This window comes from Equus quagga, chromosome 2 (assembly GCF_021613505.1).
Source record: "Equus quagga isolate Etosha38 chromosome 2, UCLA_HA_Equagga_1.0, whole genome shotgun sequence".
In the NCBI taxonomy this organism is placed as follows: Eukaryota; Metazoa; Chordata; class Mammalia; order Perissodactyla; family Equidae; genus Equus; species Equus quagga.
In genome coordinates, this window is record NC_060268.1 from 101,833,803 (window position 1) to 101,977,981 (window position 144,179).

General features: G+C 40.5%; 2 protein-coding genes across 4 annotated transcripts; one reads left to right on the forward strand and one right to left on the reverse strand.

Moving 5' to 3' along the window:
- The first annotated feature begins 1,028 nt into the window (after positions 1–1,028).
- On the forward strand, positions 1,029–13,787 carry LOC124236466 (collagen alpha-1(I) chain-like). Its single transcript, XM_046655476.1, has 2 exons — positions 1,029–3,207; positions 8,992–13,787. The coding sequence occupies exon 1, from the start codon at positions 1,730–1,732 to the stop codon at positions 2,771–2,773; it is 1,044 nt and encodes a 347-aa protein (XP_046511432.1). The 5' UTR covers positions 1,029–1,729; the 3' UTR covers positions 2,774–3,207; positions 8,992–13,787.
- A 10,175-nt stretch (positions 13,788–23,962) lies between these two features.
- Positions 23,963–98,457, reverse strand: WAPL (WAPL cohesin release factor). 3 transcript variants are annotated; one of them, XM_046652379.1, is made up of 19 exons: positions 98,056–98,457; positions 94,721–95,241; positions 72,981–74,024; positions 70,789–70,907; positions 47,170–47,265; positions 45,882–46,034; positions 45,476–45,612; positions 44,634–44,745; positions 42,418–42,645; positions 39,020–39,131; positions 38,577–38,674; positions 37,210–37,286; positions 34,183–34,358; positions 33,738–33,853; positions 33,193–33,357; positions 31,069–31,276; positions 28,578–28,666; positions 24,842–24,937; positions 23,963–24,534 (listed from the first exon to the last, which is right to left on the reverse strand). In XM_046652379.1, the coding sequence occupies exons 2-19, from the start codon at positions 95,217–95,219 to the stop codon at positions 24,469–24,471; spliced, it is 3,591 nt and encodes a 1,196-aa protein (XP_046508335.1). In that variant the 5' UTR covers positions 95,220–95,241; positions 98,056–98,457; the 3' UTR covers positions 23,963–24,468. The 3 variants fall into 3 exon arrangements, with proteins under 3 accessions (XP_046508335.1, XP_046508334.1, XP_046508333.1); XM_046652378.1 differs by lacking the exon at positions 98,056–98,457 and adding an exon at positions 97,441–97,970 and having other exon boundaries at positions 70,789–70,889; XM_046652377.1 differs by lacking the exon at positions 98,056–98,457 and adding an exon at positions 97,441–97,970.
- Positions 98,458–144,179: the final 45,722 nt, after the last annotated feature.

Sequence of the window (144,179 nt, forward strand, 5' to 3'; positions counted from 1 at the left end):
AATTGGATATTCTAATTCAATTATTCCCTGCATCCTTGGGAACCAGGATTCCCAGTGTGGAAGAAAGGAGATACAGATGTAACAGAAGAAGTTAAGTAAAAACCCTCCGGTCCTCAATTTGAACTGGATGTATCAGTATAAACTCTCTGTGTATTTTATCATGTATGTAATTTGTAGCTCTTCCCGCTGGAAAGACTTAGAAACGTTGATCTACCCAGAAGCCAGGAGGATTCCTAACATCCCAATGTGGTCTTCAATATTATTCCCCACTAAAAGAAACCACAGCTTCCTGAAGAAATGGCTGATTCTAGTCTTGGGCGGGAAACACACAAGATGAGCTTGAAACATCTTGCCAAACCAGATGGCAAGGAAGTATTCAGACTACTAGGGACACATCAAAAGGACTCGAGTTAATCTGAAGAGGCTCCGACTGGCCAAAGATGGGACAATTTGAACATCAATAATGATACTAATTGGAATGTATTGAAATTCATCAAATATGTTTAAGTCCTTGACTTTTTCATGGTACTTTTTTAAACCAATTCATCATCTTTAGAGGATAACAGGGTAGCAGTTCGTTCTCCTGAAAATGGATAAATAAATGAAAAGAGACAAGCATCTACGCTGCCTTTCCTCCGTGAACTAACTGTTCCACTGGGCAACCAAATAGTACATGAAGGGCAGTGTCTCTTTACAAAATTTATCCGGCTGATAAATGAAAGAGAAATGATAGAATTAGAATATTCCCATTTTCCACCCCCCAATGAAGTGATGAAAGTAAGCGTTGAACATCATCTCTGTCAACATCTCAGAAAAGAGACACAGCCAGACATCATGTGCCCCTGGTGAGCTAGCACATTGACACCTACAGTCTCATCAAAAATCTTGATCCTGGGGCCGGCCCACTGGCGCAGTGGCTAAGTTCGCATGTGCCACTTCAGCGGCCCAGGGTTCGCCAGTTCGGATCCCAGGTGCGGACACGGTACCGCTTACCAAGCCATGCTGTGGTAGGCATCCCACATATAAAGTAGAGGAAGATGGGGAGGGATGTTAGCTCAGGGCCAGTCTTCCTCAGCCAAAAGAGGAGGATTGGCAGTAGTTAGCTCAGGGCTAATCTTCCTAAAAAACAAACAAACAAAAAAAACTTGATCCTGAGTGTGATCCAGCCTCTGAACCCAGTTGTCCACGTGCAGGAAATGTGGAGAACAGAGGGATGTGTTGAACTGCGCTGTGTGAATGCAATCTGCAAGGTCCAGACTCAAGAACTCGACAGGGTACATGGCTCAGGTTCTTCCAGGAATATAAGGGAAAGAGATGGAGACGAAACCTGCAGATTAACAGAGACTTGCAAGACATCAACAAAATAAGCAAGACTAATCTATAGCGTCTAGAGAGGCACATTTGGATGATTAAAAACTATAAAGAAACTCGAGAGTAATTACTGTTAAAGTCAGGACAGCGGGCACTTTTGGAAGGAGAGAAGTGGTTGAGATCTGAATGAGGCCCGGGGAGAGTATTCTGGGGCGGCTGGAAAAGTACAGTTTCTTGGCCTGGATAGTAGTTATAAGGGTGTTGATTTTATAATAATTCACTAAGCTTCACATTTGTTTTGCGTCATTTTCTGTATATTGGAGATCTGATTCAAATCAAGACCTTGTAACTCCAACGCTCAAGGCTACATACAGCCCGCAGAGGCGGAGGGGGCCGCTTGTCACTGCCGTGCTTGGGAATGCGTCCCCGGCGACCGTGCAAGGGACTCACTGAAGGGGGCGCTGCAGGCACGCTGGGACCGAGGAAAGAAGTGCAATTCCCCGACCTGGCTCCAGGGATGCCCAGAGGCCTCCCTCTCCCGTGCAACTCGAACTGGAGAGCCAGGGAGGAGGCGCGAGGACAGGAGCCCCCGTGGCCACCGTGTTCCGGGGCGCAGCGGCCGCAGAGCCGGCAGCCAGCCCCGCCGGGCCAGCCAGGTGCGCGCTCGCAGGGAGCCGAAGCGGGGCCACAGGGATGCGGGCCGGGGGACAGGCGGACAGCCCGGCGCGCCCCGAGCCGCTCCGGCACCACGGCCCGGAGGAGGCGGGCCCCGTGCGGCTGGCGGGCTGCCGGGCTGCACGTGGCACGGTGGCTCCTTTGGTCCTACCGACCCTGTCGCCTGCAGATCCCGGCTCTCAGGCGCCAAAGCCTGAGCGGACTCCCAGCTGGTCTCCGGAGCGGTGAGCGCCAGATTGGGGTCGGCCCCGCTGCCCCCAGGCATCAAGGTCCCCCAAGGCCGGGCCAGGGCTGGTGGCGCGGGCACAGAGGAGGTTGGAATTGTGCCAGAGGGGCTCCGCTAGGGATCTCGGGGAGTGTAAGGGGCGGCTTGGCTCACCATCCCTTTGCTAAACGCCCACTTCGCGGATTGGGCGCGCGAGGCCGCGGGCGAGACAGGGACCCGAAGTGCCAGCGCCCCCGCCGTCCCCAGGGAGGAAGCGGGGCGGAGAGAGCGCCCGGGAGGAGGCATCTATGCGGGGATGCGTCACTCCACTACCCACTTACCCAACCAGGTGACACTGCGAACCCTGGCCCTGCCCGCCACCGCCCACCCCCAGGGCTGGCCAGCTGCCAGGAGAGGACAGCCCAGGACGGAGGTCAGGCACGGGGCCTCAGGCCGCCCACTGCGGTGGCGGCGCGCCCCTCCCTGGGTCTCCGATTCCGCGCCCCAGTGATGGGAGCGAAGCGGAGGCGTCTGGGCTGGCTGGGGTCAGCGACACGGTTTCCTCGGCGATCCATCCCGTAGAGATGCGCCCGGACCGGCGCTGGGCGTGGGGTCCACCAAAGACCGTCTCCTGCCCTCCCTCGGATCCTGGATGGGTTTGAGGTGGCCTCGGGGCAGAGGGCGGGTCGGGCCTGCTCAGTGCCGGCCAGAGGGAGGCAGGACGCAGCAGTGGCCCTGCCCAGCGAAGTGTCCTAGAAAATGAGCAGGCCGGACCCGGCGCTCTCCCACCCCACCCCCGACGTCCTCCGAGCCGCATCCTTCCCCTCCTCCCGCTTGCACCTCTGTCCTCAACTTTCTTCTGTGCCCTTCCCCAAAGGACGTCTCTCCAGTCCCAGGACTGCGGCGCCCGGCCCCCCGGCCGCCTCCGGAGCTCTCCTCCCATCACCGCCTGGCTGAGGCGGCTGGGACACGTCTACTTATAATGTGCCAGGTGGTGACAAGTGCCTGGAGAACAGGTCAGTCAGGGTAAGGGGCGGGGACAGGTGTCCTGGTTGGAGCAGGCCTCCACCCAGTGACGGTAGTGAGTGTCGGAGCGTTCTCCTCGTTTGTCCGTTTCTACCTTGTGAATGTTGGACCATGTATCTTTCTATTCCAAATAGGAAGAGAAAATATTTCAAAATAAACAACAATAAAGAAGACGGTCGGGGGTCATCAGTACATAAAATATAATTTATGTAAAAATGCAGCAAAACTTTATTTCTTTATAAAACTTTATTTCAAGGCTGGAAGACATCCCAAGTGGTTATCGAGGTTACTCTGATTAGGGGAGCCAGATTAGAAGGAGAGGGGGTCAGTGGGACTCCAGCTTTATCTCTGTGGTTTTTATTTTTACTAATATATATATATATATATTAGAGATTGTTTGTGAACCTGAGTATTTATATTCAATACAGAAACCTGAAGAAAAAAAGAAAAAGGCATTTATCCTGGAGAGGAATCCCTGAGATCTGTGGGCATCTGTCACACCCACAGGTGCTTTAAGGAAAGGAAAGGGGCCTGGGCGGAACCCTTCTGGTGAGTGGCAGCTTCGGTGACTGGGAGAGCCCAGGTGCTGGCAGGTGCCTTCTGAAGAGAGAAGAGTGGGGGCCGTAGGTGGAGCAGAAGTGACAGAGGACATGGGAGTCGTGGCAATGGCTGGACTGCTGGCCGGGGACCGATGCACACGTGCTCCTGAGCACTAGTAACCACCGCTGAGATGTGTCCTGACTTCTCATGTGGTCCCCATCCCTAAGGGACCTGAGAGGGTCACTGTCGTGTGCAGCCTGAGAGGATGCAAGGAGCATGGCTCTGCAGGTCGAGTGAAGAGCGGGACAAGGGCTCCTGAGGACCAGAGTGTGAGCCCAAAGACAGTCCGTTCTGTCACAGTTTGGGTCGCTTGTAGGCTGAGAGGAGGGATAAGTTTGAGAGGCAATGAAAACAAAGCACGTGGGCCCTTGAATGTCAAGGTGAGATGTTCAGACTTCCAGAACGGGTGGTGCCGTGGCCGTGCAGGAGCCGTTTCAGCGCTGGGCTGCAGACTGATGCGACTAGAAGCTGGGGAAGGTGGTTTGCCTCAGGGCGAGCCGAGACGGGTTTGGCCCCAACACAAGAGCCCCAGTGGAACGTGAGATGCACCTGAATGAGGCGGTGGGGATGGAAAAGCGGGGCAGGGTGACAGGTGCTGTGGAGGCTTGTGCTGTGGGTGCTGATGTGGGAGGAGATATGGGTCAGGCCTGTTGAATCATGTGGAGAAGCCCACACAGGCTACTAGGAGGGCGGAAAGGGGTGTTTTGTGTGAAGGCGGAAATGAAGCAGAGCCGGGCCTCCCGGGAGCAAGGCCAGGATCTGGGAATCATTCAAATGGGAGGAGGCTTCACTTGGCTTATGCGTGGGGTCCGTGTCTCTCCTTTCTGTCCATCTCCCCTGTGCTCCCTGGTTCTAGGGTTCTGCTCCCTGTGACTCCCTCTTGCAGTGGTCCGGGTTGCCATGGCACCGCTTCTGATCCCTCATCTCTGTGGCCTGGAAGTTCCCATGCTCCACGCTTCTGAACACAATTTAGGGTCTTGACGTTGGAATTCTTGGTCGGCATTGGGCCACACCTGCTTGTGCCTACTCCTGGGTGAGGTCACCCGGGTTGCCCTTCCCTGAGCTTTGGCAAAGCAGATAAGGTCAGAAGTTGAATAACATATCTAGTAGATAAGCTGAAGAGAAGCAATCCAAGGCCACAGAGGGACAATCCATTCTTCCTGGAAAATGTTGCTTCAGTTCTTAGGAAAACTCAATATTGAAAGAGGTTTGTTTTTCCCAAACTGACTATTTGAGAGTGAATGTAATTTTAAACAAAACCCCAATAGGGTCTTTTTTTTTTTTTGAGGAAGATTAGCCCTGAGCTAACTGCTGCCAATCCTTCTCTTTTTGCTGAGGAAGACTGGCCCTGAGCTAACATCCATGCCCATCTTCCTCTTCTTTATACGTGGGACGCCTGCCACAACATGGCTTTGGCCAAGTGGTGCCGTGTCTGCACCCAGGATCCGAACCGGCGAACCTGGAGCCGCCGAGAACCGGAACGTGCAAAATTAACCGCTGCGCCACTGGGCCGGCCCCCCAATAGGGTGTTTTTAAGGAACTTGACAAGCAGGTTCTGAAATTTATTTGGAAAATCAAAGGCTTAAGAAGAGTCAAGTGGCCGAGACATGGGGAGGAAGAGAATGAAGGACCCGGTTTACTGGGTATCAACATTTGTTATAAGTCTACTGCAATTAAAACAGTGCGGTGTTTGCAAAAGGATAGATAATAGACAAATGGGACAGGATAGATTGCCCAGAAGCAGCCTCAGAAGACTGTGAAACCGTGGTGTGTGACAACAGTGGTGTTGAAGACTGTGTTAGTTTTCTGTTGCTACTGCAAGAAATCACCACAGACTGAGTGGCTTAAGGCAACAGAAATTTATCATCACACAGTTCAGGAGGTCAGAACTCTGCAACATGTCCACAGGGCTGTGCTCCATTTGGAGGGTCCTGGGAAGAACGCATTTTCTGCCTTTTCCGGCTTCCAGAGGCTGCCTCCGTGCCTTGGCTCATGACCCTGTCCTGGATTGTCACAGTGCGTCACTCCAGTCTCTGCTTCTGTCCGTACATCTCTCTGACTCTGAGTCTACTCCTGCCTGTCATGGGGACCTTTCTGATTACATGGGGCTCACCCAGGTAATCCAAAATAATCTCCCCACGATCCTTAACCTGACCATACCTGCAGGTTCTCTGTTGCCATATAAGGTAACATATTCACGGGTTCCAGCGACTAGGAAGTGGACATCTTTGGGGAGCTGTTTTGCAAACTACCAGAAAGACCAACAGGGAAGGGACAGAAATTGTGCTGGCACAATTGGTTATTCACATGGAAAAAATGAAATTTGCAACAATAAAATCAATTCCAAACAGATCAAACACTCAAATGTGGAAAGCAAAGTTTGATACTTTTAGAAGATAATACGGGAGAATGTCTTATCGACTTAGATAGAGAAGGACTTATTAAACAATATTAAAGTTCTAATTGTAAAAGATTAATAAATGCAGCTACATGAAAATTAAGAATTTCTGTTTGTTAGAGGACACTGTAAAGAAAAGGAAAAGTCAGGCCACACACTGGGAGAAGATATTCACAACATACAGAACTAAAAAAGGAATAGTATTGAGAGCAAAGAAATAACTATAACAGTCAATAAGGAAAAAGTAAACAACCCAATAGAATAATGGGCAGGGGCCGGCCTGGTGGCACAGCAGTTAAGTGCGCACGTTCCACTTTGGTGGCCCAGGGTTCATTGCTTCGGATCCCAGGTGCAGACCTATGCACCACTTGTCAAACCACGCTGTGGCAAGCGTCCCACATATAAAGTAGAGGAAGATGGGCACGGATGTTAGCTCAGGGCCAGTCTTCCTCAGCAAAAAGAGAAGGATTGGTGGCAGAGGTTAGCTCAGGGCTAATCTTCCTCAAAAAAAAAGAAAAAAGAAAAATGGGCAAAAGACCAGTGGTCCATAAATAGGCTCCAGCTCATCAGTAAGGAGGGAAATGGAAGTTTAGATGACAATGAGATGCCATTTTATACCCACCAATTAGAGAAAATCTTAAAACCTGATAGTTCAAAATGTCAGAGGGGAACATGGGGTAATGGGGGCACCTTTAACTGCAGGTGAGAGTATAAATTGGTACAACCACTTTGAAAAACAATTTGACAGTATTTTGTAAAACTGAATGTGTACATTTCCCATGAGCTGGATATTCCACTCCTAGGTATATATCCTAGAGAAACTCTTCCACAGGCGCATAAGGAGATATTTGCAAGATGGGTCGTAACAGCATTCTTTGAAAGTTTTTAAAGAAATCTGAGAACAACCTCTATTGCCCTGGCTGTGCTAATGCATAAATAAATTGTGAAGAATTCATACTATGGAATATTATGCAGCTGTGAATGTGGATGAGCCACAACCACATGCAGCAATCAAGATGAACCTTTGAAACACAAAGTAAATGAAAAAAAAACAATGCCTCAGAAGACAGCACACTTATAAGACACTATTTTCATAAATCTCAAAAACAAGCAAAACTGAGCAATGTATTCAGAGATATATTCATATTAGGTAACACTATTTTTGAAAGCATGAGAATGATAAAAGTCAAGGCAGGAGTTATCTCTGAGGGTATAGCAAGGTGGGAGTAGCTGGCTTAAGGAGGGGCATGCCGCTCCCAAGTAGGGGTCATGTTCTAGATCTAAAGTTTGGGGTAGGTTTGCAGGTATTTATTTTATTTTCATTATAACTTATGTATACATTGTATTTTTAAAAAGATAAGTCCCAGAGGCCAGCCCAGGGCCGAGTGGTTAAGTTCATGAGCTCCACTTCAGCAGCCCAGGGTTCCACCAGTTCAGATCCTGGGTGCGGACATGGCACCACTCATCAAGCCATGCTGAGGCAGCAGCCCACATGCCACAACTAGAAGGACGCACAACTATGTACTGGGGGGTTTGGAGAGAAGGAAAAAAAAGGAAGATTGGCAACAGATGTTAGCTCAGAGCAAATCTTTAAAAAAACTAAAAATGAAATTATAAGTCCTGGGATCAGCCTGGTGGTGTAGTGGTTAGGTTTGCGTGCTCTGCTTCAGCGGCCTGCAGTTTGCAGGTTCAGATCCCGGGTGCAGACCTACACCTGCTCGTCAAGCCATGCTGTGGTGGCATCCCACATACAAAATGGAGGAGGCTTTGGCAGATATGTTAGCTCAGGGCAATCTTCCTCAAGCAAAAAGAGGAAGGTAGGCAACAGAGGCTAGCTCCTGGCCAATCTTCCTCACAAAAAAAAATAAAAGAGGTAAGTCTTGGTTCATTAAAATTAAGTACTTACATTAAGCAAAAGACATCATTAATATGCAAGCCAGTGACTGGGAGAATAGATTCATAGCACATATGTCTATACAAAGAAGACCTACATATCGATAAGAAAAGGACAAACAATTAAGAAAGGGGCAAAAGACTTGAACAGGCACTTCATAAAGAGGATGTCTAAATGGCCAATAAGCACATGGAAAGAGCTCCACCTCATCACTTGTAGGGGAAATGCAAATTAAAACCTCAGTGGATGCCACTGCCTATGAGACAGGGCAGCTAAACTGTGAAAGACTGACAAGATTACGTGCTGACAAGGATATGGAGCACCCAGAAGTGTCCTTAATTGCCAGAGAGAAAGTAAATCGGTTTACCCACTTCGAAAAACTGTTAGACATTATCCACTAAGGTTAGACATAGGCCCAACCCTGTGATCCAGCAGGTTCAATCCTGGATATTTACCCAAGAGAAATGAAGGCGTGTGTCCACAAAACGTGTGTACAAGAATGTGCGTCACAGCTTTATTGATAATAGCCCCAAACCGGAAAAAACCTACGCATTTGTCAACGAGGTCAGTAAATTGTGGCATATTCATACAATACGGAAGAAATTACACACGCAACAATGTGTATGAATCTCAGACATCACGTTGAGCAAAAGAAGTCAGACACACACATGCTGTGTAATTCCATACAGCTGAAGTCCAAGGATGGGGTTCGTTAATCTATAATGGGAGAAGTCAGGATATTGGTTACCTCGTGGTGCCTAGGAAGTTGTACACGGGAACCTTCTGGGAGGATGGAAGTGTTCTAGATCTCCGTCTGGTGTAGACGTATGCGAGTTTTTATCGCATTGTACAATTAAGATTTGTGTGTTCTATTCTATATAGGTTATACTCTGAAAACAGGAGAGACCTCCAGCATCTCCTTTCGGCCAGATTTCTCCTCTCCAGCGTGCCCTGTATAAGAATTCTGGAACCCTTGACATTTTGCCTGAGGAAAGCCACTTGAATCCCAGTGAACAAACACAGCAGAGAAACTGAGTCTTATTAGGAAGCACAAAATGGCTCACACGAGGAACAGGAAACCCGCTGACACAGTTGGGAGGAATGTGTTTTGTTGATGGAATGGAGATAAGTAGAAGAGGAAGGCTGACTGCCTCCCAAATTCGTTTGTTTATTCAACAGGTACTTTTTGACTTTCTGCCACATTGCAGGCGTTGTGCAAAGTTCTCCTCTAAGGATCAGGCCATCGTATTTACCTCTCAGCACAGAACTAGCTTGATCTTCCCCTTCGTGGGGACTCTGTTTCCCTCTGTACCTTCCTCCCTGTGTCACCCTCTTCTCTGTGGACCTTTTCTGTCTCATGAGGTTAGCTGGCTTGGATTCAACCTTGGCCCATGAATCTATGAATCTTTCCAGCTTAGGCTCTTTCTAATAAACGTCTGTCTCAGTCAGCTATAGCCATGTAACAACGTACACCAAAACTTAGTCACTTAGGACAACAGTCACCTTGTCAGTCATGCGTCTGTGAGTTGGGCATCGGAGTAGGGCGCAGTGGACAGTTTCTCCTCCTCATGGTGTCATCTGGGGCGGCTCAGCTAGGGCTGCCCTCTTAGCAATGCCAGCTCATTAGGAATTACTTCAACACATCATCTCCTTTTCCATTGTGCTCTCCTAAAAACTTTCAGATGATGGCCGCCATGGTTCCTAAAACCAACATAAATGATGCTAAACCAGGGCCGGGAGCTTTGCACCAGCATCAGGGGTCCTCTGTGTTTCTAAGAAGCCATGCAGAGATGTTGTCCATTCTACGCTTAGGAGACTAAGGCTGGTCTTAAAATGTTTTATTTTCTTTGTTTTAAGAAAGGAAGGAAAACTTCATCTTGAGTAAACCCCAGGTTGGACAGTTAAGTCAGTCCCTTCTCTTCTCCCTGTCCCCCACTACAGCCTGAGTGAGGATTTGTTGCTCGGGCTAGATCTTCCTGAAACCAAAGCATCAGTACAAATGTAGGTGGAGCAAAACAACTAAATGTCAAAGACGGCACAGATAATATACATCAATCACCCTTCCGACCCAGAAGACTATTTCAGGAAACACCCACGCAGCTCAGACAGGAAATCCCTGTGGCCTTCAGAGGCAACAGATGCAGGGAGCATGGCTGTCACAGGACAGGCTTGGAGAAGTGGGTCACAGCACTGCCTTAGCACTTGTCTGCTCCCTGTGGTCCTGGCCTTCTCTAGGCCACAGCTCCCACGTCTATCAGTGGGACACTTGATGGTGATGCACAAGGATGCACAAAGATTGTGCGCACAAAGCCCCTAGCACGGTACACAGCACCTGGCAGGTGCTCAGGAGATGTTGGCCTCTATTGGTCCCAACTACTGGAGCAGCCCAGCCCTGCAGAGAGCTGGCCATGTCTACCCACTTTATCAACCATGATGGAACCAGGCCCTGGTTCCTAGGGCCGTGCCCATTGGCATTGCCCCCTGCAAAGGAGTTGTTCATTTTTCTGCCACCCAGGGCCGTACACACCTGTGGCTCGCCCCATTTGTACATCACTGTCAAGTCGTTTTACCAAGTAGAAGATTTGATTAAAACGCTGTCATATTGACTTGATGTGTCGAAGATATTCACATGCTCTATCATAAATAACTCAACTTCCAGGCAAGTCCTAAAGTAAATCTTTTTTTTTTTAAACTTCACACTGCCTTGACAATTATTTGAGTTGGTTTGTTCACACCTTATGAACTCTTCCAGCATAGACCTGCACCCCCAAGAACTGAAACTTCAGCTCTTCTGGAAGTATCTAAAAGTTGAAGGCTCTGCCAGGCCTATCTTGGGGCTCAGCAAAAGTTAGCAGTTTATATTAAAACATCCCTCAGAATGGCATCCTAGCTTGGAGAGGCAGGATGAGGTAATAGTTGGGAAGAAAAACAGGTGCTTAAAAAAGATGGTTTACTCTACTCCATTTTGGTTTCTGTTGTGTGTGATTTTGCTATGTCACTTCTAAAACCCTAAAAATAAACGTTGTATTTAATATTAGTCCACTTAAACTATTTCTGGCTGGACACGGTAGATTGTGCAGAAATCCACGCTTGCCATTTCAGAAACTGTTCGTTGATCTAAAGGTTAAAGGCGGAAGTAGTTTCTGTAGGGTCCGGGATATATATATATATATATATATACTGACTGCTCAGTCCAGGTGAGCTCTTTTTATGAAAATATGCTTCGTTTTCCCCTCTGATGACAGCAACAGAAAACAGAAAAATTTGGAGTAGCAACGCGTGCTCAAGTAATGTCTGATTATTGTTTTATTTTCCACACTATGTTCTACAGCTAGAGTCCTGACGACTATAGCACTGAAACCCTGAAAGTTTATTTTTTATTATTTCAGTTTAGTCACCCAAAATTACTTAATGCTTCAGGTGGCCAGTCATGCAAGAATTCACGCTTGAGTACTTCAGAGACTGTCCCATGGTCTAAAGGTTCAACTCAGGATGTGGTTTCCACTCTGAAACAGGTCCCAGCTGCCACTCACTTTACTTTTATAATTTATTTTATGTCTTTCAAAGTTACATGCGCCTTAAAAAGTCAAAAGCTTTACAGTGGGAAAGCTCACCATGAAAAGCATCGGTCCCCTTGCCTCTTCTGTGAAGCACCCCACTCACCATTGCCCAGAAGCCCCACTTCTAGCTCCTTCAGTGTTTCTTCTGCCTGCTACCTCTATATTTCTGAACAATATGCTTATACTGCTATTTCTGGATTTTTCCATTGCCTGGCTACCCTGGAAGGCTAAGATTTCCCTCTGCTATCTCCTCCCCACCCCACATACTTAGCTTCCCAACAGAGCTGTATCACAAGTCTTGGTGAAATCACTATTTAGTATTAAATATTCGTTATTACAACTATGTATATACTGTACCATGATGCCATTTCTAGTGCAACTTTCTGTTACCACTAAGTTAATAATTTGCTGATTTTTCTCAGTACCTATCCCTAATTCATCCTAAATTGCCAACTGACGTGGAAATTGCTTCTCAAAACATTCAAACCCATAAGGACGCCTCTCAGCTTCATTTCGTCTTGCCTTTCTCCCTCCTGGGGTCCTCCTGCTTCTAATTACTGTCTTCCTTAGAACTTTTGATGGTTTCTTTCTCGCTATAAGAAATCCGAATTTATTTTAGAAATTGGTAGAGATAAAAATTAAAAGGTATTTTAGGCTAGTTTCCTCAGGACCCTGAGCATTCAGACATGAGTAAATCCTGCTTCCTGCCCCAGCAAACTCGGCCTGGACGGGGAAACCTACAAAACAGAAAGATGCGAGGACACTTACAGACGCTGGGGATACGATGAGAGGTCACCCCAGGGAGGACAGCATGGGGTGCTGGGACCCTGCCTGCCTGCCTTTGGAATCAGGCAGACCCGGGTTTGAATCCTGATTCTGCCCCTTGTGGGACCTCAGCAGCCAACCTAACCCCCAGGACGTCAGTTTATTTCTCTGTGAAATACAGATTCCACTCACCCTTCAGGACGGTGCATAGAGCATATGAGAGAAGAGGGGAGAGCTCTTACACCACGCTAGACCCTTGAAATGACAGTGCCCTTCCGACTCAACTGCCACAGTGACAGAAGCACTCTCCAAATACAATGCTAAGGCCACTTACCTTAGGATTTGTGCCACTCATATGGCAAATGTCTTCCAAAAAATCACCGTCAATTTTTTGTACTTTTACAGTTTTGTAACTATGGGAGTAAAAAGTTCAATTTTACTGGAAGGTAATAACTTCATTCCAGTTCGTGCCCATCTCAGAGCTCGACTCAAGTCCTGCATGGCAGAAACTCCTCATAGCGGTTGTGAGAAGCAACGCCCCAGTGAAAATTCTGATGTTTCGTATTGTAAGAGAAGGATATGCTTTCATTCAGCCATCACTTGGTAATACTTGAAAGCTAAAGGGACAGTTTGAAAAGGGTGACAACCTCAGCTGGGCTCTTCACCACCTGAGGGGCTCAGGCTGCTCACCCTCCTGCTTTTCCTCCCAAAGTCTTGACTGTTTGTCAGCAGAGGATGGTCACGTTCTCGTCACATCTTTGCACGGAGTCATTTTGAGTCACCTCCCAGCTCCTGAAGTTTTAAAACACTTTGAACGCCTTCAACGGTTTGGAAATCGATCCTGTTTTCAGTGGTATTCGCTCTTTCCCAGGGTGGTTTTAGCGGCTCAAGACATTCAGTAAAAGGAGCTGAGAACCATTCCCAAGTTTGCATTAATCTATTCAAATGATGCTTGTTGAAATATGCACCGCCTGTTAACCCCTCAAGAGCTCCTAGTTACAGATAGCATGTTAATTATATTCTCCACCTGCCACTGACAATATATAAGGATAATCTGCTCCCACAAAGGTCGTTTCCACTGAGCTATTAGGACTTTATTAACTAAGTTAAGCGTGGTTTGCTGGGACACTGTTGAATGTAACCAGATCATTATTTGTGCAGCTCGATAAGTAGCACCCTCTGCAGACAGCTACGGAGTAGCAATGCCAGTAATACCAACTGTGTCTTCATTTGATTTTCTGTCCTTTTAAATTTATGGAATGAATAAATATGTTCTATTTTTAAACCCAAACTAGGGGCCAGCCTGGTGGCATAGTGGTTAAGTTCACACATTCCGCTTCGGCAGCCCAGGGTTCGCAGGTTCAGATCCCGGGCGGGGACCTACACACCGCTTATCAAGCCATGCAGTGGTGGCATCCCACATACAAAGTAGAGGAAGACTGGCCCAGGTGGTAGCTCAGCAACAATCTTCCTCACCAAACAAAACAACCAAATCAATACAGATTAAATCAAGTTTGCCTTGACATCTCCCCTCATCTCATCTTCCCCCAGAAATAATCATTGTCATCAGTTTGTATGTAGCCTTTCGGAATTTTGCTATCTATGCACTCACAAGCATATGTAGATATTATGTAAATATATACTTTAGCTGATTAGGATACACTGTACATATTATTATGCAACGTAAATTTCCACCTTAACAATGTGACTTGGAGCTCTTGTCAGTACAAGAACAATGTCTGACATTTCAGCAGGTCTCCTGTCCGAGCACATCCAGGTAGTCCAATCTTCCACTATTCTGATGCTGCAGAACATATTCATATTCACTCTTTTTGCACAAGGCAAGTGTTTTCTCCAGTGGCTTGCCAGAAGTGAAATTTCTGGGCTCAAGATACACATCTTTAAAGTTTCAATAGACACCGTTAAATTGACCTCTAAAAGGGCTGTAACATTTTATACTCACACTCACAGTACATGGATGTGTACCTGTGGCCCGACATCCTTACAAAACTGATAGCAATCTTTTAAGTTTTTGTGATGTGTGAAAATTACTGTAGGTCATTCATTGTAAAAATGTTGATTGGGTTCCTGCTCTGTGTCAGCCACTGTCCTGGGCACTGGAATTTGGTAGTAATGAGAGACAAGGCCTTGCCTTCAGGGACCTTGCATGCTTGTGGGGGAGAGAGATGATAAACATAAATCATAAAAATATGGTACCTGGCAGTGAGGAAAGATGGTGAGAAGTAGTTGGATTCTGGGCATGTTTGAAGATGGAGATGAGAGGATGTTGGATGAATTCAATGTAAAGGCAAGTGGACTGGGTCACAGTCATTCCAAGTGTGGAGCGTAGGAAATCACTGAAAGGCAATGAGATACGAGAGCCTGAGGGGTAAGGACAGGTTGGAGGGACCCAGAGTTCACTGTAGACGTACTAGGTGGGCATCGCCTATTAAACGTCCCAGGGGAAAGGGTGAGCAGGGCAGCTGGATATATAGGTTCAGGAAAAGGTTAGGATTGAAGGTATCAATTTGGGAGTCATTAACACATAGATGATATTCAAAGCCGTGAGTTTGGATAAGACCACTAAGCAGTGAGGAAGGATAGCGAAGAGGGCCACAAATTGAGAACAGGGATGTTCAAGAAACATCTGTACATACGCCCTGCTTTGTTTTTGTCCTAATACAAATTCAACTTGGTTGTGAGGTATTCACATTTTTTTTATATACTGCTAAAGTTGACTCACTAATAGTTTGTTTACTTTTTCACTTCTAAATCACGAAAGCTTGGGTTATAATTTTTCTTTCTTATAATGTCCTCGTCAAGTTTTGATATTATGGACAAAATGGTCCCGTAAATTGGGTTGGTTGGGAAGTGTTTCCTTTTTTCTGTTCTCTTAAAGAGTTTGTGTAAGAATGTTATTTTTTTTCATTAAATGTTGGAAAAGTCACCAGTAAAGGTAAATGGGCTAGTGTTTTCTTTATAGGAAGGTTTATAATTTTTTATAGATTTATTGAGGTATAATTGACATACAATAAAGTACATATATATAAATTGTATAATTTGATACAATTTTGACATAAGTATTAGCCATGAAAGCATTACCACAATCAAAATAATGAGCAATGAGCGTATATATCACCCCCAAAAGTTTTCTCATGCCCCTGGGGGTCTCTGCCTCCCGCCGTTCCCATCCCCTGAAAATCCAGTCACTGAGATGTGTGTTGCATTTAGTTTACTTTGGCAAAGTGGTGAAATCTTTCACCCATTTGCTCTTGAGTTGTTTTCTTATTATTTAGTTTTGAGAGTTCTTTATACATTCTGGATACAAGTCCTTTATCTGATAGGAGATTTGCAAATATCTTCTCCCAGTCTGGGGTTTGTATGTTCATTCTCTGAGCAGTGTTCTTCTAAAAACAGGTTCTTAGTTTTGAGAAAGTCCAGCTTATCAATGTATTTATCATTAGAATTCTAGAAATCATTGCTTTATGCCTTTTGAGGTCATATTATTTAAGTGAAAACAATTTTTTAAGTCTTTCTAGCAAATGGACCATTTTATCATTAGGAAATGACAATATAATATTTATTATTCGTGATAGTTTTTGCCTTAATGTTTCGCTGTTACTTCTTCAGGACTGGCAAATTCCTCAGGGCAAAACTGATTGTTGAGTGCTGGGTCTGCCTTCTCGAGAACCTTCTCTCAGTTAGGGCAAGTAATATCTCTTTATCCTGTTAGCTCTTTAGTGCCTTTTAAAAAGATTTTTTTTTAATATTTTTTCCAGCATTTTAATGTCTTCAGCAGGACAGTGGATCTGAACTCCTCTGCTGGCTGTTTGTTTTCTGAACTTATATCTCCGTATTGCTAAACTATCTTTTTCTTTCTAACAAATCCTCTATGGATCTCTTTGGATTTTGTATGTAGACAATCATGTCATCTGCAAATAATTTCAGGCTTTGTTTATTGCTTCCAAACTTTTATGTCTGTAGTTATTTGTCTTGTCTTATCACACTAGCTAGGACCTCTAATATAATGTTGAAAAGATGTACTAACATTGGAAAACCTTGTTTTGTTCCTAACTTTAACGCAAATGCTTCTAGGATTTTACTATTGAGATAAATTTCTGTAGGTTTTTACTAGATACCTTCCATTGTTTCAGTCACGTTCTTTTCTATTCCTACTTTGCTAAAAGACTTTTCTTTGAATACCTTTGAATTTGTTTTGTTAATATCAAATCTTCAAATAAAATATTTCTTTCAGCTAGTCTTTCAATTTATTTCATTTTGAATATTTATCTTTGAATGTTATTTGAATTTACCTAAGTGCTGCTTGTACATCCTCTGAGAAGATCCCACGGTTTCTTGCTTTACTCTGTTAACGTGGAGAGTTACAGTTGCTGGTTTTTCTGATGTTAATTTACCATTGCACTCCCATGATAATTCCAACTTGGACATGTTGCATTCTCTTTTTATAAGTTGCTGGATTCAATTTGCTAACATATTTTAAAGGACTTTAGTGTCCATGGTTATGAGTGGGGTAACCCTACCATTTTCCTTTTCCTTGTTGTCTTTGTCTTATTTTGTTGTCAATGTTACATAGACTTCATTGAATATTTAGAGGAGTCTCATCTTTTACAATACTCCAGGAGAATTTATATAAGATTGGAATCGTTTATTTCTTGAAAATTTAGTGGAAATATCTTTCAAAACCATGAACTTTGGGTTGTAAGTGGTATGGAAATTTTTTTTAATGCTGATTAGACTTTTTCAGAAGTTATAAAACTCTTCTGCTTTCCATTTCTTCTTGTGTCAGTTTTTGTTCACTTTATTTTTCTAGTAATTTGTTCATTTCATTTAAGTTATCAAATTCATGAGCATCTATTTATTCAGAGTATTCAGTTAATGTCTTTTAAATTTCTGTCTCTGTACTTACGTATTTTTATATGTAATTTTAAAATTTGAACTTCATTTCCTCCTTCTTGGTCAGTGTCCCTCAAGTTAGGTTACCCTTTTCAAAGAATTGATTTGGGCCAATTTTTTTTTTTCTATTACCTTCTTCCTGTTTATCTAAGGTTTGTTCTGTTGCTCTTGTTCTGTCTTTCAAATGGAGAATTTTCAGCCATTCTGTTTTTCCAATATAAACATTTAAGGTGAAACATTTTCTCCTTAGGTACTGTTGTGCTATATTCCATGAATTTTGATACATTTTATTTTTGTTATCATTTAGTTCTAATTTTTTTTTAACTTCCATTATAATTTCTTTAACCCGTGAGTTATCTGGAGGTGTGTTTTAAAATTTCTAAACGTATAGAAGTTTTCATTTCACTTTCGTTATTGTCTTCTAAATTAATTGTTGGGAATGTTTTCACTTTAGTTTTGCCTGTTCTATGATTTTTTAATCAATTGATTCATGTTATATGTATGCTTTTTTATTCAGCTTCTTCCACTCAGCATTATGAATGAGATTTATCTACATTGTTGGCTGAAAGAGTAGTTCACTCCTCTTTATTGCTAAGTAGTATTCTATTGCATAAATATATCATGATTTGCTTGTCCATTGTCCACTGTTGATGGACATTTGAGTTGTTTCCAGTGTTTGGCTATTGTTAATAAAACGACTATAAACATTTTCCCACGTTTTTCTGTTGAATGTTTCCATTTCTTTTGGAGAAAATGGAAATGTTAGGTTGGAGAACTGGTGTATCTTTAATTATACAAGGAATTGCCAAAACTTTTGCAAAGTGGTGCTATGACTTTACATTCCCAACATCAACATTAACAAAGTTCCAATTGCTCATTTGTGACAACATTTAGTATTAGCATCTTTTGAACTCTGATTCTTGTACTGAATATAGAGTAGTATTTTGTAATTTAAATTTGCATTTCCATGATGACTAATGATGTTGAGCACTTTTTCATGTGTTTACTAGTTGTTATTCATCTATCATCCTTTGTGAAGTACCTAGTCAAGATTTTTGTCCATTTTAAAATGGGATTGTTTGCTTTTTGAGTTGTAGTTCTTTATATATTCTGGATACAGGTCTTTTGTCAAGCATATGATTTGTGAATATTTGTTCCCAGGCTGAGACTTGCTTTTTCATTTTCTTAATGATGTCTTTTGATGAACAGAAGTTTTTGATTTAGATAAAGTCTAATTAATCAATTTTTTCATGAATGGTTATGGATTTCAGTATCCTGTCTAAAAAATTTTTGTCAATCCTCAAATCATGAAGATGTTCTTCCATGCTTTCTTCTAAAAGCTTTATAGTTTTAGCTTTTACATTTAGATCTATGACACATCTGAAATTAATTTTTTTCTATGGCACGAGGTAGGGGTCAAGATTTGTTTTTCAATGGATATCAGGTGTTTCAGAACCATTTGTTAAAAAAATCCTTTCTACTTAAAGTGCTTTGGTGCCTCTGCCAAGCATCAGCTTACGATATATGTAAAGGTTTATTTCTAGAAAAAAAAAAAAAGAGTAGAAGTGTTGAGATTGGACGTCTGTGCCTTGTTCTTGATCTGAAGTAGTCTAAATATAATTATACATTATATTATTGCACTTTTCACATATGCTCTATCTGATTAAGGTGGTTCCCATCTATTTTGAGTTTGCTGAGAGTTTGGGTTTTAAATTATGAATGGATGTTGCATTTTGTCTGATTTTTCTCTATCTAAAGAGATGATCATAGGATTTTAGTGCTTTATTTTGTACTCTGTTGATAAACCCCACTTCGTTGTGATGTATTATTTTTATATATTAATGGATTTATTTTCTAATATTTTGTTAAAGATTGTGCAACTATCTTCCTGAATTGTTAGTCTGTAGTTGCTTTCTTGTTTCGGTTTGTTTTTCCTTTGTCTGCCTTTGGCATTGGGTTAGCCTCACAATGATTTGAGAAATATTCCCTTCTCTGCTTTCTCAATAAGTCTATTTAAGATTGGTATTAATTCTTCCTTAAATGCTTTATAATGCACCAGTGATGTTTTGGGACACTTATTTGTAGGAAAATTTTAAAATATAAATTAAATTGCTTTTTATAGATATAGGGCCTACCAGATTTCCTATCTCTTGAGCCAGTCTTGGTAAGTTTTGTTTTTCTAAGGAATTTATTCATTTCACCTAAGTTGTAAAACCTATTGGCTTAAGTTTTTCATATTATAATAATATTTATCCTTTTTTTGTTTTTATGAAGAAGATTAGCCCTGAGCCAGCATCTGCTGCCAATCCTCCTCTTTTTGCTGAGGAAGACTGGCCCTGAGCTAACGTCCATGCCCATCTTCCTCTACTTTGTATTTTCATTGTCATTCAGTTTACATATTTTCTAATTTCTCTTGTGATATTTTTGTTTGGCCCATAGGTTATTTAGAAGTGTATTTAATTCCCTAGTATTATTTTCCAGATATTGTACTATATTGTCTTCTGATATAATTTCCTGTGGTCAAGGCTTCAATCATCTGAAATTCACTGAGACTTGCTTTATGACCCATGTGGTCTACCTTGGTCAGGTTCATGTGCATTTCCAAAATTGTTGAGCCTAGTGTCCCATGAATGTGTTAGGTCAAGTTAGTCGATACTGCCATTCAGATCTTCTCTTAATGATTTTAAAAAATAGATCCTATCAATTCCTGAGGTGCATTAAAATATCAAACTATGATTGTGACCTTATGTACTTCTCCCTTTCAGTTTTTGCTCTATTTAAAAGTTCTACTACTAGGTGTATAGAAACAATTATGTCTTACTGATATATTTTTCCCCTCCTTTGATCATTATGAAATACTTCTTTGTAGACCTGTTAATATTTTGTCTTGAAAGTGTATTTTGGGAGCCAGTCAGATGGCGCAGCGGTTAAGTTCACACACTCCACTTCAGCAGCCTGGGGTTCACTGGTTCCAGTCCCAGGTGCAGACCTACACACCACTTGGCACGCCATGCTGTGGCAGGCGTCCCACATATAAAATAGAGGAAGATGGGCACAGACGTTAGCTCAGGGCCAGGCTTCCTCAGCAAAAAGAATTAGCGGTGGATGTTAGTTCAGGGCTAATCTTCTCTAGCCTCCAAAAGTCTATTTTGTCTGATATTAGTCACTCCAACTTTCTTATGATTAATCCTTGCATGCTACATCTTCTCCCATTGATTTCCTTCAAACTATTTGTATGTAGTGCGTCTGTTCATTTTCTAGTATGACAATCTCTGCATTTTTAATTGGACTATTTGGTACACTTACATTTAATATAATTATTAGTATTGTTAGACATCCTTGGCTTGCTCCTTTCTTAGGAGGAAGGACTTTTTGCTTTTTACTTACATCTGTTCTTGCTATTTGTTTTCTATTTTCTGCATTGGCTTTTTGTTACTGTTACTCTTTCCCCACCTTCTTTTGGTTAATCGTATTTTTCAGTGTTCCATTTTGATTCTTGTAAGCAGCTCTAGCATCATTTTTTACCAGATGCTCTAGGCATCATAACATGCATCTTTACTTTACGTTAAGATCATTTGCAACATTTACCCATTCCCCCTGCGATACAACTCTGGATAGCAGACAGATCCTTTTAGATAACTAAAAACTAGGTAGTATACAGACATGGTTTTCTACTTTTGCTCCTTAAGTCGGTATATGGCCTTTGGTGCATTCAAATTGCAAACACAGAAGCTACAGAAATAGGGGTTTGACCCAAAACTCAGTATTCAAATTCTTTGTTCAGTTTAAAGCCTTTCTACATGGTTATTAATGTATGCATCCGATATGATGAGACCTTGATCTGAAGTGAATTGTGCCAGTCTCTTCCAGTCCTTCCTTATAACGAAGAAAACCCCTGAAGGATGTGTGTTAATGATCACTGAAGTCTGTTCTATTTCCTCTGCCTTATTATTCACTGCCAAGATATTAGCAATACCAATTTTGGAAAAAACCATTTTAGAGATCTGCTATTAAAGTAACTCAAACCCAGTGACCTCACTGATCTGAAAAGGCGTTATCCCAGGCGTCCAAAACAGTCAACAGGAGACTATTCCGTTGTGTAGAACATTTTAATTTCCCGGCAGAGTGAAAACAGAATTGTTTGGCAAAGGCTACCACTTGCCAAGAGCTAAGCTCGGAACACTGTGCCAATGCTTCACGCGCAGTCTCTTATTTAATCTGCGTGACCCTGAGCTAAGTACTACCCCCATTTTCTAGGTGAGCAAACAGGATAAAACTTAGTTCAGGAAATTGCTCAAAGTCAATAAAATAAACATCAGCACTAAGATTCAAACGTTCTACATGTGATTTAGGTCCTTCCACATCCACAGCCTGCAGGTCTGCACACGGTGTGTGTGTGTAAGGGGGACAGTGGACAGGAATTCCCAGGGGAGATCCTTCAATCTGGTTTTGTGATTAGAAAGAGTGAGGAAAAGGTGAGGAATGCACGCGTAGTAAACGCAGGCAACTTAAAGGATGACAACCAAGAAGAAAACTGAACTAAAATGCAGCTATAAAAACTCAAGAGCAAGGAAGTCTTGGGTCATATTCAGAGGGGCAAAAAGACTACAGTAACCTAATGAACACAGCAAGGGCACAACGACACAACCAGAGAGCCACCGTCCCTGATGAGCCTGAGCTGCTGGGAGCTGATGCTGTAGTCAGACGAGTACTATTAAAAACATGGAGAAGCACCATGATGTTTAAGAAGAATCAGTAAAAATTTTGCGTGTATGTTGAAAGTGTGACATTCACTGAAGTGACACTGTGTTTCCCATTAGTCGGCTATACCAAATTTATGAGACTTCTTCCTCCAAGAGAGTTCAATAGATTTATGTTAAAGACAACATGTGTATTGAAAGTAGCAATTTTATTTGAGTTAAAATTATTTACAAAAACCCAAAGACATACTTCATGAAACTGGTACAAACTATTTTTTTTCCTGCCGTTGGCTTTTGCTCCAAAGATCACAGCTGAGAAATACTGTATAAAATAAAAATAGGATTGGATTCAGAAAAGTACTCTACTGTTCTAATTTCCAATTGGTAGTATTTACAGAAATATTTACAATGGAAAAAAAAGGTTACTTTAAAACTTTAGTTAATTTGCAAGTCAGCCTCAAGTACCCTAAAATGCAGAGTTCTGAGGGTTAAAAACACACAAACGCACTGCAACTGGTGAGGTGCTTTCTCCCCCACCCCCACCAAAGTCTGCATCTATCAGTGCTTGACAATTAGTTATTTAAAAGACAAAACAAAACAAAAACTGTTAAACACTGAGGTAAATCAATTCTCAAATGATTACCAGTGTAACAGAAAAATGTAGTTCGCCCTGATTGTTCTCATCCAAATGTTTTTTATAATATTCCTTACCATCTGCCACAAGTCAGTTTTACCAAGAATCTGTTCCTTTTCCTAAATCCAATGATTAATAAATATCAACGTATTTTAAAATAATTAAACAAACAAAATATATCTAACTAGTTCAATCTTATGAATATCATTTAACGATCTGCTTTTAAAAGTTTGCTACGCTGGCTTATTACACTCAGGGCAATACCACCTCAATCTGTCCAGGTTACACTGGCACACTATGCTCTCACAGGTGACAGGTGGGGTCAGGTGGGCAGGAGGAGGAAGAAGACAATTTGCCTGGAATCAGTTACTTCCTTATAGATTTCCCAACAATCTGCATTATCAAAAATAGGAAGACAATAGAAGGCAGCCACTGCATTAAAAAACATTACAGCTGGCACTGATACAAGAGCCCCGATTTGTCACTTTATACAAGGAAATAACAAAGTCTTAAGGGGTAAAAATTAGACTTTTAGCTATTTTCCCCAATACACACCAAACTAATATTTTTATGGCTTCAAGTTTTACAAATCCAATGAAGAAACATGATATAACTACCTGAAAGGTATTTAAAAGTATTCATGAAACAGATCTCTGGAAAGCCTGTAATGTATTCAGGCCCAATCAATAAAAAGAAAGAAATGTATAACCAGTGGTCTGAACACTAAGACAAGGAAAATTTGCAATGTTGTAAAATTAAATATGTAAGTGTGTTTTGTGTGTTCCGTGACTGTTTTCCAAACAACACACTCTTCTATGAACTAAGAATCTGAATGAAAAAAAGGATCTTCTCTAAACCAGCAATTTAAGGCTTTGCGTTTATGCATTTGATCCTGTCACTCTATAGAAGAATATACACGTTTTCTGGCAACATGAATTCCACATTGATGTCTCAGCTTCCCTAGATTTGCTGTACGGAACATTAGCAAACATCCCTGGCGAGCCCTCCCTCAGAACTGAAGACTAAACTACCCTGGGTCGGTCTGTCTCGCTCCCTCCTCTTACGTAATATTCCCTCAAACTGTTATTTGTTTTCTTGTGTCTTTAGCTATGACTCATTATGGTATGAAAAGGAATATGGGTATGGTCTCAAAAGTGAAAAATAGTTTGACAACCCAAACCAAATCAAGAATAAAAAAATATACTATTAATCCCTTGTGTCTTTGGATTCCATCTAATTTTAAATATAGACAGTAGTTTAGGGAACAACAACAAAAAAAATTCACAAAATTATTAAAAGCTTTATTTACGATTGGAATCATTCAACAAAAAAGCAAAAGCAAATGAGCCTGAAAAAGGAACTAAGCTGTGGTCGAGAATGTCCTCCGAACACTCGACGCCTCAGTAGCTAAGCTGCCTCTCCACCTGGCTGGCCTGACAACAGTGGCTCAACATACACAGCAGTTGCACTAACAGCAGCACAAATCGTCCCCTTAAACTTGCCCAGAATGAAGCAAGAGAACAGGGGAGAGAAGGAACTCTGCCAAGGGAAGTGTACGTAAATACTGCATGGCGCTGACAGCCTGAACCTTTCCCCTCCTTTCTGATAGCTGCAGATTGATGTGGTAACTGTCTTTTAGCAAACGCAGAATGCATGACGAAGAAATCAGGTGGCCTCAAAATCCAAACATGAATGATACTGATGAATGTTCTTGGTACATCCCCACGGCCGTCTTTGTCTAAGGACAGCTCCAGCACACCGAGCACCTGGAGCAAAGGTACAGCAGCTAGCAGTGTTCCAGGTACTCAATCACTCTCGAGATAGACTTCTGGCCTGTGGTTCCGACAGCACACTGAGGGCGAGGGGAGGAAGAACAGTTAATATTTAACACGTTTACAAAGCAGTAAAGCTTACATTCTTCAGTGTTAGTAAACTGAACACTGTGAGTCAAAACACACTGAGGTCACACTGTGGCTCTGACAATACACTATCGATATATTTGGCCTAATAACTAACAACTACCTTAAAGAAACAGAACACAATTATGAAAAGAGAATCCCTTTTGCTTCTACTCACTACGGCCACAGGATTTTTATTCTCCTGTCATTATGTATCCTACTTATACAGAAGCTACAGAAGGTGCAACAGACGCTACTTACAGTAAGGTTCATGAAGCTCAGGAATTTTTTTAGCATCTCTGTCATTATTGAAAAGTCCCCTTCTGGCAGATACTCCCGCACAGTGGTCACATTGATCTGTGGAAACAGATCAAAGAAACACTGGTCAGGCGGCAGAAAACACAAGCTTGCAGCGTGGTGCTGCTTTTGGCACACATCCTGTCTGAAACTTCTACAAGGTCCTTGAACGCCTTGGTTAACAGGCAATTTCCTTTTCCACACTCCTCAACTCTTAGTGTGTGTCCATTCTGAGCCCATCCCATCCTCAGAACGAAAGGACAGAGGTAAAGCTGGCAAGGGCTACAAATGCTTGTGTGCATACCTACTTTGGGAAATGCAGACAAATGCCTGAAGTAACAAAATACACTGGTGTGTGTGTCTGTGTTTGTGAGTGTGTTAGGAGGGTAGATTTAAACTTTCATTGCTTTTAGTTGATACGTGGAATAAAAAGAAAAGGATCAAAGACAACTCCTCATCCTCCTATGCAAGCTAGGAGCTAACAAGGTCTTCCCAAAGGTATCCAGTATTGTCCCTGAGAAGGAGAGTGTGGGCGCTGCCAGGAGAGGAGACTGAGAGCTTCCCTCCAGGGTTAGCAAGCAGCAAGCAGACTATATATCAGCCGGTCTGTTACAAGGAAAAATAAGACCTGCTTAAAACCTGTTCTGTTTCAATATATTTTAAAAATGCTTTTAAGGTTCATAAAGAATAAAAGGAAAAGCTCTTCTACCTTCTAAGAAGGTTCACATATAATAAAAAAGCACAGAAGAAAATATGTTGGCGAGACTACATATTCCTCCTCTAGGAAATCTGCTATGGGTACCCTCTCTGTTCTTCTTCCTGTCGGGTACCGCTATGTGGAGAACATGTTGTGGGGGTAATGGCTATGGTAACTCCGGAGTCAAAGGAAAGCTGGATGAAGAATGTCTTTAACTGACTTCTAGGAAGGAGGCATGCCAGCACAGTGGCGGGAGGAGCAGTGGCTACGGAGTGACGAAGACTGCTCAGTGCAACAGTGCACCTCTAGAATACGGAACAAACGATGAGAGCCTGTGTTTGAGTGAAAGCCCTCCAATAACCCAAATTAAATCCTCTTCTATCGACACACTACAGAATGCAGCATACAGTGGCTGGGGCATGAGAGGGACAGTCACAGCACTTATTTTTAAACAGAGGGTAGCAGGAAAAAAAGAAAAGGTGTGGAGGCTGGCCTGGTGGCATGGTGGTTAAGGTCACACACTCCACTTTGGTGGCCCAGGGTTCATGGGTTTGGCTCCCGGGGGTGGACCTACATATCACTCACCAAGCCATGTTGTAGTGGCATCCCACATACAAAACAGAAGAAGACTGGCAGAGATGTTAGCTCAGCGACAATCTTCCTTAAGCAAAAAAAGAAGGAAGATTGGCAACATGTTAGGTCAGGACCAATCTTCCTCACCAAAAAAAAGAAAGAAAGAAAAGGTGTGAAACAGCATGGCCCATTTTGGAAGTTTAGAAAGTTCCCAAGGGGTTTAGATTTAGAAACTGGATTTAGATTTAGAAACTGGAGTAGTTTTAAGTTTGGAGGCTTGCAGAAGTAAACAAGGTCATTGTCCCCTAAATGATGATGGGCCAACAAAGACTGGTAAGAGAAGAGCTATGTGATCAGATGTGTTCTTAAGTTAGCTGTGGTGGCAGTGTGCAAGATTTCAGGAATGGAGAGTCAGGAGAGCAAGGACAGAAAGACCACTGACTGACCACTGCAATGCACCACACGCCTAGTGGGCAATGGAAAACGATACCAGTGTCTCCTGGGCTCCCCAAGCATGCGGCCCTTCACCACAAAGCAGCATTCACTGCATATAACCACCTGCTTTCTTGTCTCTCTTCCACTTACACATCAGGCAAACCCATTTCCTTTACATTTTGTGGAGTCAGCGAGCTTTTTTGGGTTAATCATAATGATCCCCAAGGCAACAAAGACATCTGGCGCTCCATAGATTCATGACATTGTCCACAACTTAAGGATCTCATGATCTCTTTCGAGACAAGAGAGATAAAGACAAATAGGAATTTATTAACATGGGAAAGATGGCCCAAAATAAATCACACGTGGTAAACACAAATTTAAGAAAGAAAATGACTGAAACTAGGACATGTACAAATCAGAATACCTAAAAACCTTTAAATTTAAATAGTATGCCCATTGGTTTTTTTGAGACCTGTTCTTCCTCCTTCCCTTTGATTGCTATGTTTCTCATTCGCCCTTGAAATCTCTGGATTTTAAGGCAATAAGGAAAAGGGCTGAGCTGAAGACATTCCAGGAAAGGAGATCAAGCTCTTGCAGGCCCCGAGAGGCAGGATGAGCACTTTGGTCTTGATCCTGAAAGCAGTGGTGCCAGCAAGGGCCACAATGGAGCAGGCTACTGTGCGTTTACATCAGGGCTTGACTAAAATATACATATGGAAGAGACAGACAAGAAAGAGTCAGAAAAATACTCAGGACTTGAGGCAAATGGATACAGAAAAAAAAGGCAATACAGAAAACGCAGTGGCAAAAATGCAGAAATGTGGGTGGGCCGGACCCCAGCACAAGGAGCTCTCCTAAGCAGCCCTGCACGGCATCATTAGGCTCTTCTTCCAATCCTCCAGCCTCAGAAGACGCTCACCGTCCCTCTATGTAAGAGACCTCCCGAATGCCCTCGCTCCTAGGAAAGAACCCTCCTCATCTTTTTAAAATCTGGCACTTCTAAGAGACCTTTCCCTTAAAAAATAGCCACGCGGCCCCCATTTTAAAGCACACTGTCCCAGTAGCCAGAACCGTCCCTTCTGTGCTGACCGAGCCCAAATATCAGGACTCAGACTTTTCTCGTCATTCAATCACAGAGATCTAAAACTGTAATCCCATTTTCCTGGCCAGCGAGGGGTTCAAACAAAAGCATGTGAGCCAAAGGTGGCCAAGATGAGGGCAAGCATACTTGGGGCAGTGGGTGTGGAGGGGTCCTGGGGAAAAAACATGCCTCTCAAAGAGAAACACACAGGGGCCAACACCATGGCCAAGTGGTTAAGTTCACACGCTCTGCCTTCGGCGGCCCAGGGTTTCACTGGTTCAGATCCTGGGCGCAGACATAGCACCACTCATCAGGCCACACTGAGGCAGCATCCCACATGCCACAGCTAGGAGGACCCACAACTGAAAATATACAACTATGTACTGGAGGGATTTGGGGGGGAAAAAAGATTGGCAACAGTTGTTAACTCAGGTGCCAATCTTTTAAAAAAAACACACACACACACAGAAAGAGGCCACCTGCTGCTGCTGGACCTCATTCAACTACATGAGGCCATAGCTAGAGCCAGCAGGGCCCATGAGGAGAGCTAGCACAGGGTCATTCAACATGCAGAGGACGAGAGCTCAAAGACAGAGAGACTATCCGAGCCCCGGACGGCACCCCCGAGGCTAGACTTCCACCACGAGCCAGCCGAGGGCAGGTTTTACATCATGCTCTCTTCTCCCTCAGCCAGAGGCGTGGGAATCAGTGCATCCATAAACCAGGAACTTCCTTATTAAACGCAATGTACTCTTAACTTTGGAATATACCTCTAAAAGTTCAACAAATATTTGAAAGTTCTTAACATGAGGGGAAAAATTAAGTAATAAATAAGTTAATTATGTAATGGTATGAAGCTGTCACAGTGGAATCTTTTAAAGACACATAAAATGACACTGAAGGTTACTCACTGGACTCTCCTGGCAGAGACAGCCGAGCAGGAGTGCTGTGTACGAGGCCACGATGCAGTCCTCCATGTGTTTGCCAGCGTGCTGAAGGGCTGAGGGTATTTAAACAACAACTGTAACAGTGCAGCAGAAATAAAAACCCAAGGACCAATAACTCTGTTATCTTTTCCTCAAAGTATATATATATATAGTTCAAGTATATATATAATATATATATTTTTTCCTTCAAGTATATATGTAACAACCTAATAAGAGTCAAGTATCTAGATATATAAAGAATTCTTACAACTCAACAACACAAAGGTAACCAAATTTAAAATATGGGCAAAGCATTTGAATAGACATTTCTCCAAAGAAGATAGGTAAATGGCCAATAAGCACGTGAAAAGATGCTCAAAACCATTCATTCTTGAGGGAAGTGCAAATCAAATGACATCTCCACACCCACTAGGATGGCTAAAACAAAGACAACTATCAGGACGTGGAGAAACTGGAACCCTTACACATTGCTGGTAGGAATGTAAAATGGTGCAGTCACTTTGAAAAACAGTTTGATAGTTCCTTAAAATGAGTTAACAAACGAGTTAACAGAGTTAACAAATAATCCAGCAATTCTACTCTTGGGTATGTACCCAAGAGAACTGAAAATACACGTTCACACAAAAATTTGTCCATGAATGTTCACAGCAGCATTACTAACAGCCAGAGGTAGACACAACCCAAATGTCCATCAACTGATGACTAAATCAACAAAATGTGATATATACCTACAATGGAAGATTATTTGGCTATAAAAAGGGATTAAGTACTAACACATGCTATGACATGGATGAACCCTGAAAACACTAGACTAAGTGATGGAAGCCAGTCACACAGGGCCGTGTATTACCCCATTTATATGAAATGCCCAGGACAGCAGATCAGTGGCTGCCAGTAGCTGGGGGAGGGGAGAGCAGGGAATGATGAGTATGCAGTTTCCTTTGGGGGTGATGAAAATGTTCTGAAATTAGGGGCTGGCCCCGTGGCCGAGTGGTTAAGTTTGCGCGCTCTGCTGCAGGCGGCCCAGTGTTTCATTGGTTCGAATCCTGGGCGCGGACATGGCGCTGCTCATCAAACCACGCTGAGGCAGCGTCCCACATGCCACAACTAGAAGGACCCACAAAGAAGAATATACAACTATGTACCGGGCGGCTTTGGGGAGAAAAAGGAATTAAAAAAAAAAAAAATTACCTTTAAAAAAAAAAAGAAAATGTTCTGAAATTAGACAGTGGTGACGGTTGCACAACCTTGTGAATATACTGAAAACAACTCAATTGTTAACTTTAAAAAGGTGAATTTTATCTTGTAATGGGCTGAATTTTGTCCCTCATCCCCAAATCCCTATGTTGAGCTCCTAACCCCCAATTCTTCAGAGTATACCACACCTGGAGATAGGGTGTTTAATTAAAGAGGTAGTTACTTTAAATGAGGTCATTATGGAGGGGCCTAGGCTGACTGCTGTCCTCATAAGAAGAATTAGAACAAAGACATACACAGAGGGAAGAACACGTAAAGACACAGGGAGAAGTCGCCCATCAACAAGCCAAGGACTGAGGCTTCAGAAGAGACCAGCCCTTCTGACATCTTGATCTTGGACTCAGAGCTTCCAGAACTGTGAGGAAATAATTTCTGTCATTTAAGCCACTCAGTCCATGGTACTTTGTTACGGGAGCCCTCACAAGCTAATACTTATCCTAATAAAGCTGCTATTAAAAAAGACTGCTAAGCAATCACATATAATATGCCAAAGGAAACATCAAAACGTAGTAACTGAGAAAATGGAACAGCGATTTCTTACCGTATCAGAACTAAGGATACTCACCTTGGGGAGCAGTGGGCATAAGAGAAAGAGCCTAGGCTCAGATTAAGGCACTTGTTTTAATCTGGGGCTTGCTTCCCAGCTGGGTAAGCTGAACATATTACTTAAATTTCATAACCCGAGTGACACGAAGTTACAAATGGCCATTCTGCAGAACTTACACAAGCAGTAAATCAAGTGTCACAGTCTGGACACAGCAGATAACTGTTTGTCAGTGAAATCACTGCCTTCTTTTCTGCGTGTGCCACCTACTCCATACCATCTGAGAACAAGTACTGTCATTTATGACAGCAGATGTCAGTTGATAAAAGTGAGGCCAATAAAACAATCTCCAAATTTCAAAACTGTGACAACCTTCAGGGGTCCTATTGTTCGGCTGCTTCTCTTTAGGGCTGAGGAAAGGCCGGCCCCGGAAGGCAGGCAGACCCGTTCTGCACTGCACACGTGCCTTGCTTGCTGCCAGGAAGCCGGCAAAGAACAACAACTATGAGCACTGAATACCAAAGCTTGTCTGCGCTGAACTAGAGAGGCCATAAAATAACAGCAAGATTATGACCACATGCATTAAAAGTAGGTTTTGGAGAAACAAACAAACCATTATTTTCAACTTGAATACACCACTCGAAATAAATATACCTTTATTGAGGTCAAGCTCTTCGTCATCCTCCTCCTTCTTCTGTTTCTCCTCTGCACTGTCGGTCTTTTCAGTTGACACCCACTGTATCTCCCCACTTGTTTCTTGCCACTCTCCACTCTTATCATGCTGAGTGGTGGGAGCGTCTTTGATCAACTCATCTGTTTTACTTTCTGCCAATTGGGCTGCTCGCTCTCGCTCAAGGAATAGCTGATAAAAATTATTTTTGAAGATCATTAAAAGGAGATCACCAACCAACATGTATGTACCCAGACATCAGGTTCTGACTGCTTTTAAACATCACTAACCCTGAGAAGCATACTGCCTGGTACAAAGTAAGGATCAATTAAAGCCCTTGCTCTACATCCAACTGAAGGTCAAAACAAAAGTATGAATGCTACTGGGATGCAATCAAGTAAATTAGTGGATCTACTAATGATCAAGCACTCTGTTTGTAAGAATAAAAATCCCAACTCTTTCCCTTAAGTTGGATACTGACAGGAAATTCAAGCAAAAAATACAAACTTGATTTTAAAAAAAGCTTTTTTAACTGGAACAGACTGGATAAATTAACTGGAAGAAAGGACACTGAATAAAACTACACATTTTGGGGGAAAGCAACACGACTTCTTTAAAGTAAATTAAAAGACATAAAAATCAGTAAAAGTAAAAGCAAAAGGTCTTAGAGAAAGACCCAAAACTGGATGTCAAACAATATCATTATTACTGGAAGTACAATTGTCAATGGACGTGCACAGGGAAAACCTGAAGTCAAAACAAAATACCCTCGATTCCGCGCCTTCTCTTACTTCATCCTCCCTGCGCTGGAACAGTGCTGAATACAGAGAACGCGGCGAACCTATTCACTGACGAGGTTTGGGAAAAACCTCAAGTTACTAAAGACCATGACCTGAAAATCAGACACCGCGGAGGTCTCAAGGATTCGCTGGGTCTAGAGGAGCAGCACGTGCACTCTGACACCCTGAAGACATTAGAATGTAGGCTTTACGTAAAGCGCTGCTTCTTACAAGTGGGTCAAGGACCCCTGGGGCCCCTGAGGCCTTTTCAGGGGGTCTGTGAAGTCAAAACTGCGTCATCATAATATTAAGAGGTCACCCAACTTCTTTCCTTCTCTCATGACTGTTCAGTGGAGTTTCCAGAGTCTACAATGCCTGTGATTATGTTCTTGCTCTAACAACTAATGGAATGAATGCCTGTGTTCTATAATCTTCTCAGTTTTGATTTCTAATTCAGTAAATATCGATAGATAGAGTATACATAAACAAAAGTTCTTTGGAGGCCCCAATACTTTTTAAAAGTATAAAGAAGTCCTGAGATCAAAATGTTCGAGAAGAAAATGATGGGCTCCTAGTTAGCATGTACAAAAAGATAAAGGTGTTGTGGAAGACATTCTGAAGACAGGAATTCAAGCATTACCAGTTTCAAAATGGCCAAAAGGACCAACAGACTAGCAAAGTCTTCAGAAACAATGGAAAGGAGTTCGTTATCACTTCTGAACATGTGCAAGCTGTCACTGAAGGAAATAACAAAGGTAGCCAGGAACACATTAGACTGGCAAAAAGTAAAAACTGTAATGTCCAACACTGTCAAGAAACAAAGACTCACATACAGATTTCAGAGGGGAATATAAATAGAGGGGAGATGGGTGTGTTTGGTGATTAGGTGGGGCAAGTTGAGGATGTTCATTTTAAATATACATATTCTGACACAATTCCTAAGCCAGGAAATTACTCCACAGACATACTTTGGAAAGCATGGCCTGATATTTAGGTACACACAGCCCCGGGCACAGATCAAACCAGTAAGTAAATGCTAGGGGACTTGAACTGGACGTGATGGGGCTGGAACTTGATCCTAATTTGTTATTAATAATCTACTTTGGATTCATAAACAAATACGCCTTGTTTCTGCTTTTTGCTAATAACGCCTAAGGAGTGATTACAGTAGTTGAAGATGGTCAGCAAAGTAAAGTAAGTAAGGGGACACATTCTAACCCAGTGTACCTCTCACTGAATGGGAACGGGCTGGGCAGGGAGCAAGTGACCAAGAAATCAGACAGATGCAACCAACTGAAGGTGTGTGTTTGTTTTTAAGTTGTTGCTTACCTGCACTAAAGCCTGAACAGCATGGACTTGTCCAGCTATCCTTAAACTATCGTCTCCTTCTCCACTACAGAAGGAAGAATCAAAAGAACATGATGTTTCCATGTTGACAAGACAGTGCCGATTCCGAGCACTGTACTCCACTAGGTTGATCAGTAGACCTAGGCCCTAAAAAATCAACACACACGCGTTAACACAGGCGAGAAGGAAAAGCAAGTGAACACAACAGACTTAACTTTTACTGACAGCTAGAAACCTAATCAGTGTTGTACCATCTATACAATGGTTAAAAGCCAATATGTAAGATAATGGTCTTCCCAAAGAATGATTTCACCACTTTTTAAAATGACCACTTTTATTTCTTACACTTTTTATCTTTACATAGGGCCCTTCATGGCTCTCTCGTAACATAGGAGGTTTATGTTCATAAGGAATCCATTGAAATCCACAATATATTGAACAACTGGTTCTTAAACCCACAACTAAGCTGAAGTTTTTATCATCTTCACAGATCAAGCACTCGTTCTGAAAGAGTCACGTGAACTCACCAGCACACGAATATCAAATCTCTGCTCCTGAGGTAGGTACTTTGGAACCTGAAGAACACAGTTCATGGCTGTGCCAATCAAGCCATCCTGCTCTCCTGTTTTGGTGCTGCCCCACTCTGAAAGAGGGAGCGCAAGGACATGACAATTGTTACTGATTCTTCTTTACGACACTACAACCAACATTTACTAACACGGATATTAAAAGTCAGAAATACATAGCTCTTCCTTTATAGAATTACACTGTTGACTGTACTATTTCCGAGCCAAGCTACCAGTGTAATTCTGAAAACATCAACTCCTAAAAGCAGTTAAATCGATACATGAATAAGTGATGGCAATTAAAAAATCAGCAAAGCAAGAAAAGAAGAAACAAGGAGACTACCCTGTTTTTACATGTAATATACACTCTTCCAATGAGACTATCTGTAGACAATTTATTTCTTACCATTATCATTAGTTAAATTGAGCAACACCCCAATGATGGCCCGCATGCAGTCCTCCACGGCTTTGCCCACGTGGTTAGTCACGTTCTGGTGAGGCAGAGGCTTACTGTCAGGTACACACACACTGTTCTCCGCACGGTTATACTGCTGAATCAGTTCTTCACAATGCTGTAACGCTCTTAGGAGAAAACAAAATGTAGACTGTTACGCTAAACAAAAACAGTTATCCTAAGGATTTCTACTTACTTGGACCTTAATGTTTCAAATCTGGTATAAATGCTGCTAAATTAATTTCTTTTCCTATTCCAGATGTTATAATGTATTAACTAGTCAATCATAAACCAAGTATGTCTGTCCCCACACCAGGTGCTAAATTTTGTTTTATTTTGGTAAAACTTGATAATTTAAATTGTTCTAAGCAAAGTTAAAATTGTAAACTCACTGCAGAAGTTTACATCTGTACCAGTCTCTCCAACACAAGAGATCCACCACAACCCCTGCCCAAACAAGGTAAAACCTTTAAGAACTAACACTGGACACTTCTGAATTTCACTTAGATGTTTTTCATTTAGAATGCAAGCTCTTAGCAGGTAGAGAATATTATTTATATTAATACTGCATAATAAATAACCTTGTATAGACAGGTATTAAATACTTCATAAACATTAAAGCAAATCATGTTTTTTAAAATGAGGTCACTTAACTGAAATGTCTCCTGGCAGCCATACAAGGGTACCAGCTGCACCAAAGGGTTCTCAAGATACTCCCCAAAATAACAAGGAAATGTATCTTTAAGCGGGTCTAGTATTTCTGAAGACTCTCTTTAAATCACCAACTCCATTAATTAAAAAAAGTCTATGAGAGATGAAGTAAGCTGACTCTGGCAGTTGATTCTTCATGCATTATGTATCACACAAAACCCTTAAAGAAAAGTGTACAGTCTAATCCCCCTCCAGATGCTCCGTGAGACATACCCTTTGTTAAGAAGGTGTTCCTCATGTCTAACCTAGGGTTGGGTGGGGATGTTAACCAGAACGGCTGTGCTGTTACTGTGAGCACAGCTGCCCTCGGTGGTACTAAGCTAAACTGCAGGTGGGCTGGGAGGAGGGGAAACAGCAGGGGTCTATTATTTACTCTTTCAATGTGCTATCCCTGCGTTTGTCAGGGTTCTAGTAAAAAGCTCAAAAAGCCACATGAGTGGTCTTTCACAAACATCCAGTTCTGACTTCTGCTGCCACCTCTAAGACCTTTGACGCAAAGTTCCTAACCACAATGAAAGAGCTGAAAGCTGTCATCTTAAACACCTCCTTTTGGAAGGCACTTGTCAGGGGTCATGAAGTATACAAGAGACATTTTAAAAATAAGAAACAGATTTAACTTGGAGGCATTCTCTTTGGTAAGGGAGGTTAAACATGGTAACAAACAACTAGACACATGACTCAAGGGTACTAAGTGTGACAGAAAATTTACAAATACAAGACAAAACAAGAGATGGAGGGGTAACCTACAGATTTAAAAAACCTGTTGGAAACTAGAGACTACTAGAAATTTGAGACTACTGGAAATGGGAATATTCACTGGACATATGATAACACTAAGCAATTAATAATTTATAGGATATAAAAATGGTACTGGTTATATTTTTAAAGAGTCCTCTTTCAGAGATTATATACTCAAGTATTTATGGATGAAATGATAGGAAATGTGTAACTTGCTTCAAAAGAGGACAGACGGGGACCGGAGAAGGTTACAGACAGAAACCAGAGTGGTTATGACTGATCATCATTCAAGCTGAACAATGTGTACGTCGGAGGGTTATCATACTATTTTGTTTACTTTTGTCTATGTCTGAAGCTCTCCAAAATAAGAGAGAAACCTGAGTCAGGCTGTAGTGGGCTTCTGACACTGTACTAAGGACTTTGGACATATATCCATAGACAATAAGGAACAACAGAAACTTGGTGTTTGGGAGTATTTTTACAAAGCGGAGATTTAGGGAAGGTTCCCCCTCGGTGGTACTGTGGTGGACAGGCCAGAGAACTAGGACGGAGGTATCACGAAGTAGGACAGAGTATTAAGAAGAAGCTGTTGGGAGAAGCTAGAACCAGGACTGGACACGTTTGGAAATTTTACAGCAGAGGTGGTAGCATTAGCCTCACGTCAGGCAAGTTGGGCAGAGAAAGTGTGGAATGAGGGAAGCCACATACAGATCTGAGAAAAAAGGTATAAACAAAGGGCAGAAGAGGGGTAGTAAAGTTCACTTATAATAAAAATAAGGACTAATACTTAAATGTTTACTATATGCCAAGTACTGTAAGACGCTTTACATATGTATGTGCGTGTATATATATTAACACTTTAAAATTTATTGTACATGATATATATTATAAAGAGACATTTAAAAGTCATTTTGAGAATTTAAAAATGTTTCTCATATATACGCTATATTAAATATACACATTTTAGGGGCTGGCCCCGTGGCTGAGTGGTTAAGTTCACGCGCTCCGCTGCAGGCGGCCAGTGTTTCGCTGGTTCCAATCCTGGGCACGGACATGGCACTGCTCATCAAACCATGCTGAGGCAGCGTCCCACATACCACAACTAGAAGGACCCACAACTAAGAACATACAACTATGTACCGGGGGGGCTTTGGGGAGAAAAAGGAAAAAAATAAAATCTTTAAAAAGAATATACACATTTAAAAAATTTTATATATAATTTAACATATATTAACATACATCTTAATTCTTTTTATTGTAACAACAACCTTAGATAGGTAGATACAATTATTACTCCCCTTCTGAAGAACTTGTAGCAAGGAAGCGACCTTGGTCGCAGGGCTGCAGTTACGAAGCTGGGAGCCACACTCAAGTCCTCTGGCTCTAACTTCTGTACTGCACTGTAGTGCTTCTGCTTCACAGAACTCAACAGACAGAAGTATTTTATGGAGGAAGGTGATATAACCGTATTTCCTTTGTGGTCAATCCAAATGCTTTCAATAAATAGCCTGATATTTCAGAAAAACTTACTTAGCTGATGAAACAATGAGTTGCGAATCTTTATATGCTATCAAGTAGCTTTGATTCTCTGGATTATGCACTGTTACCTAAAAGGGAAAAATGTGAAACGATTGTGCAATTCATAACTTTCATTCATTCACTACAACACACAATGCCTGGCACTCTAAAAGACACAGATGGGGAAGAATCAGCTCTTGTCATCTAAGGGAACAACCCACATGTTCCAGACTTAAAGTAACAGAGCTACTGCTGTATTACAACTTAAAACATCCCTGTTATAATTGCTTGCACATAATTTAATGTATTCTGTACTACACATTCACTGTAGTGAACTATTAAGCACTTCTTCAAATGTCAGAAAGGAGCAGTCTCTAACTTATAAACTAACTAATACTTTAAAGTTCTTACGTGGATTCATTTAGAATAAAAAAAATGAGGGGCCAGTCTGGTGGCGTAGTGGTTAAGTTTGCACACTCCACTTCGGGGGCCCAAGGTTTGCAGGTTCAGACCCCGGGTGCAGACCTAGCACTGCTCATCAAGCCACGCTGTGGTGGCATCCCACATAAAATAGAGAAGGACTGGCATGGTGTTAGCTTAGCAACAATCTTCAAGCAAAAAGAGGAAGTAACTGGCAACACATTAGCTCAGGGCTAATCTTCCTCACCAAAAAAAAAAAAAAGAAAAAAGGTATGTTTATCTAATATACCTGAAGCACTTTAAAAGAGAAAAGGAACAATTTCAATTTCATCTATGCCAGGAACTTTTAATTCACATTAAATTATTTTCCCATAGATGGTTCAAAACGTACCTAACCAATCCAGTCTAGTCAACACACAATCTATGCATCCTGAAATTCACTGGCAACATAAATTCTAATCTATATTGAATGGGGTTCAGTCATTCATAAAAGCCAAAGAACAACTATACTTTTGGCATATGGTTCAAGAGTATCATTCTTCAAAGCAAAATACTACTATAAGCTGTGACTACAATCTGATTGAAATAATAGCTAAATCAAGAAAATCCTTTTTAATTTAAAAAAAAAACCTGACTGCATTTAACTGCTGTTTTCCACAAACAAGTTGATATATTTAAGCAGAATTCTACATTAAGGAAACAACAATAACATTTAGCAACATAAACAAACTTGATTGCAAGGTTTCATATGGAGCAACAATATCTGTATTTTTAAAAAGCTAAACTGCACATTTAACTTGTTCATCAACATTGCTCAAAGAATGCAATCAATTTCAATTTGGATGAACAAAAGGGAAATTGTAGGGATATGTAATATAAAATATTTGGCAGTCACACACACACAGTCACAATTAAGATTAAATAATTTTCTCCAAATAGTTGTCCACACTTATACTCACACTTTCTAAAACTCGTAAACATCTCTCTGCGCCCCATAATGAGGCCACTAGTTTCTCTTCATCTTCGTCTCTACTTAAATGATCCACACATTCTTTCACTAGGAGAGAAGAAAGGGATATTAGCAGGCTCAGCCCTCCACACTCACCCCGAACTAACACTGAAAGCCGTCTGCACGCACCACGAACATGCTGCAACCTCTCTGTACATTATTTACTCTACGTTTTATACTGTGAGATGTTGACAAGCATGAGACTCAATTAGCTATTTCCCTAACTCCCTAAGTGTTAATGGCTTTTCTTTTAAAAGTTAGAGATTTGCAAGATACTACCAAAAGAACAGATCCTTTCAAACTGATGCAATTATTTTTTGAAGTATGTAAAGAGAGTAGTTCCTTGAGGCTTTAAATAAGACAGAAAAGCTGTGACATGTGCATGCACTGTACCTTTATCTACAATGTGATCCAGACCACCCAAAAGCCGGAGCTCTTCTTTAAACCAGTCTCCCGCTCGTTTAGAAGTAAGGGACAGCAACGTCTCCATAGCCAAATGCCCCGTCTAAAAACCAGAAGCACCATTAATGAATATTGACTCTGAGCAATAATTCTGAGGCAACACTTCTAGAGATTGTTTTTCTTCAGAAAAGTTCACTGCATGCTACAAGCCCACAGTATTTTTTTCTAATACAGTAAGAGCTTTTATAACTGAACTAATTTTAACTTTTATCAGAATAGTCTAAGCTGAAGAAATGTTTTTAACCATTGGCTTGTTTTCATAGAGAAAATCCATTATTAAAAGTAGTCTAGGGGGCAGGCCCCATGGCCCAGTGGTTAAGTTCAGTGCACTCCACTTCGGCAGCCCACGTTTGGTTCCCAGGCACGAACCTACACCACTTGTTAGTGGCCATGCTGTGGTGGCAACCCAGGTAGAAAATAGAGGAGGACTGGCACAGATGTTAGCTCAGGGCAAATCTTCCTCAGCGAAGAAAACAAAAGAAAAAGTAGTCTAACATTTGTCAGTTCAAATTAAATATATACTAGTGCTATTATTTCTACAGCATAGAGATTCAAGGGTGGGACTGTTGAATCAAAGTGTGCATGTATTTTAACTGTAAATCAACATACTGGATTAATTTACCATAAACACTGTGACATGTAACACTCCAGGAGCAACGTGTGGGTGCATCAGTTGCCCTGAATCCTCAAAAGCAAGAGTTATCACTTTAAATTTCTACCTGAGGGTGAAAAATGGTATCCTATTGCTCTGGTTTGTATTTTTCTAACTACAGCAAACTTCAGCATTTTTTCACATATTTATTAGTGAACTGTATTTCTTCCACTGTGAATCCCCTGTCAATTATTCTTTGCTTATTTTCCTGCAAGGTTGCTGGCCTTTTTCTTATTGCTCTCTATATTTTCTTATCTATTCTGAACAAAAATCCTTAGTTCCTTTTAGTGTTTCAGATTCACAAGTCTTAAACTTTACACTGCAGGGTTAGCAGCCTGGATACACATCCTTTGGCCACCATGAGAAAACCACATAGATAATGATTCAGGACCACCACTAGAGGATGCACAGAACGCTAAGAGCCATATTTGCAACCAGACTAAAGTTTTTCTTTTTCTTTATTTGCCTTTAATTATTATTATTTTTTACTGTATTTTTTATTAAAAACATATAGCCACCCCAACAAGTTCCTGTTGCAATAAGGAACTTGAACATAACAAAATAAATGCCTTAATTAGCAAAGCTGAAAAGATCTGGTTTTCTTCCCAAAGCTCCTTCTCTTTGAAAGATGCAAGTTTCCATTAAGTCCTCCTGGCCTATTTGGAACTAAATGTAAACTAGATATTTGGAAATGCAAAAAACAAATCTTACCAGCAAAAATCTTCTTATTAGAGACTTAGAAGAGATCTAGCATATTTTAGTCTATTCTTTAAAAGAGCAAGGCTGAGTCCAAGGTGACAAATGCGGAACTAGAATTGAACACTATAAAAACAGATTCAATTTTGCCCCATTCTCATTCTAAGTCCCTGAAAGGATAATCAGTGAGACCAGTCCAGGTCTATCAGCTCACGAGTCACAGCAGTAACGCTGAAGCCGAATGAGGTCCGCTTTGTTTATGTTAATAGAGCCAAAACTGCTAAGTTTTTATGCTAAAAAGGGATTTTATTGTTTGCTTCTATTGGCATAAAAAGGATTATTTGATATTTTAGACTATATTATTTATAAGCTAGCATTTACAAATAGCCCACAATTCAAACATTTTATTTGAAAACTGGATAGCCCTCCAAGAGCCCAGCCAAATCATTAATTAGAATACTATTCAGCAACTGTTAGTTCTCAGTTATTTGAATTATATCTGAAAACATTATAATATTAATATTTTACATTATCTTTCCATGGCACATCAGCAGTAGCAACATATTTCAAGGAAAAAGTTAAGCAATTAATAAAACAAACAAAACTAATATATATGGGATAGTCACTGTACACAATGTCCATTGGAAGATTTAAAACAAATACAATATATTCAAGAATAGCTGAACTTAGCAACTGAAAATTAGCATCTGTGTTCTGGTTTTAATCATGTGAGTTAACTAACACAATATGTAAGAAAGTTTTCATACTGGTATTTGCCATTCTAATAAATTCAACAAACCATGGATTAAATTCATTCAACAAGTTCATCATCATGTTATTTAATAGCAAATGCCTGGGAAGAATCTAAACATTGAACAAAACAGAAGACCAAAAAAGGGCACATTTATTCAATTATGCAGCAAATAAAAATAACAGGCTCAAATTTATCCTTTTATATCATTAAAAAATTTGTATACATTATTAAAAATGATAGAAGTAAACAAAAATTACAAAGCATTTTAAAAGCAGTATACAAATAAATAGTTTGGTGAGGTAGATGGATCATTTATCCATCATCTGAGTTAACAGCTATTTCTCCAATTTTAGTAAGTGAAAATACTGAATACATGTCAATTTTGCATCTTGCCTTTTAATGCTAACTTGCTCTTCCTCTCAACCCCCACTTTATTGGAATCTATTGCCTACTCTATCCTAACTAAACAAAGCAACACCTCTTAAGTGGTATCTGGCTAGCACAAAGCATCCTGTAATTTCTGAGGCAAATGCTGCAGTCTTCAGTTTAGCAGGCAATAGAAAAAACAATGATTATACAGTTTTGATGTTGGAAATATCTGGACAAATATCTTATTTTTTCAAAATGACAAGGCCAATTATCTTCTACTGGCCTAGTAACCTTTGGGGACCTGTAAGCAGAACTGGAATTAACCAAAAGCAAGATGGTGATCTTGGGAAGCTGTGTGGAGCATGATGGTAGCCAGTGGCCATAACCCCAATTACCAGAGACATTACTCCAGCGAGGGCAGGTGCCTAGGAACCTTCCTGCTGAGTCTTGGCCCCTTGAAGCCGTTAATCAGATACCCACAGAGACCCTGGAACAAGTGAATGCTCACTGAAAATGGCCCTTGCAAATCTCTGAATCTTTATTCTTGAAACTCCCAGAAAATAAGAATTTGAATTCCTAATAGCCAAAATGTAATTTCTACATTAAAAAAAAAAAATCAAGAGAAAAGGATTAGTCAAAATGCAACAGAAAACTTACTGGCAAAAATCTAAATATAGATGGGCTAGTTTAGGAATTTCAGGCAGGGAACAGAATTATGCCCAGAGCTACACCTTAGAAGAATTTGCTGCATTGTAAACCAAGAGGTTAAATGATTTGTCCAATGTCACAAACTTGCTGTGACTAATTAAAAGATTTCTGAAAATAATTTTGATTTCATAATGGAAGGAAGGAACCCACCGTTATATTTTCTAGATCAAGATGCTTGTTGTGCACAGTTTCACAGAGCCTTCGAATTTTTTCTTTGATTTTGTTCATGTCTTTTTCATTTAGTAGCTTAGCTGAAGAAGCATCTTGTTCCAGTTCTAGAAGTCGAATCATTAGATCTAGGCTAGCTCTATCAAGATCCATGTTCAAACGATCTCTACTCAGTATGTACATGAGGGCAGCTGTACAAAGGGACAAATTCTTTGAGACAAAAAAAAAGAGTTAACATAAGCAATTAGTAACAATTTCAGAAAATAAGACCAGTTTGACATTTGTTCACGTTGGAAACCTTGAAAATGTTTTATTCAGTGAAACCCCCCCTCTTAAAATATTTGAGGGGAGTAGGGGGACTAGGCAAACGTGAATCAAATAAATAAATAAATAAATAAAGCACTGTTGCTTACAATTTCCCTTTCTATAAGCCTTCCCGACATGAATGCCCCAAAGCTAGAAGAATCTAAGTGGAATTACATATTTCTTTGGCCATTCTGTGATAAATGAAGTTTACAGAACATTTTTCTCAGCAGTATATCTCTATATATAATCCTATTTTACAATACACTTCAGTCTTTATTCTTTACGTTATAAAGTCAAATTTCAGTTTAAAATCAATAATGTAAATATGTTTGAAAATACGTTATCAGCTGATGTTTTCTGTAGGGTAAACACAATTGAGTTTGTGTCAATATATAAAGCAAGGATGCTCAAATAAACATATTTAGACTATTTCTTTAAAATAAACCAATCAGGTCTGGTTGAATCAAATAATTTTTTAAAAACCATTAATATACTCTCGAAATCATTCAGATCAGGTAGTCAAGCACAGTCTGCTTATAACAGGTACTAAAATCTACAAGTATTAAAGGTGATATATGTTAGGTAAGCATTAATATAACAAAAAGGTCTATGTTTGGATATTCCAACATTTGGGATATTCTGTACTTAAACTTATTTCAATGCACAAAAACATAATTAACTATTAAAGATTTAAAGTTTGAATCCCCAAAAGTAAAGAAATTTCAGATTAGGTGACTAATTAAATGCTTACATAGCCAATTATTTTTGGAAATTAGGATGTCAGAGTACAGGCCTTGGGAAACCCACTGTGCCCATGAACACACATTAAAGCCTTGGTCCTCTCACAAGTGCATGACAAAGCAAACGAATTCTTGATTCTCTTCTCTGCCCTCATTGTTCTCTGTCTGCCACAACTTGGTAGTGGAGTCACCCTCACTCACTGTAAAGCACATTGCTTTCAGTTTCAGAAGACTCAGTATTAGATTGTTCCAAATCTGCATTTGGAACATAATTCCCTTGAATAAAAAAATAATAAAGCCTCCTCAAAATACCACTATTGATAAAGATAAGTAATGATGTTTTTCTAACTTTGATAATGTTAAACCTGACTTTCATTACATATGCTTTATTTTTAAGAGAAAGTGTCAAAGTCATAATGAAAATGAGGAATTTGGGGGCGGCCCCGTGGCCGAGTGGTTAAGTTCGCATGCTCCACTTTGGTGGCCCAGGGTTTCGCCGGGTGGCTCCTGAGCGTGGACATGGCACCGCTCATCAGGCCATGTTGGGGCGGCGTCCCACATGCCACAACTGGAAGGATCCACAACCAAAATATACAACTATGTACTGGGGGCATTTGGGGAGGGAAAAAAAAAAGACTGGCAACAGTTGTTAGCTCAGGTGCCAATCTTAAAAAAAAAAAAAAAAAAAGAAGAAGAAAATAAGGAATTTATTCTTTTTCACAAAGGGCTATATCCTAGCTTCAACATCCAGACAAAAAGTAATTTTTTAAATTTCAAAACCTTTTCTTTTCATGCTATTAATAATATCAAAGACTAGTAAAAGATTTTTTCCAGTACTTTCTGATTACAGAAAATCAATGCTTACAGAATTAAATATCTCCAGTATGGCATGGTATATTAGCTATGGTAACTGAACAATGTTTTAATAGTATAAATGGACAAGTTACGGGGGGAAAAAAATGACATGAGAAAATAATCTTAAATGATTTATTAAGCAAAACTTCTGGCATTAAGCTGTATATATTTAGCAAATAAACTCAATCCATAATTAAGAAATATTTATATATGAATATCCAATGAAGGTATTTTTCAATACCCAAACAGACTAGAGTTTGCAAATAATGCTTCTCAATCCCAGACAGTTAAAAATACCTGATGGTGCTGGGAATCATCCAAGGTTTTAAAGACCATTGCTACCATCCCGTGTGCTCTCAGGTGCATTCGAAAACTGGGCATGGCACATTTAGTAGCCAAGCTAATAACACTGGAAGAAAATAGGCTAGATTAGGGGGACTGAAAATACCTAGTGCATTAGTTTTTCGCTTGCGCAATACCAAAACAAGCAAATGGGGAGTGGGGGTGGGGAAGGGATTGTGTCAAAGCATTGCTCACACAGATCACGATATAAAAAACAGGAGCAAACTAAATTATTAAAAGTTTACTGATGATGCATGGTATGTGATTATATTAAAAAATATAAATAACACATGATCATCTTTAATGTATTCCTTACATTACTACTACCATTAAAAGCAAGAAGTCTGAGGTACCTTTCATAATGCTTCTGATACGTGAAGATTATAAATACTATTTGATTGTACATATTCTAATTGACCGGATAATTGAATCAAATCAAGATATTCAACTCATTATAGTATGCAAAAGATCCAAATCAAAACATGCTTAAATTAATCAAATTTATCACTTGCATGTCTAAAACTTTGGGCTGAAAAGAACTTAAAAGACTCTTTAGCATAACACTTCTTTTAAGCATCTGGAAACTGAAGCCTAGAGTAAACCATGACACTACAATCACCCATCTTTCTTCATCCGTGTAGAATCAAGTCCCTTACAAGGAATCAATCATATTTTAACCTGTCACTGGCTATAACTACACCCATGATAACAAAATCACAAATGTGTGGCTCCATCCAGATGCAGATTTTAATGAGACACAGCATGCACACAATTACCAAACCCAAGTAAGACCTTACCTAAGGCAACGTGTGTTTAGAGGCTGAGTGCTCTTTAAGCCACTTAACAAGTACTCAATGTCGTCAGTGAACTCTTGATTTTCACCAAATTCCACCACATCATTGAAGTGCTTCACGTGCTGAACAACAGTATACAACTGCCAAGAAAAAATAAGTCCACCTCTTTTGTATCTATAAACTAGCATATTTGAATCTATGAGCTTGCTGTACTAAAAGTATATAAAATAGTTCATTAGACGGCAACCAAAAGGAAAGTTTTAAAAACATTGGCAGTAGTAGGACAAGATAAGTTCATGGCTCAAAACTGTGAATATCAGTGTGCTGATATTTGTTCAAGACATTAAAAGGCTAAATATTACATACAAAAATCTATCCACGTGCAGTAAAACTGTATATGGCTCCTTACTTCTTTGTCTTCTTTTCTGCATTTCAGTGCAGTAACTATATCTTGGTAGGGCTGAGTAGGTATTGTCACAGTTTTTATCACTTTGGGTGGTGGTGCAGGAGCCTTAAAAACTCCATCATCTTTTTGATTTGGTTCCTTTGAAGACAGCCTCACCTATTAATAAAGGTATTAAATTAGTTGTTCTAAATAAATATATAAAAATAGTAACATCTCATCTACCTGGCTAATTGAGCTTAAAAAAAAAAAAAGATAGTGATAAAGGCAAAAAAAAAAAGGTGATGGGGATGGAGGGAGGCCTCTGAAAGGTCATAAGGGATACTTTAAAACTCCATGGACTACTAGCTAAGACTCATATGTTTACTCACAAAAGAACCACTCAGGAATTCCTTCCGGTCTTTTGTAACCTTACATTTGACACATTTGTTATTTGTCTCCAGGACCATTCAAAGGAATTAAGAACCACAATTATATACATAAACAGCACTGATAGGCAGCTAGGGAGGGGACAGGAAAACTACAACAGATGAAAGTTTTTTTCAAGTACAAGAATCTGTAGTTTAGGGTAGTATTAAAGAGCCATAACAAAAGCATGATACACAATTAGTAATATGTACAATGATTTTATACTAGTAAAAAGAGTTTAATATACTGAACATAAGAAGACAGGGAACTGTATATTTTAGAAAGATCTCTATCCCTACATTTTTTTGTTGTTATAAAGAACTCAATTCCTTGATAGCTCCAGATGACTGAGCTGTCACCATTAACCTAGAAGGATTAATGTATGGTCTTACCAATTATTCTGAAGAAAATAATTTGATAAGAATCTTTTATAGATGTTTTTGAATTGAAAGGTATTACTAGAACGCAGGAAAAAGTTCTCCTCTGAAAAGCAAATTAACTACTCAAAGCCAGTTTAAGACCTATGTAGGATGTAATTTATAATATTGCTCTCAATAGTTAATACAAACTTCAAATATGGAATAATCTGCCCTTAAACACTAAATATTGTAATTCCATTAAATGTAGGTCAAGAGTAAAAAGGGGTCCAATATTTTTTCAAAGCTTTTATTTATAACCTAGTAGCACTAGAATTTCTAGAATCCTGTCCACTATCTTCACTTTCCCACTGAATTAAACTGAAGCCGTTAAATTTTGGTGAGGAAGTCCATAATAAGCTGTTAAAGAGGAAAGTCAGAGACTTTAAAATTATGAATGAAGACAGCAACTGCTGAATTAATTTATAATTTATGAACAAACACAAAATTACAAAGTACAGTTCACTTACTGGGACACTCTGAGGTTTTACTACTGGTGGCCCAGGTAGTTCTTCTGAATCTGGATGGTTCCAATGTCTGGCATTATATACAGCTTTTGTAGGAGACTGGAGAAATAAGAAAAAGATCAACTGTTTCCATCTTACTCTACAACCTTATAAAACTGTCTCATTTAATAAATTAAAAATTATAAGAAATAATTTAAATGCATAAACATATATCCTAGACAGAGCAGGACAGAGAACTACTATCTGGCTCGTATTCCCATCATGCTCCCAAGCCTAAGGCAGACCTGGAGTCACTGTGGTATTCTGCTACAAAATCAACAATTAGTGCTCTGGGCAACTATTACCAACCAAGAGAAGAAACTAAACCTCTTGCCAGGCTTGTACTAACTTACAAATCGACAGTTAGTTCAACATGCTCTTTATTCCTCATATACTGATTCATGCCCCACAATCTTCCAACAATGGAAACCAGGCAGCGTATGACAAGTGCTAAAACTCCATATTTATTTAAGTGAAACTGCTGGGGCGAGACAAGTGCCATTATTCAGAAGTTCTCAAATTTTATAAACATAAATATGGTACATATACCACATATTACATAACACAGTGGAGTCTAAAGCAGTACTATGTAATAACATACATGATTTCCACAGCAAAATGTATACATATTCACACTAAGTGGGATAAAGATGTAAACTGCCCCACTTCAGTTCAGGTTAGTTTGCTGGTAAATCAATTTACTATAAACTTAATGAAAAAAACTTTCAGTTTTAGCACTTTGAATTTCAGAATTGAGAATAAAGGACTGTGAGTCTGTATAATCAAATCCATAGGATTAAATCTGTATAAAGGGAACAAATCCTCACTTTCAAAAAGAGATTGATTAAACCAAGACTGACATTTTCTCCATCCTATATAGAAGTGATGTTACATTTTGTCCTTTAACGTTCAAATAAATGGTTTGATCTCATGAGAGATTTTCTGTTTATAAGAGTATAATAATCTTCATATTCTCAGTACTTCACACAAAAATTAAGAGGACAAGTAGAGAAACATACTTCAAGACTGGCCAAAAATCTACATCAAAAAATTAAGTATCTTCCCTTACTAGTTGCAGTGAACTAAGATAACTGGAACTAAGCATCATACAAAGTTATTTTCTTATACAAATATTATCTTTACAATAACCATGTTGTGACATCAAGGTAACAATGTAAACTCCACAAGAACTGGTTTACTAAAAGATCAAGTTTAAATTGATTCACATATTAAATGTTAGAAAATCTTAACGCTATACAGAATCCTACTATGAAACTTACATAAAGCAGGAAGTCTCTCATTTGCACTGTGTAGAGAAACCCATTATCCTTGTATACCAGGGTTTGCGTAAAGTAATGATGCATTAGTTAGGGGTCCAAAGTAATTTACGCACTCGTGCAATGACCTCTTGAGGCACAATCACATAGAGTAGACAACATAAATTTTAAAACCTAGCTCTCTATTCCTTACTGTTATTCTCTCAAACACCAGCTATATAACCTATATGCCTGCTAGTTCTTAGATCCCTCATTTAGGCAACCTCTAATACCAAAAGCACAGTCATAAGCCCAGGAAGATAACAGACTTTTAGAAAGAAGAGGTGCCTCAAAGCTCGAGCACTTTACTCCTTTTTAAAAAGCATTAATTTCAGGTAAGAAACAACTAAAAGTTTATCTGATTCCACTGGTAACAAAACAGCTGGGCAGGTAAAGATTGTAAATTAAAACAGACCCCTTCTAGCTAATTGTGAGCAGCAATATATCCAACAGTTGACAGAGCAGACTCAGGATCCAGATAGTCTAGATTAAAATCCAGATAAATAGTAAGCTCTACTACTACTTGTTACTCAACATTTTTCTCATCTGTAAAATGGGGTTAATAACAATACCAACTGCAAAGGGTTGTTGTGAGGATTAAATGAATATATGCAAAACACTAGAAGAGTGCCTGAAACACTATGTGCTATATGAGTATTAATTATTAGATAGTACTAATGATAATAATTGTTATGTGATGATGTGTAATTCTGAGTCCAGCATCTTCATAAGAAAATTGGAATATATGGTCTACCCACCTAACAGACTGACTGCTATAAACAAATGGGATAAGTGACCTGAAAACACTCTGTTAACAAGTATCAGTATCATAAAAAACAGACTGGGGTACAATGTTCTAAATCATCTCAAAAGTCCTTGAACAATATCCCTGATGAATATAGATGCAAAAATCTTCAAAGAAGTACTAGAAAACCAAATTCAACAGCACATTAAAAGGATCATATGCCATCACCAAATGGTATTTATCTCTGGGATGCAAGGATGGCCCAACATATGAAAATCAACCAATGTGATAACACTGCATTAACAGAACAAATGACAAAATTCACATGATCATCTTGATAGGTGCTGAAAAAGCATTTGACAAAATTCAACACCCTCTCACGATGCAAACAAAAAAGAAACTCAACAAACTAGGCATAGAAGAAAATTACATCAACATAATAAAGGGCATATATGAAAAGCCCACAGCTAACATCATAGTCAACAGTGAACAACCAAAAGCTTCTCCTATAATAGAGAACAAGGCAAGGACACCCACTCTCACTGCTTCTATCAACATAGTACTGGACATACTAGCAAAAGCAATTAGGCAAGAAAAGGAAATAAAAGGTATCCAAATCAGAAAGGGAGAAGTAAAATTTTCTCTGTTCACAGATGACATGATCTTGTTGGTAGAAAACACTAAAGATTCCATCAAAAAAAGCCAACAAACCATTAGAACTAATAAATGTATTCAGTAAAGCTGTACAGTACAAAATCAACAGACAAAAAAATCAGTTGCATTTCTATACAGTAACAAAGAACAACCCAAAAAGGAAATGAAGAAAATCCCAATTACAACAGCATCAAAAAGACTATTTAGGAATAAACTTGACCAAGGAGGCAAAAGATTTGTACACTGAAAGCTACAAAACACCACTGAAAGGAATTACACAAATAAATGGAAAACTATCTTGTGTTCATGGATTGAAAGACTTAAGATTGTTACATGTCCATACTACCCAAAGTGATCTATAGATTCAATGCAATTCCTATCAAAATCCCAATGGTATTTTTTACAGACATAGAAAAAACAAACCTAAAATTCATATGCAACCACAAAGGACCTTAAATAGCCAAAACTATCTTGAGAAAGAGCCAAAAACCTGGAGGCCTCACATTTCCTGATTTCAAAATATATTACAAGGCTACAGTAACCAAAACAGGAGAGTACTGGCATAAAGAGAGATATACAGACCAAGGGAACAGAACAGGGAGCCCAGAAATAAATGCACACATACGTGGTCAAATGATCTTCACCAAGGGTGTCAAGACTACACAATGAGGACAGTCTCTTCCATAGTGTTGAGAAAACTGGGTATCACAATGCAAAGAATGAAATTAAAATCTTATCTTATACCATACATAAAAACCAACTCAAAATGGATTAAAGACTTAAACATAAGACCTGAAACTATAAAACTCCTAGAAGAAAACATGAGAGAAAAGATAGGTAACACTGGTATTGGCAATGACTTCTTGGATATGGCAACAAAAGCAAACATAGACAAGTAGGACTACATCAAACGAAAAACCTCCTCACAGCAAAGGAAACAATCAAAGAGCGAAAAGGCAACCTACAGAATGGGAGACAATATCTGCAAACGATATACTTGATAAGGGTTTACTCTCCAAAATATATAAGGAACTCCTACAACTCAATAGCAAAAAAAAAAACCACTCAATTAAGAAATGGGCAAAGGACTTGAATAGAAATTTCTCCAAAGACATACAAAGGGCCAACAGGTATATGAAAAGATGTTTAACATCACTAATCATAAGAGAAATACAAATCAAAATCACAATATCACCTCACATCCATTAGGATGGCCACTATCAAAAGAACAAAAAATAACAAGCACTGGTGAAGATGCAGAGAAACTGGAACCCTTGTGCACTGTTGCACAAGGACTTTAAATAGTGCGGCCATTATGGAAAACAGTATGGAGGTTCCTTAAAATTAAAAATGGAACCACCATATGATCCTGTAATCCTACTTCAGAGTATTTATCCAAATGAATTAAAATCAAGATCTCAAAGAAATATTTGCACTCCCATGTTCACGGCAGCATTATTCACAAAAGGCAAGAGGTAGAAACAACCTAGCTGTCCATCAACAGATGAATGGATGAAGACAATATGATACAACCGTACACTAGAATATTACTCAGCCATAAAATAGAAGGAAATCCTATCATATGCTACAAAACGGATAACTTTAGGATGTCATGCTAAATGTAATAAGCTAAGCACGGAAAGACTAATACTGCGTGTTTCCGCTTATATGAGATATTTAAAGTAGTCAAACTCATAACAACAGCAAGAATGGTGGTTGCCAGGGGCTAGGGGGAAGAAGAAACGGGGAGTTACTGTTCAATGGATATAGATGGATATAGTTCAATGGATACAGTCATGCAAGATGAAAAAGTTCTAGAGATCCGTTGTATAATATTGTGCTTGTAGTTAGCAATACTGTACTGAACACTTAAAAGTTTCTGAAGCGGGGAGATCTCATGTTGTCTTTTTCACAATAAAAATTTTTTTCAAAAAGCCCCTGAAACCTAACAGGATAGAGAATCTGAACAAGTTACATGAAAATGACACATTCAATGAACTTTTTATTTACTCTGTTGAATAAGGTGATTTAATACTACTATTATTTTTAAAGTTTCTGATCATGTTTTATCATTTTAACGCTAATGAGTAATCTAAAAGAAAGTGGATCCAATTAGAATTTTTCCTGGACTATTACTTCGAAGTTTTATAAGGTTTATTAAAGGGAGAGGGAGGTGATGAAGATACATTCTATTGTCTAAAAATTAAAATAAAAAATAGCATGTGGATGCAGCTAATATACAAGGAGGGCATGACTGAATGACTCGGAGCCCTTTATATCATTCCAAAATGTATGATATGATCATTCTAATGCACCTAAGTGAGTTATATATGGAAATTACACAATACCACATCACATGCTAATGTCATTCAGTGAAAGTGATTGTGTAGAGTACGCAAAAATACCATACAGCAATCAACTTTTCATGGAAAATGAAAATCATCCTTACCATTTAGCAACCTAGCTGAGTTTTAACTGGGTCATTCTGATTGCACCACCAGGATTATCTTTAATCTTGTTAATTTTATTCTAGTTTAAAAAGCAGATGAAATATATTAACCAGAATCCTTAACTTTTCTCTATGTTAAAATATTTGTGGATTCTGTTTGCTCTACAATCTAATGAGAAGAATATTTAGAAGAAAATAAGTAGAAAACTCTTAAGAATACTCTAACATTCTAAAGGTTTGGAATCATCTTAGCATATTTCAGTCCTAGTAATCTTGAACATGCTATTCTTTTCTATTCAATTCTGCAGGGGCATGACAAACAAGGAGAACCTCAAATGTAATACACTATTACAGTTAAGGTAAAAATACACCAATGACAGACCTACGGAGCATTTATCCATGAGAGAGAATCCAGTTTCTATAAAAACAATGGATAAAAATTGGTTATAATTATAATGTCAAGGCTGTGGTCAACAGATTGGCTTGCTGAATCGCAATTATAAAGCAGAGAAAAGAAGAGTTCCTTCATGAAAAGCTAAGAAAAGATGATAATATTGTGCTATCCTTCATTGAGCTGGCTCCTAAAGGGAAAAAATTAGAATAACTGCTTTTCAGCCATATGAAAATTTTTAACAGTACCAATTTATTTCTGAGTTTAAAGAAGACTACGTACTAAATGAGGACAAATATAAGCTGATTAGAATTCATCCAGCCTTCCCCACACAAGGACATCATGAGAACAGAATCACACTCTCACGAGTGATTCAATCAGCATGCTCTACAACTAAAGGAGTTCTGAAAAAACAAAGCAGTGCAATGAACAACTGTGGGGGGGGCACTTTAGCGGCAATTCAAAAAGGGAGAAATTAATCTGGTTTTGGCATTGAAAAAAATTAAGGATTTTTTTTTTAAAAAAATGAGTGGTAGAAGCAGGGAAAGTTTGAGGAAGAAAGTTTATAAAGATTAGGATACCTTTTAGCTCTTTAGAATTTAAACATAATCATATAATCTCAAATTGTCCTAAACTATGACCCCAAAAAATCTTAAAATAAATTTTCAGTTTGTTAAATATTCAGAGTATTATCTGAGGGAAAACTGCAGATATTACTAAAAACCAAAAATGTCTGTACTGCTAAGAAGCAGACATTTAGAATATGTTAATACAGAGCACTATGCTGAGAATATAATCACAGATACAAGGGAGAACTAGAGGTGAAAAGTCTTTCTTTTCTGCATGATTCAATTAAGTTTTACAGATAAATCTTTTAAAGACATGGCTGCTATTTTTATGAAAAAATTGTCAACTGCTACCTACATGAAGAACAATGCATATTACTACTCAGTTGTTTGTGAGTATAACTTCAAAAATATAATTGGTATGACATTTTTTAAAAGCAGGCCGTTGTCACATCAGAATATCACCTTGAAATAGCATAATCTAAGCATAAACTCTAAACAGTCCAGGCAATAAAGCATTCAATACTTGGCACTTTGTGAAAAATAATACAACTTAGCCCACAATTCAACAATTATAAAAGATACTAGAATGAGCCATGATGAAACTATCAGCCAAAGCAGGTGTCAGCTCTTATAACTAAAAATACCATTAAATATATAATGGTACAGTTTTAACAGGGAGATGATTATCAAGTCAGAAATATGAAAAGAGAAGACTTAAATATCTTGAGACACCTGTGGCTGGAGAATATTCATTCTCCCCTTCATTTTCCTTTAAGAATAATTAGCTAGACACATGCTCATCCCAATTTTTCAGCATCTCTTGCTGCTCGTGTGGCACATGACTAAGTTCTAGTCAGTGATATGTGAACAGAAGGGCAGTATGCCTTCTGGGTCCTGGCCTTCTAGGGATGGTTCACTGCCCCTCTTCCCATTCCTTCTATATTCTTCAATACTCTAGAGATGGTCAAACACCACCACAGAGAAAGCTGCTCCCTGACAATATAGCAACTTGAAAATAGTCAAGGATAAACAGCCAAGGACTGGTAAGCCAGAGAAAATAGGCTACTTATTTAAAAACTAATTTGGGATTTCATTTACAGCAGCTGAATCAAATCCTAAGACAACAACCTTTGAACAATCTTTAACTGAAATTAGGACCAAATAATGACAGGGATGTACTGAATATACAAAAATTTTGTCAACACTGGATTTGTATATATACAAAACCTAGACACATAACCTTAAAAAGAAAAGATTTGGGGGCCGGTCCCATGGCCGACTGGTTAAGTTCGCGCATTCTGCTGCAGCAGCCTAGGGTTTCACCAGTTTGGATCCTGGGCGCGGACATGGCACCGCGCACCAGGCGATGCTGAGGCGGCATCCCACATGGCACAACTAGAAGGATTTACAACTAAAAATAGACAACTATGTACCGGGGGGGGGGGGGGGCTTTGGGCAGAAAAAGGAAAAATAAAGTCTTTAAAAAATAAAAACAACCAACTTACACGATATAAACAACATGAATGGAGGAAGAAAAAAATTAAGGAAAAAATACAATCTAAACCCAACTTTTTAAAAGAACTATAAATATATATACCCTGAGGAAGATCTCTATGAACTCAGAGTGATTTCCAAGAGTTATTACTGAATAAAAAAGAGCAAAGTGCAAAACAGCACGTAAGCGGGGAAATAAGGAAATTTGTGCTCATTTTATAAAAAGAAACACAGAAAGGCTAAAGCAGAGAATAATGAAGCCAGTGCCCTACAAGGGCTGGTGATGGGCTGGAAGACACCTCAGTGAAGTGATCCTTCATGAACTTACCTTTTTGTATAGTTTTAACTTTTGGAAGCATGTTAATGTCGTACATATTCAAAAAATAAATTAAGAATGGAAAGGAAAAAACCCTAAAACTGAAAGCAAAGCAGAACAAATAAACCTACTCATAATTCGAGTGAATAGCAAACACACTGAAGGGAAGGAAGACAAAGACAGACCAAGAGGCAGGCAGATAGAACTAATCTAAATAATTTACGAACACAGCATTTGACTTAATACCCTCAAGTGGGGGCAGGGTAGGGTGAGGCAAATGCAGGACTACAAACAAATCCTGAACAAATTAGTAGATTTATCTATTATAGTAGAATGGACAAAGCAACTCTGTAACTATTTCAGATGTATTATAGGTTTGAGTAAATGTATTGATGTTGCTGGGAGTCAGGGTTAAGAGAGAAGGGGAGAAAGAATCCTGCAGGACTGGATTACTATGGAGATAGTGATTTCTAGAAGACATATGTGCATATGCAGGAACCTATAGGGATATGTGAAAATAAGTGAACGTATATGCATGTTTCCTATCACCATCCGCTAAAAGGGCCAAGAAGCAATAAGCATATCTAGTGCCAGATTTTGGTCTCCTAACACCATTTCACACCAAAGGAACCGAGGACTCCTCAGAGAATGGCCTGATTTCCAGGGCTAGAGCACAGCAGGTACAAGGTGAACCTGGAACACTGTTGTGCCAGAAAGTAAGAAAGTGCTCAGAGATGACAGCATGTCACAGGGACACAAGAACCAGCTTCAAGAGGCTCCACTAGCCAAATCAAGACAAATTTAGCTCCAAAATAAGTAATGAATTATGAACCATTAAAAAAAACCAACCACCAAGGATTCATGAATCCATACTGATCACAGAAAAATAAATAAATAAATGAAAAGGCAGGCCCATGGATACAGCAGAGTGTTGAGAACTGACTGGTGAACATAGAGGAAGCATGAGATGGAACATGCTTCTTTTGCAACCAGCATAGTAAACACTGGATCAAGAAAAAATTATGATGTATACTAAATCTAAGACTATATTCTCATGAAGAATGGGGTATTTGAATATTCTTAAAGTATCTCTTCAAAGACTGCTTTTTAGTTGCAAGGGAAAAAAACAGTTATACAGCAAAGGAAAGACAACCCCTTGACTGTGTGATCATAACTAACATCCTCCAGATATGGTATATGCAGACAAGAATACATAATCACTTACATAGTATCCAGGCTTACAATGAACAACCTGAATCTAACCGTGAGGAAATTTCAGACTAAACCAGAATGAGAAGCTTTTCTTAAAGGTCTCAGACGTGTCAATGTCATAAAAGACAAAGAAAGACTATGGAAATGTTCCAGGTTAAAGGAGAATAAACAGATATAACAGCTAAATGAAATACCTCACCCAAGACTGGATCCTGTACCAGAGAGCAGAAAATGCAACAAACGGTATTATGATGTCAACTGACAAAATGGACACAACAGTAATTAGGTAAAAATACTGGAACAATGTTAAATTGACTGAAGTTGATTATTGTGATGTGGACATGTAATTGACTAGGAAATACACACTACATTTAGAGAAAGGGGTGTGATATATATATCTTACCCTTAAATATTCAGAAAAAAATAAGTGTGTACATTTACACAAATACAGAGAGAGAAAAAAACAAACGAAAAAGCAAATGTTAAGATACTCAGGGTAAGGAGCATTTTTGTACTATTTTATTTTTGCAACTCTTCTGTAATTCTGAAATTATTTCCAAATAAAAACTTTTTGGAAAAATTTAAATTAATTCCAAATAAAAAATATTTTTAGGGGCTGGCCCCGTGGCCGAGTGGTTAAGTTCGCACGCTCCGCTGCAGGCGGCCCAGTGTTTCGTTGGTTCGAATCCTGGGCGCGGACATAGCACTGCTCATCAAACCACGCTGAGGCAGTGTCCCACATGCCACAACTAGAAGGACCCACAACGAAGAATATACAACTATGTACTGGGGGGCTTTGGGGAGAAAAAGGAAAAAAATAAAATCTTTAAAAGAATATATTTTTAAAAATTTAAATTCAGAAAACTTGTAATACAGAAAAATTATAAACCATTTACCATTTTCTCAGTCAGTATTTTAATTTCCATGAAGCAACTATATCAAATGCAGACAAGTGTAACAGAAAGTAAGAAATCAAAAAATAATAAAAAGATGACTATGACTTTAATACAGGCAATCCTACAAAGTGGGAAGGGATAAAGATATCCTTCATTTATATTCTAAAATTAAATAACCCACCAATAACAAATGAAAGCTTAATAGCAATACTTCCTCGGTTGAGGCATAGAAAAAGATTAAAACATAACACATACTTGGCCCAAGGGTAGTAAGTTTTCTTTTTTTTTTTTTTTTTAAAGATTTTATTTTTTTCCTTTTTCTCCCCAAAGCTCCCCAGTACATAGTTGTATATTCTTCGTTGTGGGTCCTTCTAGTTGTGGCATGTGGGACACTGCCTCAGCGTGGTTTGATGAGCAGTGCCATGTCCGCGCCCAGGATTCGAACCAACGAAACACTGGGCCGCCTGCAGCGGAGCGTGCGAACTTAACCACTGGCCACGGGGCCAGCCCCAGTAAGTTTTCTATTTTTAACAGTCCTTCCTAAAAAGCAAAGGAGCCACCGACAACCTTCTCTGCCCTGGCTTCTAAAAAGCTCAAAGTCATATGTGTGGTAGGTCCTTAGGAAATCTATCAAAACAAAAAGGCTTGAATTTTGGCTTTATCGTATTCTATTTCTTACCTTTTCTTAACACAATTTCTTCATTTATTTTCAACCTGGTTCTACCAAATTTATATCTGTACACTTTCTCAAATGGTTTTTACACAGGCAGCCTATAAATCACAACTAAACATGAGTAGATACAACTGTATTTCAATTTAATATGGAATTCCAGATCAAGTCAGGTCAAAAGTAAGGCTAGAAGAGAAGAGAAAAAAACCAAAAGAGAAGGAAACAAAAATGGATCATTAGTTTTGGAGGTAATCATTATATTCTTACGTTCTCGTGAAAAAAAAATCATTTTCTAGAGTACAAAGGTAGAGAACATAGTAATTATCATAACAACATACAAATCTAGGGTTTCCATTTCTGGACAAGGTGAAGTAACAGGGACCAAATTTACCTTTCCACCTGAACCTAACAACCTGAACAAAATCAATGAAACAGTTTTCAGACACTGGACATTGGGTAGCAAAGCACAATGATCCCTGAGGAGGAAAAACAAATGAGGTAAGCCCTACAACTGCCTGAGCTTCCAGGCAATGGCACAGGGAGGGGGAATTCAGAGTCCAACCAGTAGCAGTCTCTCCTAGTGGAGAGGGAACTGGGAGTCCAGGGAGACGAAGTAGCTAGAATTTGTAGAGCACAATGCCAGAGAGCACTGCACAAAGAACTCTGGAGATCTACAGAAGGTCCCCTCAAATACGTAGGTGGGTACTGACGAGCTAACGTGTTAGGAAAGGAGCTGATGCTTCCCTGCCTGTCAGTGTGATAGGAAGTCTCCAGGGTTTGTTCAGGACCGGGTATCAGGTGGAGCCTCCTCTAGCTGTGAGATGTGTACTCAAGACTTGAGTCCCTGAAGTCTGGCTACCATCTGGTAGTAAGGAGGATCTCGTATAGTTCCTTTTAAGATTCCAAGGGCAGTAAAATTATAAACGTCAGTCTGGAGTATCGCAGCCAGACATTTAATGAAACTACAAGAATTAGGATCCAGTCCAGCTTACAGGTATATAACAAAACTTTAAGGACAATTCATAGGACTAGAATTTACTATCTACAAAGGTGCAAGTATAATTTCTCTCTCCACAATAACTCCCATTTTTAAAAATAAAGATAATCATAGTAAAACAAAGAAAGATAGCAGCTGAGGCAAGGGAAAGGACTTCTCCAAAGAGAACAGAAGAAGCAATCCCTAGACTGTTCCTCCCAGGGCTGGAAAAAGTTTATGTTCCCACCAGCCACAGTGGAAAACCTTGTAATTAAGGGCAATCAGGTGATAGATTTTGGAGGAAGAAGGGCTGAACCCTAAAGGCTGCTCTCTCACCTAAAATGTAAAGACCGTGTAAGGATCAAATATAACTAAAATATAAACATATAATCTTAGAATTAGCCAAAACTTATAGGGAAATATCCAGCACCCAACAAAGTAGAAGTCGAAATGACTAGCATCCAATCAAAAATTATCAGCCATACAAAGAAGCAGGAAAATACGATCCATAATGAGAAAAATCAATCCAGAGAGACAGATCCAGAAACAATACAGATGATAGAGTTAACAGTTGCTAGTGCCACAGAGTTGATTTTGACTCCTTGTGACCTTGTGCACAGCAGAACTGAACCCTACTCGGTCTTTTTTGTGCCACCCTCTCATTTTCCAGAGCTATGTCAGTCAATGCTCTGCAAGTTTTCATAGGGTTTTCGTGGCCAGTTTTTTCCAGAAGTGGGTGGCCAGGTCCTTCTTCCTAGTCTTAGTCTGGAAGCTCCGTTGAAACCTGTCCATTACAGGTGATCCTGCTGATATTTGAAATACTGGTGGCATAGCTTTCAGCATCACAGCAACACGCAGCCTCCACAGTATGACAACCTACATGTGGTGTGGTTCCCTGACTGGGAAACAAATCCTGATCACAGAGTGAGTGCACCAAATCTTAACCACTAGACCACCAGAATTAGTAGACAACGACGTTAAAAACAACTATAACTATATTCCACATATCTAAGAAGGTAGAACAAACACTGAATATGTTAAATAGACAAGAAAGATATAAAATAGACCCAACCTAAACTTTCAGAGGTGAAGATTATAATGGTTTGGATTAACAGCTGATTAGATACTGCAGAACAATTTGAAAATATAGCAAGAGAAACTAAGATGAAACTAAGAGAAAAAAGACTGAAAAAAATTTTAAAAGACAGAATGTAAGTGTGCACTGGGACAAATTCATCCAGCCTAATAAACGTATGAGAAGGTAAAAATTAACTGTGATTGTAAAAACCTGCCCTGTCATTCATCGGGCTGGAATAACACACACATAAAACCAGCTATAAAGTTAACAAGAAACACTGTTGCTCCAAAGGACATGCTACAGCTGTAAAGTGTTACAAAGACAGTCTTCTCTGACTTCTTTACCTCTACTGCTTTTTTACAGTGAAATTCTGTTTACTAAAACCATAAACTAACAGAAACTTTACTGTTTGAAATCCTATCAGTAAGATTAAAACATCCCACTCTTGCTTGGAGGATCTAAGTCACTTTGGAGAGATGCAGAGCTTCAAATAATGGGTTTCTGGACACAACATTCCACAACTACTTCAACTTCAGTTTCTAAGTAGAGAGGAGCCCTGGGACCACCCGCAGCCCAGACCTGATATTGATCCCTTCACAGAAAGCACTGCTTCACTCTGAGCCTCTCAAACACTGTTTCATTTAAATTTCACCAAAAGTCCCCAGTTCCCTCAAAATCCTACAAAAACCTTGGGGGCCAGCCCTCGGGCCTAGGGGTTAAGTTTGGTGCACTCCGCTTCAGCGGCCTGGGGTTGGTTCCTGGGCACAGACCTATACCACTTGTCAGCGGCCATGCTGTGCAGTGACCCACATAGAAAACAAAGATTGGCACAGATGTTAGCTCAGGGACGATCTTCCTCAAGCAGAGAGAGGAGAATTAGCACAGATGTTAGCTGAGGGCCAATCCTATAAAAACTTTTCCTTGGTAGATGCCCCGTGGTTCCTCTGGTGTGCAGTAACCTTTATTACAATAAGTCACTAAGCCTGATTTTGTCAGACTACAGGTTTTACTTGTTGATTTTAGGCCTACTGAGTAGGACAAGTGTTACTGGAAGCCCCAAAGGGGGATAGAGAGACAAAAAATACTTGAAGAATATTTGTTGAAATTTTACCAAATTTGGTAAATTTACCAATTTTCAAATATCTATTAAAAAAAACCTCAAACACTTAGTGCTAAATGAGGACTCTTGGCTGAAAGATACTTCCAAGAATCCCAAAAATAAACATTTGTGAACTCCTTCTATATCTCAAGACACTGAGAATATAAAGGTGAAAAAAAAAAGGTTACCATCCTCGAACACTCCCAGCGTTACACATCTTACGTGTTAATCTGTGCTCAGCACTGGCATGAAGCCATCAGAGCATCCAGAAAAGAAAGTCCAGCAGAGGTTTCCGGATGTCTGAATCCCAATGAACTCTAAATAAAATATATTACCAGCTCGAAAAACAAATTCTATAAACTACAAACATCCTAATACACACACACACTCTTTCACTAAGTGTCAAATGTATGTCAAAGTTCTCAGGCTCTTGATTAACCTATGGCTACATTTTCTCATTTCAAACTTAATTTTCTGGGAAATATGTTAAAGTGAAACATTTTGAACCTTTCAAACTTTAAAGTCACTTAAAATAAAAAGATTAATAGTACTTCTATTTCTTATTAAAATCCTGACAGAATAAAATATTACAGGAAAACAACACAAGGATTAGATCACAGAGAAAATAGCTTGCATTTTCCTAAGTCTTTATGTAGTACAGATCAATGATTTAAGTACCTGGTTTAATATTTAAGTTAAATACTATCTATATAAAAGCAAGACAGATACTTCTGCTTTTGAACAAACACAATAAGACTACTCAAAAGTTTCCATGGGGAAAGAACATTCCACTTCACCAGACAGCCTTATCTTACTCCTTTCTGTATCCATAACACCTAGCACAGTGAAAGGCATGTAGTATATGCTGAATGAAAACAACAAAGAAAAGGCAACTAAAACTGACCCTCTTCCATACCCAGGCTTAGCCAGAACATGCTCAGCTTCAACAACTCTTTACATCCCCAACCTAGGAGTTCTAAATGGGTAGCAGTGTTTTTACTTTCACACTTTGGCCAGTATCCCTCACCAGCAAACCAATGGGCAGTCTCTTTTTTTTCAGGCTTCACATCCATCTATGTCTCAGATTTCTAGTCCGTGAGAATATAGCAAATCTCACACTGCTATCTTGATGACTGGATCCCAGGCACAGAACAAAGGTAACCATGAGTAAAACAATTTGACAGAAAAATAAGCTGCTTCAGAACAGAGTTCTAATTGCTAGACAAGGATACTGTAAAGGAACATCTGTTCTTGGGTGGGAGGTGGGACTACTTGTCCTTTAAAATCTCTTCAATTGTTAAGATTTTAAGTTGACAACTTATATAAACTCATTTTATGAAACAAAAATTGAGTTTATAAAACTATAAAGCTATATTTAACTTTAAAACTGGAGATTTATGCACTTTTAACTCTCTAATACAACTAAATATATAAACATGATTTACACTGATAATCAAATTTTAATTCAACTGCCCAGAAGCCCACTATCCAGTGTTATATTGAAAGACAGAAGGAAAGAAAAAAATAAAGTCCAGAACGTTCCTTTGAGAGTCAGGCAAAAGATAACATCTGACGAAGAGGGCAGTCAGGCAGCAGGTGAATAGAAAGCTAGAAAACTCAAAAGCAGGGCAGGCAGAAGAAACACTCTAAGTTTATCAGCACGTATATGACAACAGCAGATGATGGAATGCAGGGAAACTGGAGCCAGCAATCAGAAATGGAATGGCATTAAAAACAAAGCATTACAATTGCCAAATGATCAATAAAACCGTTACACACACAAACAAGAGGTACTTTAATCCAGCTATATTCCAACCGAATCCCTCAAACCCCATCTGTACTTCCCTCCCCAGCAAGCAACAACTTCTCCGAGTAACCACGTCAGCTATGTTCCCACCAGAAGTTTTCCTCACCTTCCTCCACCTGCTTTCTCCTGCACGTGTTCCCCCAGCCAGCCCTCAATCCTGCTATGAACAACCCTTCTCTAGATCCCTGGTGAGAAGCTGGGGAAAATTCTCACAACTGGCATGCTTAAACAGTTCAAGTTTTCTAATACAGGGAGGCGGGAAGAGGAACCTCTTGGCTAGTGGCACTCAAGCTGAGGAGACGGCCTGTGTGGTCAGGAAATTGGTTATATTCATGAGGATTGAGCAAACACGTAGATGCGCTGAGGATAAAGGGAAGCTGATTTCTCACTGTCTGAGAAGTGAAGTGAAATATGTAAAATGAGAAGGCTATTAGAATAAAACACATGGTGTTCAACTAGAATTGGAGGTACCAGTGTGAACTCAGGGTTCTAAATATCCAAGCTAACAAAATAAGTATGTCTGTGTGAGAGAGTTTGTGCACATTATTTCCATGTTTCCTAGCTCTGTCAACTCAAACAAAGTCTAAAAACAATGACACCCCAGAAGAAAAGACAGTATCTAGTGACCAAATCCTTATTTCTATATACTCTTCTCCACTACAAGAAAACAGGGGTCCCTGGAGAAATGCCTGATTCTAGGGCTAGGGATGTGTATGACGAATCTTGAACATCTCAGTGTTGTCAGTAAATAAGAAAATGCAAAATGGTGAGACACGTCAAAAGCCAGTTTGAAGAAACACCCACAGGATAAATTTAAGAAAATCTGAGTATTGAAAAAATAACAGTACTATCATTTAAATAACAGTAACAAATGATTGAATAAAACAAGAATCCATGTTCTTATCAACATAAAGGAATAAATATACAAATGAATATATAATGTATATATTATATAATGAATCTATATATAAATACATATATTCTTATACACATGTAGGGTGGAAATAAATCTACCTTACAGTAGAAGGCCAACTACTAATAACTGCAGAAGGAATGATATAATCAGGAAAAAACATTCAACAAACATCATAGTAAAAACTGATTTAGGCAAGAATCAATGCCAAAACTGGCAGGTGAAAGTCTGATAAACAAAGGTGAGGGGCCAGCCCCATGGCCAAATGGTTAGGTTCGCACACTCCGCTTCTGCAGCCCAGGGTTTCACTGGTTCGATCCTGGGCACGGACATGGCACCACTCATTAGGCCATGCTGAGGTGGAGTCCCACATACCACAACTAGAAGGACCCACAACTAAAATATACAACTATGCACTGGCGGGGATTTGGGGAGAAAACAAAAGAGAAGAAGATTGGCAACAGCTGAGGTGTCAATCTTTAAAAAATAAAATAAATCAAAAAAAAAAAACAAAAACAAAAAGAAAGGTGAGGAGGGGCCCAACTGGTGGTGCATCAGTTAAGTTTGTGGGCTCTGCTTCAGCAGCTCAGGGCTTACCAGTTCAGATCCCAGGCGTGGACCTACCCAATGCTTAGCAAGCCATGCTGTGGCTGGCGTCCCACATATAAAATAGAGGAGGATGGGCATGGATGTTAGCTCAGGGCCAGTCTTCCTCAGCAAAAAGAGGAGGATTGGCAGCAGATGTTAGCTCAGGGCTAATCTTGCGCAAAAAAAAGAAAGAACGGTGAGGAACCTGACAGACAACAAAGGATCAGTGAATATCAATAGTAATGGCACAAACTGACATTGGGTGCCACCTGACAGGATGCAGAGAGAATACGGCATCTCTTCTGTGCTATTTCCGCCAAATACATATAACCTAAATCTAATCACATGGAAATATCAGACAAATACAAATTGAAGGACATTCTAAAAATAACTCATCTTAACTCTTCAAAGATGTCAAAGCCATGCAAAGACCAGGAAAGACACAGTTGTTCCAGACTGAAGGAGGGCAGGGACTTGTGATAAACACAACACATGACTCTGGACTGAATTATGGGCTCCTTGTTTGGGAGATGTGGTAAATTTGTTTTGCAATAAAGGCCATTGTTGAGAAAACTGATGAAATTTGAATGGGATCTGTAGATTAGACTGTATTATTGTAGCAGTGTTATTGACTTTCTGGTTTCGATGAGTATCCTGCAGCTACACAGGAAAGTGCTCTGGTGTTTATAAAGTACAAACTAAGGTATTTAGGAGTAATGATTATCAAGCATGCAACTAACTCTCAAGTAACATACACACCACATACATGTGTACACCCTAGTAGGAGGGGGGTGCCCCATTTTGACCCCTACAGGACATTTAGCAATGTCTGAAGACATTTTTGGTTGAAACACTTAGAGGCGGGGGGAGCACTACTAGCATCTAGTGGGTAGAGGCCAGGAATGTTGCTAAATATCCTCCAACGTATAGGCTCACCCTCCACAAGAAAGGCTTTGGTCAGTCCAAAACATCAACAGTGTTGAAGTTAAGAACGCCTGAGAGGTAGGGAGGGAAGCTCTTGCCACTACAAGCCATGGACACCTCTGCACCCCTTGGAAATGAGGTCACTGGAGTCTTTAAATCTAATCAGATTAGAGAAGACCCAGATACTTCCACTGGCCTATCAGCTGCATGAGGATGTTTCTATCACAGCGGGGAACTGAAACAACTCCTAAAAACGTTCCTATAACCACCTACCTGGCCACTCCCACCCCTTTTTTTCTCTGGAGATTTGGGGGATAACCTACATAAAAATTCCTTGGAGAACTGAGCTTATCTTATTTTTGCACAGCAAACATGAATCCTAATTTCTTATATATAAAACAAATCTATCATTTCCACTATATCAATTTATACATGCCATTTAACTAAATGCTTAAAACTTTGATCACATTTATTTCCTCTATTCCTTTACACTCATCAAAACTCAGTAGGTAAAACTTCCCTTATTTCTGTTTCTCAGTGGTTCTCTCCTTTTTAACAACTCTTAAGGAGTCTTTTAGTGTCTTGAAGGCAAATGGATGACCTATTTCTTACAGTGAGAGCTGGGGATTTTATACTGCTTAACTTCTCGTTGCTCTCTTCCTGAAGCAGGCTTCTAAATACCTCGATATTTTCATAAGGATACATACTTCCATGGGATCTAAAGCATGTTTTATTACTTTTTATTAAAGTACTATAACACTTAGGATCCAAAGTTCATTTTTGAAGCTTACTGATCCACTAAATAGCAGTAATATCTAAGTGCAGAAATTCTGACACAATTCCACTTAAAATAAAAAGGGTTTTGGCAAATATTTTAATAGGAGGTTAAAAAGGAAATTAAAACATTTACTTAAGTTCTTCAGAGAGTAAAACGTTAGGACCATTGTTTCAAGGCAGGGCTTTACCCATACTATATCTTTCAAGTAAGTTCAATCTCATAGCTCTTTTGGTTTTATAAATGACAATAATTTTCTTGGTTTTCCTGACACTATCCATCAACAGTAAATAGGCCTTCTGCCTGCTAGGCTGCATGACCTGATTTACTTCAGGCCAGAGAGATTCCTTAATAATTGGGTCAAGTACATGCACACTGCTGCCTTCTAAGCCATGTTAACAGCAGAGAAATGACTCCAATATTAAGTTGAAAACTAAGTTAAAAAAACTCAACAGAAATAAGTACAAATAAACTCAAATGAATATTGAGTTACATAAGCAAACCAGATAAAGCTATTTCAGAACTTTCAAACACATTACTATGACTTCATCCTTAGTGAAATAATCTAAACACAAAAAGAACTGGAAAGAAATCTTAAATTTTACTCGGTGAATTTACTGTTCATAGTGATATGGGTATTATACTTTTAAAAGTAATGTGTGCTGTAGGATAAAGCAAGTTAAGCTAGATACAAAATTCTGTAATGGTAAATTTGAAATAAAACTATCCACATGAACTCACTGCTTATTTTTCAACATATTTCATAACTCTGTCCAATGAAAGAGCCTAGAAGCAATGAATAAACCCAGCACTCAGATCTGGGTTTCTAAGTACTAATTCCCACAAAAGGACCCAAGGATCCTTGGATAAACGGAGGATTCCATGACTGAAAGAGGTAAAGTACAAGATGAGTCTGGATCATCTTGTACAGAAAGCAAGGGAAGTACTCAAAAATGATGGGGTTATATCAAAAGGACACAAGAGATAGCTTGAAATGGTTCACACTGGTCAAATCTATTGTAAATACATATAACAAGTAAAAATTATTGGGTAACAGAAGAGTGAGATCAAGAAGTGAGGGAGCAGGCAGGGGGAAATTCCTCTTTACAGAATTCCAATTATTAAATGTAGAAGAAATGGCAATTAGAAAACTCACAATTCTGCAATTGTCAGGGTAATAGATGATGCAGGCAAAGGTCAACGATGGATGCTAAAATGATGAGCTGAAATAATAATGGGGAACAGGATATCCACATGGGGCCAGAGTAGCACCTGGAAGCTTACTTACCAATTTAGGAAAAATGTGCCTTTGTTTTGGAGAGAGCTGGTGATCTCAACCTTCACTAGGTGGTCAAACAATATTAACAGCAGAATGACCAGGTGTTATGTAGTTTCTGATATGAAGCAATACACACAATATCACTTTGAAGTATTCTTGCCGAAATATGTTTAACCTGAACCTAATCAAGCTTACAGACATAACTTCCAGGGTTCTATGACACTATTCTACTTCAATATAGTGGAGTAACAACCTAAGTGACACCATCAGAAAACACTCCGATAAATTATGAATGTGGAACATTCTACAAGACAAACACCTGTCTCAAAAATAAAACCAACCAGTGCCATGGGGAATTTTTAAAAGACCAGGAGACTGTTCAAGACTAAAGAGATCTAATAACTGATTATGGTCTAGTGGAAAAAAAAGCATTAAAAGACATTTTGGAGACGGAGAAAAGTTAATATGGGCTAGATATCAGATTACATCAAATTACTAATTTTCCTAAGTACTATAATCATATAACCAAACTTAGGTATGAGATTGTCCTTTTTCATAAGATATGTATACTATCTACAACCTTACAACTTACTTACAAATAAGACAGAAAAAAATTAAATATAATGGGGGTAGGACAGGGAGGGGACCATGTGTGCAATTATGTCAAAATGTTAACAGGGAATCAATCTAGTTAGAGAGATAAGGGTATTCGTTGTACTGCTCTTTTGCATTTTCTGTATATTTTAACTTTTTCATAATAAAAACCTGAGAGGGAGGAAAATAATATAGAATGCTATAAATCAGCAGTTCCTAAAGTGTGGTCCGTGGACCCACAAAACTCTTTCAGGGTGTCTAGAAAGCCCGCCACGTTCACAATAATATTATGCCATTTGCCTTTTTCACTGTGCTGCCATTTGCACAGATGGTGCAAAGGCAAGGGTGGGTAAAGCTGTTGGTGCCTCAGCCTGAATCAACGCAGAAGCTCAGGACTGTCTAAGTAGTCACGTTCTTCACTGCCACATACTTGACAGTTAAAAAATACAACACCAGTTTCACATAAAGAAAAGCCCTTAATCAAAGTGTAAAAATTATTGTGTTAAATTGCAACCCTTAAATGCACTAATATTCTGTGTGACAAAACAAGTCCACAAAAATACTTCTACTTGCATACTAAGTATGGTGGTTGTATCAAACAGAAAACCATCACCGCTCAAGCTGTGAGCTGAACCAGGCACACTTTTTGTGGAACACCACTCTTTACTTGAAAGGCTGACTGACAAACTATCATTATACAGGCTTGGGCCAGACATTTTCTCAAAAATGAACAAAGTGAGCCTGCCACTGTCAGTCCTTTTCCTTGAAGCATTTTCTGCCAATGAAAAAACTTCAATTTTTAAGCAAAAACTAAAATTTTGGAGAACTTTTATCTACCACTGGGAACTTGATAGCTTCCCCATACATAAAGACTTTTCTGATGAGTTTAGCAGTGATATTAACGTGATTTTTTGATACCATATAATGAGACGTGACATCATTAGAAAGATGTGTATAAATCAGTATAACCAGCATTTTCCAAATGACCAATGAATGAGATTACAAAGCATGCATGTATAAAAGATCCATTATAAGTGCAAAACAGACTAAAAGATTTTAATATAACAGTATGAAAGTTTCATTCATTGGCATGCTTTTAGATTCCAAGTTGCAAAAAATCTTTAAGAAACTCCCATTTGTTAAGTTCTGGTGTAGTATCAAAGAAGAATGTTCACAATTACCTGAAAAGACTAGTTAAAATATAGCTATATATCTGTGTGAGCCTAGATTTTCTTTAAATATTTCAACCAAAACAACATAATGAAATACATTAGATGCAGGGGATATGAGAATCCATTTTTTTATTAAGCAAAAAAATCCCAAGTACGGGGCTGGCCCCGTGGCCGAGTGGTTAAGTTCGCGCGCTCCGCTGCAGGCGGCCCAGTGTTTCATTAGTTCGAATCCTGGGCGTGGACATGGCACTGCTCATCAGACCACGCTGAGGCAGCGTCCCACATGCCACCACTAGAAGAACCCACAACGAAGAATACACAACTATGTACCGGGGGGCTTTGGGGAGAAAAAGGAAAAAATAAAATCTTTAAAAAAAAAAAAAAATCCCAAGTACCCATCAACTGATGAATGGATAAAAAAGATGTGGTATATATATAAAATGGAATACTAGTCAGCCATTAAAAAAGACAAAATTGCCCCATTTGCAACAACATGGATAGACCTCGGGGGTACTATGTTAAACGAAATAAGCCAGAGAGAGAAAAACAAACACCATATGACTTCACTCATATGTGGAAGATAAACACATGGATAAAGAGAACACATTAGTATTTACCAGAGGGGAAGGGGGTGAGGGGATGAACGAAATGGGTAAAGGGGCACATGTGCATGGTGATACATAAAGACTAGACTGTCAGTGGTAAGCAAGATGCAATCATCTGTGCCAATCTTCCTCTACTTTATGTGCGATGCCACCACAGCATGGCTTGATGAGTGGTGTTAGGTCCACGCCTGGGCTCGGAATCTGCAAATCCCAGGCTGCCAAAGCAGAGTGCACGAACTTAACCACTACGCCACAGGGTTGGCCCCAAAAGGATGAAATTTTGATATATGCTAGAACATGGATGGACCCTGACATTATGCTTAGTGAAATAAGTGAAACATAGACAAATATTGTATGATTCCACTTATATAAGGTACTTACAATAGGCAAATTCATAGAGACAGAAAAGAGAATAGTGTTTACTAGGGGCAGGGAGCAGGGCAGGGACAAAGGAGGAGTCATTGTTTAATGGGTAGAGTTTTTGTTGGAGATGAAAACGTTTTGGGTATAGATAATGGTGATGGTTACACAACATCGTGAATGTATTTAATGTCACTGAATTGTACACTTGTGTAACACTAAATACTGTGACTGTGTATATTTTACCACACTTCAAAAAAAATGGTTACAATGTTCTGTTTTGCTGAGGAAGATTAGCCCTGAGCTAACATCTGTTTCCAATCTTCCTCTTTTTTTTGCTTGAGAAAGATTGACCCTGAGCTAACATTCACGTCAGTCTTCCTCTACTTCATATGTGGGTCGCTGCCACAGCATGGCTGACAAATTGTAGATCTGTACCTAGGATCCAAACCCGTGAACCTGGGCCGCCAAAGCAGAGTACACTGAACTTAACCCACTATGCCACAGAGCTAGCTCCCTAACCCCGCCGCCCCCCCCCCCACAAAAAAATGGTTACAATGTCTTAAAAAATGACTTACATACATGCTTTGAAAGACAAACTTTAATCGTCATGATGTTAGTCATTTTCAAATACAAAAATTAAGAGTTGAGCCCTCTAATAATGAATAAATAACACAAATCACTGATAATGCTTTACTTACCCTTTTGGGGCCACTAAAAATCTTTCTGGTATTTTCCTTTGATTTATCTCCTTGTTTATTTGGAGGCTTCTTCACACTTTCAGGCACACCAGGCAAGTCCTCTGTAAAATCCAAGTTTTCTGAAATGGTAATCAAAACCAGCTAGCTTCCTAATATTTCAAATTATCTACCAAACAACCTAAGAAGATTAGGGCATAGTGTACAGAGAAAAGAATAAAGGAATAAATGAAAGTACCACATAGTTGACAAAATACTCCCAATGATAATTAACTCTCATTCTGCCATTCTCACCCCCTGCTTATGCCCAACTCTAAGAAACTGAGAAGCAACTAGCTGTGTATGTGCTCCAGTTTTATTTTGTGTAAATGGCAAAATCAATTCTCTTCCAAAATAACTGCCGAATATCTAAGGACACTGACACTGGTATGGTCTAAACACACACACACACACACACAATATCAGGTGGTATCTACGTATTTTTCTTGAATTTAAGTACACTGAATCATGTTGGCCTACAAAGAATGCCTGCTTACATACACAAAGACCACATTTTAAAAAATCAAAAAGAGGATAGCTACTCTTGGCAAAATAAATAAAATGACCTCATCCAACACAGTTCAGTGATTTGTGGGTCTTCACACAAAACTAACCAAAGGATTAGATTAATTCTCAAATGGTTATAAATGTTTAGCCTAAACAACAAAAAAAAAGAAGACTCTTCTCTAACCAACCCTTAAAAATGTTTGCTTTTTCATACATTATATGAAGACTCAAATTCCACCTTTAGATATATCAATCAAATGGTCTCTAATTTTTAAATTTTATTTAGTTATCAATTTGAAGCTTTTGAAAGGGAGCCTAATGATTTCACATATTAGACTTTAACAAGTTATATTGCCCCAAGATGTCAATTTCAGCCACAAATTTTCACCTGCAGATTAGGATAACGTGCTCTGCTCTCTGCTCTCAAGGTCAGCAGGAGAGCTCAGTAAAAGAAGATGCAGCAGGGCAGGAGCACAGGTTCTCCACATGCTTCCTTCCTTCCCTCCTCCTGAGAAAGCAACTGGAAAGCTACTTGCCCAGGCAGATCTCAAGTGACCAGCAAGGCTGCTGCAAACTTCAGTTCTCCCAGGGAGTCAAGACAACACTGGATGAATTCCGACAATACCCTTATTTTATTTATCTATTTTTTTGCAGTCTGGAGCAAGGGCTGAACCCTTAGGGCCTACTCCTGTGTAATTCTAGTTTTGAAGATAAAAGTGATTCTAATCTAGCAAAACTATGTTTAGGCCAAATAAAGCAAAATGGTAGGTAGTCTCAAGCATGACTTATACTCTACTTTTCTCTACTTGTATGACTTTTCTCTACTCTATAGAGAAAAATCTATATGTAGGAATACTATTAGGATTCTAATTCACCATAACGGCACTTCTTCTATGACCCTAAGAGGACAAAAGTTTTATTTAACAAGTAAACCAGTACAGAAACCTGTATTTGGCTAAATATAAACAAACACAGCCCCTGTAGCCCAGAGGCTTCCACACTCAACAGTCAACCACTTCACAAAGCCCTTGTCAGGTAATGACTTAATTAGAGCGATGCTAACCTACTTCTTTTGTCTGTCTCTCACAGTGGAGGGTGAGGACCTCTACTCATTACTGCTCCCACTATCTTAAAAGACAAATTTTCCCTGTTAAGAGTGAAAAAATACTTAACTGGTACTTTTCAATTTTATTAAATCAACTTAAAAGGATGATTCTTAAGATTAAGACAATTTTAACTTTAAACTTAAGACGTCTTGAGAATATTTCCCTTATTACAACCATCTATTATCTGTATAGTTCTAAATGTCCAAAATATATCCTTGTGCCCACTGCACTTGAATTTTCAAAGTTGAAACATCAAGGTGTCTGGTATCTCTGTACACATATACACACTTTACGACTCTCAGGTGCTAAAGGTACAACTAAAACATAAACAGGAAAAGATTTCTCAATCTACCGGTTGGCTCCTTAGAATGTGGGAATTGATTATTAACATTTAAAATGCTGTACTTTGGGATAAGGTAATCTGTGGTTCTAAACAGTACTTCTATTACAATTAAACATAAGTTAAAATTGAGTATCTAGGAGGAAACTAAACTGACGTAAGCCTGAGAAGCATTTACCTACAGAAATTTTTTTAAATCTTACCTGCATTATTAGTACTAGACTGACTGTCCTGGGAATTATCATTGCTTTCCGGAGGAGGCTGCAAGGAGGGTGATGGAGCTGTTTTAGTTCTTTTTTTGCTTGTCTTTCTTTCCACTTGGCAGTCGTCATCTTCATCATCTTCACTTTCACTGAGATCATCAAAGCCAAAATACTTAATTTTGTAATTAGAACTCCCAGAACCTCCTTCATCACCTCCTGTCTCATCATGATCTTCAAAACCAAAAAATTCAAGTTTAACATCCTTTTTGGATTTAGTATTACTAGGTCGAAATCTAGTAGTGGTCTTAGCAGTTGCAATATCTGCCTTTTTTCTTAGACGGCCAGCTTCTCCCAAATCTGCAGGAGTTGATGCAGTGAACTCATCCATGCTGCGTTCCATAGTATCCTGTATGGTAACATTACAAACTGACAAGCAAGATGGATGTAAAACAGTGTAATCTCTAGTCCGTCCAACCGTCCCTCTAAAACTGGTCCCACAACTAGCACTGCCTTTTTTTGCCTGATTCAGGCCATCTTTACTTGATTCACTGTTTGCTTTGGCTAAGGCCTGACTGGTGCCGTCCATTAGCTTATCAAAATTGGATGCTCCTGGCGAGGATTTTGCTTTATTGGCCCTACAGTACGTCCTACAGTTGGTTGGCCTAAGAACACTTTGCACGATGTCTTCCTCAATGGCTTCATTTAAATTTTCCAACCGATTTTTAAAATCTTCATCCTTCATCTCCAAAAGAGGATCACTATCCACACTTAAAATACAATCTTCTGATCTGCTATCTTCGAAATCATTATCCCATTCATACAAACCAGTTCTTACAGATCCCTTCATCGGAGACATTTCTGATGGAGATTCTGATCTTTTTCCAAGTTGGGAGTTCCAAGTATCATTTGTTTCCTTGATTTCATCAGCTTTGTATCCAGAAGCCACTATAGTTTCTGCATTGGGTTTCTTAGTACTGTCTTCAGCATTTTTGTAAATATGGTGACTGTTCTTTTCATATTCTTCACTAAAATTCTCCACTTTATCTATAAAAGTTAAAATAAGTCAAAAGATAAAAACATGAGTGACATCAATATAAAATTTAACAAGTAACAGGGATATCTGGCTAACAAATCATATAGAACCACTCAATCTTAAAGTAATTGCAATAATTTTAAGTTATGATGAAATTAACGTTTACATATTTGACATTTCCGTTTCCACCTTCTTAGAATACAGCTCTCATGTCTGCTAGTGACCTCTCCCCTAGGCATCCAAGGCCTAAATTCAAGAGATTTCAGCAGCGTTAAGGAACTGGATCAATTCAGAATGACATGTAAATGACTCAGGCAAACCTTCTTTGAGGTATTACGGGTTTTTCAAATAAAAATGCTTAAATTAAAAATTACTTAGTAGAATCTAGACAGTATAACACAATAACTGAAAACATTCCAGCAGTGTCTGTATTTCTCTGGGGTAGGGTTGCCCATGAGGTATGCCAGCTCTGTCTAGAAACCTGTCCCAGGGTCAAGTTTCTTCAGCTATTTCTGCTTTCCATTCTTTCTTCTAATCCTAAAAGCCATATTAACTTGAAGGATTTTTTTTTTAACAGTGGCTCTGGTACCTAAGTTAAGTGGCTATTTATGCGTATCAGCCAGTAGAAAAACTTAAACTGCCTATTCATTTTGTACTTGGGGAATTCATTTTTGTTGTTTTTAATTTTTCTCATCAGAAACATTTTTTGTTCCTTTCTAAGTGACAGGTGAAAATATGATTCAAATTGGTATTAATTCTTCCAGCATTTATTGGTAGAAAAACAATGATAAAATGTTTATGCCAGGCAATGAAATTACTTTTTTAAAAAAGTGCACCTACATTTAAGAAAAGCCATTTATAGCTCTCAAATAGCAAACCATCAAATACAGACAAAGGGATGCTTTGCATGAATTCACTTTTTAATTTTTAATACTACCCAATGAGTTTAAATATAATTTAACTTAAGATTATATGTACTTACCTTTAGAAGGCATCTAATTTATAGCTCTATCTGTTTTATTCTTGGATATTTCCCAGCTGAAGGCAAGGAACTACAGTTTTCATAATCTCACAAACACCAATCATTAAGCATAAGATACTAAAAAACTAATTAAAAGCTGACTCTGAAGTCTGATACCTTAAAAAGGGTAGAAGGAAAGCCAAGTCTAAAACCAGACCTGGAGAGATAATACAACTGCTTTTCTAACAAGTGAAAAGCGCACTGGTAGCTGAGTCTGGAGGCTTGTGTTGTTCTGGGTAAACTAGCTCTTCAGAGCTCAGGCAAGACCTGAGCTTTGGGAGTTCTGCTGAGGGCCTCAATGTTCTCCTCTGCTTGAAAGGGAAGCCACTGACCTAGACTACTTCACAGTTCCTGAAGGATTATTCCCTAAACAAACGCCGAAGGAAATGCTTAGTACAGTCAGCTACACAAAGGGCTAGAGGTCATTAAATGTCACACTACAGCATTTTTATAATTATACACCATTCCATTGTCTTAATGTCACAAAATTTACTTAGGGTGTTTCTAACTGTTTTACATAATAAACATCCTTCTGACTAAAAAAAAAGTTTCTGTGAACAATAAACTTTATTATCCATGTTTCTTAAAATTCCTACTTCAAGTTTGACTTATTATTCTCATTTTCCCTAAAATCAGAGAAAGCAGAGGTTGTGTTTTAACAGTTACTATTCTCATAAACAGGTTGCCTTTCATATGATAAGCCTAACCTCATTGTAACCTTTCCTGTAAATTTGTTTTGGGTGCAAAGAGTAATAAAGAGCCCTACAGAAAAAAGTATTCTCATTGAAAGTTATATAGCTAAGTCATATCAGCAAGTATAATCTACTCATTTATTCATTTCTATGGCATAAATAATCCTACAGCTGAATTACTGACGCACATTTATTTCTTTAAACTGCTGAGACCCGTTACACAGATGAAGCCAATCTAATCAACAAAGAGTTCTGCATGAGAAAGGCTGTCCCAGTTCTCCTCCACGGCATTCTCATGTCTACAGTGCTTTCCACAGTCCTTCATCACTCAGCTCTCCAACAAACAAGCCTAACTGTACCTTCAGAAGAGAGTAAGGCTGTCTTACCCTAAAACGCAGAACAGCAAAGACTTTCAACTGCCCTCCTCCCTCAACCAACCAGCTTCCCTGTCAGATAAACCCACTTAACATCGCAAAACATCAAGCATATAAAGAGGAAAAAAAGTAAATAAAAATGAGTTATTTTCTTACAGAGAGGCTAAGCATTACTCTCCTTTAATCTAAACTGACTATATAAAGAGAAATGTATTTCTAGCTAACAGTTTAGGGGATAAATAAATGAGTGCTAGCTCTGCCACTTACTAGCTAAAATGAGGCCTTAAGAAGTTTCAAGTTGCAGGATATAAAAATCAACATACAAAAATCAGTTGTGTTTCTATACACTAAAAATGAAGTAGCAGAAAGAGAAATTAAGAACACAATCCCATTTACAATCACAACAAAAGGAATAAAACACCTAGGAATAAATTTAACCAAAGAGGTGAAAGACCTGTACACTGAAAACTATAAAACATTGTCGAAAGAGATTGAAGACAACACAAAAAAGTGGAAAGATATTCCCTGCTCTTGAATCGGAAGAATTAACAGAGTTCCTAAAGCAACCTACAGATTCAACGCAATCCCTATCAAAGTTCCAGCGACACTTTTTACAGAAATAGAACAAAGAATCCTAAAATTTATATGGAACAACAAAGGACCCTGAATAGCCAAAGGAATCCTGAGAAAAACAAACAAAGCTGGAGGTATCACACTCCCTGATTTCAAAATATACTACAAAGCTATAGTAATTAAAGAGCACGGCACTGGCACAAAAACGGACACACAGATGGAACAGAATCGAGAGCCCAGAAATAAACCCACACATCTATGGACAGCTAATTTTCAACAAGGGAACAAAGAATATACAACAGAGAAAGGAAAGTCTCTTCAGTCAATGGTACTGGGAAAATTGGACAGCCACACACAAAAGAATGAAAGTAGACCATCATCTTACATCATCCACAAAAATTAACTCAAAATGGATTAGACTTGAATCTAAGACCTGAAACCATAAACTTCCAGAAGAAAATAGGCAGTATGCTCTTCGACATCAGTCTTAGTAGCATATTTTGAAATACCACGTCTCATCAGGCAAAGGTTACAAAAGAAAAAATAAACAAATGGGACTACATCAAACTAAAAAGCTTCTGCACAGCAAAGGAAACCATCAACAAAATGAAAAGACAATCTAAAAATTGGGAGAAGATATTTGCAAACTACCTATCTGATACGGGGTTAATATCCAAAATATACAAAGAACTCATACATTTCAACCACAAATAAACAAATAACCCAATTAAAAAAACGGGCAAAAGATCTGAACGATTTCCAAAAAAAGATATACAGATGGCCAACAGGTACATGAAAAGATGTTCAACATCACTAATTAGGGAAATGCAAATCAAAACTACAATGAGATATCACCTCATGCCCATCAGAATGGCTATAATTAAGAAGACAAGAAATAAGTGTTGGAGAGGGTGTGGAGAAAAGGGGACTCGCACACTGCTGGTGGGAATGCAAACTGGTGCAACCACTAAGGAAAACAGTAAGGAGACTTCTCAAAATATTAAGAAGAGAACTACCATATGATCCAGCTATTTCATTGCTGGGTATTTATCCAAAGAACATGAATCCATAAAGATTTATGTGTCCCTATGTTCACTGCAGCATTATTCACAATAGCCAAGACTTGGAAACAACCTCAAGGGACGAACGGATAAAAATGATGTGGTATATATACAGAATGGACGACTACTCAGCTATAAAAACAGATGAAATCTTGCCATTTGCAACAACATGGATGGACCTTGAGGGTATTACACTAATTGAAATAAATCAGACGGACAAAGCCAAATACCACACGCTCTCATTCATAAATAGAAGATAAAAACAACAAATAAACACATAGGTACAGAGATTAGACCGCTGGTTACCAGAGGGGAAGAGGGTGGGAGGGGGAGAAAGGGGTGACTGTGCACATGTGTATGATGATGATGGTTAGTAGTCTTTGGGTGGTGAATATGATGTAATCTACACAGAAATCAAAATATAATGATGTATACCTGAAAAAATAAAAAAATAAAGTTGCTGTTTCTAAAGGGGGTAAAAAAAGAAAAGCAATTTCTTCACCTGAAAAAATAAACTAGTAAAATCTGTCTCAAGGACAGGCTGAACAGATAAAAGAAGATAATATACTTAAGGATATTTTGCAGTTACAGAGCATCACATAAATGTAAATTATCACAGCTATTACAATTTGCCATAATACAGGATATATTTTTAATAATCTTTTAGTAAGGAATCCAAAACCACACTCGAAGGCCTACTGTTCCTCCTCATGCTAGAGGGTAAACACCGGATGTGTAGAAAGTTCTCAGTACAACACTTAGCCTAGCACCATCTGCAATCAAATACTTACTACATGCCTTTTAACATCACTAGACTTTAGCACCTCTAGCTACTCAAGCTTCTGTACTGGGTAACATATAAGGGATGGAATTTATCTTAATGAAGACGGCTACATGGAATTTGGAGTGTGACAAGCACAGAGTTGGAACACATAGCTAAGCCAATAACTAGATGCGCAAAAACTCAGCAAGTCCTACTACGTCTCTAGGCTCCATTCTGCTTCCCTAAAAAACAGTAAGCAATCTCACATAAAACATTAATTAATGCCTATAATTCCCTTAAAGATTCTTAATTTTGAAAGAAATAGATGGTTCCCTTAAAAATAAAGACACAAACCTATCAGTTATTTGCAATAATATGAGTATACAGTCATGTGCCCCATAACAAGGTTTCGGTCAACCACGGGCTGCATATATGACAGCAGTCCCACAGGATTAGGACCATATAAACCCAAGTGTGCAGTAGACTACACCATCTAGGTTTGTGTAGGTATACTCTATGATGTCCGCACAATGACAGAATCGCTTAGTAATGCATTTCTCAGAACTTATCCCTACCATTAAGCAATGCACAACTGTACACAGCTTTACAAAGAAAAATAAACAGGTGGGATGATTTAAGGTTTCCATGAGTGAAGTAAACTCTTTGAAGTATTTCAAAGCGGGAGGCAAAGTCCAATCACTATGAATGGGTTTCGTGCATTCTGCAGATCTTGTGAAACTGTATGAAAAAAACGTGCACACATTTCTCAGGGAGAGTATCTAGTTTTAGCAAGTTTTCAAACACTCTAAAATATATTTTTTAATTGGTTTAAAGGACAAAAGAAGGAGAAAAACACAGTAGGAAATCAGTATATGTCGATTATGGAGTTTCAAATCTCTACAGGAAAGATGGACTATTCAATAAAGGGTACCGGACCATCTGGGAAAAAATAAAGTTGTTTTTTTACCTCAAACGTGAAAATATATGCTAGACGAATCAAAGAGTTAAACATGGAAAATGAAACTGGATACATATTATAAAATAAAAGGGAATTAAAAGAAATATATTACCCTGGAATGGGGAAGTTCTTTCTCAGATACAAAACCCATAATCTGTATTAATCTACATAAAATCTAAAATTTCAGCATCAGAAAAATGTTAAGTCAAAAGAAACAATAAAATGTGAAAAATATAATTGCGACTCATATTATTTAAAAAAATCTTAAGTTTCTTAATTTAAAAAGAGTTCCTACACGGGGCCGGTCCTGTGGCGGAGCAGTTAAGTTTGCACACTCCATTTCGGAGGCCCAGGGTTTTGCCAGTTCGGATCCTGGGGGTGGAGATGGCACCACTCATCAAGCCATGCTGAGGCGGCATCCCACATGCCACAACCAGAGGGACCTACAACTAGAATATACAACTATGTACTGGGGGGACTTTGGGAAGAAGAGAAAAAGAGGATTGGCAACAGATGTTAGCTCAGCTGCCAATCTTAACAAAAAAATAAATAAATAAGACTTCCTACAAATCCAGATGAATTAGAGACCTAAATATGAAGAAGAAAATGTAAAGTTTTTAGTATACAGCAGTATTAGCTTTATGACCTCAGGCAGGAAAGGATTCTTAAAGAAGAAACAAAAAGCATTAACCATAAAGGAAAAGAAATTTCATTTCATCAAAACTAAATCTGTCCATAATGGGGCCGGCCAGGTGGCGCAGCAGTTAAGTTTGCACATTCCGATTCTCGGTGGCCTGGGGTTCGCCGGTCCGGATTCTGGGTGCGGACATGGCACCACTTGGCATACCATGCTGTGGTAGGCATCCCACATATAAAATAGAGGAAGATGGGCACGGATGTTAGCTCAGGGCCAGGCTTCCTCAGCAAAAAGAGGAGGACAGGCAGTAGTTAGCTCAGGGCTAATCTTCCTTATAAAAAAAAAAGAGAGAAAAAAAACCAGTATTTAAGAGAACTACCAAACAAACCAGAGTAGGGGGTATTAGGACTATACAAAGAACGCCTACAACTCAATAATGAAAAGATACCCAATATAAAATGAGTGATCGAGAGACTTGACCAGTCACTTCATAAGAAAGGACATCTAATAAACATATAAAATATATTAAAAGGTGGTTGTATTCATTAGTTATTAGGAAGATGCAAAGTAAAACCATAATTGGGTATCACTACACAACCACCAAAAGAGTTAAAGTTCACAATGCCAAGTATCATGGAGGAGGTAAAACCACTTCAGCTGGTGGGAGAGGAAACTGGACCAACCACTTTGGCCTTATCTATAAAAGCTAAACATAACACTTATCCTATGACCCAACAATTCCACTTCAAAGTACTCATCTAACAGAAATGTATGCATACGTTCACCAAAAGTATATTAAACTAAACCACATGAAACTTCCATTTTTAAAATAATCAAATATTAGCAATTCCACATGGTTTAACAAAATATAAGTATACTCGCAGCAACATCACTCCAAAATAGTGAAACCTAATTATTCATTAACAATATAATCAATAGAGTGGTCTGTTTATACAAAGAAATACTGCAGAGCAATGAAAATAAATAAAACTCCATTTCTGGAGGAGCAGATCTTAGTGCCAGGACTGCAGAGAGCAATTTGGTAATATCTTTAAAAATGTACATGTCAAAGAAATGGACTTACCCTCAAAGTAAGTAGTTTTATTTAAAGATTTTCTTTTTCTTTTTCTCCCCGAAGTCCCCCTGGTACACAGTTGTGTATTTTTAGTTGCGGGTCTTTCTAGTTGTAGCGTGTGAGATGCCGCCTCAGCGTGGCCTGACAAGTGGTGCCAAGTCCACGCCTAGGACGTGAACCAGCAAAACCCTGTGCTGCCGAAGTGAAGGGCGTGAACTTAACCACTCGGCCACAGGGCCAGCCCCCTTAAGCAGTTTGATTTACAAATATTTACTCTACAAATAATTTTCCTCGAGTATGCATTAACATAACTAAGAAGGAAATTCACTACAACACTGTTTCCTGGGTTTTGCTTTCATAAACAATACTAACATCTATCAATAAAGAACTAATTACATTATCACACAGCCACATATCACTACAACACTGTTTCCTGGGTTTTGCTTTCATAATAAAGAACTAATTACATTATCACACAGCCACATATCTGAACACTATGCAGCTGTTAAAAAAATGAGGTAGGTCTACATTATGTACAGCTATGGTTGCCCTCAGCAATGGAGATGAGGGGAAAGCTGTTCCTGCTCTTCAATTGTATACTGTCTATAAACAGTCTGTTCAAAAGTTTAAAACGTAAAACCTGGCAAAGGTATATATTAAGTACCTTTAAGTCTAACAATGGTACCCTAGTTATCTTCTTTGGAGTCCCTATCTGTTAAAGAATTATAAATGAAATACGTCTGGAATTTGCTTCAAAACAATCCTTTGTGGAAAGAGAGTAGGTGGGGATAAAAATAAAATAAGATTGGCTATGAATGTTTACTGAAGCTGGATACACAGACATCTCTCTAAGGTATGCTAGCCTGTATACATTAACAATATATTACTTCCTTCCCCCTTCTTACAAGAAGGTGAAGATATTCCCTTTCACTTTTCACCAAACCCATCATTATATAGATGAGGAAAAAGAGGCCCAGTGAGGCTAATGATGGCAAAAGTTACCAATTCAACCAGTGGCCAAAAGACCTCATAAAAAGACCCATATCAAGTTCTATTATATTACACTACCTTTAGTGCTAGCTACTAAAAACTGAAACACTGAAGCAGATTACCATCCTAATCCACAACAGAAGAGGTCCAGATGAAGAGGTTAAAAATCTAATACACTGGGCAAATGGCAAATGTATATCACACGATGTGCTGAGGACTAAATTTAAACAAAACCTTTGGCTTCTGACTAAGGAGACTGTACAGATGATAGAGAAATGCCTTTGGAGACCATAACTCATGAAATACAGTTGAGGTAACTACAAAAGTTTAATTTGGGGGTAAAGGAGTGCTGTCATTATACGCAAGGTGCCTTTAAATATCTGAGTGACTATCATAAGAGGGAACAAATTTATTCAACGTGTAGAAATCATCCAATTCATAGAAACTATAAAAGCTGATGAGCAAGAACATTAAGATCAGTTGGAGCTGTCCAACAAAGAAAGGGGTGCCTAGGGAAAGGAGTGTACCCCCTTGTTATAAAAGAAATAGCTGACAAAATGGGACTTGGTAAAAATTAACTTCTGCTCTGCAAAAGACACTGTTAAGAGAATGCAAGGACATGCCACAGACTCAGAGAAAACGCCTGCAAAAAATAAGTCTGATAAAAGACATATCCAGACTATATAAACTCAAAGTTCAATGAGAAAATAAACAATCCAATTAAAGAAGAGCAAAAAATCTGAACAGACATCACCAAAGAAACTATACTGATATCAAATATGCACGTGAAAATCGCTCATTATTAGTTATCAGGGAAATGGAAAAGGCTAATTTCCTTAATATATTAAGAATTCTTATACATCAATAAGTCCAACATTCCAGTAAAAAAAGAAGCTAGAGACAAAAAGGTAATTAATAGAGAAAAATAGAAATGAATGGATAACTTATGAAAAGATACTCTATTTCATTCACAATTAAAAATCAAAGCACACAATGTTATATGTCCATTCTATGTCAATAAAGTTGGAAAAAAAGTAAAACAAAGTTGAACTATATTTATACTTACTAAGCCCTCAGTATGCGTCTAGTATTGTTTTAAATACTTTCCATCTATTAATTCATTTGATCTCACAGCAACCATCTGAAGGAGGTACTATTACAAGTTCACAAGTTGGGATCCACAATTCCAACATCCAAAAAGCTCTGAAAACTAAAAGTTTTCTCATGGTGCATCCTGAAGCAAAACCTGACCTCACCTAAGTGAGGCTCTTTTTGGCGTTTATCTCACTCAGGCTGGTATTTCTTTTTCTGAACAAACAGTGTCTTTGATTAGAGTGCCACTTCAGACCCTGATGGGGTGTTAATGTAAAATATTTATATTTTCCATATTCCAAACAACCCAAAATTCAAGAGAAATCTCGCCCCAAAGGTTTCAGATAAGGAAATGTGAACCCGAATCCAATTCTGCAACTGAAGGCCAATAGATACAAGTTATTGGTTGATAGGGACTCAGCTAGTAAGTGGTGTTTGTCTGAAAATTTAAGCAACTTAAAAAGAAAACAAAAACACTGGAAGCAACCCAAAAGTCTGACATTAACAAGGAACCAGTTAAGTAATTTACAGCACACAGAAACTGACACACCATGCAGCAATATTTTAAGTAAAAAAGGGAGGCCAGAAAGAAAACTTTCATATACTGACATAGAATTATCCCCAAGCTATATTAAGTGAAAGAACAAGGTACAAAACAGCATGTTATCATTTTGTGGAGTTAAATACACACACACATATGTAACTGCTGGTATTGCTTGTATATGCACAACATATGTCAGAAAGGCTGAAACAAACAACAATAAATGGCCATGGAGGGAGAACTGGGGTGACTGAGGAAAAGAGCTGGGAAGTTTTTAGCCACTCCCATTTTGTACCATGCAGAAATAATATTTTTTAATTTAAATTTTTAAAAAATAAAAATGTATCTATTCTAAAATGAAAAAATTAAACCCCCCAAAAAACATTTTTCTACCTTTCAGCTAGGCAAAGTCCGAAGTTTGATAGGAGGATGATGCAAAAAAGAAAAGCCACACTGTTAGTTGGAAATGTGGCAGGATCAACTGAAAATTTAAATGTATATGCCCTTTCAATTCCACTTCTAGAAACATCTCCTACCACTATACTGAGACACGATGCTCCAGAACATTAGAAAGACGTTCAACGTAACATTTATTTGTAATAACAAAGGACAAGAAACAGCCAAAACATCCCCTAAGAGAATAAAAGTATGGTACCTCCAGACAATGGAAAACCATGAGGCTGCTAAAAAAGAACAAGGTAGATCTATAAATACTGATAAGCGTACATCTTAAAGATTCTTCCTTAAGTGTCTTTTAAGGCACAATACAACGTCTCTATCAGAGATAGAACGTATTATATATATATATACACACACGTGTGTACACATACATATATCATGCTCCCATTTGAGTGCGTTTTTAAAGATACATAGATTTGCATGCTATGCATATTAAAGATTGTGAAAAGCTATACAAGACATTGTTAACGGCATTTGCTTCTGTGGAAGAGAACTGATTTTTTTCACTGCAACAAGGGTATGTGGCTGTTTATCAGAGGCACCATAAAGTCAGAGGAAAAACATGGTATATGTTCCTCAGTGGATCAATTTTACTCAAAGATTTGGAAAGTATAAAGAACTTAAAAAAAAGTTAGGCATTTTAACTAGCAATTGAAAACACTTTTCTATTTCATAAAGCACACATATCAAACAAAATTTACATGTAGCTTTAAAGATAAAACAGTAAACATAAAACAACTTCAAAAGTGTTACTCAACTGGGACCACTACCTAGAGCAGTGAAGTCAACTCAACCTCCCCTTATCCCCCATCAACACAGCCTGTGACAAACCTCACTACCAACCACCATAACCCACCCACAAGCCAAGGAGCTTGTCTGTTCCCATGGTCTCCTGCTCAAGCTGCCCATCCCTGCCCACCAGAAGAGGAAACACAACACAGACCCCAGCCACTCCTCAACCAGTGGGCCTCCCTCCAGGTAGCAATAACTCTTCAAACTAGATAAAGAGATCCCTAGACTACACTAAGACATTCCAAAACATATAAAAGCACAATTAAGTTTTAAGGAAATTCATTTCTAAATCCTCAATTTTCAATGTACTCTGGTCCAAAAACTGACCTGCCAACTCACCTGGGATTAATCATTCTCCCACATTATGAATAATGGCATATCACTCACCCTATCCCTAATCTGAATATGGTACATTGCTCCAGCTCTGGCATGAGCTATAAAGAAATAATGTGATAGATTACTGGCTTCTGTGCTTAATAACTGAGTGACTCTAATGTCTGGGTAACAAATCCTTCACACATCAGGTGATTTCCAATCATTGCTTTCTTCCAAACAGAAAATGCTATAACAAAACTCTATTATTATTTTTGTCAATATGGTTTCTTAATACTTACATGTATTAAAAACTAAGAAGAGACTCATGCCAAAGTCTTTTTATATTCTAACAATGATATTCATCCACATACACATGAACTAATTGAGAAAAGCCCCACTCCTGTCATTACAAAATCCATCTCTAATAAATTTTGCCTTTAAAATGTTTGATGGATTATGTACTAATAACTGTGGTCTTAATCTAGAAGAATTTTTAAATACTTAGAGCATTATAATCACAGAAAATTCTTAAAAGTTTAAGTTTATATACATATTTGTGTACAAAGAACTATGAAAAGGATGACCATTAAAACAGTAAACGTAAATATATTCATTAGGATAAAATTCTTTGAGGGGTGGGGTCGGCCTGGTGGCACAGGGGTTAAGTTCGCCTGCTCTAGTTAGGCAGCCCAGGGTTCAAGGGTTTGGATCCTACACAATGCTTGCCAAGAATGCTGTGGCAGTGTCCCACAGAGAAAAGAGAGGAAGGCTGGCACAGATGTTAGCTTGGCAACAATCTTCCTCACCAAAAAAAAAAAAGAAAAATTCTGAGAGGTAAGTGGAATAGAAATACAATTTCAAAAAGAAAAGGGACATTATAAATCTTCTGGCTGTTGAAGAACTTGTTCTTTTATTTTTTTTTTTTAATGTATGAAAGTGAACAGCAAATAATTACGGTACTTGCAAGCAAAAAGGGGATTATAATAAAAGACAGGATAGCAGTTATTTTGGGGGTGAAGGCGGAACACATGGAAGAGCTTCTGGAGCGTAGCTGGCAAAATTCTACTTCTTGATGTGGGTGGTGGTTTATAAGGGTGTTGCTTATAAATAATTCATTAAGCTAAACGTATACTTCTATATATTATACTGTGTGATTTTTTGTATGTTTTATTTTACAATAAAAAAATTAAAAGAACTATGATCCCTAAATTTCATGTTAGCTTTATCTTAAAATGTCAATATTTACAAGAAACTATATTATTTATTTTACAAGAAATTATATCCTTCACAAGCATTTAAACTTAAGACCAATATTTTCATGACCAGCAATCCCACACCCAGGTACTTACCCAAGAGAAATGAGGACATATGTCTACACAAAAGCCTAAATATGAATGTTTACAGCAGCTTCATTCATAATTGCCAAAAAGTGAACAATTCAAATGTCCTTCAACTAGTGAATGGATTATGTTACATCTGTGCAATGGAATACTACTCAGCAATAAAAAGGAATGGACTACTGATCCATGCAACAACATGGAATACTCTTAAAAGATCATGTTCAATGAAAGGAGCCACAATGATAAGGCTACACACTGTGTGATCCCATGTACACGACATTTTGGAAAATACAAAACTACAGGGACAGAAAACACATCAGCAGATGTCAGGGTTTGGAGGTGGGAGAAGGGACTGACCACAAAGGAGCATGAAGGAACTTTTGAGGTGATGAAAATATTCTGTATCTTGCTAATGATTACATAATTGTATACATTTCCAGGGAACTTTACGGTTTTGTTGTTTTTTTTAAGACATTACACCAGGTATCTTCCTCGTATCCTTCCAGATCTCCTCTAGACCCTGATCTCTGCCCCAGGAAGCTGACCTGTGTCAAATAGGTTCCTGACCCTCAGGCTTCCACTGGGTTCTACCCATGAGGAGCTCCAGCAGGACAGAGCAGGGAAGGAAGAAAGTGAGACTGAGGTACTTTTTACTCCTCCAGCACATTCCTTATGAGGCCCCTCAATAGAAGGATACTGTTCCTCTTAAGATGGCTTGCTCTTTATGGCTCAGGTAATCCCTTGTCCCTGTGAAAATAGGTGATAATAGCTTGAATGCAGCTAACCAAGGCTAGGGCACCATCCCTTGTGCTTTCCCTAACATTCCTCCCACACCTTTGTAAATAGCCCCTTATAAATAAACCTTCCTGGTATTAGCCTAATTGGGGCACAGCACCTGTTTCTAGTTGGGACCGTGATTGATAGATCAAGATGCAAACTTCAAAAATATATGGGGGGGGGCAGTTGAAGTGGGGACAGTTTTTAAAAACTTTTCAGATGGTTTACCAACAAGGAAGGTTTGAAAACGGCTCTAGGAAAATTTGGTTCTAAAGCCTCTCCTCTCTGTTTCTATGTGTGATGATCCAAAATGTAAACACATCTTGTCATCTACCTCCTTCTGTACTTTAACACTCAAAATGCATCAGTACTTCTTTTCAATCTCATAATCTAACAAGCCACCACCACCCCCACCACCCCCAACACCCTTAAGTCCAGAGTCTCCAGGCCTCAGTGATCAGCATGCTCACATACACCGGGGGGCTCATTCCCTCCACCACTTCCTTGCCCTAGCTGAAACCTGACTAAGGATGCTGCTTCTCCTGCAACCCCTCTAGCAGCTCAGAGTAGGATGGTTTGGGGTCACTGGTATGCTGGCTTTCCAGATCCTCTTTATAAAACTATTACTTCTCCACCCTCTAATAAAAGCCCTTTCTCTTGAGACTTGTGCCACCTAGCTAGTTACCCTCTAATCTTCCCCATACCTGTCATCTAACAACCTCTTATTCATTTATTAAGGATTTTACGTGAGATTTAAAATCTACTGCTCCATGCGAGCTGTGCTATCATCCTGAATTCCACCAAATCCCAACCTCTCAATCTCCCAGTTCTTTAACCTCCCATCAACAGTCTTCTCCTACATCCCCTCTCAGCCACTATGTCCCACTGTTTCATCCAGGAACGTGTCCTGCCTTTACCTCTTAAATATTAAAATCAGGTAACTCACTTTTTAATCACAACCTACCAACTATCCAACTTGCTTGTTCCTGTAATCCCATTTTTGACTTTTATTTAATAAGATAGTACACTGACTCCTCTTCTCTTCTTTCTCCTATCCACCAGCAGCCATGTCCAGTTCCTAAACATTTTAAGTTCCACAGTCCATCATTTCAGTCATTTTCTGGGCAATATCCTAAATTCTCTTTCTTCTCTACCTCTTAATTCTACATTTTGTCAGACAAAATGTCAATCCAGGATAATTCTAATTACCCCATCCAATATTCTATCTTCTGTGCAGGTTCTTGCTACAGGGCCTACTAAAGGAGGGGGGACACTCACACACACAATGGGTGGATTAGTAACCAGGAGTTTTTAATGATACAAACTTCAACTAAGGCCTCAATAATGTCCAGAAATTCTCTCTCTAGACAGCTCCTTCCACTTTCTCCAACATCTCTTTGAACTCGTTGCCTCTCCCCTCCAGCCCTCACATACACTACCCTGCCCTTTTTCCTCTCTCTCAGAAATAAGCTGTACTGTCAAGAGGGGTGGGGGCAGACACATGCTTTCATTCATAAACCACCTTATCCTCCATACTCCCACCAAGTTCACATTTTCACCCATCTTTCCTCCTGGCCAGGAAATGCAACATCCATTCTCCCAAGACCACTCTCCTCCTGTGCTTTGGATCCTGCTTCAACGCTCTCTCATAAAATCAAACCTTCCAGAACCCCTCACATATCTCTATCTGCCCTTTTTCTTCTCCCCTTCAAACATCCTGCTACCCCAATTTCCTTCCTCACTGCGTACTCACTACCTGGACCACTCCAATCCAAGCTGCAAACGCCAATGCTTGCTTCGCAGTCCTCATTTTTGTTGACTTTGCAGCAGCATTCCCCTTCAGTTGATCCCTCATGAAACACCTTTCTGCTGGCCTCTATAAAATGCCACCTGCTTGATTTTCCTTCAGCTGTAGCTCTAGCTGGTTCTATTCAATTTCCTCACCTAGTTCGTCTTCCTCTTCTCTCCATCCATTAAGTACTGCAAATTCTTCATAGCTCAGTATTTTTATCTCTTACATTCTCCTTAATGACTTCATCTAATCCTGTACTTTCAAATAACATTTATCTGCTGAATCTCAAATTAATCATCTTCAACCAAAACTTACCTAAGTTCCATACCAGCAGATCCTACTGCCTCTTGAACATTATCACAAACATCTCAAACCCAATGTGCCCAAAACTGACTGATGAACTTTCCTTCAAAATGTCCCCTTATCTCAATGAATGATGCTACCAGCTGCTCACATTAGATACCTGGGAATCATTCTTGATGTCTCCTTCTTCCTCGTTGCCCATGTCACCAAGCTCTGCCACTTTTACTTTCTCAGTGCACCAGTAGGTCTCAAGTTAAATGTCAGCCTTGCCCCATCCCTCATTCAGACCAGGTAAATGAGCCTATTATACACTCTCACAGCACCCTATATTTCTCTGTAACTTTCAGTAGACATTATTCTTTATTCAACCTATCTTGCCCACTAGAATGTAAGGTAAGATCTTGTTCATGGACACACACCCAACATTCAGCATATGGAAGACACTAAAATAATAGCTGGATGGTTGCAAGGAAGGCACCCCCAAGACCCTCCTAGGAACAAGTTCATCCTCCTCTACCATCAGGGCTCTGAAACAGTTGAGGACTGCCTCCTAAAGAGTCATAGGCTGGACCAGAAAAATTTATAATGTATCATCTGGCTCGAAATTCTAAGAATTCGTATAGAAAATACTCTGAAAAGCATCAAGTATCATATAAATGTGTTGTCATTGTTTTAGAAGCATTTATTTATCATTCCCAGCAGAAGTCAACAGCTCTACTCCTAGGTAACAGAGACTATGCTTACAATTTTCATGTACTACCTTATGGCCGGTATTCAACTCAGATCGGAGGAGAAACTTGTTAGTGGTCACCTGCACTTTTGTTATTGCTCAAACCTTGAGAATGATCCTCCTCTTATTACGAAAATATTTTACAAGAAATCAAAGCTCTACTTTAAAACAAAGTAAATTTAATTCAAATTACAGTGTTTCAAAAGTTGCATATTATTGAATTTCAAAGAAACTGAAAGTAGAACACACTTGTTACCTGTAAAAATAAGGTTAGTTTTATTTGCTAAGTATTATAAGTACTTTGACCATCATTCTTATTAAAAATAAAATTATTTAAATACAGGCAAGAGGGAATCCATAATGTGTTGTTCGTCAAGATAAAGTTATTTCCAACATCAAGATAAAACTGATCATATAGTGACAGTCTATAAGGCTTTAAATATGACAAAAGTAAGTTCACTCATGTCAGAATATAGCAGCACTGTATGAAAAGAACAGTTTGGATGTTTCTCAGATCCTCCACTTAATATTCAAGTTACTCAACCTCTCTGAATTGTGCTTTACCCTCTATAAAATGGGAGTAAAGGTTGCCTTACATGGTTGTGATTAAGGATCAAGTGATACATAAAGGGCTCAGCACAAAGCAGGAACTTAATAAATGATAGATCTCTTATCCACTCCTCTTAAAAGCAGCTGATTTTATGTAAGCCGTAAGTATATTTTATACAACAAATACATTCGATATCTAAATGAAGGCAAGTAACTCTTGTTGATACTATACTTTCAGAATTCTTCAATAATCCTCATTAATCACCTGTACTTTATCCAATGAATACACGACAATCTCACCTCAGGTCACAAGTCTGTGGCCTATTTAAGGTTTCAGGAATAGACCAATTCATTTCCTTTTCTAAAAATCATCTTCAATTTCAAATCAAAGTTCTTAACTTCCTGATAACAACATCCCTCTAACTTACACAAATAGTCAGTGCAGCTTTAAGCAAATGAAAAAAATTTACTGGCTACCAAAACCAGTCATGCAAATTAAGAGCCTATGCAGCAAGTTATCTCAATATTTGGCAGGCTGTGTAGACTGAATCCCAGCTGGCTGGCAAGGAAAGTATGCCAAGTAGAAATATAAGTCTTTGCACACTTTATTCTAGAGTCCAGATTAAAAACCTGCAGCGGAAAGCACAAAGATGGAAAATGAAGTAGCTTCATATAAAAGGCAAGAGAAGCCTTCTTTTACCTCAACTGCACACAGCCCTGGATTCCACACTTTTAAAGAATATTCCAAGATCTCTCAAAAGGGCAAACCTTTAGGTCCTGCTAACAGTCATTTTTAAGTGGGACACCTGTTTGTGAACTCAATGGCTTTAACAGCAACTGCAACTAAACTATGTGCAGATAAAATAAGAAATCCTGAATCTGCTTTAAAATAATCCAGAGGGTAGAGGACAGGAGGTGCAGAGTATGTGTAGTACAAATGAAACAAGATTGGCCATTTACTGACAACCACTGAAGCTGTCACAAGTGTTTTGTTTTTTTTTTTTTTTAAATCAACAGTTCGGACATTTGAGGAACTCAATCCTTCCTTGCAGTTCTCATTCAGTTTGTATTCTTGCTTCTGGTTCGCTTATCCATCAAGCGTCTATTTGGAAAATGGCAACCATTCTAAGTTTTATCATGACTTCATTCTGAGTTTCCTCTTCAAATAAGCCACAATTTTTTAAAGTACTATCCGGTATAAAATATTCAAAACAATTTTAATAGTACCTAAAAATTAATCACATACACCGCTGTAGAGAAAGGGATGCACTTTAAAACTTAATGCCAAGAGAAATGACATAGTAAGTTTGAGTGGGATAAGCCCTTTTCACTGATGTGATATAATTCTACAGTGAAAAATGGTCTGAGTGAGCTGGAACATTCCACTGGAAGGATACTGTGGAACTCGTGCACTTTGAACAAGCTTGAGCACAAAATTTCTCAAAGGTTCTTGCATAAAATGCCTACACATGACCTGCAAAGGATCTCCGAGACTTGAGATCAAGGCAGGTGCACAAGCACTTTTATCTAAAGTCCAAAATTTTATCTCTCAAAAGGATCTCTAATTCAAAAAAGGTTAGGAACTGCTTTAGATTTATAGACCTCTTTTATGAAAACCGTAGGTTTGAGTTTCTAAAATTCAACTAAAATCAGAAGCCTTTCTGAATGAGAGTAGAGGCAATGACAATCTCACAGACATAATGCAAGAACAGTCCAGACACAGGGAAATGCCCAAATTTCAGAGGGGAGAGGCAAAAAAAAAAAAAAGGAAGGTCATCACATAAAGTAGTATTTCCAGAACTATAGCCAACGTACAAAACACACACAAACTTATAAATGGTGTGTAAGAACAGGTTAAGATAAGACTACCGCGAGAATTAAAAGCACTCCCTCAAAGTTCCCTTCTTATCCTACTGGGGGCTGCAGGGTTGCTGCAGCTCTGGGTGGCCAAGGGAGAGGAGAAGAAAAGAAATATTCATAGCGCTACCCCATTCCCTTCCCACTAAGGGTGCCTTGTGAAGGAGAGGGGACGAGGGACAAGATGTTCTTGAACATCTTTTTATCTGTTTTTTAGCAAACATTATAAATACAATGGAATTTGGATTCCCAGTCAGTTCACAGTATCGGCACCAGAAACTACATTTAGTTATATCAGACTGAGAAGCTAATATCTCATTTCTACAGAAAACTGTTTCCAGTTCCCACTAAACAACTTCAAATGGCCACCTGGACAAGTATAGATGTAACTTCAGCAAAGCCATATAGGCAATTGCTGCCTATGAATATCTAACTTCCTTCCAAGTTTCTACCTAAACGCTCATCCTATTGATACCTTCTGACTACCAATGATGCACTATTCTCCAAAAGATAGCACTTGGAGAAATCTGTGTCTGCCTTCCTTGACCAGTTTCGCCACTTCCCCAGCCTCACCTTCCTTCCTTTAGCCTATGTGCCCCACACTGTGGATTAACTATTTGAGGACAGCAAGACATGGCAGAAAGAACACTAGATAACTGAAGCGGAAGAGCATTCCCAGAGCCTAGCAGTTGAGGACACACAGTAGGGGTCAACAGGGTGAAAATGAGTAAATGAATCTCATTCCAACTCTGCCACTAGCTGACCTTGGACAGTCACCTGATCTCTTTGAGCCTCATCTATAAAATGAGGAGAGCTGAGTTAAAGTTCATTTTGGCTCCATGGTTCTACGATTATAATATATATTTTAGGACCTGATCTGGGAAACAGTTCTTATGCTTTCTTTTTACCAAAATTTAACCTAACCTTAAGTTATGAACAATATTTCAGGAGAAATGTGGGCAAAGCGTAAGGACAGCCAAATCAGAATTAACCCGGAGGATCAAGAGAATGACAATAACAGCTGGCTCATCCTGTCATCCAAGGGTGAGAAAAAGTGAAAAATGTTCAGCATTTCTAGTAAAACTATGCAAAGCGAAGGTTTTTATCATACTGTTTGGAGCGCCTTATATTAAGCCTCCAAAAGACAAATTCTTCTTAAGAATTCAGTACTAGGAAAGCTCCGTCTTTACTTCCTTTCAAAATATGAGATCTACACAACCTTTCATATCAATAAGATCTGCCAAGAGTTGAGAACTAAGGCTTGTTTTCAACTGCGGTGCCATCCTTGTCCTAGTGCTGACAAGGCACACACGCTGTCCCGCCGCCAACTCCCATCTCAGCTCTTCAGTCTTTTATCATTTATAATAAATCTTTAGAAAAGGAGTACAGATACAACTGGTAAAATAAATTGTTTCAGGAATGAACCCTAGATGCCAGATTTACAAACCAAAATCTTAAAAATACAACTGGTTTTGTGGATTAAAATCTATTAAGACAAGTTGCTACCAGCACCACACAGACTCCAAACTAATCTCAACCTGCAATGAAGTTCAATTCTTCTATGCTTCCACTCAATTCCTCCTCAATCTTTCTAAACTAGTTGTGGAGCAAAGTCTAACACTCCTAAAACTAATCCTCATCGTACACGCTCATCTCATTTTCATTAACCATCCAAATCCTCCACAGTAATAGAAATGAGATACTGTGTAATCCTAACACAACAGAAAGAGATGTTTCTTACTGGAATGGGAGTCAGGGCTTTATGAAAGGCTGTTCCCAAAATGTGCCATGAGGAATAGTCTGCAAACATTAACATCCAAGTTGTTTAGTAAAATTTCAACCCCCGATTGGTTTCTTTCAAGTTCTTAAATCTCTTCTACAAAATCATCTATAGTTCCCATTAATCATAAACACGGAAAGAAAACCCAAGAAGTATAACATGTTAGCATTTAAATCATTTAACTAAACAGCTCCCACAAAGCTCTCCCAGCTCAGATAAACGAAATCAAAACTTACCTGAAGTCATTAATTTAGTGCAGCTACTTTTGCTTGCATCATCTTCTAAGATTCGGTTTGTGCTCTTTTCCTTCCCAAGCAAAGCATCCTCCAGATGCACACACTTATCAGATCCGACACTGTCTTCCCCCACTGCATGACTAATTTTGCTATTAGCTTCAAGTACAGAAGTCACATCTTCCAGCGGAGCAGCTTCGCTCGACTCGGAGTAAGAGGAGCCCTTACCCTGGGCTAAATTCTTTGAAGAAACTGGTAGAGACTCATCATCGCTATCAAATCCAAAAGGATCTCCGGTACTTTCTTCTTCCACCTTAGGTTTCTTGGGAACCTCTTGGATATCTGGTTTGAAATTCGGCCTCTTCTGCCCTAACTTAGCCATAAACGTAGTCTCTCCCCATTTTGTGCTAAGGGTGGTCCGTTTGTTGGAAAAGACTTCATCAAATTTTGAACTGCCATTTCCTCCTTTCCTACTGTATGTTTTCCCAAATCTGGATGTCATTTTGACACCTCTTTCATATTCTCTGTGAAAAAAAAATGTAAGACATTTTCTGTGAGGAAAAAAATGTAAAAAAAAAGCAAAAATATATAATCACCAAATACCTAACAAGTTCTAACAGTGAATATAAAAATAAGAACCCAGGGATTCTCCCCATGTGGCTTTTCAACATTGAAGATACAAATCTCTAAAAACAGTTAAATATGGGGAGGGGATATAAAGAGAGGGGCTCATTTTTTACCCTTTATACTTCCACATGTCAATTTTTTTTTACAATGAGTACATATTCATATGCCACCTACAAAGTAAGAACGCATAACGACATACCAATTTATAATACCGCATCCACAAAACTAACTTATAGAATATCAATTTTCTCTAAAGTTTCAAGTGAATCTACTTATTAGTCTCACAAACATCACTTTTACCTTAAAAAAATAATCTAAATAGAGTAACCGCCCCTAACATAAAATCTTAAGCACAAAACGTTAATTTTTTTCAGGATCTCAGAGATATCCAATAATTGACTAAATTTAGTTCTTTGAAATTTCACAGCACCTATCACGTGAGGGGATAAAAAAAAGCCGGAAAAAATGGTGTTATTTTTGCATGTATTAGAACCTGCAGTTTTTCACCCAACCTTAAAGATTCTGATTCTTGGCGTAATGTCACTTGAGCTGTGACTTCAAAAATATTCCTCAGTCACTCATCTCCCTAAGCGCAAGAAAGCATACTTATTCTGTCTTCCTTGTCCCTACAGTGCTGTGCTCATTTGCTGAGTTACACTTTCTGGAGCTGGTGAACTCCAGCATATTACACTGGTCCATGGATTATTAAATGAAGCAACAGAAACATATCTTTATTTCCCTCTTCACCTTATAAAAGATAAACTGATTCATCTGATTTACCTACATAATAATAACTAGAACAAACAAAATTCTCAGAACAGTAAATCAAGAGTCAAACTGTTTTAAACAAGTTACACTTGAAACAAGTTATAAAACAAGTTATACTTCAAACACTATCAATTCTTACCCGTTTCTTACACTTTGACCTAAATTTAAATATCAATACATTAAATATAATTAGAAAAAAATGAACTGCTTAGGGGCTTGGAAAAAATCTGCATCCTTTGAAATTTACAATACAACGATCAGAATGATATTTGACATACTTCTGAATGTTTTATCTATACTTTAAATGTTTTTCCTTTATTAACTTAAATTTTTGCAATTTATAGTGACTTACTATAAACTTAGTTTTATACATATGCCTATATGTCTGGTTAGAAGCTAATTTTAATGTGACAAAATAATTAACTTAGTCATCATATACATCTGCATTAAGAGAAAACTGTTTGAAGGCCTTTTAACATGTCACCAAACTGTTCTCCGAGGTAGATCGATTTCCCCTTCTACTGAAGATTTACACTGCTGAAGAATCTTAGTGTCTTTCTTGTTTAGTACGGCCTAAACAAAACTAAGTATATTTGGCAGCTCCAAGAACAACAAAATAAAGTCATTTCTTTTCATTTCTCCAAGAACATAAAGCCCTGATCTGAAGACTTACTTTTACACATGCACCAGCAAAGCTGGAACGTTTTCAATACACTTACATGATAAGCACCTAAAAACGCTGACTAAAGGCCAAACCAAAAATCTAGACTCGAGCTCCTGCAGGCCCACCCCAGAAAAACTCAATGTATAAATGGTCCTAGGACCACGAAGCATTCACGTTCCAAGCTCAAAGTCTGCAGGTGAATATTTGCTATTAAGGAGTTAATTATTTTAAGCGGTAAGAAGACCAAGCTTATTTTTTAAGAGTCCATGCCTTTTACCAATACACAACGAAATAAAGACGAAATAACGTCAGCGATGCTCTAACTTCAAGGAGTGTGAAAAGCAAAGTTTGTAGATTAGAAAGATTTGGCTAACAGTTAATAACTGTCGAACCTGAGCGACCAGTACATGGCAGATAATTATGTAACATCCCCTACTTCTGATCTCCCCTATAGTTTCCCACAACGCCTTTGAAAGTCACCGGACAGACTATTGCGACGGCATTATCCAAGCCTAGAGTGTAACATGCATGCATAAATGAAAAGATAAGCGCGCAGACCCATCTGACACTAAATATTACGTATATTTCAAGTACACAGCCTCTCTTGCTCGGGCTTCAAACTCCAACGACTACCCTAACTCAAAAGGAAAGAATGATTCGCAACTCAGTCTTTTCGGTCCTCGCTGGGCCTCGGCCTCGGCCAGGTCGCCTTTTCAGGGAAGTGCGCCGGGATGAGAAGTCCTCACACACAGCCCCCACCCAAACCCAGCGTCTTTCGGATCCCGGAGGGCTTAGCGACTGCCACGCAAGATCGAAAGCCGGCGAGGGCCAACCGCACCCCGCAGACAGCCTCACCTGGGGGCGGTGGGCGCGGGGGAGGCGGCGGGAGGGGCGGCCCCCGCCGGCGGGAGGCGCACGCAACTTTTCCCCTCCCCGCCCCCACCGCCCAGGACAGGGATGTCGCTCCCGACGCCCCGGAAGCCTGTGCCACCGAGTCCCCCGGGCAGGGGAGGGCCTCGGCGGCGGAGGGCTCGGGGCTGAAACCGGCACACTTGACCGCGCCTGGGGAGAGGAGCCCATCAGCAGCCGCCCGCGGGGAACTCGGAAGAAGGGAAAATGCAAGCGGAAAAGGAGAGTTCCCCAGGTCGCCCCCCGGCCCAACTTCCTCGGAGGCCGGCGGCGGGGGAGCGCAAGACGCCTCCCGCGCGCCCAGACCCCCGCCGCCCCCGCCCGCGCGGGCTCGCCCCGGGCCTAGGCGGCCGCCCGAGACCTCGCTTACCCTCGGCGCCTGGCGGGTGCTCTGGCCTCGGGCCGCCTCCGTCTCGCCCGCTCCCAGCGGCCCCCGGACGGGCGGGAGCGCAGGGCCGGCCGGCGCGCGAAGGGCGGCGAGGGGCTCCGCCACCGTCGGGACCCGCGACTCGGCTCTCGGTAAATAGGAAACCGGCGGAGGGGGGAGGAGCGGCGGCACCGCAACTTCCCTCCCCGCCTCGAGCGCCGCCGGCCGGGCCCGGGCCTAGGCCTCCCCGGGCGCTGCCGCTGGAGCCGGGAGCGGAGCCCGCTCCGTGCCCCCGCTGGGCCGCCGCCGCCTCCTGCGCCGCCGCTTCCGCCGGTGAATGGTCAGCGCTGGAGTTTGAACAGGGCCCTGAACCATCTCAACGCCATTTGCGCTCCCGGCCCCCACCTCCTTCCTCCAACAGCCGCTCGCTCCGTCACTCCGCTTCCCACAGGCCCCGCGCGGCCGCCCGACCCCGCAGCCAATCGCGCGGCCGCTTACTCAAACCGCCGCGCAGGCGCCGCGCCCCGCATGCTCCGGCGCCCGCCATTGGCCCGGCCGCGGGGCCCGACGGGACTTGTAGTCCCGGTCCGCGAGGTCGCGGGGGCTGAGAGCTGGGCGCGGGAATGGGCGGCGGGAGGAGTGCTGGCGGCGGGCTTGGCCCGCCCGAGCCCGGACGCCCGTTGTCGCTCCCGTCCCCGCCGGGAGACGCAGGTGCCGCGGGGAAGGGCCGGGGGCGCAGTGCAGGCAGCTGTGTCAATCGTTTCCCCTCCTGGGACCCGCCGGTGTCTAGGGACGGCGGGTTGTGCAGCTGCGCCGGGCCTGCTGGGGCCGCCGCCCGGGAGCAGGGAGGAGGGGAGCTCGGGGCTCGGAGCCGCCCTCGACCCTGCCCGGCCGGCGCGCGCCCGGCGCAGGTACCGACGGCAGGGACCCGGAGGCCCGGGGTGCTGGGCATCTGACGGCGGTGGCCGCGAGCGACGTCAGCCCCGGCTCTTGAATGTGCCCCGTACAACCCCTGGGCCCTTACCTTCGCAGTTCTTCCTTGTGTCCCGCACCAGTGAAAAGTGACCCCGAGAATACTGGATGGTACTAAGGAATTTATCGTTAACCTGTTGGGTGTGATAACGGTAATGTGGTTACGTTAAAAAAAAAAAAAAAAAGACATACTAAAGTTTGGACGGGTAAATGATCTGGTCTCTGGGACTTACTTTAAGTCCTCCAAAAACTGGGCGAGGGAGAATAAAGCCAGCCAGCGGGATGCGTACACACGGGCTTATTATGTCGGTCTCTGTACTTGTATTTCTGAAATTTTCCAGAATAAAAAGTTCAAGGAAATAAACCAGTGATTACCTCTGGGGAGGATAGGGAGGTGGGAGATGATGGAAGGAAAGAGTATTTTTTGCTGTACGCTCTTTTGTGCTGTTTGAGGTTTTTTCTGGGTTAGTGTCTTAACCTATTCAGAAAGTTGGGTTTTGTGTCTGTGTGTGTGTGTTTTGTTTTTAGGGTTGCAACAGGAAAACGGCGTGCTAAAGAGTAGGACCATCGGTTTGTCCTAAGAGAGATGCATGATTCATCGGGCTCGGACGGCCCTGCTGTTTGGTGGGTGGTTAATGGAGATCCACCTGGGAAATTAGAAAACTGATTGCTTGCAGTGAAAAGCGTGCCCCTTCTTCCACAAATGGCTAATTTACTTTGAGTGCATCCAGAAGTTACCAGGCTCGGCCAATATATTCGGGAAACTCCGAATAAAGAAAAAATAATTGAGAGATCCTGTGGCCCTCCCCAGTAGGAATTTAAGGTGGATTTTAGCGTGGGTGAATAGTTTTACTTTCCCCGCGACTGCTTGTAAAATTTATATTCTGACATTTACAATTTCCCAAAGATCATATCAGTACTTTCTCTTGATTGTTTCAAAATAAATCAGCTCTTCCGTAGTTTCTGTGAATGAGAGCGGTGGGTGGTGTGTGCCTGACTTTTATTTGGGTCAGTTTTGTCTTTTTAAAAAATCCGCATCGGATCTTGTTTTATCAGTTTGTTTGAAGATTGCCGGCAGAGGTGCAAGCTGCACTTACTATAATTATTTAGATGACACGGTGGTGGGTGCTAATTAAGGGGTAATTATTCTCAGAGGCAAAGGCTAAGATCAAAAAGCTAAACGTGGTGGAGAGACAACTGCAAGGTCTTCCTGTAGAAGGGTGCTGTGAACCCACCAGGACCAAAGGATGTCTTCTTGATGCTTTGGCCTGGCTGGTGCTGGGCGCTTGGCTGGACCGGTGACTCTGCGTGAAGCTGAAGTGGAAGAGTTAATTTTTTAAAGAAATAGACAATCTGTGGAGCCCTTTTAAGGGCTCTTTATGTGGTAGTTGTATTAAGGAATGGAGCTCAGTAGTGTTAAATTCTGGCTCTCGAACAATCACCAGTCAGCCATATAGGCATAACCTGGAAGCCTGTTGGAAATGCAGATTCCCTGTCCCCAACACCACTGAATCAGAACCTGCAGGATTCTCCCCGGTGATTGGCCCACACCTTAAAGGTTGACAAGCACTGTTTTAAAGTATACCCCTAGCATTTGACAGCAGCCTAATCCTTTTCGTCAGGAGCGGGGAGGGGAGAACATTAAGAGCCTACTATGCCTCAGGTGTGATGCCAGGCTCTCTGGAAGGCTTCATTTGCATCCCTGCCTGTTATCCCTGTTTTACAGGGGAAGAAATGGAGAGATTGGCATCTGCTCAAGGTATTGTAACTAATGAGGGAGTCAAGCGTTTTCTTAAACATTAGGTATCCATTATTACTTACAAACATTCTTGAATCTGGTAGAAAATGGTACAGGATTTGGAAAGTAAAGAGGGGTGTGTGTTTAGTCTGTGGAAGCTTAATATGTGAATAGTGAGCAGCTCTGTGCTAGAACTCTCACCCTCATGTGTCCCACACTAGGCGGAGGGGAGGCTGCCCACTCTGGCGCCCCTCCTCGAGCAAGTTCAGAGTCGGCCTTCAGGCTGTACCACCACCTTTACCTCCCCAGTTCCTCTGAGGCCAGCAAATGCCCTGAAACCCACCCCCGACCCCATTCCCTGACCACAGCCCTGACTTCCACACGAGTGAGCGAGCTGGACTCCAGCATGGAGGATGCACCGGCAAGCAGCGTTTTGTGTTATTTTTATTTTATTGCTTTTGTTTTCTTAGTTCCCTCAGTTTATACTCCACCACTGGCCCATCTCCCACCCCCACCCCCACCCCCTAGATTGGGCTCCACACTTCATTACAGTCTGCTTCACACACAGACGCCAGGTAGCTGGTAGATGCTTTCTTGTTTGCTAGAATGCCTCTATGCAAGCTCTCAGATGTCTGGGGTTTTTTTCCCATTAAATGTCCTATTTATGCCCCAAACTGAAATCATGGATCTGAGCCAAGCTCGTGCCCTTTGATGCTGCAGGCTGCCCTCCTGTGTGCTGCCTGGAGAAGGGCAGAATCCCTGGGACCTTGAGCGCCACTCAGGTGGACTCATACTTTGCTTTAGCTAAAAAAGAAAAAAAAAAAAATTCCTGCAGAGAAAACTAGTGGAAGAATCTCTTGTGCCATTGTTCTAGCTCAGGCAGGGGAACTGCCAGCACTGGAACTGCTAAATAGAGCTATTTAGTCTTTTTCTGATAATATGAAGTAAAATATATTACATCTTATAGAATTCAGAGAACTAGAAGTCAGAAATTACCACATCGGCTAATTTTTCCTTGTCATAGAATGTGGAATAAAATTATAAATCGCACCCTCGCACATTGTAGTGTCTGCATTACAACGCCCTACGAGATGTGGGCCAGGCCCTGCCCTTACGTCTCTGACACTCCCCAGCCCTTCTCTCTGCTCTGCCCATACTGGACAGATAAGGCTTTTCAAGTAATCTGCCCCTGACCAGCCTGTTTCAAATTGCAACACCTCTACTCCCAAATGTTCACTATTCCTACTTGCTTTTTTTCCAGGGCATTTATCTCCCCGTCTAACATGTCACATATTTGTGTGTTTCTCTTATGTATTTCGCTTCCCTATGAAGGCGGGAATCAGCCTGCCTTGTTTGCTGCTGTATCCCCAGCACATCAAAGAGTGTGTGGCACCCAGTAGGGGCTGAATAAATATTTGAATAAACAGCCCCATTTTATTTCCTTCTCTCATGTAAGATTCTATCTTGAAAGTGACTTGAAACTCACAAGAGTTTCCCTTAACCAGCGCTGCATAAATTGCTGGCTGGGTTTTCCCAGTGGGGAGAGGACTGGTTTCTGGAGTTACCTTTTGTTCTTGCTCTGGATAGGTTTTCATTCCGAGAATTGAGAAGATGAATACGACTATAAACCCAATTACCTTGTTTTCCAGGATAATTGGAATATGTTCTCCCGAGATGGTGACATCCTTTGGGGAATAAACTGCTGTCTAGGTAGTTGAAAGACAAAGCAAGGGAATTTCCTTGGGGACATGTTGCCTGACAAGGATTGGTACCCAGCAACCTGTAAGAGGTCTGGCTACCTGACCGTTGTCTCAAAATAGCCCTCTTGTCCCCAGGATCCTCACCCCTAATGCTCTGTGTCACCCCTCTCCCCTCACCCACTGGGGCTTCCCATCACCAAGACTAAAATCCAAAATCCTCATGGCCTACAAGGCCCCGCATGATCTGGCCCCTGACTACTCCTCTCCCTATCCCTTCCCACTTTGCCAAGCCTGCCTCTGTCTACTCCTAGAACCTGCCAAACCAGCTCTTGCCTCAGGGCCTTTGTACATGCTGTTCCCTCCACCAGTCCTGGAGATAGGCACATCTCACTCCCTTGCCTCTTTCAGGTCTTCACTCCTGTGTCCCCTCAGTGGTGCCTACCCTGATGCTGCTTAAATTAAATCCTCACCCTGCCATCCCAGCCGGCTAGATCTCCTTTCCCTGTCATTTGTCTCGACAGCAGTCTTCATGTCTGTTTTACATATTAACTTGTTTGTTATCTATTTCCTTCCGCTAGGATATAAACTCTATGAGGACAGGGGTTGTTGACTTGTTTGCTGCTGTATGCCCAGCACACCTAGAATTGTGCCTCACACACAGAAAGTGTGCCATAAGTATTTTTGACTGCATACCTTGTAAATATGTTCAACTCTTCTATATCTTTATTAATCTTTTTGATGTGCCTGACCTATCAATAATTGCACAAGGTACATTAAAACCTCCCACTGTCAGTAATTTTGTCAACATCTCCCTGTGGTTCTATTTTCGTTTTTATATTTTGAGGATATTTTATTGGGTACATACAAGTTTGGAATTGTTGTAACTTCCTGGTGGAATTAAAAGCTTTTTAAGTATAATGGAAGATTAATTGCAAAAATCACCCGAATTTTCCCTCCCTCCCTGTGTGTACACCTTTTGCATTGTGACTTCGCAGCTCCTCCCAGAAACTGGGCTGGCCTTGTAACTTTCCTTGGCCAGGAGAATGTGGCAGAAGTGATATAGTTCTTTTTTTTTTTTTTTTTGAGGAAGATTAGCCCTGAGCTAACATCTGCCACCAATCCTCCTCTTTTTGCTGAGGAAGACTGGCCCTGAGCTAACATCCCTGCCCATCTTCCTCTACCTTATATGTAGGACGCCTGCCACAGCATGGCTTGCCAAGCAGTGAGTAGGTCCACACCTGGGGTCCGAACTGGCAAACCCCGGGCCACCGAAGCAGAATGTGCGAACCTAACCACTGTGCAACCAGGCCAGCCTCCAGTGATATAGTCCTGAACCTGAGCCTTAAGAAACCTTGAAGGCTTCCACGGTCTCTCTGGGATCCCTGCCTCCACTGTGAGAACAGGCCTGGGCTAGCCTGCTGTAAGATGAGAAGCCACATGGAAAAGGCTGAGGTCATCCTACACCACTCAACAGCCAGCAGACCCCAAACATGCAAGCCCAGCCAGGATCAGCACAGCCACCTGCCTGACCTGCAGCCGCCCACAGATGCAGGAGCCCACCTGCAACCAGAAGAACCGCCCAGCTAACTTGTAGACTCATGAACAATAATAACTAGTTACTATGTTCAGCTTCTGACTTGTGGAATGGTTTAGTGTATACAGCATTATTGTGGCAATAGATAATTGATGGTTAATTCCTCCTATCTGGGTCTCAGCCTCAGAGAGGCTTTCCTAACTCCCCAGGCCATCTAAGTCAGCTTCCCAATCCCTCAAATACCGATGTATTATTTTCTCAATAACACTCTCCAAAATTATTTACCTCTTTATTACATGTTTCCCACACCAGACTGTCAACTCAGTGAAGGCAGACACCTTGCCCATCCTGTTCCCTGTTCTCTCCTTGACACCCAGCACAATACTGCACTGTCCAGCTATGTGTGTCCACTGAGTGCTGGAAATAGGGCTAGTCCAATATGAGATGTCCTGAAAATATAATACACACACTGAATTTCAAAAGGCTTAGTACCAAAGAAAAAGAATATAAAGTATCTCAAGAATTTTTCTAGTGACTAAATGTTAAAATAATATTTTGACTATATTAAGTACAGTATATTATTAAGATTAATTTCATCTGTTTCTTTTTACCTCCTTAAATGTGGCTCCTAGAAAAAGTACATTTGTGGCTTGCATTATTTTTCTATTGGACAGCATGATATAGAAGCTCGGTAAATATTTGTTGAAGGAAAATATCAAAAATAAAGTCACCTAGGAGCCAGCCCTGTGGCTGAGTGGTTAAGTTCACGCGCTCCACTTCAGCAGCCGAGGGTTTCGCAGGTTCGGATCCTGGGCACGCAGACGTGGCACTGCTCATCAGGCCACGTTGAGGTGGCATCCCACATACCACAACCAGAGGGACCTACAACCAAGAATACACAACTGGGGGAGGGTTTGGGGAGAAGAAGGAGAAAAAAAAAAAAAGATTGGCAACAGATGTTAGCTCAGGTGCCAATCTTTTAAAAAAATGAATAAATAAATAAACTTAGCAAAAGAAATGAGCTATCAAGCCACAAAAAAACATGGAAGAAACTTAAATCCATGTTACTAAGAGAAAGAAGCCAGTCTGAAAAAGCTACGTACTATATGATTCCGAGTACATGACTTCTGGAAAAGGCAACACTGTGGTGATCAACAGTTGCCAAGGGGTACTGGGAGGGAGGAGTAAGGACTAGGTGGAGCTCAGGGAATTTCTTTAGGGTGGTGAAATGATTCTGTATGATACCGTAATGGTGGATACATGATATTAGGCATGTGCCAAAACCCAGAGAACTGTATCATACAGAGAGTGAACCCGAATGTGAGCTATGGGTTTAACAGTATATCGCTGTTGGTTCATTAATTGTAACAAATACACCACACTGATGCAAGACATTAATAATAAACTGTGGGGGGGGAGCGAGGTATATGGGAACTCTGTACCATATGCTCAATTTTTCTATGAACCTAAAACCATTCTAAAAAAGTCTATTTAAAAAAGAACGAATTCACCCTTGCACCGCCACTAGAATATTTCTAAAACATAAACTTAGTAAACCACTTCCCTCTTTTAAAAAAGCTTTGGCAACCTCCCCCTGTCTACCAGAAATAAGTTCATATCCACGGGTATTTGCATTCGCATTTACAGTTGTTTGGCACCTTCCCACACCCCCATTCCCCACCCCCTCCCCTCTCCAGCTGTACCGAAGGACTCAAGCTTCCATTGCAGGACTCATGCAGTCTCCTGCCTGGAGCATCCTTCTCCCTCTTCACAGGTGGAACCTTATCATGAGTCATACACCCTCCCATCTAAGTCAGTCATCCTCTCGTCCTTGTTTCCATAGGCTCCAAATTAAAAGTAGAAACAGAATACTGGGCATACAGCATCTTGGTCCTATTGGCCTTTCATGCCTCTTTCTAGTAAATTTGGAAAATGGATATGATGAATGTATATATTAACTTTGGAAATGTTGAAAAAAATTCTGATAGCTGCAGGCCGGCTAGGATTAATATCCTTGAGATGGAAACAGTGGAAGCAGAACAGGGCTATTGAATGTCAGTGAAGATCTGCTTGGGCTCACCTCCTAGGTAGAAGGAAGCGGGCTACCCTGCCAGGAGCAAGATCCACCCCAACAGGGAGGTGGTGTTAGCTGACTGCCTGCCAACGATGATAGGAGAGAGGCCCCTGGGCTGTCACCTGCCCTGAAAGCCAATCTGCGTCTGACTGCTGCTCACCCAGGCCAAGATGCCAGGGTGATTCGGTTTCAGGTATTTCACTTCCAAGGCAGAAGACAGCATGGCAGTGACATTATCCTCTCTGTACCATCATATAGTAGAGCCTCAGGAGAGCACGTGAGAACACACCTGTGTAGGCTCCCAGGTGCTGAGTTTACAATGCAGACTTCTCTACATCCCTTCCTTTTCAGGATGTTCTATTATCCAACCACTTCTCAGGAAAACTCAAGGAACACATACTGTACAAAGACAAATGACTAGCCCAAGGTCACCCAGCTACTTAACAGGCGTCTTTCTCCAAAGGTCACAGGCATGAAGCACGTGCTATCCTGGGCCCTCAATATCAAGCCGAGCAGAGGAATTCCATCCTTCCGCTGTCCTTTCAGGCTGGAGATCCAGAGCTGCCTGGAGGAGGAAGCATCTGGTTGAGAGCTCAGGCGCGTTTAGAGGAACAGGCCAGGTTGGAGTCAGGGAAGGTCTAGTGCCTGCAGGCAGGGACAGCAGACCTGGGAGGAGTTTGTGTGTCGGTGAGCACTGAGGGTGGAGGGGCAGACAGATGCACACAAGGCCAGGCTTGTATACCAACTCAAGGCCACAGCGCCTGGTCTTCAGCAGGTGTACAATCTCTTTCCACCCTGCCCATTGGGTCCTCAGCTATGAGTTGTTCTTCCTCCCGTCCCTGTGGCCCTCAGGGGGTCCACAACTGGTCTTTGGGGCAGAAAAATAGAAGAAACTGGGATTTCTAAGAAATGCTTATGAATTTCTTCTGGCGATAAACCCCAGCCTTTTCTTGGGTAGGAGGGCTCCTCAGCCAGCCTCCATCCCTCTGTATAAACCCACACGTGGCCCATAGTTTGGATAGCCAGCTTGGGCAGCTCTGAAGATCCCCTGGGCTGAGGGGCCTCTCCCAGGAGAGTAGCAAAGAATTCTGTCCTTTGTGCGACTTGCTTTATTATGTATGAGTGTTTCGGTTTCCCATGGTTGAAAAGTGATCATTCCTCTATTGGGTTTTCCCAGCTTGAGGCAGAAGCTTTTGGAAGACGAGGCAGCGCCTGCTTAGAGTATTTACCGGATTAAAGAACGCAGAAGTTGGAAAATTGTGGGGGCCTGGCAGAGTTCCAGAACCACAGTGGTGCCCTGGTGACCTCAGCGGCCACTCCAGGCGCACACCAGCCCCGCGCCCTGGGAGTCACGCCTGCACAATTGAGACCCCATTGCCCTTGGGGGCGCATGCCCCAATTCGCTCTCATCCCACAAGGACGGATGGAGAGCAGGTTATGTACCTGTTCTAGAAAGAGGCAAGTCTGTGACTTGCGTCACCTCCTCACAGGTTGATCCATGTGAAGGGCCTCCGAACAGTTCCTGGCAGAATGTCAGCGCCCCCAAAGTGTTCACGGGTACTGTCATCATGGCTGGCAGCTGACTGGGCAAGCGATCCGACTTGACAATATTTTGGGAGTAACCCGATAAACTATCAAAAGTGGGCAGAGAAAAGCATGCCACGGCTTTTTAAAGCACCTGCTGTGACACCCTTGTGTCATCCCCGGGCGCGGTGGCCGGGCGTGTTAGCCTTAGGCCTACGGGCCAGACACCCAACTTCGCGATGGTCAGGGCTGCGTGACGACATCCGGAGTCCTAGCTGCCGCCCGGCGGTGGAGCTGCGGGCGGGGCCTGGTTTGGGCTCCGCCCGCGCGCAGCCCCGCCCCGCCCTCCACCTGTGCCCCGGATTCCGGCGCTGGCGGGCCCTGGAGGGTGCGAATTAGGGAAAACTCCAGCTCCCGGAGTCGGTGCACAAAGGAGTCCTTTTAAAGCGAGTGGCCGGGGCTTTGTAATAATTTACCCGCGTTTGTCTACGTACATCTGCCTCTCCCTTTTAGACCAACAAATGTTTACCCGGTTCCCACCCAAGCCAAATGCCAGTTTGTTTATTAATCCCAAAGGCTTCACCGCTTTCAAGGAGACAGATCCGGGCCAAGGGGGAAGCTTCAAGACATTAACATTTCAAATGAACGCGCTCCGGGGTTGTGAGGGAGGGGGCCGGGCTGCCTCGGGCTGCTCCTCCCCCGGGGCTCCACTTTGCCCGGGGGCGGGACCCGATATTTACAAGACAGAAGGCCCCGCTCCCGGCCGCCTTTGTGATGCGGATGACCTCGCGGCCACTTCCTAGCCTGATCGATGGCCCGGCGGCTGCGAGGGGCTGTCGGTCTGCGGCTAGGGAGCGGATTCCGGGCGACCAGCGCAGGCGGGTCTTGGGGCTCCGGCTGCCCTCGCCCGGGCGCACCGGCTCTGCGGCCCGGGCCGCGCCTGGAGCCGCTGGGGACGGGCTAGAGGTGGCGAGATTGGCCCATCCACACCCACCTCGGCTTTGATCTCCTTATCTGAGGCTTTTGAGTCCAAAAGGGCTTAGCAACGACGGGCACGGCGCCAGCCCAGACGAAGTGGACACCTCGCACCTGGGTGCCTGCCGCCCGCTGCGTCCCATCCAGGCGCGGCCTGCGCAGCCCGAGGTTTGGGCGCGAACTGGCAGTGGGAGCGGGCCTTGGGTCCCGAGGCCACCTAGTGGCGCGTCACCGGCTGCAGTGCCCACCCCGCCACGCGCCGCGCTCCAGGGCTCTCCGACGCCAGGGGCACGGTTCCTGCACGGCTGTGCTGCGCTCAGCTTTCCCCCGCGCTCACGTCTGCCTTGCTCTCTCGGTCCTGCTGAAGCTGATCCGCTGAAGCTGAGCGACACTGCAAACCCCGAGACCTCCGAGCCCGTGGCCTCTTCTCCGCCCCTGTCCCCACAGCGACCCCGATAGACTCTACAAAGTTGTAGTCGCGATTATAATTAACTGTGAGCCCCGGGCTTCCCCAGGCCTTGGGCTCCCTCTGGACAGGCTCCTGGGTCTCCCCTGGAGAATGAAAGCACGCAGGGTCTCCCGCACTCACCTCACGCTATGCACCCCATTATCTGGAGTCACAGAGATACCCCTGGGAGGACCTCTAGGATTGTGGAAAGGGAATGAGGCGATGAGTTTGGGTAAAATGAGGACAAGTAGACTAATACCCTCTTCCCTCCCGCCAGGGCTTTAGGGGGCACCAGTGAGCTAAGGGCCACACGACTTCAGGCCTCGTTGATAAACTGGGAGGCCGGATCCCAGGCAGCTTCCAGTTTTATCTCGCTCTGCCCAGAAGCCGCGGCGGGTCTCCCGATGCTGCAGATTCAGCAGTCTCAACCTTTGAGAAAGGCATGTGGTGCTAACTCTGTGCCGTGAGAAATGCAGACCGTCTGCCAGTTTTGCGCTGTCAGAAAATACAATTCGACTGAGTAAATCTGAAGATCTAATTGGCTTTATTAAGCTATTCGCGAGTCAGGGGACAGACATCCCGACAAGTACAAGGGCGCTCCCAGGAGTTGTACAGGATGGAAGGTTTTTGATAGTCGGAACGAGCCTAGGGCTAGGAAGTTACTAAGGAAAGAAAAGAAAGAATTGTTTCAGGCCGAGTCACCTCGTTTCTTGGGGGAAGGGAAGGGCCAGACTTTACCATGCAGATCCCCCTTCTTCCTCTGCGGGGGAGGGGAGACGGAGAGGGCGCGCGTGACAGATTACCTCGTTGGTGCAGACGCAAAATTCTAGACTGGTTGATGAAGATTGCATTTCTGGGGAAGGTGGGACTGCAATGAGGTCAGGTATTAAGTCTAGCTTTGGTGTCATGGGCCTTAGCACAAGTGACGCGATTTGGGGCCTGTAGTTTTCTCTTGAAGGCACCGGATTCAGGCTCCAGGCCATGAAATATATCCAGCCCCTGTTCCAGAACCTTCCCAGACTCGACTTCCCTCCTTAGACCTCTTTCTCCTTCCGAGCTAGCCTACTTGTTATTCCCCAGCGGGTGCTGGGCTGTCAGCTTCAGTGTTTCTGCTAGAAGCCAGTCTGCCTACAGGAATGCTCCCCTCCTTAAAGGTCTTTCCCTCCACCACAGTGGGGTCCATCACTTCCCAACAGCTTTAGCAGCTGGCTAAACCTTTCTTGGGTAGCCCACTGCTGCCTCCTAGCCTTTGTCTTGATTGGGTGTCTCAGCCGCGGAGAGTTCCACACCCCCGGAACAGGGTCTTTTCTTGGCTTTTCTCCGTTCCCCTCCCCACCCCATTAGTCCAGCCCACTCTCAGAACTTATCAAGTTGCCTTGCTGACTCAGGACCAGTTTGATGACTTCACCCCCAAGAAAATCTCCCAAATGTTGCTCTGAGCAGAGATGCCACCCAGGATGGTTCAGAAATCCCAAGAAGGCACACAGAATGAGTTCTTAAGCATCAGAAACTTCGCAGGATTCTTCCTCCTAGAACAACCATCAGGGCTGGAGAACTGTGGGGCTTCCCAAATTGAGGGCTCTGCTACTATTCTGCGGGCTGCTCTGAACTCAGTGAAGTGGGACCTCAGCAGGTGCTGGTGGGGGTCTGCTGTGGGCCAGGCAGCGGATTGGGGGTTAGGGGGTACCAAGAGCCTGGGGTCTGACAGATGACAGCCATGGCGTCTGCTCTCGAGCAGCACTTCCTGAGCTGCTCTCAAGGCTTGAAATTTTCTTCCAGGTCCTCCCCTCTGCATTAGTTTCTCCTTCCTCTGTGCCCCTTTACTCTACTCTTTTTGAACACTTACTACGTTATCGTTTGTTACTTTTGTCAGTGCCCACCAGAGCCAGGCTGCTATTCACCTGAAGGAAGCCCACCAAACAAGTGGTGGTCAGGACAGCCTCCCACCCTGATTCTCAAAGGACAGCCAGGAAAGGGATGCCCAGGTTGGGCACATGCCAGTTGGGGGTCGTTAGCCCTGGGGTCTCTAACAGCCTTTTTGTTTGGGTCACTTTTTTTCCTTTTCATTTTTTTTTTTAGTGTGGCAGGATATAAAAGTTACACCTAGCTCTCAGATCTTGGTTGCAAATACCGATGAAAGGAACCAGGGCCCCAAGAAGAAATGGCTTATCCTAGGAATGGGGCAAGAAATGTACAAGATAAGCCTGGAGTATCTAGTAGTACCAGAAAGGAAAGAAGTACTGAGAAACAGACAAGTAAACAAAACCCCACAATGCTGGGTGTCAAAGGGACATGGAAGTCAAAGGGACAAAGAACTCCCAATGGCTAAAGCAGGAGCAATTTGAGCAAGAAAAGTAGCGTTGGATTATAACCCAAAATATAAAATAAATATCCATGAATCTATACTGATATAAATGATCGAATCAATAAAAACAATGGGAGAAGAGACAAATCTCCCATGTGGAATTCCGAATAACGTATGTTGCTCTTGAGAATTGGCTAAATCTCGCAATTCTTTTTGCATATGAGGCTGCCCCTGGGTTTTATGTTGCAATGTGACCTCCATGCTGGGTCCTTATCTCTAGTTCAGTGGTTCTCGGTCTTGGTTGCAAGTTAGAATCTATTTGGGAGCTGCTAAGACCCAAATTAAATCAGACCCCAGAACAATTAAATCAAAATTCTGGGCGTGCAATCTGAGATCCAGCGGTTTTAAGACTCCCCAGGTGATTCCCATGTGCAGCAAAAGTTGAGAACCACACTTCTGGTCGTAGGTCTAGATCCAGCACCCGGCACGATTGGCCTTCTCTTGTGGGCGACTCACTCCTGAGTCTCTAGGGGGTCTTTGAGCCAGGTGGCTCCTTAGACAAAGGAGGCTGAGTGTGGTTAGGAGTGTGTAAACCTCATCGCACTTTCAAGACTCCTACTCTTTCCTCATCCCTGCCTGAACTTTCAGCTAAGAAACCATGCGGCTGTGAATTCACGTGAAACTGAAATTTATCAAATTACTGCTCAAACTTCGGGTCTGATTGTTGGCTGCCTCAGCCGTGGGGCAACAAGAGGTCAGAGACCCACTCAGCACAATCATAGAAAGTCCTTGGGTCATGTGTTAGATTAAGCATTTATCACATTTTCTTTCTTTTTAACCTCGAAACAATCTCAGATTTACTTTTCTTTTTTTCCGGAACCATTCGAGAGTAAGTTGCTGACCTGGTCATCCTGTAATACTAAAGCACAGCCTTTCTCAACCAGAGCTTCTGAACTGAATGACAGAAGAGGAGAAAATGATTTGTGTGGCTATTTATTCCAGTTCCCCCCAAGGGTGGTACCTACTTAGTATCATCGTGCTCCAGGGAGAGTTAATTCATATTATGTTCTGGGTGCCTTGGGATATTAGAGCTTACTTCTATCCTAGAACTCTGAGTTAATGTGTATTTCCTGCAAAGAATCAACCTACATCAGAGTCAGGAAATTAATATTACTACCATCCAATCCTCAGACCCCATTCAAGTTGCCAAATATTCTAGTAATGTCCTTTAGAACAACAGGATTCCGTTCAGATTGGCATCTTGCTTTGAGTTTTCATGTCTCTTTAATCTCCTTCACTCTGGAACAATTCTTCAGTCTTTCCTTAACTTTCATATCCTTGATGTATTGTATCCTTGACCTTGAGAGAGTCCAGTTATTTTGTTGTAGGCCCCAATTTTGGTTTGGTTGCTGTTTCCTCGTGATTAGATTTGGGTATCGCAGGAGTGATGCTGTGCTCTTCTATTTGCGTCCATCAGATGGTGCAGGAATTCTGATTTTGTTGATTTGTCACATTACTGATGACGCTGACTTTGCCCACTTAAGTAAGATGGTGTCTGCCAGGCTTCTCTACTATAAAGTCACCTTTTTCCCTTGGAAATTAATAAGCATTTTATGGATACTTTGGAACTCAGTAATTATCTCATTTCTCATCAATGTCCTCATTTATTAATACGTATGGTATAAACTCATGCTTTCCTATTCTATTTCAATGGGTTATACTTACTTAATGTCATTATTCATTTTGACTGGCTCAAATTGTCCCAGAGTTGGTCAGCGGGAGCCCCTTCATGCTGCATAGGGCCTTTGGACATATCCCCACATTCTTTAAGCAACTCCTTGCTTTCTGGTGCAAAAAGATGTTTTGGGCTCATCTTGTATATTCCCTGCTCTTAGTCTGGAATCTGCCATTTCTTTAAGAAATACTGGCTTCTTTTAGGGGAAATGATATTTCTGGGTGCTAGGTGTACTCATTGCTATTAGGACTGTGCTCTTCCAGGCCCCCTGGACAGCAGTAGGAAATACACGCACACCTTCATCTGACTATCTATCTATCCATCTATCTTGAAAATCATGGGTTCACAGTCATACTTCCAGTTACCAATCCAACGTCACAGGATTTATGTTGGTTTTCTTGCTTTCCATATTGGTAACTCGCTCTTCTGACAGCAATCTAGCTCCAGTTATCCTTAATACATTTACTTATGTGATCAATCCCCTCTATGCAAACCGTCTGCCAACTGTTCCCACACCCGCACAAGCACATTCCTCAAACACGCATGGGCTCCACCTCCCCACGCCAGTCTGTCTCTCCCACATGGATGCCTTCTTCATCCTGCCTGGGCTCTCAAAACCCAGGCCAGGCTTCCACTCTGTGGGTATGCCCTCCTCACCCAGCTCAGGCTCTGAGGCCCCACCCCAGGCCACCCTTCACTGTCTTCTGTAGTGGTTTTAAAATATGTCTGCAAATTCTTTGATACTCCTCCCTTCAAAAGGTGGGACCTAATGCTCCTTTCCTTGACTGTGGGCTGGATTTAGCGACTCGCTTCTAATGAATAAAATACGATGGAAACGATGCCATCTGACTTTCTAGGCTAGGTCGTTAAAAGGATAGTTTCTACCTGGTTCACTCTCTGGGATCACTGGCTCTCAGGGAAGCCCATTGCCGTGTTGTGAGGACACTTAACAGTCCTGTAGTGGGGGCCACATGTGGACAGGCCCACATGGAAAGAAACCAACTTGTTAGCACTGACTTTCCAGGCATGAAGTAAGCCACCTTAGAAGCAGATCCGCCAGCCTCAACCAAGACTAGATTATTTCAGCCCTCAGCCATTGAGTCTGCTAGACGAGGCCCCAGACAGCACAGAACAGAGACAAGCCATTCCTACTGTGCCCTGTCTGAATTCACAACCCACAGAAACTGTGAGATAGTAAAAGATTATTGTTGTAACCTATGAAGTTTTGGAGTAATTTCTTATGCAGCAAGAGATAACATACACTTTCTTTACCCTGTTAAGGCTGTGACATCCTCACCGAGCTACTCCTCTGCAGTGCTGTCCTCGCCCTTCATGGGCTCTGACACCTATGGCAGGCCATCCTATGTCAATGACCTCCTCGGCCAGCTCAAGTTCTAACTCTCCATGCTGGGCAGCCCTCCTACACAAATGCTCTTCTTACCCAATCCAATTGCCAGTACTCCACTCTGTGCCTCCATAGTTTCTTCCACTCCAGGCACAAATGTCTTCCCAGTTCTGTTCTATGTAATGCCTTTGGCATTGAAGTTTTCAGGAAGGTAAGGGAAGAGAAGAGAAGAAAAGAGAAGGAAAGAAGAAAAATAAAAGGAAGTGGAAGAGGAACAAGAATTTATGACCTTTTGCTTATTAATCTCTTTCCTTAAATTGTCCAGCAGAGTTCAAAGCAATGGCATCATCCATAGTCCTTGTTTCCTATATGATGCTTTTGGGGGCAGCCACTGGGTGCCCCAGAGCCTTGCCTCAATGGAGACTTCCCTATGGGTAACCCTAAGCAGTAGTTAAATCACTTATTTCATCACCACATGCCGTAACTTGCAAGTTCCCATACCTAAATAATTACTGTGTTAGTTGTCTATTGGTGCATAACAAATTACAGTTTAGCAACTTAAAACAACACATACTTATTATCTCAGAGTGTCTGTGGGTCGGGATCTGGGTACAGTGTATTCATTCTCAATGTCAGGGTCTCTCACAAGGTGGGCAATCAAGGTCTTAGTGGAGGTTGTGGTCTCATCTGCAGGCTTGACTGGAGAAGGGTCCATGTCCAAGCTCACTCACATGATTGTTGACAGGATTCAGTTCTTTGTGAACTGTTGGTTGGAATCACCCTCAGTTCCTTGCCATTTGGACCTCTCAAACACGTCAGCCTGCTTCATTAAAGCATGCAAACAAAGAAGGTAATAGAACAAGATGGAAGTAATACTCTTTTGTAACCTAATTATGGAAATATTTCATCACTTTTGCCATATTCTATTTGTTAGAAGCAAGTCACTACGTCCAAGTTACATAGTAGCATGAATATTTGGGAGCCATCTTAAAGGCTGCCTACCACGATTATCTTCCACCCTACCTAGGGAAGATGACCAGTCTCAGACTCTTTCCATTTCCTTGAGAGTCTCTAGCTTACACCTCACACCTCATGTGAGTTGCTGTTTTATTTAGGGTTCTTCACTGCAAAATTAAAAACCAACTCTGGTTAACTTAAGCAAAAGTTGTCTCTATAAAATTAAGCTTAGAGTTCTAAAAAGTTCTTGATATTCTCAAAAACTACCACTAGGCATGTAGTGAACACTTGGTGGTGTTTTGAATGAGTGACTGAGAGAATGGCTTTATAAATGAATGAATGAACAAATTCTCTGGTAGTAGGTAGATGTTATCTGGTGGCATATTCAGCTTGGGAAAACTCTTAAAAATGGGAGATTTGTGCTATGAACTATTTTTTTTAAAGCGAGATATCTATACTTACTCACTTGGGAAGTTGTCAACAATATGTTACTTAGTGAAAAAAACCAAGTTCGAGAACATGAACTTGTTCTGAACAAAAATTCAGGTACATTTAATCCCAAGAAGTTGTTGACTTTTCAAGTATCCAGGAGCAAAATCCAGGACAAGATCATGGTGGAACTAAAAATTGGAGATTTGGACATTTGAAAAGAGAATTAGAGAAGAGTGGGTCTCCCAAAACACATTGGACATAGCAAAGAGAGTCAGTATTGGTGACTCCACCACGCCTGTGCTGAAAGGAGTTAATCCATTTTCCGTTGCTGTGTCACACATTATCCCAAAACTTAGTGACTTAAAATGATGGCAATCATTTTATTATTGTTATTATCGCTTTCCATTCTGGAGTTGGCCGGTCTTGGCTAGGCAGTTCTTGACAGGATCTGTCATGTAGTTGTAGTCAAACCATGGCTGAGGCCCAAAAGCTTTCTCACAGGTAGAACCTCAGCTGGGATTTCGGCTGGATTGCCCATATGTGGCCTCTCCACGTGGCCCAGGTCTTCTCACAGTGAGGCAGCTGGATTCCATGAATGAGTGTGCCAAGAGGAGAGAGGCAGGCAGAAGCTGATTTCCTTTTCTGACCTGGCCCCAGAAGTCATGCCACATCACTTCTTCTGTATTCTATTTGTTAGAAGCAAATTACTAGGGACAGCCCATATTAAAGGAAAGGAGAATTAGACTCCACGCCTGATGGAGAATCTCCAAAAATTTGTAGACATGTTTTAAAAATCACCACAGGAGCTATTAAGGAGAGTACTCTGGGCTCTGCAAGCAAAGGCTTCCTGGGCAAATGCAACGACAGCTGAGTAATGAGGAGGGTACACACCGACTTCAGGGAAGACAGAAGGGGGACTGGACCCTGGATGTGCAGTGGTCCGGGACATGGAGTAGAAGAGTCCATTCTCTAGGCCCGGTGCTGGAGCTCATCCAGGGTGCCCAACTTGCCCCCTTCTCAAGCAGGCTGCTTCCTGGGCAATGCAGTCTGACCTGGCAAGGGATGCAGACAGACCTGTTTCCTAACCTGGTTATGCCACCGACTAACTCTTAAACTGGGATGAGTTACTCCCTGTCTCTTCAGCGATTACATCGCTCAGGGGCCTGGCCGAAAACAGATGACATACTCGATTGGGTAATTTGAGGAGAGTTTAGTAAAGGGACTATTTACAAAGGTGTGAATATGGTGTAGAGTAACCACAAGGGACAATGCAGTACTCTGGGACTCGGGACTAGGAACAATAGGGTCGTCACCTCCCCTGGGCCTGAAAGACAAAACCTGGAGACAAAGAGGCCACCCTACGGGAGGTGGGACCGTTGGTGGCAGGATGCAGCCAGCCAGCAGAGCCCCTGCAGAGGGACCTGGAGAACAAAGGCCTCAGGTGCTCTCCCTGTGTGCCCGCTCCTGCTCATGCCCCCATGGGCCACGCCCAAGGGGAAGCCAGAGGAGGAGGTGTGGACAGTGCTGTGTCCACAGCTCAGCCTCTGGAGCACACGGTGGGTGGAGAGCAGATCTGGACGGGGAGGAGAAGGCACTCTGCACAGAGATTGAATGGAAAGATTTTTGAAAACTGCCTGGCCCAGAGAAGATACTCAGTAGACTCAGTTCCAACTCTCTGCTCAAAAGATGCAGACAAGGCGATGTTTCCAGTTCACTGGGCTTTGCTTGGTGTAAAAATGCCCACAAGTGTGTCCTAACACAAAACGCTTAAGTGAGGGTTTGTCATTTCCCCGCAGGAAGGAGAAAAGGCAAACGTGGCCTGTTTGGGAGCCATATCATAGCCTAGAGCAGCATCTAGTGGTTGTTCAACACATGGAAAAATGTGACGGTTCAGATATTCTCATCAAACCAAGTGTTATCAACCTTAGTAATGCTTTCCATCCAAATTTGACAAATTTGTCTAGACCTCCTAGAATCTGGACACCACATTTTATTTTATGTACTTAATTTCTTCCAGGGGGAGATTTGACCTAAGCTAACATCTGTTGCCTATCTTCCCCCTTTTCTTTTTCTTTCCTTCTTCCCTCCTAAAGCCCCAGTACATAGTTGCGTATAGTTGTAAGTTCTTCTGGTTCTTCTACGTGAGCCACCACCACAGCATGGCTGCTGACAGATGAGTGGTGTGGTTCTGCGCCCAGAACTGGACCTGGACTGCCGAAGCTGAGCGTGCCGAACTTTAACTGCGAGGCCATCGGGACTGGCTCTTTTCTGTATTTTTAAAATTAAATTGTTGGTATTTGATTTCTTGATTTCTAGAGGTTCCTTATTATTAGAGAGATCGGCCTTTGTGATCTGAATTGCAAATATTTTTCAAACCCATTTGAAAATTTAAAAATCGGCTCAATTGAGGCATAATTTACATACAATGAAATGTTCCCATTTTAAGAGTACAGTTTGATGAGTTTAGAAAAGTGTATGCGCTCATGTAACCAGAACCCATAATCAAGTTATAGAACATTTTTATCATCCCTAAAAATTCCCTTGTGCCCTTTCCCAGGCAATCTCCATCCACCACTCTCAGATCCAAGAAATCATATATCTTCTTTCTCTAACTATAGATTTGTATGTACTCTTTTCTGTCTGGCTTCTTTCACTTTAGCAGATTATTTCTGAGATTCAGCCATGTTTTATGTATTAATAGCTCATTCTTTTTTTCTTTTTTTTTTAAAGATTTTTTTTATTTTTTCCTTTTTCTCCCCAAAGCCCCCCAGTACATAGTTGTATATTCTTCATTGTGGGTCCTTCTAGTTGTGGCGTGTGGGATGCTGCCTCAGCGTGGTTTGATGAGCAGTGCCATGTCCGTGCCCAGGATTCGAACCAACGAAACACTGGGCTGCCTGCAGCGGAGCGCGCGAACTTAACCACGCGGGCATGGGGCCAGCCCCTCTTTTTTTCTTTTGGCTGCATAGTAAGCCACTGTATGGATATACAACCATTTGTTTATCCATTTGTCTGTTGATGGACATTTATATTGTTTCCAGGTTTTGACTATTATAAATAAAGCTATTATGAACATTCACATACAAGTTTTTACGTAGATATATATTTTCTTTCTCTTGGAAGTATAATTGGTGAATCTCATGGCAAGAATATGTTTAATTTTATTTTTAAAAAACTTCAAGCTGCTTTCCAAATTGGTTTTAGCATTTAACACTCCTACCAGAGATATATGAGAGATCTGGTTTATCACTATAATCATAAACACTTGCCAGTCTTTTTAATTTTAGTTGACCTAGTGGCTGTGAAATGGTATCTGATCATGATTTTAATTTACATTTTCTCAGTGATTACAGTTGATGAGCATCTTTTCCTGTGTTTATTGACCTTTCATATGTCTTCTTTGGTGAGTCTTTTGTTCATATTTCATTGAGATTTCCTCTTATTTCTTAATTGTAAGAGTTCTTTATATGTCCTGGATACAAGGCCTTTAGTAGATTTGTTTATTGCAGATATTTTCTCTCAGTCTGTGGCTTGCCTTTTCATTTTCTTTTTCTCCCCAACCACCCGCCCCCCCAAGTACAAGGTTGTATATTTTAGTTGTGGGTCCTTCTAGTGGTGGCATGTGGGATGCCACCTCAGCATGGCCTAATGTGCCATGCCATGTCTGCGCCCAGGATCTGAACCAGCGAAACCCTGGGCCACCGAAGCAGAGCACACGAACTTAACCACTTGGCCATGGGGCTGGCCCCTCCATTTTCTTTTTTCTTTTTTTTTTAAAGATTTTATTTTTTTCCATTTTTCTCCCCAAAGCCCCCTGGTAAATAGTTGTATATTCTTCGATGTGGGTCCTTCTAGTTGTGGCATGTGGGACGCTGTCTCAGCGTGGTTTGATGAGCAGTGCCATGTCCGCGCCAGGGTTCGAACCAATGAAACACTGGGCTGCCTGCAGTGGAGCGTGCGAACTTAACCACTCAGCCACGGGGCCAGCCCCTCCATTTTCTTAATGTAGGTATTTATTGCTACAAACTTCCCACATAGAACTGCTTTTTGCAGCATCCCATGGGTTTTGGTATGTTGTGTTTCCATTTTGTTTGTTTCAGATATATTTTTAAATTTCCATTTTGATTTCTTCTTTGACCCACTGGTTATTCAGGAGTGTGGTGTGCAATTTCCAATATTTGTGAATTTTCCAGCTTTCTTCCTGTTGTTGATTTCTAGTTTCACACAACTGAGGTCAGAAAAGATAGTCATTATGATTTCAATTTTCTTAAATTTACTAATAATTGTTTTATGACCTATCATATGATTTATCCTGGAGGATATTCCATGTGCACTTGAGAAGAATGTGTTTTCTGCTGCTGTTGGATGGAATTTTTTTCCATTTTCTTAAGGTGGAACATTAGGTTATTGATTTAAGACTTCATGTATTCTTTTCTTATAAACATTAACCAATATAAACTTCCCTCTGAGCACTGCACTAGATGTATTCATAAGTTTGGCATGTTGTATTTTTGTCTTCATTTATCTCAAAGTATTTTCTAATTTCCCTTATAATTTCTTCTTTGGTTCATTGGTTATTTGAGAGTTGTTTACTTTCTGCATGTTAATGAAGTTCCCAAATTTCTTTCTGTTATTGATTTCTAACTTAATTCTATGGTGGTCAGAGAACATGCCTTGTATTATTTAAAATGTTTTAAATTTATTAAGACTTATGTTAAGGCCCAAAATATGGTCTATCCTGAAGAAAGGTCCATGTGTACTTCAGAAGAATGTGCATGTCATGCCATAGGGGGGCCACATGGGGAAGCACTGGAGTCAGTCGGGAGGCAGAAGGAAAGAGAGAATCTGTGAGCAAGAGACTTTGTTGTGGTTTCTGCAGGAAGGAATGGGTGGGACAGTGTAATTAGGATTGATGTAATTAGGATTGTCTAATTTGAATAATTTTCAGAAGGATCCGGGGCTTATGGGCTGCCACTAGTTGTCCGGTATTTGGTCCCGGGGTGATTAGGACTGGTGGATAGTGGCCCAGAGTGTGAGAGCTCAGTAAAAGATGGTTGGGGGTGTGGACTCTGGATTGGTTGGCTTGCATTTGAAAGCTGAATTGTTTACTATCTCTAGGAATTGGCTAATCCTTGACAGGGGTAGTCCCTTCAGAGTGAGCAAGGTCTCAGATGTCAAAGCATCATAATACAAAAATCAATAAACATGGTTAATATAGTGAGACACGATTGCTATACTTCCCTTTCATTCTTTAAACATAGCTTCTTTACTTTTTCAAATATATATATGATAGCTGATTTAAAGAGTATCTACAAAAACCCTACAAGGAACATCATGCTGAATGGTGAAAGACTGAAGTGTTTTTCCCATAAGCTTAGGAACAAGGCAAGGATGTCAGCTCTCAGTACTCTACACGATTTTGTACTGGAGGTCTTCACCAGTACAATAAAGCAAGAAAAAATACACAATATTGTATTTCCAATATCTGGGCTTGCTCAGAGATAGTTTTTATTGATTGCTTTTCATCCTGTGCGTAGGTCATACTTTCCTGTTTTTTTGTGTGTCTAATAATTTTTTGTCAAAACTAGACATATAAATAGTATAATATGGCAATTCTGAAAGCCAAAACCCCTCTTCTAGGTTTGATGTTGTTGTTGGTTGTTGTTGTTATTGCTGCTCATTTTTGTTTAGTGACTTTCCTAGACCAATTCTGTAAAACGTGTATTCCCTAGTGTGTGCAACCACTGATATCTCTGGTCAATTAGCTCAGTGGGTAGCTAGTAGTTGGATAGGATTTCTTTAAATTCCTTAAGCTAGTAAGTCTTCCACCCTTTGCCAAGGAGCTCTGTGCGTGTGTGTTGGAAGCTTTTAACGTACCAACACTTCACAGTTCTGTCTTAGCCTTCACTTCTTGCTTGCATGGGGCCTCAAAGTCAGCCAGAAGTGGGAGACTAATGCCTTCTCAGGTCTTTCCTGGGCATGCACACAACTGTGCCCATGCATGTGCCCTTCTAGTCCCCTACGGACACCTCATTTCCTAGATCTTCCTTTTAAGGTGTTTGTCCATCATCTTGTTTGGCCCAGCTAATATCCCCACTTCAGGCTACCTCTATGTTAAAAAATTACCAATAATTTTTTTCTTTTTACAAACTCCCTGGGGACTTTTCCCACTGAGTGAGGTTTGAGACATGTCAAATAACAATAAGCCTTCAAATAGGACTTTTCCAGGAAGCGATGACAGGTCAAAGAGTGCCAATTCTGAGGATGGGACTGTTGGGGACATCTAAATAAAGTCTTCTCCCTCCTATAACTAGTAGGCTCTTGAATTTTCACAGCTACCATGGTTGTGAGGCCGATGATTTTCATGGCTACCGCAGAGTCAGTGAGAAGGGGATGGGAATAAGGCCAGTTATAACACGGCAAAGCTAGATGTTCTGACTGGAATCCAGCTATTTTTCTTCAATAAACATACCACAGATTGTTGCAAGCCTTTGGTTAATTTCCAGAGTCTAAAAAAATTTTTCTGCTAGTGTTCTCCTTGCTTTTATGGAGGAACAGATTTTTGAGATCCTTACTCCACCATTCCAGAAGTTCCACTCCTCTATGATTTAGTTTTAAATCAAAATTAATTTTGGAATTTTGTGGATGATGTGAGATAAGGGTTGAGGTTTATTTTTCCCCATATGAATGTCAAATTGTTCCAACAGCATTTGCTGAAAAGATTATCATTTTCCTATTGAATTACTTTGGCGTCTTTGTAAAAAATCAATTTGCCATATATATACATGGTTATATTTCTATACTCTGTATTCTTTTTATTGTTGTTCTGTGTCTCTATTTTACAAAAAGGACACGCTATTTTTTTTTTTTTTTTGAGGAAGATTAGCCTTGAGCTAACATCTCCCGCCAATCCTCGTCTTTTTGCTGAGGAAGACTGGCCTTGAGCTAACATCCATGCCCATCTTCCTCTACTTTATATGTGGGACGCCTACCACAGCATGGCTTGCCAAGTGATGCCGTGTCCACACCCGGGATCTGAACTGGTGAACCCCAGGCCGCTGAAGCGGAATGTGTGAAATTTGCTGCGCCACTGGGCCGGCCCCAGGGCACACTATTTTGAAAGCTACTGTAACTTTATAGTAAGTCTTGAAGTCAGGTGGTGTAAATCCTCAAAGTTTCTTCTTCTTTTTCAGAATTATGAGTATCCAAAATTTATCGACTAATCTGATGAAAAAGATTATCTTAACAATATTCAGTCATCTAATCTGTGAATACGGAATCTCTCTCCATTTATTTAAATATTCTTTCATTTTTCTCTGAACCTTGATTATGCCGTTTTCAGGGGAGAGGTCTTGTAAATATTGTTAAATTTTTCCCTAAGTATTTCATGTGTTTTATAGTAATGTAAGTCCTATTTTTAAATTTTTAATTTCCAGCTCTTTATTACTAGTAGACAAAAATACAATTGAATTTTCCTTACTGATCTTATATCTGTGACTTTGTGGTAGCTTCTTTGTAGATTATTTTGGATTTTATACATATGTGATTGCGGTCTGCAAGTAAAGAGTTCTACCTTTGCCAAAGTTTCCAGTGTGTATGTTTGTTTTTCTTGTTTTATTGCACAGGTGAAGACCTCCGGTACGATACTGTATAAACTACTGAGAGCAGACATCCTTGCCTTGTTCGCAGTCTTAGGGGAAAACACTTTAGCGTTTCACCATTTAGCATGATGTTCCCTGGAGGTTTTTTGTGGATATTCTTTATCAGGTGGTTGATGGTTCCTTGTATTCATCATTTGTTGAGAGGTTTTGGTTTTTGTTTTTAAATCATGAATGTGTGTAGAATTCTGTCAAATTCTTTTGCTGCATCTCATGAGAAAAACATATGGTATTTCCACTTTATTCTGTTAATATGTTGAATTACATTGATTCATGCCACAATGTCACTAAATTTTCGTTCCTGCAATAAGCTCTAGTTGGTTTTGATATCAAAGTTATGTTGGCTTCATAAAGTAAGTTGGGAAGTACCAGGCGAGGTTGATATTATTTCCTCCTTTTTCAATAGGATGGTTTATAATGATAAACGCTATTTCTTTAGTAAAAAATGGATACTCAGATTTTTAATTTCTTTCTTGGTAATTTTTGTCTTTCAAGAAAATTTTCCATTTGGACCTACGTTGCAGAATTTATTAGCATAAAGTTTTTCATGCTTTTCTTATTTTAATATTTGCTGGATCTGCTATCATGTCCTCTTTTTCATTCCTAATGTTGGTAGTTCGTGTTTTTTCTATTTTTATCTTGATCTGTCTAGTTAAACTTATCACTTTTATCGATCTTTTCAAAGAACCAACTTAAAAAAATTGTATTGAGGTCATATTAGCTTTTAATATTTTGTAATTTTCAGTTGTACTTTATTATATTTCAGTTTCTGTGTAGACTGCATCGTGTTCACCACCAACAATCTAGCTTTATCTGTCAACATACACATGTGGCCCTTTACCCCTTTAATCCTCCCTTTCCCCTTTTCCTCTGGTAACCACTAACCTGTTCTCCTTGTCTATGTGTTTGTTTGTTTGTCTTCCACATATGAGTAAAATCATATGGTCTTTGTCTTTCTCCGTCTTACCTATTTTGCTTAGCATAATACCCTCAAGGTCCACCCATGTTGTTGCAAATAGCATGATTTTGTCTTTTATATGGCTGACTAATATTCCATTGTGTATGTAGACCACATCTTTATCCATTCGTCCATTGATGGGCACTTGGGTTGCTTCCACGTCTTGGCTCTTGTGAATAATGCTGTGATGAACATAGGCGTGCATACATCTTTTTGAATAGTTGATTTCATATTCTTTGGATAAAAATACAGCAGTGGAATAACTGCAATAGCTGTTTTTTGTTATTCTTTGGATAAAAATCCAGTAGTGGAATAACTGTTTTTAGTTTTTTGAGAAATCTCCATACTGTTTTCTATAGTGGCTGCACCAGTTTGCATTCCCACCAGAAGTATATGAGGGTTACCTTTTCTCCACATCCTCTCCAAGACTTGTCATTTCTTGTCTTGTTAATTATAGCCATTCTGATGGGAGTGAAGTGATATCTCATTGTAGTTTTGATCTGCATTTCCCTAATAACTAGTGACTTTGAACATCTTTTCATGTGTCTGTAGGCCATCTGTATATCTTTTTTGGAAAAATGTCTGTTCCTATCCTCTGCCTATGTTTTGATCGTGTCGTCCATCTTTTTGTTGTTGAGTCGTATGAGTTCTTTATATATTTTGGAAATTAACCTTTGTTGCATATATGATTTGCAAATATTTCCTCCCACTTGGTGGGTTGTCTTCATTTGTTGATGGTTTCCTTTGCTGCGCAGAAGCTCTTTAGTCTGATGTAGTCCCATTTGTTTATTTTTTCTTTTGTTTCCCTTGCCTGGGTAGATATGGTATTCAAAAACATGCTGCTAAAACCAGTGTCAAAGAGTGTACTGCTTATATTTTCTTCTAAGAGTTCTGTGGTTTCAGGTCTTACATTCAAGTCTTCAATCTATTTTGAGTTAATTTTTGTGTATGATGTAAGATAATGGTCTACTTTCATTATTTTGCATGTGGTTGTCCAGTTTTCCCAATACCATTTATTGAAGAGACTTTCCTTTCTCCATTGTATGTTTTTAGCTCCTTTGTCAAAGATTAACTGTCCATAGATGTGTAGTTTTATTTCTGGGCTCTCAATTCTGTTCCATTGATCTGTGTGTCTGTTTTTGTGCCAGTACCATGCTGTTTTGATTACTATAGCTTTGGAGTATAATTTGAATTTAGGGAGTGTGATACACCCAACTTCATTCTTTTTTCTCAGGATTGCTTTGGCTATTCAGCTTCTTTCATTGTTCCATATAAATTTTAGGATTCGTTGTTCTATTTCCACAAAGAACGTCACTGGGACACTGATTGGGATCGGCTTTTGATTTATGTATTTTTCTAGATTATTTGTTCTTTGTCTATTTAATTAATTTTCATTTTTAATTGTTTTCCTTTCATCTACTTAGGTTGGATTTAGTTTGTTGTTTTTTCAGCTTCTTAAGGTACTAAATTCGATTATTGATGTTAGACTTTTCTTCTTTTTTAATATAAACATTTGAAGTTGTAATATTCCCTGTTAGCATTGTTTTAGCTTCATCCAAGAGATTTTGATATGCTGTGTCTTCATTTTCAATCAGTTAAAAGGATTTTCTGATTTCCTTATGATTTTCTCTTTGATTAATAGCTTATTTAGAAGTGTTGTTTAGCTTCCAAAAATTGGGGATTTTCCAGATATATTCTTAATATTGAGTTTTCATTTAATTCCATTTAACTACTAATTTTTAATTTAATCCCAGTGATACATATGTTAGACTATTTGATATTGTCCCATAGCTCATTGAATGCTATTCACTTTTTTTTCAGTCTTTTTCTGTGCTTCATTTTGTATTGGCATAATCTCAATCATTTTAGTATTGTTGAAACTTGTTTTATGGCATATGGTATATTTTGATAAATGTTCCAGGTGCACTTAAAAGTTATATGTTGAGTGGAATGCTCTATGAATTTCAATTAAATTAAGTTGATTGGTAGGGTTTTCAAATTTTCTATATTCTTATTGATTTTCTTCCTGCTTATTGACTCAATTACTAAGAGCAGCAAGTTTATATTTCCAACTATAATTATAGATTTATTTACCTTTTTAGACTTTTTGTTTTTTTAAATGTATTTTGAAGCTTTTTTATTGGGTGTGTACATATTTAGGATTTTTATTTCTTTGTGATGTCCCCCTTTACCCATTGTAATATTCATTGATCTAAGTCTACCTTGATATTAATACAGCCATTCTAGCTTTCTTATGATTTGTGTTTCCATAGTATATCTTTTACATTCTTTTACTTTTAATCCATCTGTGTCTTTATGTTTACAATTGGGATTCTGGGGCCAGCCCCCTGGCCGAATGGTTAAATTCGCACGCTCCGCTTCAGCAGCCCAGGGTTTTGCTGGTTCGGATCCTGGGCACAGACATGGCACCGCTCATCAGGCCATGCTGAGGTGGCATCTCACATGCCACAACTAGAAGGACACACAACTAAAAATATACAACTATGTACCAGGGGGCTTAGGGGCGAAAAAGGAAAAATAAAATCTTTAAAAAAAAATTGGGGTTCTTGTACATGGCACATTGTAAGGTGTTGCTTTTCTATCCCATCTGATACCTCTGCCTTTTAACTGGAATGTTTAGACCATGTGTGTTTGTTGTACTTATTGTAATGATTGCATTTAAGTCTACCATCTTCTATATGTTTTCTATTTGTGCCATCTGTTCTTTCTTTCTTTTTTTACTGCATATTTTGGATTAACTTTTTCTGCTTCCACTCTGCCTCTTCTGTTGGCTTATTAGCTTTACCTCTTTGTTTCATTAGTTTTTGTGTTTGCTGTAGGGTATGCAATACACCCCTTCAACTTTTCATATTCTACCTCCAAATAACGTTCATCACCTGATGCAAAATCTAAGACTCTTACAACAGCATACTTCCATTTTCCTTCTTCCAACTGTTGTGCTACTGTTTTCACACATTTTACTTCTGCGTTTGTCATAACCTCTAACCATTTGTGGTTCCATTCTTTTCTTTCTATAGGTCAAAGTTTTCATGAGGTTTCATTTTCCTTACATCTAAAGGAGTTCCTTTAATGTTTCTTGTGGTACAGGTCAACTAATGACAAATTTACTCAGCTCTTTTTAATGCGGTTTCCTGAAAAGGTTTTTATTTTACCTTCTTTTGTAGCCAATTTTTGGTGGATGTAGCATTCCAGGCTGACGATTTTTTTTTTAGCACTTTAAAGATGCACCACAGCCTTATAGCTTGCATAGTTTCTGAAAAGAAATCTCCAGTAATTCTTACTTTTATTCCTTTGTTTCTTTTTTCCTCTGGCTAATTTTAAGATTTTCTCTTAATCCTATTTCGGCTTTCAGCAATTTGATTATAATGTGTGTTGGTTTGGGTGCTGCTGGTGGTGGTGTGTGTGTAGTCACCCTGTTTCATGTTTGTTGAGATTCTTGGATCTGTAGCCTTGTAGTTTTCATCACCTATGGAAAAATTTGGGGCCATTATTTCTTCAAATATATTTTCTGTATTGTATCTCTCTTTTCTTTCTGGCTTTCCAAGTACACATTTGTTACATTGGATATTGTCCCACATGTCACTAGATTCTGTTCACTTTTTTCAATCTTTTTTTTTCTCTCTGCCTTATTTTGAATAGAATCTATTCCTGTATCTTCAAGTTTATGATTGTTTTCTTCACTGTTTAATATGCTTCTAATCTCATCCAGTGATTTGTTTTTCATTATAGGTGTTATATTTTTCATCTCTAGGAGTTCCATTTTGTTTGTCTTTTTTCTTCTACCTTTCCTTTCTCTCCTGATTATTTTCATGTTTTCTTTTAAATAGTTGGACATAGTTATAATAGCCATTTTAATATTCTTGTTTGCTAGTCCTATCAAATCTATTGTAGAGTCTATTTGTGTTGACTGATTTTTCTCCTAGTTATAGACCACGTTTTCTGGCTTCTTCCATGTGTAGTAAATTTATTGGATGCTAAACAATGTTTTAAGTTGTTGAGTGCCTGAACTTTGTTTTCTCCCTTTAGAGAATGTTGGGCTTTGTTGGCATATTCAACAAACTTACCTACGGTTCAGCTTGACCCTTTTGAGGTTCTTTTAAAGGGTCATTAAAATGGGTATAGAGAGGTCTATATTCTCGGGATAGTTTAGACCACATAGGCCTCTGCTGAATGCCCCATGTGATCAGTTAGTGCTCTCTGCTCTGACCAGTCAGAACTCAAATGTGCTCCAGTCCTTTGTGAGTTCTGGGAGATATGCAGCTCATAGCACCCTGGCTGCTCTCTACCCAGCCTCGTGGAGTTTTATCCTACGCATTCACATCTTAGTATTCAGCAAAGATTCATGGAGATACCTATGGAGATTTCTGGAATTCTTTTTCTGCACAATTCATTTCACTCTGAACTCTGCCCTGCAATTTCCAGCCACCTCAGATATCCTGAACTCTGGCTCTGACTCTTCATCTAAGCAAGAATATTGGGTTCTGTGTGGATTCCCCTTCCTTACTCCATAGTTTGAAATATGCCTCCAGGCAGAAAGCTGTGATGATCATAGGGCTCAAGTCACTTCTTTCCTTTCTCTCAAGTATTACAGTTGTGTGTTGACTGTTATTTGATGTCTGAAAGCAATTGGTCCAAATGTTTTGTCCAGTTTTCTGTTTGTGTATCTGTGTTTTGTTAGGATGCTAAATTTGGTCCTTTTTATTACACTACACCCTGAAACAAATGTCTGTCATTTGTTTTGACAATTTGTTTACAGTTTTTGCTTTGTTTTGTTTAATTTTTTTTTTTTTTTTTTTTTTGCCACACAGAAATGTCTGAATTTTATGTAATCAAATTGATTGAATTTTCAGTCTGTAACTTCTGGAGTTTGAACTTTGAAGTTAGAAAGGACTTCCTCACTCCAAGCTAAGGAAAGCATTCTTGGCCATTTCTTCATGCTGATTCTAACCTTGTTTGCCATGTCATTCATGTCCATCTAAGCTTGACTTGAACCCTTCTGATCTCTTTCCTAGGTCACATTTATCCTGCCCATTCCCAAGGCAGTAGAACTTTTCTCTCGTATGTGAGGGATCCTGTGTCAAGATGGCAGCATAGGAGGACTCTGAACTCCCCTCCACCCTCAGAGGCAACAAATTTACAGCTACTCTTGGAACAATTACCTCTGATAGAGAACTAAAAACTGGAGAAGAAGAACCCCTACAACAAGGGACAGTGCTGACTAAGGTGGAAGAGGCAGGAATTCCTTTCTGGAAAGGAAAAAGCCACATTTTAGCCATGGCACTTCATGGCCAGGAGCAATCCTAAGGTATGAAGCTTTTCTTGGAGGAGTGGGGGATCTGAGTGGGAGAGCTTTGCCACAATAGCAGCTTTTGGACTCAGCACAGCTGAGATGAGAGTCATAATATCTGGCATTGCTGGCTATTAACAACAATGGGGAATGTCCCCAGGAAAGCTATCAGACATGAGAGAAAGAAAAGCCAGCCCATAAAGGGCTCATGAAAAATTCACACTTTTCAGAAAGCAACCTAAAATCACCAGAAAGAAAGGTGCGTGGTCCTTTGGTGAAGAGAGACTCACTTGATAGGATCTGGCTGCATCTTGGTAAGAGGTGAGACCTCCCCAGGCTGGGACCACCTCCCTAGGGACTGAGACATTGGTGGGCACCATTATTGTGACCTAGTACAGGTGTGCTGACACAGACGCTGGCAGATACCATTAGAGTTCTTCCCCTGGCCTATAAGCCCAGAGATCTGTCCCACCCACTAGAGCATCGATTTAATCCAGCTCAGCCAGGGCAGGCAACCTGCCCTAGGGACTGGCCCCAGCCAACAGCAAGCCCTCAGGCAACTTATGGGCCCTCTTAGGCAGGATGTATGGGACATTTGCAGTAGGATAGGTGGGTCCAACTCTGTGCGGCAGGGCATGCATGCAGGACAGGGTGTGCACAAGGGGTGAGCCTGCATTGGTGGAGTGTGTGGGGCCTCTGCAGTAGAGTGAGTGGGTCCACTTCAGTGGGTTGGGGTGTGTGCACAGGGCAGGACTGTGTTGACGGTATGTATGAGCCTGCAGATCGTGGGGCTTGTCAGCTGCAACAGACTTGGGTTTTTCAAACAGCCACATAGGGGATTGGCCCCATCTTCCAATTCCTGAAACAATTGTGTGCTGCCATGCAGGGCTGGCCCCATCCAGCTGCAGTTCTGAGAGAGTTGACAACAGCCTTGCATGCTGGAGGCCTACAGCTATTGTAAGCCCCTAAGCCTAGCAACCAGCCATGCTGGGGGCCTACACACTTAACAGAAAGACTGCAAAAGGAATGTGCTATTAGACCTTGCAGCCAACTGTTCTGGGTCTCCTCACACCCAATAAAGTTAGTGAAGGGACCATAGCATCCACAGGTGGCTGAGAATTACAACCAGCTGGCCGGGGGGGTGGGCAGCCTAACCTCCCCAAGCACCTGCAGCAAAAGAAAGCATGCCACTACAGAAGGACACAAGTAGCTCACACAAAGGACACTTCTGGAACATTTGGAATAGGGACAAGAGGGAAGCACACTGCTGGGCCTCATGAGGCATCTCTTATATAAGGCCACTTCTCCAAGATTGGGAGACATAGCTCATCTATCTAAACTACATACATAAGCACAGAGAAAGAGGCAAAATGTGGAGACAAAGGAATATGTTCCAAATAAGGGAACAGGTCAAATCCTCAGAAAAAAGAACTAAATGAAACAGAGATAAACAATCTATCTGATAAAGAGCACAAAGTAATAGTCATACGGGTGCTCTCTGATCTTGGGAGAAGAATGGATGAACTCAGTGAGAGCTTCAACAAAGAATTAGAAAATATAACAAAGAACCAATCAGAAAGAAGAATATAATAACAGAAATGAGAAATTCACTAGAGGGACTCAATAGCAGAGTAGATGGTACAGAAAAATGGGCCAGTGAAAGACTAGAGAAAATCACCCAAGCTGAACAGATAAAAGAAAAAAGAACTAAAAATAACGAGGACAGTCTAAGGGAACTCTGGGACAACATCAAGTGCACTAACATCCACATCATAGTGTCCCAGAAGGAGAAGAGAGAGACAAAGGGGCAGAGAATCTATTTGAAGAAATAATAGCTGAAAACTTTCTTAACTTAAGGAAGGAAACAGACATCGAGGTACAGGAAACACAGAGAGCACCAAACAAGATAAACCCAAAGAGGTCCACACCAAGACACTTTATAATTAAAATGTCAAGAACTAAAGATAAAGAGAATCCAAAAAGCTGAAGGAGAAAAGTAACAAGTTACACACAAAGGAAACCCTATAGGGCTATCAGCTGACTTCTCCGCAGAAACCTTACAGGCGAGAAGGGAGTGGCATGATATATTTAAAGGGCTGAAAGGAAAATATCAACAGCCAAGAATCCTCTACCCAGAAAGGTTATCATTCAAAATAGAAAGAGAGAGAAAGAGTTTTCCAGACAAGCAAAAACTAAAGGAATTTATCACCAAGAAACTAGCCTTACAAGAAATGCTAAAGAGGACTTACTTAAGTGGAAAAGAAAAGACCACAAATAGGAATAAGAAAATTATCCTCAAAAAACCCCAATAAAATCGCTGGTAAAGGTAAATATACAGTAAATGTAGCAGATCAACCACCTATAAAGATAATATGAAGGTCAAAAGACAAAAGTATTAAAATTATCTATTGCCACGATAAGAGAGTAACAGATGTACATACACAAGGAAGAGGTTAGATATGATATCAAAAACATAAAATGTGGGAGGAGGGGAGTAAAAGAGTAGATCTTCTAGCAAGAAATCAAACTTAAGAGACCATCAACTTAATTTAGATCACTATATACACAGGTTATTATATATGAACCTCATGGTAATCACAAACCAGAAACCTATAATAAGTACACAAAAAATTAAGAGAAAGGAACCCAAACAGAATACTAAAGAAAGCCATTAAACCACAAGGGAAGAGAGCAAGAGAAGAAGAAAGGAATAGAGAAAAACTACTAAAACACCCAGAAAAGAAGTATCAAAACGGCAATAAGCACATACTTGTCAATTGCTACTTTAAGTGTCAATGGACTAAATGCTCCAATCAAAAGACATAAGGTGGCTGATTGGATAAAAAAGCAAGATCTGTATATATGCTGCATACAAGAGACACACTTCAGACCTAAAGACACTCACAAACTGAAAATGAAGGGTTGAAAAATGATACTCCATGCAAATGGTAATGAAAAGAAAGCTGGGGTATCAAGACTTATATTAGATGAAAGAGATTTTACGACAAAAACTGTAGAGAAGGGCGCTACATAATGATAAAGGGAACAATCCAACAAGAGGATATAACACTTGTAAATATCCATGCACCCAATATAGGAACACCTAAATATGTAAAAGAATTATTAACAGACATAAAAGGAGAAATAGACAGCAAGAAAATAATAGTAAGGGACTTTAACACTCTACTTACCCCAATGGATAGCTCATTCAAACAGAAGATCAATATGGAAACATTGACCTTAAATGACTCATTAGACCAGATGGACTTACTAGATATATGCAGAACATTCCATCCAAAAACCACAGAATACACATTCTTTTTGAATGCACGTGGAACATTCTCCAGGATAGATTGCATATTGGGCCACAAAAAAAGTCTCCATAAATTTAAGAAGGTTGAAATAATACCAAGCATCTTTTCTGACCACAAAGGTATGAAACCAGAAATCAACTAAAGGAAGAAAATTGGAAAAGCCACAAATATGTGGAGATTGAACAAAATGCTACTGGGCAACGATTGGCTCAACGAAGAAATCAAAGGAGAAATAAAAAAATACCTGGAGACAAATGAAAATACAACATGCCAAAATTTATGGGATACAGCAAAAGTGGTTCTAAGAGGGAAATTTATAGCAATACAGAGCTACCTCAACAAACAAGAAAAATCTCAACTAATCTAATAGTGCACCTAAAGGAACTGGAGAAAGAAGAACAAACAAATAGAAGGAAGGAAATAATAAAAATCAGAGGAGAAATAAATGAAATAGAACTAAAAATAAATAGAAAAAATCAATGAAACAAAGAGCTGGTGTTTTGAAAAGATAAACAAAATTGACACACCTTTAGCTAGACTCACAAAAAAAGAGAGGGAAGACTCAAATAAATAAAATCAGAATTGAAAGAGGAGACATTACAACAGACAACTCAGAAATACAAAGGATTATAAGAGAATACTATGAAAAGCTATACACCAACAAATTGGATAATCTAGAAGAAATAGATAATTCTGAGAATCATACAATCTTCCAAAACTTAATCAAGAAGAGAGAGAGAATTTGAATAGATCACTCACCAGTAAGGAGATCAAAACAGTAATCAAAAACCTCCCCCAAAATAAGTCATATTGTGAAGTGCAATTAATTTGGCATTATACCTATACTTGACAAAACAGTTATTCATGGCAAAAGTTATATGCCCTGGGTTCTTCTGTGTTTTACTTTCAGCATACAAGTCAAGGGTAAGCTTTGTGAATTCTAAAACCCTTTCTATTGAAGCATTGTCTTAGTCCCAAATTCCAAAAGCCCATTTTAAAACTTAAAGAGTTCTTTGATATCTGTGCCCATGTGAAGTATCTGACCTCTCTTGAGGCAGGATTGCGAGGAGGTCCTGGCTAACTGGTCTGGGGAGGGCCACGGTCCTAGGAAGGGAAAAGGGAAAAGCACAAAGATTACTATTTCAAAATATGTTTCTGCCACACCCTCTGTCTTCTGCACTTTCTGACCCACCAGCCCAGTAACACTATCAAAGAAGAAAATAAAGTTAGTCTGACACTGTCTATTCTTCATTCTGAGGCTCGCTGCCTTTTTAGGTGAGCTCGCAAACCAACCTCTCCAAAAACTGGGTCTCGAACGTGGCCTCAGGTCTGCATGAAGCTTGCTATGGAGAATTCTTTTTGGAAATTGGAAAGGGTCACCAACTGTAGTTTTGTTGGCTTATTTGCAAGTTTTCCAGAATGTAATTCACCTATATCATTTAGAACAGTTTTCTTACTAGTGCCTTCACCCATCTTTGGATCACATCCCTCTTGGTCAACTTGGTTCTGGACTTTTCAGTACCATAAACACATAAACAAAGGGTTTTCCACAATCATCTATCTATTACAGCTTCAGTTTCCAGCAAAAGACTTCATTCATTGCTTCATAAATTATTTGCAATCAAGTTTCGCATTCCTTGCCTTGTTTGAAATATCAGTTGAATTCACAATTTTATGTATCTTTTAAGATAACAAGTTGCTTTCCCTTCTGGTGGGGTAGAATATTTTTCTTCTAGTGGGGTAGTACTTTTCCCATTAGGAAAAGTGACCTGTTATCATAAAAATGAGGTGGAAAGCTTGTCTTGAGCTTCGAAACCAAGACATGGAGTACCCCACTGCCAATAGAGATGTAAGAGTATTTCCTATCTAGGCTGCACAGCCATGGGACTCTCATGCAGAGAGCTCTGCTGCTGGACTCATAGAGTCTAAGGCAGCAACTGGCCTCGCCTCCCACCCAGCACCCCATTCTGGCCAGCTGATTGCCCAGCCTCTCTTTGTTGTCCTGGAGCAGGCATCCGTGAACTATAGCCCGTGGGCCAAATCTAGCCTGCTGGCTTTTTGCAAATGAATTATTATTGGAACACAGCCACACCCATTCTTTGATGCATTATCTATGACTGCTTTCCTGCCGCAGTGGCAGAGCTGGGCAATTGCAACAGAGACCACGGGGTCCACAAAGCCTAAAATATTTACTATCTGGCCCTTGACAGAAAAAGTTTGCCAACCCCTGTTTTAGAGCACTGGAACAGTGAGGGAAGTTTGGTATTCTCCTCTTTCTAGGTTGTTCCAGAGCCCTACCCTGGCATCAAGGAGCCTCCTGGGTGTGAATATCACCCTCAGACCTCTTGCCTCCTCCATCCTGGCTGATTCCCATTCCCAGCTTACTAACAAAGCACAGCGTCTTAGTTTGATTAACCCCAGAAGTGGTCTCTAAGGTACGAATTTAAGTGAAAGTAGTTTATTTGGGAAAGGCTCCCTGGAAACCCCGTTAAGTGGGAAAGTAGGATGCGAGAGGAAGTCAATACATTATTTTGTTAAGGAAGTTACCATTGTGGGCAACTGGAGGTCAGTCTGCCATGGAATTCTGGAAGCAACATAGAGCACCTGGCTCCGTGTTACCCCACCTGAGGCGTGAGGGAGCTGGGATATTTACACACCAACTCCTGCCTGTGATTGAGCAGAGGGCTCCTGCTGGGAGGAAGGAATTCTTTGCCACTTCTAGGCTGTTTTGAAGGCAGAGTGGGCTCCAGCAGCCGGAGTTCTCAGGCAATTAGATGCAGGTGCCGGCATTCAGAAGTCAGGCCAGTGTACGATGAAATGACCAACTTAAGAAGATACAGGCAGGTACCGACAGCATCTGCTGCAGGAAAATACAGGACACTAAGGCAGCTGGGCCTGAGGGCAGAGAGGAGAAGCTCCCAGGAAAAGCAAAAGAGAGCAAAGTTCCTTGGGAAGCACCTAGTCGAAGAGATGTGAGCACTTCTGTCCGTGTGACCCTCCCAAGCTCCCTGTCCTCCTGGGGGTTCCAGGCGACCATATGGAAGACCAAGGTGAAGCGATTGACCTCCTGCCCGACCTGGAGAGGGGCAGTATTTTGTTTTGTTTTGTTTTGTTTTATTTGGCAAAATTAATGCTCAGAGACTGAGTTTATTCTTTGCCAGCAGTTTATTTAACACTGGTTCACTGTGGAAATTTCACAAGCCAAAAGTATACAGGATAGTAGTGTCTCTTAACAAGCCAACAAAGAAATAACATGCTCCAAATCGATGATAGATTCATCATGCTATTGTTCCAAGCAAAGGGAGATGAAAAGAACAAAGTCCAAATTTAGGTCGAGGTGTACCTTTATATGAGTTGGTGTCGAGAGAGAGGGCCTGGCCAACTGCAAGCTGCTGCCCAGCTGCCAGCGCAGAAGTAAAAGTCCCGTTGCTAGAGCACGTTGCTAGGGAGCGACCATGGCGACGGTGTTGACGAACAAGATGATCTTCTTCTGGGGCTGCTGCAAGGCTTCCACCACTGCCCTTCAGAGTCGCCTTTACCACACCTGGAGCTGATGCCCCAAAGGTCCTCAGGAACTATCTAGATCAGCAAAGGGTCGCCTTGCCCAATCTGAACACCCTCGGATATTCCTCCCGAACTCCTGGTATTTATAGTCTAGATGTCCCCTTGTCATCATTGCTTCTCCACACGTTCTTATCAATAAGCCCCCAGTGGGGCTCCTCAGCAGCTGGGCGACTGAGTGCTTATCAACGACAACAGGTGAGACGGTGACATCCTGACATGACTTCCTCCTTACACAACTTCCTTTCTAAAAACAACCTTTTAGAAATCTTGCCCTAAACAAGTGGATTAAAACAACTTCACTTAAGTCATAAACAAGTGGATTTGAAATCGTATCAAACCAATACACAGCAATCCGCCCTGTGGTTTCAAATCTCTCACACTCTAATTAATCCTAAGGGCCTAATGCCCGTACAAATCTAAGTTCACGAAAATGTCACCCAACCCTGTGATTCTATGTCACTTACAATCTTATTCGCAAACACTCAACTATGTTATGTGGGTAATTGTCCTTTGACACACATCCTTTTAGACCATAGTTTAATGACCAGTTTAAGCAATCTAATATTATCAATGTAAGCATAACAAAGAATTCTTTAATATGGTGGCATATCCAATTACCAAAAGGCCAAAGATTAGGTTTCTTAAGCCACTCAGTTAAGCTTCCTTGACAGTTGCATTTCCACATAACAGCCATTTTTAGAAAACTCCAGGAGGTACAAGCTTGCACAGCGTCATTAAGCACAGTCTCGATTGCCATTCCATCAGGATTTAAAGCTGTCGTAACTCTGGAAAAGCGTGTTTTTGTTCTCTTCAATTCCTGCAAGGTTATTTTGACTTTATTAGTTTCATCTTCCAGATGATCTTTCATTTGTCTTAGGTTTTCTAATGTACGATTTACATTTATTAAATTAACTTTAGGAGGTTCAATGTGAAATATTTCTCAGGTTATTTTAATGGTTCTTTTATCTTCTATTGACCTTGAATAACGTCTTTTCTCTTCTGTTGTTACATTCCTGCCTGTTGCAGTTTTACACATCCCCTCATGTTGTGCTTCTTATTTTTCCCTTGACTCCAGTAGGTTAGGGGAGGTTCGGCTTAGAGCATACTATTATGGGCCAGGTTCCCATGTTGTATATAACTGGTTGAAGAGGGTTTAAGGCCATAGTCATGGGTGCTTGTACCATAGGTGTATCCAAAGGTCTGGCAGTGATAAGAGTATTTTGGTTCCATTCCACCAACACATCCTTAGGAACATGTTTTCCTTCTATCAGAAAGAGGCTTTCTGTGGCCTGTAGACTCTACTCTCCCTTATGAGATTGGGGAACCACAAAAGTGTGGTAACCCATTGTCATGTTTCCTCCTTCAAGTGCCAACATTCTAATTTCACAGTTGCCCAAGGAATCACAGCCACCAGGACATATAGTATCTATTCTACTTCTGAGCGGGTTGTCTGTTATCTCAGGTGACCAGTATTAACCACAGGTTATAGCTGTTCTAAGAGTATTTCACATATCAACCAATCTTAACTGAAACAACCGGCAATCTACATTTAGAGAAATGTCTTTTATGTCGTTTTTCAGTATTTCATTATCTTTAGCATTTTCTCCAACTGCTTCATTGTAGAATTTCCATGGCTCTATTTACTCCTGTGTGAAATTCATTTATGTTTTGTAATTTATTGCTAGTTTTATCCATCTGTGTACCCAACAATGACAAAGCTACCATTGCATGTGTGTTAAATTGAAATTGTTTGGTTTCAAAGTTTTTAAAGTTTAATGTGATTTGATCAATTTGGAATTGAGAAAAAGTGGCTGCCATTGCTCCTGCAATTAAACCTCCTACCAATGCAATATGGAACTGTAAGGATTTCCTTCATTTCAGTGAATCTGTTTTGGGTATAAATGAAGATGGATAAAACTGAGCACAGTTTGGGAATCTCCATCTGGCTTGCAAGTCTAGTATATGAACTTTCAAGGTATAGGCCACTATTATAGGTTCTAAAATGACCATGAGGTTTTATTAACCTGGATTCCCATATTCTTGGGGTAGAAATCTGTGGTGAGATACAAGCCTGATGTACAGCACCAAGGATAATGACGTGTATTATATGCTAAGTTTCCTATGTGCCCCCTATATACCTTACAAGGCGTCCCCGTTTCTTTTAAAGTTGGACATGGTGTCCATGGATCTATTGTTAATTTTCTAAGAAGTGAATACAGATTAAACAGTGTAAGTTGAGGGTGTAGTAATTGATCAATTTTTGGCCTATTTATATTTAAAGATATAATTGCCTAATTGTCCTCATGTGGATGTGCTGTGACGATGTCTATTCCTAAAGTATTGTCATTACCCATGGCTGGAATTACATATTTTGTATTCCATGTGGTAATCTCATCTTGATAATTTTTAATGCTCTTTCTAGGTTATCTCAACTTTTTGAATTTAATATTTCACTTCTCAGTCTTGGTTTCTACCAGGTATCTATTGATTCTTCATGAGTTCTGTTCCATATAGAACAAGATTCTGCTCCAATTGGCAATTTTTGATATATTATTAGTATAATAAAGGTTTTTACACTGATATGACCATACTCCTGCTCCCCATCTAGTGGTGTTTATATCTTCATTAGTCTTTGTACATCCCAATGTATACACTGGTTCTGAGATTCCCATCTTATCACTAGAGGAGCAACTGCCTGTGGTTCCTACTCGCAATATCTGTGTGTCATGTCATATGTTCTACTCAAGAACATGTTGTTTATAAAATTCAAAGTTTAATATGTGACCTTAGGCCTGGGCCACCATAATGTTTGGTTCATAGTTGCAATATTTGCTGCATCCCCATATGGTGGTTTAGCATCATGACGTTTGCCTGTGCACATGCTACTGGTCTTCTCCCTGGGTGACCAGACTGTTTGCTTTGATCATGTTTCCTGGTCTACAGTCATCTCCATAGCATTTATTAAACAGAAAGGGTCTATCCATGATACGAGTGATGCGACGTTGCTCTCTGACTATCCTGTTGGGTATTTTAAGGGCTTTTGATAGGTTAGATCATATTCATATGTCTCATAATTTAAGGTTGTCAAGATCAATGGGAAAATCTTACGTTGCCAGTTTAGCTCGGAGTATGCAAGAGAATCATTATGAGTTTTAAAGAACATGTAAGGGTTAAAGAATTCTATGATGGATGTAGCAATAGGTATCTCATGTATGGTTAGATTGCTATAATGGGACAGGTTAGGCCACGCTGTGACATAAAGTCTAACTTCTTTGCCATTAGTGATATTGTATTCCCATGGGACTTCTAAGTATAGATGATGTTTGTATGGAAGTGGAGATGATAGGTGTAGTTTATTTCAGGTACATTTTTGGTGGAATCAATGAGTATCTTATTAAATATATCAATTGGTATGGTGGTGTTTGCTTGGTAGTATTGTCCCCATCATTTTTATCATAAAAATAATAATCATCATCATCATCATCATGGTTCCCCACCTTGTCCCACACAGATGTCCATTGCCACATAGCTAAGTGATACAATCCTTTGAATGATGCCTCTAAATATCAGTCGGATGTCCTGTGAATGTCTGGTTGTGGTTCTATATGTGTCATTAGCCTTATCACTTTTTGCCCCGCCAACTGGTAAAATGTATTGAAAGAGCATCCTGTGAGTGTAAAACATTGCTGCATTTCTATAAATGCATCTTTTGGGTCTGTGTGTAGAGCACACACAATCTCTCATTTGTATATATTTAGTATATTTGGTCATATTCCACCAATGTGGCAGATGAAAATTTCTTCTTACTGCATATTTAATTTTTCATAGCATGGGACATAAATTGGTGGTTATACACTTCTCTGCATAATGGTTTAAATATCTTTTCTAATATATCCTTATTAGAATGTGTATATGCAGGCAAGTTTGTAATTTCTTGTAGCCATCCTTGGTCTATTGCTAAAGCCAAATATTTGCCTTTATAGTGCATAAGATTTTGACTTACTGGATAAGGATCAGCAGTAATGTTGATAGGGTTAACTACAGAGGAAGCATGCATAGGAGATGTAGCTGCACTAGGACTGGGCACACGTGGGCTTTTTCCTATTAAACATGAAGTAATAAGCGATTTAAGGAACACACAATGTCTGGGGATACCAAATGGGTGGATAACTAGTCTCCAAATTCTGAATGAGCAAGAGCAGCAAGTTGGCCTAGTATATAAATAGCCCCGAGATTTAGACACAGTCTTAGCTGTGGGAACCCAAGTGCCCCCCATTCTGTATATTCTCTCTCTATTTCTCTAAATAGACTTCTGTATATTGCTCTGTTGCAGCAGTGTGCTAATCACTTAGTAAATCAGGGATCAGATCTGTGTCATTTCCAGTGAGCCCTTGCAACATGTCTAGCGCAGCTCCCAATTCACAAAGATAAGGTAAGGGAAGAGTACAGAAGTCAGTACCTGCTTGTCTTGGTATATATGCTGGGTTATAACACCAAGAGTCAGTTAGCAATTCAGGCCAATCTTCATCCTTTGAGTCAGGGTCTAACGGGAGGTATTGGTCAGGATCCTCGTTGATTCTTGTGGGGATTGAAGTAGAGGTTTCCACTGCTTTGTCAGCTTCCCTCAGGACTTGGTTTCCCCATTGATCAAAGGTTTCCCAGTGAGGAGGTGGTGCTGATGGCGATGGGTAGGGTGAAAAGATTGGGCTTGGTGATGCTGGTGAGCCCTCAGTTGCAACAAGGTGCCCAGGATTGTGATCCGTGCAGGAAATAGAGGATGTCACAGACAGGGGCGTTGTATCTGGACCAGAAGGTGGTGTTCCATTTTGAAATGGTGGCACAACTGCTATTGGCGCTGTCGGAGGAGTAGCCATGGCTGCAATGAGTATGGTACCCAATAGTGAGCAATAAGCAAAATAGTATGGGCAGGAGGCAGCATGCCACACTGACCCACCTAGCAATATTTATAGGGTTCATGATGCAGAGCAGATTCACGCCTGCAAAATATAGTGTCCTATAAATTTCTAATTCTTCCTTGTCATTTTTTTTTTGCCACTCAAGTAAATCTATAGTTGTTATGGCCATTACTGCCAATGTTGCCCCAAATATAACCGCCCTGTACCATGCTACGCTAAGTATTAGGCATCTAGTAACGATGTCATACAAAAATGTGTCCTGCCATCATATACAGAGTAAATATCAGAGTTTTTAGCAACGTTGCATACAGTGTTGATATAATAGAAGACGGTGTTGTTCATGCCTGAAAATTTTACAGAGGCAGCATATTATTTTCTTTAGTTTGATGTAATAGGCCTTTTCCTTTGGTCACCCAGTAGGTTTTATTCGTAGCAGGGGCTATCATTTCTCCAGTACTATATATATCATTCTATTTTTAAATTAACACTTTTCCTTTTAACTTAGATTCTGGGGTGTTAATGCCAATTCTTATCTCGGTGGGTGCCTACAATATTAATTCAATAGGAGTTCTTCCATCTCTTCTATACCTATGATGTAGAGATCTTGCTGCCCCCCGGATTGCTTTAGTCCAAGCTTTCATATTTAGATTGTTAGTTACAAACTAAACTTTTGCTTGAGCAAGCCATTATACCTTTCAGTTGATCCAGAGGCAGTTGGGTTGTAGCACATATGGAAATTCCACATTACGCCCTGTTCTTTGGGCCAGTCTTACATTATTTTCCTGCAAGGTACATTCCCTGATCTGATTCTATGATGGTTGGGACACCATAGCAAGCAATCCAGATTTCCAGTGCTCTGAGGGTGGATTTTTGATCACTTCTCCTGTGGGGGTAGGGTAATCCTATTCCTGACCATGTGCCTACAATGGTGCATGCATATAATTTACTATCTGATATAAGCAAGGGTCCCATATAATCAATTCGTCTGGTGTGGAAGGGCCTGTCAGCTTTGACCTTAGCTGGAGTGTTCACTAATTTGAGGATGGAGGTGTTTGGTAGGTAAACGCATGTTTCTTTCCTCTAACCATGTTTTAGTGCCATGTATGCCAGCAGGACCTGTTTGGCGATGTGCCCGTGCATTGATCCTATCAATTAGCATATCTGTGTGTTCAGGTTTTATGTTCCACTGTCATTCTAATTTATGAATGGTCTTTTTTGTTTGTTTGTTTTGAGGAAGATTAGCCCTGAGCTAACTGCTCCCAATCCTACTCTTTTTGTTGAGGAAGACTGGCCCTGAGCTAACATCCGTGCCCATCTTCCTCTACTTTATATGTGGGACGCCTATCACAGCATGGCTTGACAAGTAGTGCCATGTCCGCACCTGAGATCTGAACCTGCGAACCCCGGGCCACCGAGAAGCAGAAGGTGCGTACTCAACCGCTGCACCACTGGGCCGGCCCAGTATGGTCATATTTTGAATTAGTTTCCTCCTCACCCAAGAATCATTGTATTTTTTGAGACATATTTTAGGGATTCTAGCCTCTTTAGTTTTCATAGTGAGTTTGTCCACCTGGTTATTAAGTCTAATTACTTCTGAGCTGTTTGTAACTAACAATCTAAATATGAAAGCTTGGACTAAAGCAATCCGGGGGGCAGCAAGATCTCTACATCATAGGTATAGAAGAGATGGAAGACGTCCTTCTGACGTGCAGAGACATGTGTGATGAACATGGAGATGTCAGCCAGTGCTATTTTCGACCATATGTCCTTATTTCCTATTTTTCTGACATTTTCCCACCATGTTCCTGACCAAACAGCTATTCTATTAGCTACTGCCCATGAGTTCAAGAAAAGATCTATCCCATTCTGATTTTCCTTGACAGACTGTTCAATTGCCAATTTTATGGCTATTAGTTCAGTGTACTGTGCTGATTCTGAGCCTGGTTCTGTCAGGGTTAGACTGTCCTTAGTCATCAAGGCCGCAGCCCGCCAGCGTACTCCATACTCTGGATGGCGTCATGGGGGCTGGTCCATCTGTAAACCGGGCATTGTTGAGCTCCCTGAACCAGGGTGTTCTCCATTGCCCAACTGCTCCAGCTTGGGTAAGTTCACCCCTCAGGAATTCCAGCAAACTCCGCTATTGGTGTTGCTGAGATTTCCTCAGCTAATGCAGAGGGTCGACCATCCATCCGTGTGTCCTGCTCAGAAATATGTCATTTCCATGTCAGGGTTTTATGGTCAGAGTCTGTTTTACCCAACCCAGAATAGGCTGCTCAAGTGTAAGTATAATTGGTTTACTTTCTGTTAGTGGCTCTGTATTTTGTAGGAACTCATAGAGTGGTTGGTATCTATTTTCAGACCATGGGAACTTCTTAGTCCAAAACCCAGTTGGGTAGAATTTGGGGTCCTATGGTGTTTTAGCCCGTAGTGACCATGTTGTAAACCCTTGAGAGTATAGACCCTCTAGTTTATAGTAAGAGTCCTCATTAGCTGGTGCCAATGTGTTAAAAGTTCTGACAGCATTTTTCAAGTAAGTACAGGTTGCCTTCTGAGTCTCTGTTCATCTAAATTCCCTACTTTTACTAGTTATTTCACAGATAGGTTTTAACATTATCCCCATAGGTGCTATGTGCAGTTTCTAATATCCAGACAGTCCTACCAGTTTCTGAG

Coding starts and splice junctions, on each gene's coding strand:
- WAPL (XM_046652377.1), bottom strand. CDS start 97,856: ATGGGCTCCTCTCCCCAGGCGCGGTCAAGTGTGCCGGTTTCAGCCCCG. Junction 74,025..94,720: donor CACTAAATTAATGACTTCAG/GTAAGTTTTGAT, acceptor TAACTTTTATAG/ATAAAGTGGAGAATTTTAGT. Junction 44,746..45,475: donor CTAAACACACGTTGCCTTAG/GTAAGGTCTTAC, acceptor ATTTTCTTCCAG/TGTTATTAGCTTGGCTACTA.
- LOC124236466 (XM_046655476.1), top strand. CDS start 1,730: ATGCGTCCCCGGCGACCGTGCAAGGGACTCACTGAAGGGGGCGCTGCA.